At 40.4% G+C, this 108,224-nt stretch overlaps 4 protein-coding genes and 1 long non-coding RNA gene across 8 annotated transcripts; all 5 read right to left on the minus strand.

Annotated features, from left to right (window-relative positions):
• Positions 1-2,435: 2,435 nt before the first annotated feature.
• On the minus strand, positions 2,436-52,384 carry rnf31 (ring finger protein 31). Its single transcript, XM_062404941.1, has 24 exons — positions 52,209-52,384; positions 50,597-50,799; positions 39,295-39,441; positions 34,996-35,151; positions 34,520-34,576; positions 33,281-33,479; positions 32,972-33,185; positions 32,738-32,871; positions 32,198-32,370; positions 30,280-30,507; positions 30,021-30,197; positions 26,163-26,330; positions 25,874-26,059; positions 25,113-25,319; positions 24,853-25,026; positions 21,090-21,188; positions 19,629-19,718; positions 18,264-18,378; positions 16,842-16,954; positions 14,338-14,448; positions 12,643-12,691; positions 11,277-11,373; positions 5,281-5,446; positions 2,436-4,830 (listed from the first exon to the last, which is right to left on the minus strand). Exons 2-24 carry the CDS (start codon positions 50,792-50,794, stop codon positions 4,780-4,782), a joined length of 3,309 nt encoding a protein of 1,102 aa, XP_062260925.1. The 5' UTR covers positions 50,795-50,799; positions 52,209-52,384; the 3' UTR covers positions 2,436-4,779.
• Positions 42,068-43,333, minus strand: LOC133968759 (uncharacterized). The gene is made up of 3 exons (XR_009924142.1): positions 42,888-43,333; positions 42,483-42,584; positions 42,068-42,175 (listed from the first exon to the last, which is right to left on the minus strand). It is a non-coding gene; the product is annotated as an uncharacterized LOC133968759 (long non-coding RNA).
• Positions 52,385-53,579: 1,195 nt separating the features above from the next.
• Positions 53,580-73,646, minus strand: LOC133968749 (potassium voltage-gated channel subfamily B member 2-like). Its single transcript, XM_062404929.1, has 3 exons — positions 73,406-73,646; positions 71,667-72,406; positions 53,580-58,968 (listed from the first exon to the last, which is right to left on the minus strand). Exons 2-3 carry the CDS (start codon positions 72,246-72,248, stop codon positions 57,088-57,090), a joined length of 2,463 nt encoding a protein of 820 aa, XP_062260913.1. The 5' UTR covers positions 72,249-72,406; positions 73,406-73,646; the 3' UTR covers positions 53,580-57,087.
• A 3,781-nt stretch (positions 73,647-77,427) lies between these two features.
• On the minus strand, positions 77,428-84,796 carry dnajb6a (DnaJ heat shock protein family (Hsp40) member B6a). 3 transcript variants are annotated; one of them, XM_062404939.1, is made up of 9 exons: positions 84,090-84,796; positions 83,045-83,132; positions 82,272-82,381; positions 81,223-81,288; positions 80,962-81,072; positions 80,708-80,854; positions 80,355-80,580; positions 79,569-79,662; positions 77,428-78,893 (listed from the first exon to the last, which is right to left on the minus strand). In XM_062404939.1, the coding sequence occupies exons 2-9, from the start codon at positions 83,107-83,109 to the stop codon at positions 78,825-78,827; spliced, it is 888 nt and encodes a 295-aa protein (XP_062260923.1). In that variant the 5' UTR covers positions 83,110-83,132; positions 84,090-84,796; the 3' UTR covers positions 77,428-78,824. The 3 variants fall into 3 exon arrangements, with proteins under 3 accessions (XP_062260923.1, XP_062260921.1, XP_062260922.1); XM_062404937.1 differs by lacking the exon at positions 84,090-84,796 and having other exon boundaries at positions 83,045-84,079; XM_062404938.1 differs by lacking the exons at positions 79,569-79,662; positions 84,090-84,796 and having other exon boundaries at positions 83,045-84,076.
• Positions 84,797-84,933: 137 nt separating this feature from the next.
• Positions 84,934-104,682, minus strand: exoc3 (exocyst complex component 3). 2 transcript variants are annotated; one of them, XM_062404931.1, is made up of 16 exons: positions 104,518-104,682; positions 103,801-103,993; positions 102,563-102,782; positions 101,266-101,438; positions 99,984-100,196; positions 99,509-99,687; positions 97,962-98,078; positions 97,415-97,532; positions 95,260-95,385; positions 92,612-92,712; positions 91,845-91,955; positions 88,329-88,470; positions 87,666-87,788; positions 87,295-87,456; positions 86,306-86,427; positions 84,934-85,257 (listed from the first exon to the last, which is right to left on the minus strand). In XM_062404931.1, exons 2-16 carry the CDS (start codon positions 103,942-103,944, stop codon positions 85,053-85,055), a joined length of 2,256 nt encoding a protein of 751 aa, XP_062260915.1. In that variant the 5' UTR covers positions 103,945-103,993; positions 104,518-104,682; the 3' UTR covers positions 84,934-85,052. The 2 variants fall into 2 exon arrangements, with proteins under 2 accessions (XP_062260915.1, XP_062260916.1); XM_062404932.1 differs by having other exon boundaries at positions 104,445-104,682.
• Positions 104,683-108,224: the final 3,542 nt, after the last annotated feature.

The raw sequence follows: 108,224 nt of genomic DNA on the forward strand, positions 1-108,224 counted from the left end.
TTTATAGTAACTAATCATTCTGATCGCATCCATCTTGTACGAGACCAGGGGTTTCCTACGAACAGACTCTGGACCGCTAGTCTATACGGCTTAGACTTTGGCCTAGTCTTTAGCCTAGCACATAGCCTGGCTCTAATACACCGCTTCTGCCTTCTCTTCCTTCACCCGAACATAAGCTTTTCCAGCATGACTGGCATAAACCGTCGCTCTGACCTTGCGGTTAAGCACAGACATGGTCTTATTGGCTGTTTTAGGTTTTTAAAGAGGCAGCAATATTCAAACAAGATGAATAAGTTTCATAACCAGTTAAAATTCTTTTTAGGGTCTTTTACTATAAATGTTATCTTCCAATAAATATATCTTATCCAGAGTAACATCAATTAAAGTACATTTGTGCCTCTTTCACCATAGACGCTCCAACAACAAGGGACGAATCAATAGACAGAGCAACCAGGAAAGGGAAAGGAATCCATCTCAGAATTCGTAGCACAGCTTTGGACTAGGGGGGGACTATTTTCTGACCCAATACCCCACCAGAGACTCATGATTAACTGGTAGGGCAGTGACCTATATGTGTCATTTGTGGTATGTAGGGAAACTGGCATGCATGGAGTGGCCTCATACAGTATATGGAGCTGGGCAAAAGAGAAAAGAAAAAACACTCTTAAAGGACCATTGCACCCACTGAATCTAATTCAGCATATGGCAACAAAAATGAGAATCATTAACTATTACCATGTACCTACCTATACGCTCATAACCATGCACAGAATGAGGATTGAAATAGATTGAAAACTAGAAAGGAAGTGGCGCTCCAGCAACCGTGCTGAAAATCTCATAGACTGGAAGAATAGTGTTAAAGAATATAAAAAGGCTCTCCACAAAGCAAGAGCTGCCTACAATTCAAAACGAATAGAAGAGAATAAAAACAACCCCAGGTTTTGTTTCAGCCCTGTAGCCAGGCTGACAGAGAGTCACACCTCCACCGAACCCATTATTCCTTGATCCATCAATAGCGATATCTTTGTAACCTTTTTCAATGATAAAATTCTGTGCTCGGCCCAATTTTATTCTCATTATATATGCTTCCACTAGGAAACATTATCAGGACACACTCTGTAAATTTCCACTACTATGCGGATGACACCCAGTTATACTTGTCAATAAAACCTGAACAAAGTAATCAATTAACTAATCTTCGAGCATGTCTCAAGGATATAAAAACCTGGATGACCTGCAATTGTCTCTTATTAAACTCAGATAAAACAGAGGTTATAATACTTGGCCCTAAACACCTTAAAGATACGTTATCTCATGATATAGCTGCACTAGACGACATTGCCCTTGCTTCCAATGAAACAGTCAGGAAGTTGGGAGTGATCTTTGATCCTGATTTGTCCTCTAATTCACACCCAAAACAAATTCCTAGGACAGCCTTTTTCCAGCATCGCTACACTGGCTTCCAGTTAAATCTAGAATAGAATAGAATAGAATCCTCACCTTCAAGGCCCTGAATCATATGGTGCCATTTTACCTTAAAGAGCTGTTAGTACGCTATCAACCCACTAGAGCACTCCGCTCCAAGAATTCTGGCTTACTTGTCGTTCCTAAAGTCTCTAAAAGTAGAGTAGGAGCCAGAGCTTTTAGCCATCAAGCCCCTCGGCTGTGGAATCATCTACCACTTTCAGTTCGGGAGGCAGACACCATCTGTTCGTTTAAAAGTAGGCTCAAAACCTTCCTTTTTGATAAAGCTAATAGTTAGAGCTAATTAGTGCCGCAGAACGCAACTTGTTCTATTTTATGACACATGACACACGGAGCTTCTCTTTCCAGCTTCTCCTTCCTCTTCTCCATCCCTATCCCCCTTCCCCGGAATCCCTTTGCTTTATCACCCGCAGATCCAGAGCCTCTGTGGCCGCACCATGGATTGTGGTTTGTTGATCGCGCACCGGGGGTCGCGGTGTTTGATCCAGTGTGGTGGATGTGGGCTGATCGTGGTGCTGGTGGCGGACCCTGTTTGATTGATTCATTGGGGAATTAATGAATTTGAAAAACTAACAATACCACATACGATTTACACCTCAAGAGATACTAGCTCAAAAACCTTGAAAACTGTCTTGAGATCTAATAAAGCACAGACTCCTGACAAGACACAGAAATGTTTTCAGAATAACTCAAATGCTTTAGAGTAATATTGAAAATTGTGTTAGGCTTAGTTGAGGCTGGGGGGAAGACAGGTTGCTGTGAAGAAAGTTTTAAACTGAGTGAAACCTAAATCTTCTCAAAGGGTGTACCATAAATTAAAGAAAACCGAGTAACCTGAGCTTACATCATGTTTCCAGTAAATTCCTTTAACCCAGGAGATAATCTTTTAGACATCAAGCTGCAGCAAACAAACACATTGAAATGTCATACAATGAAACAGACAAGTCGAGCACATGGCACTGAAAGAAGTCAACCCCATTGACATTTATTTTGACATAGTACAGAACACAGAATAACAACATATTCAAAGGAATACTCATCAACAAACCTGTTAAACATGAGTTCACATTCATCAAGTATCATACTGCTGCATATAATCACAAGCACAGGATCTAATGCTATGCAAGACAAAATTCTATCTATAAACAACTATAAAACTTTTTTACTGGGACCGTACACACCTGGTATTATCATATGTCCTGAGAGATTCGATAACAAATTGCTCCCTTCCCCAAGTCATTTGTGTTAGTTTTGACCGAAATGTTGTTTTGGGCCAGTCTGAGACTACAGATGTATGTGTGTGTGTGTGTGTTTGTGTCAGCAAGAGCAAGAAAGAAAGAGAGGTTAGTCAGGACAGCCTGAATGATTCTTATGCATCTGTGAAGTAAGATTTTACTAATTGAATGAATATTAAAAGAAATCATTACGTCGGTGGCTGTGAATAAGGGGGTAGAGTCGTGGTCCTCTAAACAGAAGGTTGGTGGCTTGATCCCAGTCTTCCTCATCCTCATGCCAAAGTGTCCTGGAAACTAAACCACAAATCCATAGTTTCCCATAAATGCACTCTATGAATGTATGTGTGAATGCGCTTTGAGTGGTCATCGAGACAAGGACAGCATTATATACATACAGACCATTTACGATTATGTGGTGATTAGTGTTAATATTGTGGCGATTCAAAGTGCAGCAGCTTAGAGCATAGCAGTCTTCTTATGTTGCAAAGGATGGATTTTCTTTCACACTGTTAAAAGAATGCGGACACGTTGGCGTGATCGGATTGCTATCTTATCTGAATGCATTAATACCTGTACTCAGAAATGTCCACTTGAGATTGGATCAGAAAAAACCACCAGGTAATACCAGGTGTGTACCCACTGATACGATACTCACATATCAAGTATAAATATGCACTATTATAGTATTTTTTTGACACAATAATAAAAACATAAAATGTACACCAAAACACAGATTTAATGCGTGAGATCAAGCTATCTTTGGTTTTATCTCAGGTATTCTGTATCAAGACGCTAGCTCACTTTTAACTGGGGATAGATCACCATGGTAACCTGTGCTGCACTGCTAACATCATGTTCAGTTCCGAGGAACAGATCAACACCTGCCGACTATTGAGCCAATCACATCAACATCCTACAAGCTCCTGACAGAAACAACAGCAGAGTTAATAATAAAGGGGCATGTAACAAAAGCAAAAGGGATTTTTAGAGACAATAATTAAAACTTACCACTGTTTTAAACTGTGCAATCTTTAATTTCATTAAATAAATAAAATACTAAAACACTAATTGTGGCACATATACAGGTTTGGGGAACCTTTCTATTTTCATTACACTCAGAAGTCCTGAACAGAGCAGAGGAGCTGCAGGGGGATCAGCTAACAGGAGTGGCACCATTCATGGATGACACAAAGGTCGTCAGAGAGAAGTCTCACCTGTGACATCATCAATAATGTAAAATTCTGGAGTCTGCAAAGTTACAGTTATAAATAAACTTTGTGGAATGACAATATGAGTGCAATGTATTGCGCATAGTAGTGCTCGCACCGCTAGGCACCCATGATAAATCCTATCTCAGGAGACACTGAGATGATGCCTGTAGATGAAAAAAAGGTATATCCACCTCATTAAGGATTACTATCTTTATTGAGCTGCTTTCTTCTCAACCTTTGCCTGCTTTCTTACCTTGAAGTGTACTGCACTTGGTTTCAATAGCAGTTTCATAATATGCTGCAAACAAGCAAAGAAGGTTTCCAGGGGTATCATTTTATCTCATATTAAATAATCTATACCTATGTGTTCATGTTGATGTGACTGGCTTGCGCGCCTTTAATGTGAATGTGCTTTCGGCTGGTTCAGTAAAGTGGAGCTGTCTGAGCCAGTTGCTAACCTACTTTATGAAACAATTAACATCAGTCGTGTTGAGACTCATCGTAGGCAGGTGACTCACATAGCTCAAGACTAAATTCATAGAGACCCCTGCTTGTGGGAAGTTGTCTTTCGATGAATTTATCACCTAGGCTTTCACTTGAGAGGATTAAGCCTCTAAGGTATTTAAACCATATTTTTATGTTCTATTTTCTTTCACAAACGCTAATTAAAATGGCAACGAAAAAAACACTGTCCAGAGGAAAAGACATTTGTATGCCTAGAGATGCGTCTATCCTGTATTAACACCATTTCAGGAAAAAGAAAACAGTTGTCATTATGAATCTTGTAGCTGAATTTGATGTGAAAAAGTCAACCTAACCACAGGAAATGAGAAACCATGATTTTGCATTCATTTTTTGCGTGGCACCTTGTCGCCAAGCGGTACTTCACCCATCAATTTCTGCAAAGAGTACAAAGGAAGCTTAGTGGCACAAATCAAAATTAAATATTATAAATAAAATAAAATGGAGCATATTTATTTAATGGTTAGACCAATTTATGTAGTAATAATAACAAACAAGCTATTAACATCAGTTCCTCATTTACTTTTAAGGGTCTTTTTGTACTTTGTAATTAATCAATTAATTTATCAAAACAGAACAGTTATATATTAGTGTTGGAAAAACAACTGGAAGTAACTTATTATGGTTTGACCCTTGATTGGACCGCTTACAAAAAGGAGCTCACTCTACACACACTGACACAGACACACAGAAACAGACCCACACACACACACACACACACACACACACACACACACACACACACACACACACACACACACACACACACACACACACACACACACACACACACACACACACACACACACACACACACACACACACACCTCGAGCAGTCTGCTGTAGAAGGTGAAGCCATCCTCCCCATCCTTGCGGGTGTCGTCTACCTTGTACCGCCTGCAGGCAAGTAGCAGCTCATTGGAGCTGTAAAGGGGGGCAGGGTCGATGGAGTGGCTGTTGATCAGGCTGACCAGATACTCCCGGTAATGCTTCCTGGATATCAGAATAGCACCATTTTAGCAAGTTTACATGTTAGAACATGACAGCTTGCTGCAATTACTGATATTAAAATATTCTAACAGATAACAGACGACGAACAGATAACAGATAAATGAGATGTTTTCATTCGAAACGGGTGTGGGATCAGGAGCTCGTTGATTTTGGCGCCTCTGTGGACAAAAGCGGTAGTGTTTCCACTGTCTTCTGTTGTTCAAACCTGGGCCTAGCCAGCAAATGCATTTATTTTGGAAGGAGTGAAACAAAGTGGTTTGCAGGATCCATACTGATGAGGTAATCTTTTGTTGTTGCTGTAGAACTGTTCTCGGGTTGGGATAATCACATTTTTATGATGTTTGGGCATGACCAGTTTGAGAGAATACATGAATGAAGTCTCCTTGTACAGTGATCAAACGATCCGGGTGAGCCTTCAGCTGTTTGTCTGATGTCGACATGCAGCTTTTAGCTTGTCAGGAATGTTTACTGCCATAATTGTTATTATTATGAATTCCCTTGGAAGAAAGAATGGACTGCACCTTACTGTGAGGAGCTCTGGGTCTGGGCAGCAGTGTTTGTAAACAATGAAGCTGTTATTCACATAAAGACAAACAACTCCTCCTCAGTTCTCCCTGGAGTCCCTTGTACGGTCAGCTCTGTAAACAGGCCAGCAGGATATCTTGTTGTTCAGCCAGGTCTCTATGTTAATAGTCAAACAATAAGGTGTAATTCTCATCTGATCTTATCCATCATGTTTGGTGAGAGACCTGGAGTTGGCGGTTGAACAGACTCGGGAGCTCTGGTCTCATTATTTCATGATCTGTTTGCACAGAACATTGCCTGCATTCATCGGTTATCAGGGTAAAAAGCAGGGGACTGCAGTGGCTGCAGCTAAGAGATATGGTGTTGGAGATGTTTCCAACGATCAGTGTGAGTCTAGTAGCCAGTTACTAAGTGCCAGTTGACCCAATTTGCTTACCAAGTGTCGCAGTCGCAAATGAGTGTTCTTCTACTCTAGATGTGCCAGGCTCAGGTGGAGCTCAGAGAATATGGTGTCCTCATTTTGGTTCCACAATATAAATCACAGTGCCACCTTGTCATTGGATTTGAATGCTGCATTTCATGCTCACCGATTTGCAAGTGCTTCAGTGGTCATTCAGTGTTTCTGGTTGGCCTGCATCATGACTCATACATCATCTATTGACAATTGGTTGTATGCTTTTTTGTATTTTAATATCCTTCAAGGGCCATATTAAATTATTCTTTATTTATCAGGGCTCCAGACAAATGTTTTTACCATAGTTGCACCCATAATTTTTCACTGCACCTTTTAAAACTGTGATAAAACACCTATTAAACTTTGTTTTGACATTACCCATATACTTTGGTAATTTCTTAACTAAGGCTGGTTATCGCCATGGATTTCCGAAATCAAATTGTTTCTGATTCACAAGGTCAGGATTGTTTCAATATTGATTCAGATATGGATATTTCATCGTAGAATACCAGTTTTGCTTGGATATGTGCCAAGCAAAACATCTTTATTTATGTAGAACATTTTAAACAGATTGGTTGACCCAAGTACTTTACAAATTAAAAAGTAAAACTAGAAAATAGCAATACGTGATATATGAAAATACTATTAAAAATGTTATTAAATAAATCTGCTGGGATTAAAAAACGTTCTCACTTCATATAGGAGGCCAAAGAGAATGTGTTTTTGACAATGGTTTGAACAGGCGATAGAGGGGGCAGATCGAATATGGAGTGGTAAGCTGTCGTCTGTTATGAGCCTAGTTTTAAGCAATCAAGGAGCAGCTGAGTAGCTGACGTTAGCTCTCTAACTGGAGTGTGAAAATGAAGGATGTGCCAGTCCATTCAGAGATTTACTTAACGATATCATTTAAAATATATCCTGTAACGAACAGGAAGCCAGTGGAGGCAATATGTAATATGGACCCCGTTTTTTTATTTCCTGTCAGGAGGCAAGCAGTAGCTTGTGCAAGGAAATCTCTAACTTTGGATAAAAGCGTCAGATAAATGAAATGTAATGTAATGTAATACAAGCATTAATGTTTTGTGTGCCAGCAATAAACTGTTTATAATGTTGAGTTCTAAAAACCAAGGTCCTTAAATGACCTCCATTGTTACGGTTTGAGGGAGGAGATGGACCCAGGATGCAGAGGTTATAACAAAAGGGGATTTAATATACAAAAAGGTCTTAAATAAGACAAAAACAAAACAGGAACACTAACAAAAGTTACACTGGCGACAAGGCGCACGGAGAACAAGGAACGAGGAAGCAGGAGAAGCTGGTCGAAACAGCAGGAACAGACAAACCATCTCTCACGACATGTGGAGAAAACAACAGGTTTTTTGTTTTGATAGTTTAATGACGGAGCTGGACGTGGGACACTCAAACCCGTTAGAGGGGATCCGCCTGGCCCTTGGTGGACCCCGCAGCCTTCAGCAGAGGTCTGCAGTTGGTGGCAGAGATCGGAGCAGTACCCCTGCATCCTGGGTCCATCTCCTCCCTCAAACCGTAACATCCATAGGGTGAAATGGCTTCCCATGTAAATATAAAGTATTTAAATATAAATGGCCCATTCTAAGGTGTAGAAAACAATAATTTATGCAAATTAGATGAAGAACACTCATCAAAACATCATCAGGATTATTTTCTATTCAATTCCTGCCAATAAATCCCTTCAAAGATTTCCTGAAGCAAAAAAAGATAAACTAAACAGATGTAACTTATGGTCTGCAGTTGTCATACAGTAGTTATTGGTAAATACAGTCTGTCCCTGTCTGATTAAACTAATTTGGTTAGGTTAGTTAACTTGCGCATATTCTGTTTGCTCTCTATAGAACAGAGATGATCCGAAAAGCACAGAAAAAGTCAGCAGCAACTGTGAATATGACAATGGCTTTATCGATGACGATGGTCTCTCACCTGCAACTACTGTTTGTTCCCTAAGGTGCCCAAATAAAATGATAAATTACTGAATGAATAATTTATTTGTGTTGTTTGCTGTTCAATTTTAATTGATTAAAAAATAAGTGATGCACATTTAATACAATGTTTAAATCAATCAATCAATAAAATTGAATTTGTATAGCCAATATTCATAAATCACAATTCATCTCATAGGGCTTTAACATGGTGTGACATCCTCTCTCCTAAGCCCTCAGCAAGAGTAAAGACAAACTACTAAAAACCCTTTTAACAGGGTAAAAATACGTAGAAACCTCAGAGAGAGCCACATGTGAGGGATCCCTCTTCCAGGACGGACAGAAGTGCAATAGATGCCAGCTGTAGGAAACATCATCAAGATTAAAGTATTTAGCAGCATTGATGAGGGTAAACATCTTGAAGGATAACTTCAATACTATATGTCAAGCAGTCCTGCTGCAATCATTCTATGGTCAGCAGCCAGCAAGATCATGATCGGCTATCCAGATCGGATCCACTATAGTCCACAGTCAGTTAAATTAAATTATGCAATTAAGCATGATCCTTATTTTAGCTGAAACTTAAATATGGACAATCAACAACAGTTTGTACATACTGATCTCGACTACAGTCACTTTAGGATTTGGTTGGTATCGATAAATAATTTCATTTATACTCAACCCCTAAACAAAACATATTAGAGCCACAGAAAAACTTCAAAAGTAGTCCAGATCTGCAGCAAAACCATGGACCTGGCAAACCTGCTGAGTTTTAACTTGTATTTACCGTAACTGCAGAAAGAACTGGTCTTTTATTAGAGAGAGAATGATTTTAGAAAAAACATGTTTCCTCTTTGTTTTGATACATTGATCTCAACATACTTTTCGACTGCAATAATTCCATCTGTACAACAAAGGTCATGTCATTCTCACTACTCTAACTTGGCTCCTTTCTACTGTTTTTATCTACTCGTAGAACATATTTCACTAATTTGTAGTTTCCCAAATTTTTTGTTGTAACCATCGGTGATTCTCAACAGGGACAAAATGTAAAGTGGAATGATGGGTGAACAGTGTCAGTGTAAAGAATAGAAAGTGAAAGATATAGCTGTTTGTGAGAGCTGGAAAATACGTTAGTGTATGTACTGTGTAGACATGTACATTATTCACAATTTATCATATGAGGCAAGAGGATATATCCACTATTATCATTCATTGTGCTGTAGATTATATAAAATGCCTAATTTGTATTGAAATGCTTTGCAGCACCTAAGGCAAACTAAAAATAATCTACACTGATTTTGTGAGGTCCCACAGTTCACACTGCATGTCAGGACTAAAAACTAATCATGAGTTGACTGTAAGTTGACATCTGTTAAAAATCTTAAGAAATTCCCAAAAGCAGACTTGATTCAAGAGGCCAAATATATATCTTATGAAGCCAATGTGACCTTGACCTTTCATCAACTAAGTCTAATCAAATTTGTAAGGATTCTCTTGAGGGGTTCTTAAGATCACAGGTTTACTCTGCAAAAACATGGTTTTGCAAGGCCTCCAGGATGACCTTAAAGGGCTCATATTTCACACCTTTCTGGGATGTAATTTGAGGTATTGGTACCCCTTAGAATATATATCAGTGGTTTAAAGTTGAAAAACTCCGGCAATGTGTATTTTTATGTCCTCTCTTCTGCCTCCCTCTGGAGCTATAGCGAGAAGAGGTTTTCTCGCCTGCCTCTTGAGCCCCTCCTCTGATTGACTGACTGCACTTTGAGACACACACGACCAGGCCTATCACCGGTCTCATTCTGGCACCTTCACTCTGGTAAACCCGGCTGAAAGTCACATTGTTATGTTTGCAGCAATAGAAGACTGGCCACATATTTACGATTGGTTAAAACAGGATGTTTCTGAAAGGTAGATTAAACCGTCCTCATGTGTGTTCTAGCAGGACAGTCGGCCAATGTAGGAGTAACGCCCCGAGTTACAGTACCGAGTTGAAACTCTGTTGCATCTAGAATATGTGTCGAGCAGTGTGGAACAGCTGTATCCTTGAGGAGTTGCTGTAGGTTGAGAGTCTGTGGTCAAATGAGTTGAGCAAAATGCCACGTCAGAAGAAATAAAGCGTAGCCGCTGGTCTCGAACAGTAAAGTTCTTAGGAGGAATGTACAGCGACTCATTCTCTTCCTTGGATCCCTCCATGCTGCAGTGTTTCTTTGGTGTTTTTTGTTTTGGTTTTTCTGCGGTAGCTAACAAGCTGCTAGCTCAGCAACATGTCGAGTTAGGTGAGGAGGACTGGTGGTGGTGGTTGGGAGTGCGAGTTGTGTGTTCAGAGGCTGGACTTGTGCCGGCTGGATGCGGCTGAGAGAAAAGTGCGATTCCATGATGACATCATACGGAGAGGAAGTACGAAACGCGACATTTCGATAACATATTTCTTTGAATGGGCTGATGAAAAGGTCAGCAGAGTGACTGTTTACATACTATGAGAGTACCTTCTGACCCCTCCAAGTGATTACGCATAGTAAAGCCCAGAAAATGTAGTTTACACAATATGGGCCCTTTAAACCACCAAACTCTTATTGGTTCATATTTTAGTCTAAAAGAAACATTTGACCATATTTAAGAAAACATCTCAAGGTGTTCTGAGATATTATCTTCCAAAGACAAAAAAAACATGGTTGTATTCATATATACTGTATGTGTATCTGTGGAACTAAACATGTGTGACGGAAAGAAGCATGACCAACAGAAAGGTAACATATAGGTAACATAAAGTTGAATAACAAGTGAACCTTGGATATCGTACTGACTCAGGGGTTTGAAGCACATACATGTAGCTCATGTAATGCTTTAGATATAAGTAATTAAGCTGTCATACTCGCAGAGTCCGGCATGACCATGCTGGGTCTGAGCTCCACAAGCTGAATCTGGCTGCTGCCCTCCCTCATCCTTTTGCTCAATCACTCCACATAGACCTGGAAACAAATAGCAAAGGTGGACAAGACAGACAAAGAGCAGAAGGGGTAAAAGGTATCATATAAATTTGATTTATAATTACATTTGAATGTTGAGAAGCAATGTATCCTATTTTTTTTAGGTTGTTAGTATTTAATCAAACAAACTAGCTCCAACCTTTCTACCTGAGGCTTAGCTGTTGCTGTCATCAATTAGGTTTGGAAAGAGTTGCTTATTTGCAGTAAGCTTGCAATATCTATATTATATTTTGTAGGGTTTTCTGTAGCATTTGTTAACCTTTTTAGCTGTGGAACTGATACCCTTTGCCTGAAATCGACATGCTTTAAAAATGCAGCAGGCTGGAGTCCTTTTAGAGAGTGTTTGAAATGTACAAGAGCAAAAAAGTGTATGCATTTGAGGTAGTATCACACAGATCACAGGGGAGACATGAAATCAGAGATACTCAGCCTCTAAAGACATGCATTGCAGAGGCTCAGACCGATTATGATCATCAGAAATAAAAATGAAAATTGATTTGTTTAAAGAAACACTCCCCAAATAGATATCAGGAACATCAGTTGTCGGAAAAAATGGCAACACAAATGTATAGTAACATATCTTATTATTTAATTTTTTTTTTATTCATCATAACACTAAATATTACTGTAGGTCTAGTATGATTTTATGAATCACTTCTAAATCAGGCTCACAGGGTTTGATATTTTGTTTCAGGGATTACAATTATAAATAGAAATAATAACAAAATCTTCTTGTGTACATTAAAAACCTAATAGTAAATGTACTCAGCACCCAGTTTCTTAGATCCACCTGGTGAAAACAAATTAAATTTGTCTTATAAAGAATTCTAACGTACAGCTTTGGAGACATGTTTATTCAAATGATTGACAAATAATTCATGAGTTGAAATTACTGTGGTGGTCGTAGTATTAGAATCACCTGTCTGTAGACCACAATATAGTTAAAAAGCAGCACAAATTGTAACATTTGAAGAATTACCATGAAGTCCAATCAACACTGAAAATAATTAAAAGTACCTTCCTGAAGAAGAGTCACCACATTAGATAAACTGTAAGTGTATTTTTTTACTAAACACAAGACCATTACACAATCACCAGTGTGCATGAGAAGAGTATGTTGTTGGCTCATGTCACTCTAATAGTAAAATAATAGTAAGAATACACACATTTATCATACTTCTATTTGGAAGACAGTTGAACACAAAGTTGTCACAAGTTTCGAATGGTTAATGTATGTGAGTCATTTCCCACCTGTCTGTGTTCCAAGAGGGGGTTCAGTGTTGAACACCACTTCATTCTTCTGTGTGCCACAAAGAAAACACAACTGGTTACTCGCTTTCACAAAAAGGAAAAAGGTCAGGACACCACTTATACTTTAGAATTGGATGGAAACCAAGCAGATTTAGACTTAAATCAAGATTGCGCAGTGATACCATACAGAAGTAAACTACCACTGATCCTGAATAGGCATGGGGGTTTAGAGGGATGCTACTGCTCACTATCTTTATAAGTAAATATCCATGTGTGATCAGCTACGTATTTTGGGCCCCCTGGTTCTGGAAGAAAAAGTAATCTTCTTTCCTTTTTCTGATTGATACTTTGTGAAAGGTTATGGTGTTGTGGCTTGTGAAATGTGTTCTATAAACTATTGTTGTAATTTGTCCAAAGTTGGCTGCCATAGTTTTCCCAGTGGAAGACAGTGACTACAATGAATTCGTATGTACAATCCATTAGGATAAATATACCTGAAAGAAGGGTGAGTGTGTGTGTGTGTGTGTGTGTGTGTGTGTGTGTGTGTGTGTGTGTGTGTGTGTGTGTATGTGTGTGTTAGTGTTAGTTTCGTCGACGAAAACTATGACGAAAAATATTCGTTAACAATGTTTTTACCATGACTAAGACGAGATGAAGACGCAACGTAACAGATAGCGCACTGGTCCAGAGGCTCCGCCCCCTGCCCCGCTCACTCGCTCAGAGACACAGTGAGATCAGAGCTCGTTCACATGAAGAAGCCGTTCACTGACTCACCGGCTGCCTCTTAACTATGGAATCAGTGAAAACACAGAGTTTCTCTGGTCTCAGCTGCTCAGAGATCAGCGCAGCAGCTTCTTGATCAGAGCAAAAGCTGCAGTTGGTTTGTACCGAGCTTCAGTTTCTGTGTCCGCCTCCAGCCTGACCTGCTCTCACTTTTTGTTTTCACATTTAAAACTAAATATATATTTCTAGGCTATTAGGCTGCAGCTATATGTTTTTTTTATTTCAAAATAGGATACTTCCTATTTCAAACATTTCCCACAAATACGGGGAGGACTCAAATAGCCCTACAAAGTTCTGTGTTTAATTTATTTCAAAGTAGGCCTACACTAGCCTGTGTATTTTCTTCTCTTCATAAGCGTTCAGTGTTTTCCTTTGTTGTAACAGGTACAAATAGCAATAAAATGTCAAGAGTTTTCTTTATTGTCATTCCCTAAATTAGTAAATGCAACAAACTATAGTTAGTATAGTATAACTTAATATTAAACTTTATTAGCTTTGTTATCAAATATGTTTTGCGGCTCCAGACAAATTTTATTTGGGGGAAGAGGGGGCAAAATTACTCTTTTGAAAGTAAAGGTTGCTGACCCCTGCTATAAACTTATGCTGGTAGGGATATCTAATGGAAAACCTAAGTACTGCAAGCTAGATTATTATGCAGTTTTAGAAACAACACAGGGTCCCTGGGCCTGAGAAGGGAAGAAAAGGAGTTTAATGTGGCTACTATATGTGACTAAAACTAGACTAAAATGTAATTCGTTTTTGTCGACTAAAACTAGACTAAAATGTAATTCGTTTTCGTCGATTAAAACTTAACTAAAACTAAGAAGGATAAAAATGACTAAATGTGACTAAATCAAAAAAGCTGCCAAAATTAACACTGGTGTGTGTGTGTGTGTGTGTGTGTGTGTGCACCTGGAGTAACGCCTGCAGTCTGGAAGGTTCCCAGTCTCTCAGGTAGAAGAGGCAGTCTCTGGGATGATGGGCGTGTAGTCCTGACACACTGCATTCGCCCACGGCACAGGTCTAATGTGAAGTCAGGAAAACAGAAGACACCTGACAAAAGTTAATAAATTCTACAGAAACCTTAAGGTGCATGCACCCCAGATGTGTTTGAAGCATTTTATTTCAATGTTACATTTATACATATAATGATGCTCCCACATATTTAATTTCATATCAAACATAATTCCACTATATAATAACAACCATTGGTGTTATTGCTACACTTTTAATTTCTTTTTTTGAATATGTTTTTTAAGGCAACTTTTATGTATTGTCTTATGTTGCTTTTACAATTCGTCATGATGCTATTTATATTTTATGAAAGCTCTTTGAATTTCCTGAGTTGTCAAAATGTGCAATATAAAAAAAACTACTCTGCCTTGTGCTTTTATTGAGCCATAACTATTCCATAAGATGCTCTGTAAATAAAAAAACAATTACAATCTAAAATCCCATTCCTTCTACTGATGTCTCCCACTCCAGCCAATGTTGATGGTACCTCACCCTCACAGCCATTCCACAACTGACTGGTTAAGTGTCACACAAGCAAATCTGGCTAAGAGATCTCTCTATGAGGGAATCCACCCAGTTTTAATGCCAACTTGCATTCAAATTGAAGTCTCAATATGATGCCACAAGCTCTGCAAATTATCATCACTTGTGATTTAGAAGACAGTAGAAGCTGGTCCAGAAAAAAAGAATAAAAAAAAATCATCTCCTTAAAGTGGGGCTTAATGGAGCCCAAACACATCTTACTACAAGACCTGTACATTCACAAAGGAATAGACCACACTCCACCCAGATGCTCACGTGGTGAGATAAGTGTTCTGTTTAGTTCAGTTTACTTGAGCACGGTTCTTTCTTTCACTCACATTATTTTGCAAATGATAAAAACTAATGAAAGGTGGATGCTGAAGACAGGGTACATTAAGTGGGGTATTGACGTGGTATAAAGATTGTTAGGGACTTATTGATTATTTTATGGATTATATGTTTCAAGAAAATAAAAATGAGTGACAATGCGTTTCATTCAGTGGCTTTATTCAAAGTAAAGTTGTATGGCCATCTGTGCTCATAGTTAGAGAAGAAACCTGAATTCAGAATATCTCATGCACATTGAGAGCTTGTTAAGCATGAGTGATGGTGTTTTTTTAATGGATTGCATTGTATTTAGTCAGTTATTGAATATGTTTGATACTACATTGTCTTTAATAAAAAGGTTTAAGGCCATTTCTTGTCTGAATCATTTTTATCCTTGCAGTTTTGAAGGTTATCATTGTAAAATGCATACCGGTTTTAGTAATTTGCTCCTTGCAACGTTATACAGGAATACAGTAGGAAAGGTAAAATAAACTTTGCAATCAGAACAAAATGTATTATAGAGTAAAACATTTAAATACACAGTATTACGTTGTACGTCTTCAGGTGGAATGTGATTTATAAAGTGAAATTTGCCTTCAGGTGTGGGTGCACACGGTTTTATAAATCTGAATCTTTTTTTGTGATAAATCTGAATCTTTTTTTGTGTACGGCATTTTAGGCTTTTGTGCGCACGTACACTTTCAATAAGAATCGTACGCACTGTGGTATAAACGAGGCCCCTGAACTTTTTATTCATGATATTATTATCACATCTTATTATCACATCCGTCACATACATAAATCAGATCTTTGAAGGTTTGCTATTATTTCTTTACTTAGTTATTGTTCAAAATGTATATTTTCCTGACGTGCTGACGTGATTCGATCCAGGACCATGATTGAGGTGGCAGCTGATTGTTGATCACAACGGTGGATTGTGGACTAAGGTGGCATGTAACTGTGTTACAAAGTGTTTCTTCTAGTCAATGTGGTAAATACTGTTATTCTGTTTATGTTCTCAGTTACATGCAGCATCTATTGCACTTCTGTCCATCCTAGGAGAGGGATCCCTCACATGCAGCTCTCTCTGAAGTTTCTCTAGCAAGACTCCCTACTTGGGCATGGTTGGAACATGATGTATTATTCGGTCGTAATCCCATTTGACGCCATCTAGCGTATGACATAGAGGAACCACAACAAATCATGGGAGTTGTTTTTTTCCAGAGTTTTTGGGACGGTAGACATGCCAGATACCCAAATTAAAGTGTAGAAGCACTACAAAAGTGGAATTTTCATAATATGTCCCCTTTAAGAACAAACCAACCGTACAAAGATTTCATTTGCAACAAGAAAACATTAGTGGCAAATAACAAATCCTGTTGAATGAAAAATAAAAAATCTAATTTAACAAAAACAAAATATTGCAAAAATATTTAGTCTGAGTAATAATAAAGACTGATTAGGCGACCCTCATTTTATCTAATAAAATACAATATAGTCTGGATTACTAGTATGACAACAATGATGAGAATTATAGAATGAGTGAGACTTACAGTGTGGAAAGGGTTGTTGCAGCCACTGCAAAACTGGTAGCGACACTGAGAGCAGCAGAAATGCATACAGCCTCCTTTAGACAGTGCATACTGAAAGCGGCAGTTTGGACAGGCTGGAGCGTGGAGGGCAAAAAGGGTGAGAATGGAGAGACAGCACCGTTGTGGCATCGTAAGAGACCACACATAATATGTAGTTAAAAATGAATAAGGGTTAGAGGTTAGGGTTGGGGTCTTGCAATCATCCAAAACACTTCGAGTCATAAAATATTGTTATCCTAATCACTTTGCTCCCAGGAATATAGGCTCTCTTGTGGGTCCTAAAGTCTCGGCTACTAGGATATGTTTCTTTTTTTATTATTATTGTTTTTAACTGGTGATGCTATCATCATAATATATTACATCAATAATATCACTTTTATTATTTTCATTAAAACCAGTATGATAGAGCTTAAATAAGATAGATAAACAATTGTCTCTCTACAGACCCACACAAACAAGTAGACAGGCAGGCCGAGACAGACAGGAGCTTGTGAAAACAGCTGTTGTTTGTGAAGAGCAATAGTTGTAGTGAAGAGGGGAACTGGGATAAGGTTTGTGAGAGCAGTGGGCAGCTGGTGGAGAAAAATTGAGCCGTACAGATGTGGAGACAGGGAATAAGTCCCGGGTCAGATGGGCTTTACATCTCGCACACCATCTCCAAAACCAATTTCACGTCATTTCTTCATTGTACACACATTTTCATTTGTGTTTTTTTTTGTTGTTATTTTGTAATGTTTAGTGTCTCTTAGTGGTAAATTGTTTTTCTTTTGTTTATCTGTCACTGTTGTACTACTAAAACATGTTTATGAACTTCTTTGTGCCTTCTTTTGGAAACATCTTAGTCACAATACTGAAACGTTATTAGCATAAAAATAAGATTATTACAGACAGCATTATTTTGCTAACAATGACTAATCCTTTTGTTGTATTATTTATATTCTTCTTTTTCTTATTATTCTTCTTAATATTATTATTTAACTATTGTGATGAATTTATTATTACATGTTATGTGAATGATTTCATCAGACAAATAATTTTTTATGTGAAGTATGTAATAACTTCAAAGTGTTTTACATTTGAAAATAGCAGTTTAGTGGAGAATCGAGTGAGGAAGCACAATGGCCGTGGTGGTGTGCTGTTCCAGGAGTTTAGCAGCCTCTGTTTGACTAAGTTAGAGTGTAAGCTGGATGAAACCCCAGTGGAAACCACCCAATGGGTTATGGTTGTGTTTATGTTTCGTATTAGAATCATAAATCCAAATGAGCATATCACCTGCACTAGTACAGAATCACTTTCCCCTCAACTACTGCTGCAAGAAGTGTGTGTGTGTGTGTGTGTGTGTGTGTGTGTGTGTGTGTGTGTGTGTGTGTATGAGACACTCACTGATGCCGTTGTCTCTGAGGTATCCGGCCAGGCCCTGCTTCTGATACTCTGGATCATTTTCTCTCTTCCAGGACTGGTACTGTTCACAGGACAGACCGGCATGCTGAGACTCCCACTGCAGAGAAGATGCACAAATTACACTAGTAAAAGTCTTGCAGTGCTTTAAAAAGGTAAATAGGGAGGTAAAAATCGGTGTGTTTAACATTGTAGATACAGCAATAAACTATTTGGTACTAGTTCAGGTCAGTACATTTCATGACAGTTGTCACTCATATTTAAATCCTGGAAAGATGTGCGTGTGTGTGCCTATTTATAGTAAAATATAGAGCACTGTTCATGATGACAAGGCTTTAATTTGAAATGTCCACAGGTAAATGTTAAAAAGATAAAAGGTGACATTATACCCCGACTGTGGCCATTTGTAAATAAAATACTAAAATAACTAGTTATGGTTGACGGACAAGGATTTGTGTCCAAAATGAGGGAAGGTTCAAAGCTCCGAAACAGATGAGTCAACACACAGACATGTGGTGTATTAAGTCTTAAAGCCATTTGAAGATTATTTGTCACTCAACACAGAATCCTGACTGTCTTTTCAAGATACAGAAACTGCCCCTCATGGGGAACAGGTGGGCCTTGTACGTGTAGTACGTTTATGATTGAGCTGGGCAAGTATTTATACAAAAACAGTTCTTCACTTCATGCTCCAAAATGGAAAATGGTAAGTGGTATGTATTAATGTGTTTTCAACTTTACAATACAAGTTGCATTTACACATTCAAGCCACCATTTGAATCAACACCTATTCGAATTAGATTGACTCAAAGCTGAATATCAGAACCTTAATGAGGAGTTGGGTGGGGGTTTGGGAGGGTTTATTTCAGGATTACACTTTATCTACCTATAGAGGGACTTAATATACTGCGAGCTGAGTGTTATTTACGACCCTCTTCAGAAGTAAAGATCTGGAACACCACACTGAACCCATTCATTCTTTAATTTTTGCTTTACTTCTGACTGAAGTTTTTCTGGATATTTCCATAGTTTTATAACTTTGTACACTCCACTGAGCAGTGCAGATGGTATAGTGCTGGAATCTGGATCACTGCCTGTGTCCAATGCCTTCTGTTGATCTTATGTAACATGCCATTTCACATTTTGCCCTATCATTATTTGCGTTAATAATTTATTGGGCAAAGCTGATGAACTGTGTCAGGTCTTTCAGACTACTTGCGGCTCATAGCTTTGGTTTTTGCAATATCTGTTTTTTTTAGGCCATGGTTTTAATGAATTGGTGAAGAAGAAAATCTTAATGAGAGGGCAGCAACTATAGAAAGTCAACACACAGTAACGTTGAACACTTACAGGTTTTTTACACTGAGCACAGAAACTGTTGCGACACTGAAAACAGGTAACCTTCAGCTGGTCTCCATCATAGATAAACCCATATGAACACTGTGGGGAAGAGGAGAGTAGAGATCTGTATTATCATCTTAAAATAATACAGTGGCTTTGACTGCCATCGAATAAAACATAAGCTTATAACTTTAGACAATGTTACATTTGAAAATGGATCCTTGCGCGTTCACCTTTATTGAAAAGATGCACACAAATAAAATGCCACTGAGTTAGACAAACATGTGCAGTATCACTGAATCTACTTACTGTCTAGATTTTAGATACTGCCTTAATTGTACAAGTTTAACAACAAGCATAAAGAGGCGGGACTTGAGCACATAGAATGTGTGGGTTTCTCCATCTGCTACTTCGGTTCATGTAGGTTGGTGAAGATGAAGATTGAACAGAGGGTTTGGTATTTATTGCATTTGCTGTTATATAACAATGACTTGAGGAATGTCTCAGGATATCATTCTGGGTTATGCAGAGAGGCAGAAATACACACATCACATCTGCCTCTATACATATCTGACAGTTTAGCAGCAACTTTGTTGCAGTTTATTTATGAAATGCATAATGGTACTTACACTGCTGTATCTTATTTTATCTTATTGATTTGACATTTAGATCAAGATTTAGAGCAAAACTTAGACTAAATAGACATTGTATCAGCATCGTAAATATCAGCTGACAAAAAACTAACATAGTTTGTGTGTGTTTGTGTGTGTGTACTTGTACAGATATCTTTGTGAGGACCACTTGGAGGCTACATCTTACAGATTGAGGACATTTTGGCCTTTTCTCACTTTCTGAACCCCTTTCAATGGGCTGTATGAGGGGTTAGCTTTTGTTTTAGGGTTAGGATTAGGTGTTGGTTAGGTGTGGCAGTTAGTTTTGATGGTTAAGGTTAGGGTAAGGGGCTAGGGAATGCAATTTTTTATACAATGAGTGTCCTCACTAATATAGATGTACGAACATGTGTGGGGATAGGGATGGCTGTGTGTCTGTGCTTATTTAACTGAAGGAGCCCATATTTTAAAATCAGAGGCTGCAGATTCATCAGGGATTTAATGATCTAAGGGGAAATATTTTAATATAATATAAAGCTGCTGTGTAGAACTGATACTGAAAGAAATATTGATATTGATATGCATTCAGAGATCAACACAGACTGATTTACTGACATTACTACTTGAACCAAATATCAATGTTCATCTTAATGGCATTTAAAGTTCTACTAGTTGGAGGATGTTAAATTTGAATTCACAAGTGTAACAGGGAGAGGAGGGATTTCTGAGTTGTCTATTCTCAGCCAAAAGTATGAGACCCATAATAGTACTAAAAGCTTGCATATTCCGCTGCCAAGAAAAAAGAGCCCGTAATCTTATTTAGTGCTTATAAAAATTGTGAAACCCATCCTTTACTTACATGACAGCACCAGAGGAACTTGGGGTCCTTGATTAGAGCCTGCTCTGTCAGCTTCTTATGGAACAGTTCATAGACTTCTGGCTCCAGGCACTCTCTTAGCTTAAACATGTAAAACAATGATACAACCTGGATGTCAGAATATCAGCATTTTAAACTTAAAGGAAACATGACAGGAAAAAAGGAAATGACTTATGGTAACCCATTTACCGACAGTATATCTGTGCTTTAAAAATGACAAATAATACATGATCATGGATCATGTGCTTTTTGTACTTTGTTGTACACCGTGCGCCGTATGCAGAGAAAATAGGCAAGACCTTTAATCTCTAGAAGATTCTTTGCTAAATTTCACACTAGATTAAAATCTGTTTGGCCTGTTATCTTTTACCTTATTATGTTTTGTTCCTTAATATGGATGGGCTAGCTGTCAATGAGTCACACCCGGAACCCATTCACAAAAGGGCATGCAGCCAGGGCATGTCTGCATGTAGAGAGTAGAATTTTGAAATGTATGTACTTGCTGCATATAGAGAAGTGTGATAGGCACCCTGGTACAATGCCCAAGAGGTGTAGCACCACAGGTTGAGCGTGCTCAAAACCCAGATAGGGTGGGAACACCTGAGAGCACAGATACTGGAGCTGAATTGTGTCCACAATCCAATGGGAAATGATAGAACTTATCCAGTTCAATAATGTTTTGAATCTTGAAGCAAACAAACAACTTATGTGGAAAGTGTTTTACATTTAGATACCCAAACAACCCAGAATCTACTTGACTGCCTGAGGAAGGAGTCTCTCCGCTCTCCTGTGTTTGGAACTGAAACACCAAAGGGAAGCACAATGCTACCAATACCAGTTCTGGGGAAGTGAAAAGAGCTAAATCAAAGTTTAAGCTACCTAAAGAAGAAAAGGGGGAAAGCTCAGACGAGTCCATGGGCCTCATTTATAACCATTGCATTCGCAGAAAAACGGTGCCTGACAGAGAGAATGTGAGCACTTGTAGGCTAACTTTGACACAAGTACAAACATTTTAGAGATGCAGACATGAGGTGAAGAACGGAAGCCAGATTATTGATGCACTTCATTTGTAACGTTTAAGACAACAGAGTAATTTGTGCTTGTGTGACATAACTGTTCCATAAGAACCTTCAATTGAAAAAGATATAAAACAACTTACGATCAGATGCCATTAAACAGCAGATTTGCAGATCTGAGTCATTAATAGTTTTTAATATCTTAAGCTAAAGTACGTCATTAGGTTTTATTTAGTGTGTGTGGGAGTGTGTGTGTGTGTGGGGTGTGTGTGTTTGTGTGTACAATTGCTGCAGTGAAAAGTGCATTCAACCTGTGCTTTCTATCATTCTCACTCACTGTATTAACAGCAGCAGCAGTGTATCAGTGTATTTTCTTTATTAATGATCACTGCTGTGGCCGCCAAACAATTTATCTTTGTTCACCTCCACCTCTAGCCTGACGTGGTTATACACATAATTCTAGTCAGAATGTGAGTCTGATACCGCTTCGTTGGGCTCTGATTATGGGGCGTTTCAACCGAACCAGGGAAAAAAATGCCTCTTCGCTCAATTGGATGGACCTACAACCAATCAGAGCACAAGTATGTGACGTGTGTTAAGCTACGCATAGTTGTTGTCAACAGAACTCAACTGCACGCACGCTGGAAGAAGAAGAAGATCGGAAAAGCGATTTTTGCCGGTGTTTTAAAAATAATTTAAGGATACACGGACAACTTACCAACACAATCAGCATTTTAGAAAGAAACAGTAACGCCGGGTTCACACAGGACTAATCCCTAGCGCGCCGCATTTGGCTGTTCACACTGGACGCTGAAGCGCCGGGCAGCGCTAATTATATCACCCGTTGATCCAGTAGTATAAAAGCATATACTTACTTGTTGCTCCAACATTAAGCAACAGTGTCCCAACATTTGTCTTTTTTGGTGTTGTCTTTATACAACATGTTCTGAGGATCATACAACTCACTGCACTTCTCCATTTCAATTATTCATTAAATTTCATCCATTTTGAAGAACTTCTCCGCTGTTTGCTCCCTCAAATGTCGAGCCTATGTGGAGAATACGTAACCCCCCCCCCCCCCTCTCTCTTTTTATCTTATGACTGCTTTTGTGGCTGTAGTGGATGGGCAGAGGGGGACATTAAATAATGTCTTTGGTAAAATTGGTAAAATTAAAACTCCAGGACAACAGAAGGGGAATTCAAACAAGTTCTCTGTTTAGGATTACAACTCCACAACACATCAAACAAATCGTATCGCATTTGTCGGTCCTGTAAGAACTTAGTAACACAGTTGGAACGCGACATTCCGTGTTTAAAAAATGGACAGACGACGAAGGAGACCAGGCTGAAGAAGCGAGTTTGGTGACGTGGTTGATTACGTTACTGATCATCTGTCCATCATTGTATAAATCCCGCCCTGACAATTTGATTGGTCCGAACAGCTTCTGTTCGGGCATAGTTTCTCCCCAACGGAGCGATGCCAGACCGAACTTCCCGACCTCAAATGTTGATGGCAGGGCTAAGTTTGTCTGGCATCCAGGCTACTCCGCGTCACTAACAAACCCATCAAAGTCGCTGTCCTAAAGTTATGCTTGTAGAGGCAGATTCACATACTCACGTTTCCAGGTGGACTGTGATTTATAAAGGGAACATTGCGTTCAGGTGTGTGTGCGCACAGTTTTATAAATCTTTTTTATAAATGAGACTCCTGTCCTGCACCTCAAAACAGAAAGCGAGTTAACACATTCATTGATACAGGATGCAACCATTTACACAGAAAGAGATAAAACCGAATCATTAGTAGTGGCCCTGTTCACTTGCTGGGAAGAGATTTGAGGCACAAGTTTTTTTTCAACATCCTCTAAAAATGGTGTAAAAGTTTGTCCATCTTATGTAATGCATGCACTGTAGTATGATTATTAAATCCAGTTGTTATCTGATCAGTGGGGGCATGCACCTATAACTGCTAGCTCAGTGAATAGGGAGCTGCTAAAAATAGCGAACTGTTGCACTCAGAGCACACACATCTGATGATCTGCATTGCATTTTGCATTTTGGTGAGTAAAACCGAAACCTTGGAATCGAAAGATATGGGAACAAGGGTACAAAACTATAACCTTATTAATAATTGTAGACTAAAACATGGAGGAGGACCCACGTTGTGTTTTCTGTTTTGCAGCGAAGAAATGTTTCATTTGATGATTTGATGTAATCATGGCTGAGAAGGCTTCGCAGACAGCTCTCTCTCTCGCCGGTTGGAGCCGATTGTTGTTAATATTAATATTTGAGATTGGGGAGGCTCCAACTCAGTCAGTGGCTTTAAGATAATCTGTACCAAGTGACCTACAGACGGGAACACCCCTACGATTGTCGGATGGGGGGAAAGCTGGTCTAACATCGGCCCGATTATCCTCCAGTGATCAGAAGCCTTAGATATGATTTTTTCAGATATATTTAAAATGAATATTTGTAATTACTCCAATAGGTATTTTCTAAAAGAAACTTATATTTTTTTAGCAAATATGAATATATTATTTTATTCAGACCTCCATCCGTGTAAATCTGAGTGGCCTACCCTAATTATTTCTTTAGGGTGAATTCCCTAAGTGGAGCTGTCTGCATTTACAATTTCTCCTCTCCTCCCCTGCCACCTTATGATGTGACGAGGCACCCACTTTTAGAAGGATGTTACCTCCCTTAGTCCTTCCTAGCTCTATGTTTCTTCCTACCTGGATGTCAAGGGTGGAGAAATAGCTGTTCAGGTGTTCAGGATCATTGATGTTTGGCTCCCAGCACACTGGACACACCATGTCCCTGATGTGTTTGTCCCTTACAGCGATAGTGAAGTGCTGCTGGAAACAACCACAGCACACTGAACACTGGCATGATGTTAGAGACTGCATCTGAAAGGGAAGAGAGGGGGAAATGAGTGAAGATGTGCTTCTGTTTTTGCAGAACTTGTAGAAACATTTATTGTATCAGTCAGGACCTTGCTGTGGGGAAAGACAGAAAGGCAGATGGGACACTCTTTAGCCAGCACTCTCCTGATAAACTCCCTGTCATGGGACTCTCGTACAGCCTGCACAACATCCTCCAGTGAGTAAGAAGCAGTATGCTCCAGAAGAAGTGACAGTGCCAGCTCACAGCGACCCCAGCTCGGAAGATCATATACAGCAAGTAGCCTCCGACATATCTGCTGGAAGAGATGAAGGAATTATAAAAACCTTTGACCTTAAACTAAACAAGAATCATCAAAATGATGTAATGAAACACACTCTTGGTGTAACAATGTGATAACCAAGAGATGCCAACGCAGAGAACACTAAGGAAGCCAAGTGACGAAGTAATAATCAAGGTCTTTGATAAAAGAAGCAAAGGTCAGGCAAACAGGCCTACAACACAAGCCGAAAAATCCAAAGGAAGAAGGCAAACAATCCAAAAACCAGAAAAAAGGCTAAAGTCAAACTGGTAGCCTAAGTGATGTTGAGGTGCAAGTGTGAAGATTGCAGTGGTGGGGAAACAATGGGAGGAAGTGAAGCTGGAGTCCCTCTGCAGAATGTGTAAAAAACTACATGAAACAGGAAGATACAAACTAAAAAGAATGATAGTTAAGGAGCAGATGTTACTGACAAATTGAATTCACGTCATGACCTTGGTGCCTCCTGCTGGATAGTAGGAAGGTGGTGAGGCTAAGGGTGATGTCCTTCACCATGCTGTCTAAATTAATATGGCTGAAGATTGGACTCTCACCTGTTTGTCAGGCTGATGGATGTCTAGTGGAGGTTCGGCTTTTTCACTCCAAATACGGTTGTGGAAGGGCTCCAGCAGGGGTCTCTGCAGAAGGGCCAGTGCTCCTCTTACCTCACCACCACTCTGTTTCAAAACCTCATGGCAGTGAGACTCTTCTCTGAAGCCCAATGCACACAGCTCCTTTATCTGAGGGAGTAGGGTAAATAAAAGTAAAGATACCATGTCTCGACAGAAAGAAGACTAGTATAGTCAATTGTTCAATTAGCCAAAAAAATTGAGATAATGTCACCTTGGCAAGTCTCTCTCTAAGTGCTTGTCTGGCTGCTCTCTCTGAGTCTCCGCCTGCTGTCAGCCAGGCTTGCTTAGCCTCTGCTCTGGACAGCTGGATCCCACTTTCGGTCTCTGCAGAGTTCTCCTCTCTCCAAGCATCCGCAACAGGAGCGACACTTGACCTGCTCTGTGTTAGAGGACAGTTAATCATTATCAGAAATCCCAGCTGACAGTCACAGTCTGAGGAACATAAAGGTTTAAGAAATATTCTTCTGCAGAGCCGGACAGCCCTCACCATTCCGGATGTACACATGTACGAGTCATGGACCTTTTAGATCTACGTGTGTGCCACCAGTTTGACATACGCATACGCTGAAAACAAAGATAAACGAACTCTATTAAGGCTAACAACATTATTACATCACATATATATAAATACCAGTGGCGTTTCTACATTAGGGGCACGTGGGGCACTGCCCTACCAGATCCAGATGGCGCTGTTGTGCAGAAGGCTCAATACATCTGTACTTTGTGGCAAAATATATTTTATTTTATTTTATAAGCAAAATAGCATGAATTCGGTGAGTAAACTTGACTCACAAGCATTATAGTCTTGTTTTGAGGTCATTTGATTTGTGTGTGTGAAATGCTGCTCTCTGCTATCCGTCTCTGCTCTTTGGGGCAGCGGCGCAAGCTTAGGACTGTTGCCATGGAAACACCAATGAGCGTGAACCACATAGGCCAAAGTTAACAAGCGGAGATGGGGCACTTTCAGATGTGCCCCACGAAATCTGCCTAGCAACTCGACTCAATAATGGGAAACGCAACTCCAACTCCTGGCCTGTTGCCTGCTCGGCTTCACCTGAGCTAACAGGCTAACAGGCTATTCCCCCGCTGTGGCTTAGGGGTAGAGTGGTCGTCCTCCAACCTGAAGGACGGCGGTTCGATCCCCAGTCATGCCATCTGCATGCCGAAGTGTCTTTGGGCAAGATGCTGATCCCTGAATGGCCCCCCATAGAATAACAAAGTGCTACGAATAGATGCACTGTATGAATGAATGGGTGAATGAAAATCTGTACTGTTAAGCACTTTGAGTGGTCATCAAGACTAGAAAAGCACTATATAAATACAAAACCAAACCAAAACCATAGTTCTCCGGACAGAGAAGCTAAAGATGTCTGCGCTCCTGTATATGTGGTAAGTAAAGTTAAGTATTGTATTTATTTGTTAATAGTGATGAGCAGGTATCGGTGTCTCTGTACCTGGCTTGTTACTTGACTACGTTACACAGATTATTATTCTCCAAAAAAAGATTTACTGTGATCAACTGAAATGTGAATATTTAAAGTCACATCTGCATTGTAAGAGCAGCTGTTTAAAGTAGCATTACATCTCCTAAATCTCTTTATTCAGAGTATTGATGTTGATGTGTTGTAAAGTGTTACAGTGAAAACTAAACTATATTCAGTTTTTTACATCGTTCATTTTATCCACCACCTATTTCCTAAACTGAAATGATTATAATCTGATGAACTAAGTAATAAACTTTTATTTTGACCATGTAAAAGTCTGTTAAGGAGTTAACCTGGCACATGTATGTTTTTGGAGCTGAAGTTTTGTTTAATAAATTATGCTTGTTATTTGAGCTATGTGTCTGTCTAATCTTTTTACTTTGTTGCAATCATTTTACTTTAATGCTGTATTATAGGTAACATCTTTGTGTCGCGCTGAGCACTAAAGCATGTGAAATGTATTTGAAATAGGATTTCTGCTCCCTGCTGGCACTCAAAATGAAGCTCATAGTATATCTTACTGGTCTATATAGACCTACTGCTTATAATAATCAACTACCTCTATTTTTTTTACGGAGACATGACGTCATACAAAATTGCCCCACCAGAAATTTCTGGCTAAAATCGCCAGTGATAAATACTGTAAATTTTCCTTGTCTTCTATTTGTGGATATTGACTTTTTAAATCTATTTAAACATTTATTTAATTTAAACCAACCATAACCCCACTTAATTTTTTAAGTACAGCAGCATAAGGTTCTCTAAAAGTGTAAACGTAGTGATTTAAGTGATAAAGTGCAAACAGTACAAGAGACAGTTTGTTGCAGAAGTAAACATACAACAACCCACTCCTGTAGATACATGCTGCACAACATCAGGATAGTACATCCCCTTCTCACTCAGAAGATTCTGGTCCAGGCTCTGGTCATCTCACGCTTAGACTAATGCAACTCCCTCCTGGCTGGTCTACCTGCTAGTGCTATCTGAGCTCTGCAGCTCATCCAAAATGCAGCAGCTCAACTGGTCTTTAACCTACCTAAGCTCACTCACACTACTCTGCTCCTCCGCTCCTTTCACTGGTTATCAGTGGCTGCCAGCATCCACTTCAAGACACTACTTGAGTACTGTGCTGTGAATAGATCAGGTCCAATCTACATCCAGGACATGGTTGAACCTTGCAACCCCGCCCATTCACTCTGGTCTGCATCTGCCAATTGGCTTGCAGCTAGCCACTCAACAAAATCATGACTCTTTGCTGCCCTGGCTCCAAAATGGTAGATTGAGCTCCCGATCGACATCAGGACATCAGAAAGTCCACATATCTTCCGCCACAGACTAAAGACAAATGTCTTCGGACTACAATTCGGATTAGAGAATGATGAATAATAACCAATTTATTTATATTTATATATATACATATATATATATATATATATTAGTGCCGTCAAACGATTAAAATATTTAATCGTGATTAATCGCATTTATCTATTCTAAATGTCCCTTCATTCCTTTTTTTTCCATAATTTTGTTTTCGTTTTAATGCTCTTATCAACATGGAAAAGTGGATTGGCTTGCTTTATGCAAATTTTTTATTTGATTGAAAAACAACATTGCCAAACAGGACGTTACTAAATAAAACTATAAAGTGCACATTTCAGGTAAACAAGGACCTGTAGTGCAGTTAAACCATGGCTTAATATTTTCTTTTTTTCAAGTTTGCTGTGAACATAGCAGTCAGGCCTCTTATTTCAGAAACAATGAACCGTAACAGTTAGGTTACCATTAGAAGGTAAGCCTACTACTTCTTTGCTATCAGCCAGCTACTCAAACAGACAAGCAACCAAATAAAAAACAAATAAAATACACAGGCAAGTGTCGGCCTACTTTGAAATAAATTAAACACAGAACTTTGTAGGGCTATTTGAGTCCTCCCCATATTTGTGGTAAATGTATGAAATAAGAAGTACCCTATTTTTAAATAAATAAAAACATAACAAATAAAAACATATATATATATATATATATTAAGTTTAGTTGCACTTATATGGCACTTACATGTAACACTTGTAGTTTGGCTTTTTGAGGCAAATTGTACTTACTTGATATCTTGCCGTTCTGAGATTGAATGCATATAATTTAAACCGCTTTTGATAAAAGTGTAAGCCACAAGACATGTAATGTAATGTAATTAATCTGAAGCAGCTATATGCCTGTACACGTGCACTTACACATACACACAGATATATACATATATATTGTGCTTCTTTAAAGGAAACATAAACTTACAGAGCTTTTCTTTGACTTTGATTTGGGCACAAAGATGGACTAAACAAAGATGGAAATCTGAGTGGAGATACAGAGTTCTGCTTAAAGCTGTTCCCTATTATGCCACCAATGTATTGTTTGGTCTGTCATAATTGCTGAAATTAAGCTTCAGTATAGATGATCTTATATAATATGAATACTAGATATTCAGTTTCCTTCTATTAGTTGGTCTGGAACTCCTTCATGTGTAGGTCTAAAATGGTGGGGGGTATGGGGTCTCCTGTTCTTCAGATCGATATTGCTGAGAGAAGCATACTGACTGTGTGCTGTGTTGTAGTCTTGTCAGACTTAGGGGATGCCGCTACCAACATCCTGATCTGGTCTAACAGCGGAGGAAGCTCTGACTTTAACCACTTGTAGGGCAAGATGCTGCTGTCTCCTGCCACCCTCATGCTTGTGTATACCTCTTCTGGACTCATTCCTTTCTTCTCCCCATCCTGATGCACACAAAAGATACAAATAAACAACCAACTGAAGTGTATACCACAGGAAGGTTAAGAGGTGATGGAGGTGACTTGCTCTTATCAGTTGAATCAACTTAAGCCCCTCCTCTTTCAACAGCCTCTGTCTCCAGCAGTCTTCAGGGGCAGGCTTTTTGGGTTTGATTGGCAGGGCAGGGACCCGTCTGACAGGAGAGGGAGGGCGGAGCTTCACAGGCAGGGGTGCAGGCTCTGGACGAGCCAGGTCACACATGTCACACACTGTAGCAGGAGTATAGTTCAGATATGTACAGAACTGACACACCCACTGGAGAGAAAGAGAGAGGGAGAGAGAGGGAGTTATAGATTTCTGGAAGAATGTGTCATCTCTTCTGTGTGAATTACGTCAGGCTGTAAAAGTTGTAAAGCAGTACAGTTATCTTGGGACTGTAATGATGACAAGCTGACCTTTGAGCATCACGTGGATGCTCTGTGTAGGAAAAGTCATCAGCGCATATTTTTTTACGAAATCACTTTTATCAAAATATTTTCAGCTCCATTTCTTAAAGTTGCTTGATTTCTCCTGGGATCCTGCAGATTGAGGTTATTCTAAAACTCCCTGGCTCATGATACCTCCACTAAACCTGCAAACAAAACAGTGGCTCCCATACAAGCAGCATATGTTGTGGTAGAGCTCAGAGTTGGTTGTTGTGTAGACCAATTAGATGGAGCGGTGTGGCCTAGGGAGTATAGTGGTTGTTCTCCAACAAGAAAGTTGCCGTTTCACTCCCCACTCTTCCCCATCTGCATGGCGAAGTGTCCTTGGCAAGATACTGAACCCCTAAATGGCCCCTCATCAAATGTTGAGTGTACTTATTGTAAGTTGCTTTGGACAAAAGCGTCAGCCAAATGACATGTAATGTGCCTTGACACAGCTGGTGGCTGATCTACGCACCAGATAAGGCACATTTTGTTAACATGCTGCTTAACAAATAATATTGCAATGAAGGAAAGTATTCACAATAATTTCATCTTTATTTCAGTGAACAGTGCACAACCCACACTTTACCAGAAAGGCTGTAGTTGGCCTCTTTATCCCACTTCATAGGCTGCCTAAAATTCAAGACTTTGCAGTCTGGATTTCTGAAAGATGGACTTCAATCCCTGAACTTGTAAAGTTCTTCTTTTTACTCTTTGATGCTATTGTTATGAATGAATACTTCCGTAGAATAAATATATATGTATGTAAATATGTGCATGCTAAGGGTCATCATCACACTTTTCTGAAATAAGAACAGTTTGCTGAATCTGACTGGCGCCTGGATGATCATTCTGCTCTGGCAATGTAAGATAGTCTGCTGTCTGCTCTAATGGTAAATGGACTGTGTTCATAAGATGCTTTTCCAGTCTTTTTGTCCACTTAAAGTGCTTTACATTACAAGATTCATTCTTTCATTTATCTATCTATCGCATAGGGAGAAAAGCTTTGTTTTCTTAAAACAATCGCATCCTGGTCTTGATGGCTCTAAGACCAGGATGCAGCAACGGAGAACCTCATTACACCACTGTCCTAGAAATGTGCAATTCTCAGCAAAGCATACACCACAAACACAATAACATATATGCTGGCTGTTAGAATGCAAAACCTCGATATTTTCTGTGTGTAGATTTTCACCTTGGAGATCATTAAAAGTTATAACAGACCGTAAAGGGGGGGGGGGGGGGGGGTCTGTGAAGGTCCTGTGAGTCAGACCAGGAGCAGAAGAAAAAGCTTATAAGCTATTATAAAACCTTTTGAAGTGGACATGAATGTGTGAATAGTTGTTGAGACAATTCAGCAAAAACTGGTCTGATCAAACATGTGTAGACAGTAGGCATAAGCCTGCCATTGGCCACGTATTAAACACAATACTCTCTTACATTTGTGTGAGAGTGACACTAACATTCCTGGAACCGAGGCTATGAACAAACTTGACAAGCATCACACACACACACACGTACAGACAAACCTAACTGACCTGGCTGTCGGGGTCCCCAGGCATGCCCAGCACTGGTGCTGGCGGCCTAGGAGGGTTGATAGGTTGGTGTGATGGGGTCATTGGAGGTCGTGTGGCCAAACGAGGTCTTTCACACACCTCACACAGAATATTACTGGCAGAATTCACCATTGTACAGCTCTTACATTGCCAGTCTGAGAAGGATACATTGCATACAAAACACACACACCCACAAACACCCACACACACAGACACACACATTGTTAATGAAACTCAGCAAAGATGGCCTGAGAGTTGGGCCAACCCAAAATGACTACAAATGCCTAATTTCACATACATACTACTGGTTGAACTGAAAAATGTAATAATACATACATAATCACGCAATACATAATATTATTACACCTTTCTCCAGTGTCACAGCTGAAGTAGAGAGTGAAGGGTAGAAGCCACCGATTAATATGTTCATTATTTTACTTCATTTTGTATGTCAGGGATTAGAAAACTAGAACATAGTAGAATGAAAGGGGTGGGATCACTGCAGCAACACAAAACACTGACCGGTGATTGTTGTAGACTGAGATTCCTCTGCTTTAGAGCTGATGGATTCCAAACGAGGGCGCTCACAGTCCAAACACAGCACATCCTGGACGGAGTTGACTTTAGTGCAGTTAAGGCAACACCATGTGGAAGAACTGACCCAGGGGAACAGAGAGTGACTGTTATGATTTATTTACCAGCCACGTAAAAACAGTAATGGTGTTTCACTAGCATGCTAGGACAACTGATACGGACCTATGATTGCTTCTGTTTTTGGATGGTGATGCTGATGATGATGCTGATGATGATGATGATGAGGATGATGATGAGGATGATGTGACAGCTGTTCGACGGTGGTGGGCTCTCTCAGTGTAGGAGTGGTACAGTCTGTCACATTCTGAGCAGAGACCCTGGAGGCAGGTGAGGCAGTGGGCAGAGATTCTGAATATTCCACAGATAGTGCAGTTCTCTGAAACAGAGTTAACAAAACACTATACCAAATTGCCACATCATTACTTAATTATTATCAAGAAGACCCAGCATGATAGAAGTTTCTCTGCTTACCTGGGTGTTTGTTTGAAGAGGTGGAAAAGTCTTGAATGGACCTGAGACTTTGGTGGTTGGAAGACAGGGAGAGGCCACGACTGCTCTCCCTGAGGGAGTGGTGGTGGACGGGGAAAGCTAAAGACTTGGTCTGATTATCAGAGTGGCATGATGTGGCAGAGGAGTGGTAGACTACAGCATCAGTATTAAGGCCCACATCCTAAGAGAAGATAAGAGAGGTCATCATAATTTTCAAAATAAAACAAAGTTCATCAGTGCTATAATATACTATGAAACATTTGGTGGCAGATAGGTGTTAGAACATGTTTGCCACTAACCAGCAGTTTGGTGGTTCCAAACCTGGCTCCTCTTGTGCGCATGCCAGTGTCAATAGCAGGATAATAAGGGGAATATAATTATCCCGGACTGATCCCGGATTTAATAAACATTTAAAAAACAAAGGTTTATTGATAGCAGGTAATTGAAGCTAGATTTTGTTTTTATAACTAGTAAAAAGGGCCATAGAGTGGTAAGTAATTGTCCTCATAGAGGACTTTATTTTATATAACTCTGAATTGCTGATTATTTTCTATACACATTCATTAATGTGGGGGCGGCTGTGACTGAGGGGTAGAGTGGTCGTCCTCCAACCTGAAGGTCGGCAGTTCGATCCCCAGTCTGACCAATCTGCATGCCGAAGTGTCCTTGGGCAAGATGCTGAACGCCAAATGGCCCCTCATAGAATAACAAAGTGCTGCGAATAGATCCACTGTATGAATGTGTGTGTGAATGGGTGAATGTAAAACTGTACTAAAGCGCTTTGAGTGGTCATCAAGAATAGAAAAGCGATATATAAATACAAAACCATTTACCCCACCTCCACAAGTCCTCATAAGTCTTTTGGGTTCTCTCTTTATCCCCTTTTCAAAATTGGTTGTACATGTAAGATATTTATGTATGTATTTATAAATATATACTGTATATGTAATAGTAGAACATGAAATGTCGCATTTTATTTTTGAAGGACTTTTTGTTTACTTTAATTAAAAACCATGATGAAAGAAATGGCCATCAAAACAATGGAATTAAAAATAAAATCTATTTTGCTTTCTGCAATAAGAAACAAAAAGTCAAAGCTGTCCACTGTGACAGCAGGAAGTCAGCCAGTTCAGAACCCAGGAAATCAGAAAACCTTTGGTATAAATGTAATGTTATAAATGTAACGAGATGACGTTATGGTGGTGGCATGATGGACTCTACCTTGTGTCTCAATGTAGGAATGACTCTCTCGTAGAACTCAGGGTGGGGGTGAGCCTCCTGGGAAGAAACCAAATCAGGTTATCATCTGTGTTTTATTCATACTGTATGTGCATACACATGAACCAGACCAGAACCACTGAAGAAAACACACCATACTGACGACGAACATTTTGAAAATGTTATCCTGCAATGATTACAACACTGTTCACTGTTTCACAATCACACTAACATCACTATTACTGACTGAGGGATTTGGTTTGCATCTGTCTGTAATGTCAAGGCTTCAAACAACGTTATGACACACACACACACACACACACACACACACACACACACACACACACACACACACACACACACACACACACACACACACACACACACACACACACACACACACACACACACACACACACACACACACACACACACACACACACACACACACACACACACACACACACACACACACACACCTTGATTAGCATTTCTAGTTCTGTCCTCAGACTCATGACTTCAAGTGTTACTGCAGCAACTCGGCCCACATCAGGATCAGTGACATCATCAGGGAAGCTGAGTCCATCTGCCTGCTGATTGGAGTAACCATAGAGAAAGAGCACTGCCCGTCCTCCCTGGGAGTAAAAAAACAAACAGCGTATAATATCAACAAAAGCTGTTTTTATTATCTTTTCCAAATAATTTAGTATGACATGAGACTCTTGTTTTGATCTGGAAACTAATAATATGATTTTACTAAAATGTGGGAGCCACAGAGGCCTTGGAGGAGGACTCAGAGCAGTCTCCTTGTTTCACAGAAGAGTGATCATTGCACAAAACTGGTCCAAGTGTAATAAGAAAATATGTACAAAGCAAAAGAAACAAAACAATAATCAACTCAATTTAACTTCACACAACTCAACTCAAAATTAAGCGATTTATATGAAAATTACATGAACATAGAACAAAGGTTCCTTCCACTTGAAAGCAACTAAAAACCTCTTTTATTTCAATGTGACCTTCTCAAGCTCTTTACAGGCTCTCTATGAGCACAGGAAGGCATTCCCCGCAAACAGTTAGTGGTGCAGGCACCACTAGGCAGTGCATTGCATGGCGCAACGCGCCACTACATATTACTATTCTGTATACTTATTATTATTATTATTCTTACTTCTTCTTCTGTAAAATTTCGATATGCTTCTCCTCCCACAAATTTTTCCGCACAATCACGAGACCAACAAATAAATCTGCGGATTTACGTCGATTAGTTTGCTATTATTCAGATTTTTGATTCGTCCCCCGGTTCGCTCAAAAATCGTGATAACGCAACAAAAAACGACAAATGGGACTCAAGGTCTCTCTACCAAAAGAGCGAGAGACTGAAAATCAGTGTTTTCAGACCCTTTTTTCGTCACTAAAACTGCTCTCAAATCCCCAAACGGAGGTCCTCAGACATGATTTTTAGATATTTGAGGTCGTGAGACTGTTTCCTTCGCAGACATGTCACTCTCAAATCTCTCGGACCTTTGCTTATATACGCATCGAAAAATCGAGGAATTATTTCCGGATCCTTCTCCCATTGGAGCCCAATGTTAACTCTGAAGATTTTTCTGAAAAGATTAAAACTGAAAAATAAAACGTATATCGCCCCCACGGCTCCATTTCTCAGCTCTCACGAATAAAAACTATATCTGGTTGTAGTGTAAAGTCTTGTGATTCTCAAAATGTTTTCATTTTCCATTTAGGACTGATAGTTTTTGAGTAACAAGTATTTGTTTGATGACGGTGCTAGAGTGTGAAAAAATGTCTCTTCCATTAAAAGTAATGATAAGTCTCGGAGGAGAATTTATGAAATGAGAAGTACGTATCTAAACTGCTCACACAGGCTAATTTTTTGACTCTAAACAATAATATAGATATGTCCTTGTTCGTCCAAGCCTTGTGATTCTCACTGTGTTTTCATTTTTCGGATAGGAGTTATAGTTTTTGAATTAGAGCATTTTGTTCGAGACGTTCTCCTGAGGTCCGATGTCTCCCTCTCTCACGCCGCACCTGGCGTAATCAGCGAGCCACACACGCAGAGGGAGGGGGGCCAAAGGGGGAACAGGGGACAGTCAGATCTATTTTTAGACTTCACAGGTGTTAATCAACACAGCAGGTAGAGCATTCAGAGGAGCAGAGGGACAGTAACTCAAAAACTGTTGAATTCTTTAAATAATCAACTGTCAATGATATCTTAAGTCAATGTGTTCATTTTCCAGATAGGACTTATAGTTTTTGAGTTACAAGTATTTGTTTGGTGGAGATTTATGAAATGAGAAGTACGTTTCTAAACTGCTCATGCAGCCTAATTTTTTTACTCTAAACAATAATATAGATATGTACTTGTTCGTCCAAGCTTTGTAATTCTTATGGTGTTTTCATTTCACGGGTAGGAGTTATAGATTTTGTATTAGAGCATTTTGTTTGGGACCTTCTCCTGAGGTCTGATGTCTCCCTTTCATTCCCGCACAGCTGGCGTAATCAGAGTCACACACGCAGACGGAGGGGGGACGGTCAGATCTATTTATAGAATACTTCACGGGTGTTGATCAACACTGTAAGTGCTGCAGTCAGAAGAGCAGAGGCACAGTGACCCAGAGGTGGCCAGTTGAGGTCCCAGTGTGGGCGGGGCTTAAATTGTTTTTTTTTATTTTCATTGTCTTTCAGGGGGGAACTGTTGTATTGCAATGTGATTGGCTCTTGATCAGATTCCTGTATTAGTGTGTATGAAGTGATAGTGATAGCGCCACCTGGTGGTCGTTGTGAAAATGAAGTTTTAGCATCGCCCCCAAAATTCTGTCACATGATCAAGTCAGGACTATTACTGCATACACATTATTAGTGATAGCGCCACCTAGTGGTCTGTCTGAAAATGAAGTTTGTGCAATCGGTCCCAAATTGAACAACCTTCATTAGATTCAAGACCTGAACAGATATATAAGTGCGTATGCAGAGATAGTGATAGCGCCACCTAGTGGTTGGTGTGAAAATTAAGTTATAGCAATCGCCCGTCACATGATCAGAGCCCTGTCCTGAAGAGGTCAATGAGTGTGTATGCAGTGTTAGCGATGGTGCCACCTACTGATCAAGTCTCTCTCTCTCTCTTAAACCAGTCTCTCTCTCTCTCTTTTTTATACTAGCCATTCTCCCTCTATGGGTCTCTCCTTCTCTGGGTCTGTCTATCGCTCTCTTAAAGCAGCCAGTCTCTCTCTCTCTTTCTCCCTCTCTCTCTCTCTCTCTCAAATTGAGACAGTCTGTCTCTCTTCCCCAAAAAACAAAAGTCTCTTTTCGACCCGGACGCAGAAGGCACTCATTTCGAAATTTCTCGGCAGGAGGAATTTTCTAGTTATGAGTCTCTTGTCTGAGAAAGCTTGGCTTGGGCTATGGTCATGACGAGCAGTGATTTACCCATTTGCAATTCTTTTCAGTCATTTACAGCCGAGATGCTCAAAGGTAAGGAAGCAAGTGACCGGCTACTTTCCTTACATCAAGGCTCAGGTTCCGGGTCAACATATTCAATTGATTTCCGCATTCTCACAGTTGAGAGCGGTGGGATGAGAGAGAGTTACAAGGGTTTTTTCTTCGGGGGTTAAGTCAAGATTTAAAGGATGAGCTAGCTGCTAGAGATAAAACCTCCTCCTTAGATTAGTCAATTTCCTTCCTCCTCCCTTCTCTCAGCCCCAAGTACCCTCGCCACCCTGGAGAGTCGACTCCTCCTCTTTCACCTGCAGGACTATCCTCCTCCAGGGTCTCTCCGCAGACAGCCTCTTCACCCCTCAGCACAGAGAAACCCATGCAGATGGGAGGATTAGGCTCACCCCTGCAGAACATCAATGCTGTTTCCTCCAGTGGCTCTGCATCTTCTGTTCTAGCCCATTGTCCTGTTCTGCCAAAAGAGCAGGCTCATCAGCCACAGGTGGGGCGCTGGTAAGCCACTCTTCTGTCATTTCATCCCCTTCCAATCATATTCAACTTAAAGGTACTGTGTCCTGGTTGTAAGTTTCCTTTCCTCTTCAAGTTTAGTAGACTCCTGTGCAGATGACAATTTGATTGACTCTGACTTTATTTCGCAGTCTTACCTATCCTCTGAGCCCCTTCCTGAACCCATGGATGTGTTTAACCCTCGACGGGAGGTTCTTGACCGTGTCACTTAATTTACATTCCCAGTGTCACTACTACTTTCTCGTAACCATCACAAGACTATTTAACTTTTCATTATCCCATCACCTACTTCACCGCTAATAGAACCTCACTAGGGTTTATTCTACCTGTTACGCAGGTTATCCTGTGCCTTGTTGTGTCCGCAGCGTTTGGTTTTTATTTCCATGTGCTCTGCACACGTGCTGTCCTTTGGATCCAGAATCCTAATGCAAAACATTCAGGGCTCTGCTCTCTGACTACTCTCATTTTCTGCACATACTAAAAAATATACAGAATCACATTTGTGATAATAATCAGTTAAATATGGTGCATGACTTCGAAGTCTCACTGGGATGATCATCAATCAATCAATCCAATTTTTTCTATAGCCCGTATTCACAAATTGTCTCAAAGTGCTTAACAAGGTGCAACATTCCCTGTCTTTAACTCTCAACAAGAGTAAGGGAAAACTACAAATAAAAAACATTTATAGATACTTCATTGGCATGATGATGATTTGAAAATATTTACTCAGGAGTTACATGTATTATTACTCACTTTATTATTATTACTTTACTGTAATATCTTTTTTATACCTGAATAGCATCAACTGTGGCTCTGAACACTGGATTGTTGTGTTTCACAGTCCTCCAGTATTTAGGCCTGTTGGGATTTGTCAAGTTGCAGCCATACTTTTCCAGGATGTTCAGTGCTGTAGACAAGCGCTGGAGAGATGCAAGGGTCTGAAAAAGCACAGAGAACAGTACATGATGTAGCCATAGGTTTAATCGTTTTAAATGTTCAAGTTACATCTGAAAAACACATCACACCATAACTGTTTGGCTCTGTGCAGCAAATTCCACCAGAGGACATGGGATTTTGCACCAGTCAGAATGATTTAAGATTAAGATATGTTTATTTATACCAAACACATACACAGACATGCACAACACAAAGTAGTTTTTTGCATGTAAAAGTATTTTTTTTTGCTTTGAACTTAATCAACTGTTCAACTTAATCAAATTGATTCAGGTAGAAAAACGTATATCATACATTAAGTTTAGTCTTAAAGTTTAGTCTCAAACATATTTGAGTGTTATATTACATTATATATGTTTTATTTTTAATGTCATAAACATTGTAGAAAAGCCATCATGCCAAGAAACTACACCAGGAAGACAACCTGGGGCAGAACACCCCTCGCAGAGATGGAGAGTGCAGCCGCTGAGGTCATGCAAGGAAAGAAGTCCTTAAGAAAAGCTGGAAGGGATAGAAATATCAATAAGACAACCCTCCAAAGATTCATAAAGAAAAAAGAGAAAGGGAAAGTAAATTCAGTAGCCTGGGATGCAGTAGCTGAGGTAAAGAGAATATTCACAGATGAGATGGAGGAGGAGCTTGCAACAACTAGCTGACCAGTTCCATGGCCTTGCTCCATCTAAGTGCCGTGAATTATTATTTGAATACGCAGAGAAAAACAATATCCCTGTCCCTGCCAATTGGACAGAGAAACAATGTGCAGGTAAGCTAGGGTGTGCAAGAGATCACATGAATCATAATAATCATAAATGTGCTTAATTGACCATTCCCCATGATTCTGTTACTAGTCCGATAGTAGTGGTTGTCAGTCTTTACCCCTAAGCTGGGGTAAAGTGAGACACAAGACCACTTTTTTAAAAACAATCTTATTTTCACTGCCCTTTGTCCTGACGACATTCTGATAATTTCCATTGCTAGAAAACATCCTGAATTAATGGGAAATGTGTTAATTTTACTGATATATCATTTAAGCTCGACTAGAGGGGAGCAAATGTGAAAAATGTCTCACATTACCCCGCTCTCCCCTACATTGCAGAGCCTTTACTTTATTACTTTTACTTAAGTAAAGCAGTTAAATCAGTACTTGTGCTTTTACCAGTGTCTTTTTTTACACAAGTATCTGTATTGCTACTTAAATAAAGAATGTGATTACCTTTGCCACCTCTGAGTATTCGCCTGTTCTCCCTGGAAGAGAGGAGGATGATTGGCTGTAGCAACCACACTTTCTAGGTTGTATATGTTGTGGAGACGCCAAGTGAAGCCATCAGAAGTGAGGAGAGGAGAACTGACTGAAGTAACTAAAACCACTGCGGTGCACGCGTTGTGGAAACGATGGAGAAGCCAGAGCCTTTGTGTGAGGGACCACCCAGAAGAGCATACAGCTCGTGGACTTTCACTGTCTCCTCTAGGGGCTGTGTCTAGATGACTGACCAGTGATCAGTTTGATCACCCTAAACTGAGTCTGGGGAGTTTGATTCTCAACACTGAACAGCTGACGCGACATTGAGTCACGTAAATCTTATGTTAAAATATTTCAACAAGTCGGGTGTGATTTACGCCTGGGGCGAGTGATGGAAATTTCACATCAAATACGTCTTTGCATTGACTTTGTATGTAATCTGGACAATTGAAAAACTTGTGTCATGTTCGGTGTAAACGCACCATAAGACATCAGTGACAGACCTGAATATTTTGACATTTAAACCTGTAATTATTTTAGATATCTTGAGTTAACAATGTTACAGCCTACAACCCCTGATTACTGTCATTATCAGATAGTCAACATAATACTAACCTAATAATAAAACCCTATCTAAATTTTTCTATTGTTTATATCTTCAGCGACTAATTGAAGAGATGAGTCCGTGGGAGCACAGGGAGTTGACCAGCCAACTTCCTGAGAAGCAGCCAGAGTCAATTTTGTATGTCTTAATGATGGGTCAGTGCAGGTGACCCACCTTTTGCTGCCCGGGGTACCATGGTGTACTTGTGGCAGTTTTGAGGACATACCTCCAGAGATATTAAATATTTGTTCATGTTAGAGAGCCTGGGGATGACAAAAGGCAGTATCATTATGTAGCGTAAAAACACTTTGCATTTATCTATTGGCAACATGGCTCTTTAGGCCAGATAAACCATCTTGTAATCTGAAGCTGCTGTGTTTTAAGGTTCTCTAATTCACAAGGACAATCCAGGCCCTCTGGAATCTTCAGTACCATAAATATTTATGAGTATAATGGGGCGGCAACAGCTGAAAGGACCCTATTGTTTTGCTCTGAGTATTTATCAGTAGTAGTAGTAGTAGTAGGGTTAGGATTAGTTTGTTAATTTTGCTTAAGTTTATTGTATTTCTATTAGTATTTTTACACATTAGTAATTTAAATTGTTTTTTGAAATTTTATATATGTTGTATATTATTAATATTTTTTCAGTTGTGTTTACACTGGAATGAAAAGTGTCATAATAAACAATTAATTCAACAGATTTGCTGTATTAATTTGTATACACATAATATACATTACATATACATATATACAGATTTTGTTCACACTGGGGGCTGTGCCTGATAGGCCCCATGACTCAGTTGTGCTTTCCAAGGATGCATTGTAACCTTCAAACTGGAGCATTCCACAACACCAGCTGCATGGAATAGTGGCCCTGTTGAAAAAAAATGTTTTACTCATTGACATTATATTTTACAGTTGGCTGAACCAATGCTAGTATAAATATGACTTAGAGGGTTTATATGCAACAAGAAAAGAAAACTAATTTATCAGACCCCTCCTTGTGTCTATGCCAATTCTGATGTGGATGGTGCAAGTACAAGGGGCACCAAACAAACATCAACCATTCAATATCTGATATACATTTTAACAGCTTTAAACGGTAAATGTGCATGCAATAGATGTAAGGCAGATGCTTTAATATACAACAACAACAGCAACTACTGGGATGTGCAGCAGACCCTTAAGTTGTCTTGGGCTTTAGCTGTCTCTCTCTCTCACCACCTCCACCAGAGAAACACAATGCAGAGTCCCAGGGTGTGTAGAGAAAGGCCTACAGCATGCTGTGGGATTAGGTAACACATAGAAACATTGACTAAAAAACACTGCCTCATAAACTGTTGGACTGAAAGTAAAAAAGTCTGAAATCTAATTTTCAACTTTTTGAAAAATGTTGCATCACTCTACTTTAATTGGGTTGTCACGCAGTCTTCTCGGTCAAATAATTACGTTGATCAATAGATGGCGTTTTCATTAATACTACACTCATTCTATAGAGACTGAACAAAAAGATATTAAGATATATTAAAATAATAAATAATTTAAGTAAACAAGACCCTACATAACTGAATCAGAGGAAAACTCACCAATAGCCCAGCTTAGAACTGTCCTCCCTCTCTTTGGCCTCTTTTGATGAGAGCCAGTCAATTCTGTAATGAAAGACATATTCAGAAAACATGGCCTTTATAGAACAAAGAGAATGCTAAATAGTAAAAAATGTCATTAAGAAATACTAGGCTGTTCAAGAGGTCATTGAAACCATTCTCTTCGATGTCCTCCGCTGCAATGCTTATGTCATGTGAGCTGTGGAAACAAACATAACATTATAGCACTGTGGCTTATTTAGAAGATGTATGTTATGCACAATACATGTAATACTAAGAATCCATTACAGTCTCAAGATGGCACGTTTTTGAGTTTTTTCCTTTTCTCCACATTGACAGCAGTTTCAGTTTCAGCACTTTATTTTCATTTTGACAGCGACTTTCATTGCTCTTTGGAATGGAAAATCATGCATGAGGCAATGGGAGTTTAATTTATACACAGGACCCGCTGATTGCGCTGTGTAAACACATGCTGCGGCCAGGCCTGATATTCCAAAGGAGCTGAGGAGGAGACATAGGGGTTGCAGAGATTTGATTTAACTCAGGGGTCTCAAACTCAAATTACCTGGGGGCCACTGGAGGCAGTATCTGGGTGACGCTGGGCCGCATCACGTATTCCACAAAAAATCCAAACTTCTCAAATGTCCTTATTAACAGTTATTTGACTTCAATGGGTTCTTCTGAAGATGAATAGAATATTGAAGAACATGAACGGTTCTTCTGAACATGCTTTCTCTTGCCTACTTCTTGCTAAAAAAAAATATATGAATATTAAAAAAAGTTTTTAAAGAAATAATTAAAATAAAATATAACAATATAATGTAATCACTAGAAAATTACAGAGTCCCTGTTGACATCGGTGGATAAATTACTAATTTGTGGCCACGCAATAACAAGATAATCTAATAAGTTATATATAAAGCTTTCTTAACAACAGCATCACAATTTCATAAAATAATAACAAATGCAGACTTCTAAGATGAACCAAAATAATTGTTGGCTCACTGCGTAAATGTCACCACCAGAGGATGAGAAAATTTAAATCAATAAAATTCATCCACACATATCAGGTGTAAATAATAATGTAAAACATCCCAGACGTTAAAATGTAGATATTAGCTCAATGACGTGTTATAAACTGCTGCGGTTTAGAATAATCCGTTTGCGTAAAGAAGCTCCCAAAACCTCACAGCGCAGCGTGTGCGTAAAGGAGCCGTGGTGTCCCTTGAATTTGCCTTCAATGTAACAAATTGTGTGTGTGTGTGTGTGTGTGTGTGTGCCTGTGTGTTCCATTCGTTTTCTCCACTGGACACAGAAGTCGCCTTTGCTCAAGATGCCACTTTATTAATCACTGACACAAAGACTGATACCATCACTGCAGTATAGCCTAAATAAGTCCCACTGCATTGTAAGTTGCATATGTGTGCTGTCTTAAGCGTTGTTTTATGTGTGTTCCGGGACCTGTGCTCGTCGTACCTGCGCTGTCATATGTACTTAGCGTTCCGGCACCTTGTGATTTACAAATGAAGCACTGGATACAGCATGACCTGCACGAAAGAGGGCGGAAAACTATGACTTTCACCCTCCTGCTCTCCGCACATCCAAAGCCAATCTTTTCTCTTCCGGCTCTCTCTCGCACTCAGTCTCACAAACACACACGACCCCGCCCCCCATGTCACTCACATGCATGCTGCATTCACTGGACAGGCACACAGTAGGAAACCAGAACATCAAAACATTGCAGCTAACAGCGGGGTTGCTACAATATAAAACTTGCGGGCCGCACTAACATTAAACGTTCATATTAAGGTGGGGGCCACAAAATATCGTCCAGAGGGCCGCAATTGGCCCGCGGGCCGCAAGTTTGAGACCCCTTGTTTAACTGAAGGTGGAGAAGATGAGACATTAACCCTCTGTACCAGCGATTATCATGGGGAACAAACGGTCTATGGGCAATAAGACGGACGGGCCTGCCACACCCCGGAGGGAATACGTTGAGTGCAGCATCTTGTGTTTTACCGAGACATGGCTACACTTGTCTCTCGGACCGCGTGTCTACACCCGAAGACAGACACCTTATGCAGTGAGAAGGGGGGGGGCAAGAATGGATCATCTTTAGCCTGGATGCCAGACGAACTTAGCCCCGCCCACAACATTTTCGGTCGGGAAGTTCGGTCTGGAGTCGCTCCGTTGAGGAGAAATTATGCCCAACCGGGCCAATCAGATTGTCAGGGCGGGCTTTATACGATGATGGACAGATGATCAACGGTAACATAATCAACCACGTCATCAAAGTGCCCTTGGGTTGAATTCGTTTTCAACAAACATGCCTGCCGCTGGAGAGCTGAGATGTGTAGATGCTGCCATTGAGTCTGTTTTAGAAGACATCAACAGCGCATTCATTTTGAAAGAGGAACGGAGAACGTGGAGGTGACGCCAAAGCACCGCGCTAATCCCTATCGCGCCGGCGCTTGGGTGTTCACACCGGACACTGAAGCGACGCTGAACCACCGGGCAGCGTTAATAATATCACCCGTTGATGCAGTAGATTAAAAGCATATACTTACTTGTTGCTCCAACATTAAGCAACAGCGTCCCAATATGTGTCCTCCTTGGTGTTGTCTTTATACAACATGTTCCGAGGATCATACAACTCACTGTACTTCTCCACTTCAATTATTAATTTAAAGTCATCCATGTTGAAGAACTTCGCTGTTTGCTCCGTTAAATGTCGGGTGTCGAGGGTAAATTACGTATTCTCCACTCAAGCCTATGTGGAGAATACGTAGCCCCCTCTCTCTCTCTTTTTATCTGTATCACTGCTTGTGTGGCTGTAGTGGATGGGCAGAAGGGGACATTTAATAATGTCATTGGTCAAATTAAAACTCCAGGACAACAGAAGGGGACTTCAAAGTATGGGATGCATATTTGATCATTTATATCATATAAAATATGTCATCAATATAGTTTAAAATCGTTTTTCAGTGCGTTTCCTGGTGCGATACGCTCGCGTCAAGAGCAAAAAATAGACTCGACGCCGAAACGATCGCTGCACGGTGCAAGGCAGCCTTGGCGCAGCACCGTGCTTCAGCCTCCGGTGTGACCCGCACAAAGGTTTAACATGGGAGTGGATGGGAGCCATCGGTTATTTAAGGCTTGGCGCTGCGCTGAAGCATCGCTTCGGCATCGCTTCAGTGTCCGGTGTGAACCAGGCGTTAGTAAATAACTCACAATGCGTTGCTTAACATACGTCACATACTACGTTGCTCTGATTGGTTATAGGTCTATCCAATTAAGCGAAGAGGAATTTTAGTTGAAACATGCCCCATAATCACAGCCCAATGGAGCGGTCTCAGACTCACATTCTGACTTTGTGAGTCTGACAACGTCAGGCTAGATCATCTTGATTCTCCAACTAGAAACAATTATACATTGGACCAACTATATGCAAATGCCAAGGAAGCATTCAGTGTCACTGCCTTTCCCTCACTCAGCAAATTGAATCACAACCTTGTCCTGCTTGTTTAGTCTGTGCACACAAGAACTGTGAGAAGGTGGACTCAGGAGGCTAATAAGCCTTTTAGTCTACAGAATTGGATTTGCTCTGTGAGCCACATGGAGAGGACATCAACATTGTGACAGACTGCATAACAGAGTACATCAAATTCTGTGAAAACAACATTTCAAACCGGACTGTACGCTGCTTCCCCAATAACCTGAAATCCATTCTGAGTAATGACCGAAGGCCTTCAAGTTGTAGGACACACAAGACACGTAGGGTGGATCACGAACGAAAGGATAAACTGAGGGAGTCTAAAGACCTCTACAAAAGGAAGCTGGAGGCCAAACTACAGCAGAACAATGAGAGGGATGTGTGGACAGATATGAAGGAGATAACCAGGGATGAGGTGAGAGATCAGGCAGCCTGGAGAGAGCAAATAATCTGACTTTCTTCCACAGGTTCAGTTCACAGCCTTTTCCTTTGTCTTCTTCGACACACCTAGCCCCCAACACAGTTTTGTCTGACATGGTGGTAACTAGAAGGGGAGCTCTAAAAGGGACTGTACTGCCTCCTTTCTTGTTCACCTTGTACACCACAGACTTTCAGTACAACTTTGGGTTGGGCCTTTAGCAGAAGTTTTCTTATGACTCAGCATTGGTCGTGTGTATAAACAAACAGACCGCTCGTGGTAAATGTTGTGGACTGGGCCAACAGAATAAAACTTTTTTTTTTTTTTTAAATAGAAAACCAACAATTCACTTATTTTATGCAGTGACTTGCCTGTCCGTTTCACTGGAAACTCATTAGAGTTGATGTATCAAAGTCTTTCTCATAGCTGGAAAAACCCGGAAAAGAACAGTTAGAAAGTAACATGACACAGTTGTTCTACTATGTTCTATATCCTAAGGTGGTGGAGAGTTGGCTTACATTGACAGATTCAGAATCAGAAAACTTTATTAATCCCAAAAGGGTCATTAGTTTCAAAGTCTGTCCCATTCACATGTGCCCTATGATCCTGGTCATGAATAAATAACACTATGGTTAACACTTGCCAGGTATCTGTAACAATAAAAAAATTCTATCCACGTAGAGGGGTAGCTATTTGTTAAACCTTTAGCTAATAATGATCAGCAGCTGCTGGAGTTGTCTTGGTTGCATTACCTTGGCTAAACTTAGAAAGATTATAATTCTGGTGTTGTAAAACTGATCTACCAAACAACAAATTGAATTCATATCGGTATGGTTAATTACCTGTCCAGCAGAAATCTGGTGTCTTCAACGTTGGTCTGAAGCTCTCCGTCTCTCAGCAGAGATTTTCCCAATTGGGGGCAATGCTAGTGATTATCCTCATTTCTATCCTCACCTGTCCCAATTTAGTTTTGCCTCATTGCGTTGATGCTTCTTTGATGATGTTGGTATACGCTCCTTTGGTATTTCTTTTACTAATGTATAAAGCCCTATGAGACATATTATGATTTGTGAATATGGACTATACAAATAAAATTTGACTGGAATTTGATTGATTGATAAGTATAATCCTCCATTTAGCACAATTTCTCTACCTTACTTCTAACTAAGTTTTGATGGCAACTTATTCTTCTATGATTTTTTAGGGGTGCAGTTCCTTTGTCTGTTGAATTCATATACAAACATGAAATGACATCTCTTGGCGAATTGTCTGTACAACTGTAGAAACATTGGAGCCGTGCGATGACTTTGGAGCGAGGCCAGCCCCCTATGCTATAAGGCACATTCTAACATTAAAAACACCACAGTTTTATAATTTCATACACTATTACATAGTTATGAGAATTCCGTCAATTTAGTAAATCAATTTGGTGAAAAAAGCACAGGACACAAAATAACATTTAACTTAACTTAACTCAATAAAACTCAGCTCAGAATAAAGCAAATCAAATAAACATCATATTCGCCATGGATGTGGTGGAAGGAGAAGTGCTCAAGCAGTGTCATGATCACTGGTATCGGTGATCTGCCATGAACTGTTCAGCCTCTGATTAGCTCAGTAATTTCACAATAAAATTTTATTTCATGTGACTTTCCTTGTTGACTCATTTAAAAGCCACCAAATAATGTACCCCACTTTTTGGACCATTTTCTGGTCAAATGTCTAATGGAGTTGGTCCATCAAAGATTTTAAACAAAAACATCTAGCCAGAAAACCTTTATTGGCCTTGTGCTTGTTTAACCGTCTAACCCAGCTCACCTATAATTTTAGAAGTGTTTGCATCGTCCTTTGCAAGGTAGCCATGAATCAGATATATGAGAAAAAAGTTTAATGTGGTGAAATTCTGATAAACTGGTAAGGTGGTGGGGGTGTCCGAGCTGGCACTTTGACCTAGATCAAAAGGAAAATCAGCTAGCAAACAGTTAAATGTTTCATGTGTAGATATAATTTTGTCTCAAAGTTGTTGCAGCATCATTCAATTTCCCAATTCAGCTAAGATGTTGCTCTAGTTGAATTGTTATCAGGGTTCCTGATATTTGTTCTAACTAATATAGGTCACTCTGTATTAAGAACAACCAACCATAACAACTAAACAGCATGTTAAAAATCAAATGTTAGCCAAAAATGTACGTATATACAATATGTATTTTGCACAATTAATCAAAAGTTTCTTACCATGAAAAAAACTTCTTCCATGTTTTTGTGTGTGACATCGTAACTTGTGTACCAAATTATTTGCCAATATTGCACGTTGTTTTTTTATTCATTCCACAACTGCATTAATGCAACTGTAACCTAACATGCAAAATACTAACAAACCTGTTATGTTGTGTCTATCAGCTACAACTACACATAATAAAAAAAAATGCCAATAGAGGGGTGGGTGAAGTTTTTGATTCCATAAAACACTTCTGGAGTCTCCGGTGTTGCCGCCAAATCCAACCGAAAAAAAAAACATATGGTGTGGTGTCATCCAAGTGTCCACAAGCCTTGACAGTGTTTTTTAATGGTTGAGTGTGTAGAACTAAGTGGTGAAGTTGTGTTTTTCAGCTGAATACCCCAAACATGAATGGGAACCTGTGGTAGCCTTCAGTTGTCATAAAAACTCAAAGGGTGTTTTAGTTTCTCCAGTCTGGGCTACTGTAAAAAGCGCGGCAAACTCTGTAAAGAGGAGCCGCTCCAGATGGAAATATCAAGTGTTTAAATATAAAGGGCCCAAAACAAAAATTCGATAATTTAGATAAAACACACTACTGAAAATATCCCAAGGATTATTTTATATTCAATAGTTGCCAATAGATCCCTTTCACCTAAATCTTATACACTGGACCTTTATGCCTAAATGTTCTTTGATATCCTCCTCGGAGAGACATCAGAAAACCACACACACTGCATACAAGCTCTCACCCAAGGGAACGCGTGGTGTACACATTCGTATCGCTACTTCCGTTAGATGACATTTAGGCTCAAAACACAGTGGAAATGATGGTGTTTCGGGTCCAATATGAATGTTGCGGCTTGCGGACACTTGGATGACACCACACGAGCAGTATGGAGGCATGTTATGATTTTAATGTTGTTTTATTACATCTGTAGAAGGGGTCACTTTGGCTGCAAACATGGCTGCTCACTGCTCTGTGTGTCCTGCACCAGATGGGTTAAATGCAGAGGATAAATTTACCTACCATTGCATGAGTGTGTTGTGCATGTCTGTGCATGTGTTTGGTATAAATAAATGTATCTTAATAATGAGTGAATTTTCCTTTTTAGGTGAACTATCGCTTTAAAGGTGATAATATGGTTGAAATAAACCATTAACAAGTATGGTTAAATTAGATGCACCATTGTTACTGAAAAGAGGGACTAAGGACATGATGCTCACCCACTCTGTCACATAATGTTATTGTGATTTAGGTAGTTCTTATCACACTTTCAGAAAAACTATAATTGTTTATGTGCCCTCCGTGTATGCAGATGGGACACAAACCAAACAAAAAATTCACAGTACAAAATGCTGTCTGTCATTTTAGATAGTTCTTATCACACTGTGTGGATGGGTTGGTAGGCAAATGGGTGGGAATTTATTATTTTAATTCATTTGCCAGAGTTATCCAGATGTAACTTACAATTGTGACTGAGCTAGCTTTTGTCTCTGTCTGGATAGTTGCTATATGGGTACTTCCAGGTGGGGATACTTTAAATGCACTTGTTCCCCCTCACCTCCTTTCTGTTGCTGCCAAAGCTGTTTTCAATGACCATGGACTCTGCAGCGATGTGGCGGTATTTGGAGCAGGGTGGTAGAGGCAGATTTGCCATAGCCATGACCCCAGTCCGCACCTCCACCACCCTGCCGCTGGAGTACAGACACACTTCAGTTTGACTCCGCATCTCCTGCAGCTGCTCCGACAGAGATGGCATTCTACCTACCAACACACACCCATTCACACCCGCACACACACACACACAGACACACAAAGACATACATACATATACGTCAGTTATTGCCAGGAATTTGAATCAAACCAGAACACATCAATGATCCTACATCAAGTATTTGGACGGACCACTCTGAGCATGGTTGAAAAATTATACTTATTTTTGTTGTTGTTGTTGTTTTTTTTTTGGGGGGGGGGTTAAATACTGCTTATATGTTACACCTTAGTTTTGAAAGTCAAAATGTCAAGAATGGAAAGTCACTACTCAACACACATTCCCCCTGCTGATGTCAGGCCTGCAGAGCCACTCAGCAGCAGGGCTGGAAGCACTGGACTCATGTGAATCAATTTAGCACTTGTGCAACTTTACATTTCATAGCAGATTCATACTTCAGATCTACTAACATCCGTATGACAGCCTCAGATGTAGCTGTCTTTCCAGGTTAACATTTGAAATCCTGACAGAAGATATGATGCTCTGTTACAGAAACAGTGTAAACAGGCATGTGTACAGATATTTTGGGGGGCAGGTGCTCAATCCCAAAAAAAGGGCAACCATCGCCAAAATTATTTATGAAATTAAAAATAATAATAATAAATAAATAAAACACAGTAGGATATTTTCAACTTATATATTTATTTTTGTTAACAAACTAGCTCAAATTATCAATTTGAATAAATAAATGAATAACAGGCAAAAACAGACAAAACAAGGCCATATTGAATAACCAAATAATATGTTAGGGTTAGGGTTGGTTATGTGGTGGGCTCCTCTTGACCAGGTAGGGTTACTGATTCTCCCTCATCTGTTTTACAAGTTGATGGCCTGATCCAAGTTAAAAGAGAGCTGCTACCCTGAGCTGCTTGCTGCAGCTCCCTTTGCTTCTGCTTTTGGAGTCTCTCTTTTCTTGGCATTATGCTACAAATTTTGTAAATGAGATAAATCAATGTTGTGCATAATGACATGTTGTGAGCGCCGCGGAGCATGTCGGGGCGAAATTCTCACAAGAAGTCAAATAAATGCCCCATCAGATACCAAAACATTTTTGGGGGGAATTGATGACAGAGAGAGTAATTTTTATTCTTAAATATTGATGAATGAAGAAAAAATTGGGCTCAAGCAGAAGGGCACTTTTCTCATCCAGGGCAAAAGGGCCAGTGCTTGAGCACCACTAGGGGTCTATCTGTGCAGGTGCCTGCAGTGTAAACATAAGTATTGAACAGTAAATGATGCGACTGTCGTGAATTAACTGCAATAATCACTATATGAGGAAGTTAAATGTCAGCTATAGCTCATTGAAACGGTCATGATGCAGCTACATCCAGCTACTCAGCCTGGGTCGTAGTGCATAGGTCTGCGGTGCGACCGCGGCTGCGGACGCAGCTGTGGTTCTTACCTCTGCTCTCCAAGAACAGCGATGCAATCCCTGGGCTGCTCCTCTCGGTGCTGCTTCACATAGTCTCCTTGTGTCACAGCAGTGATTGTGCCTCTAACTGAGACGCTTCTCGAACCGTGCGCTGTGTGATCCTGTGCGATCCCGAGGAAAACACACCGCAGTCTCCTCAGGCTCCAGCAAACATGGACGCAGCGTCGCTGACGTCACCCGTAGGTTTTTGAATGGAGGTGTGTTATGACTCATTTTTATCCTACATTACACACACATCTGGCCATTTGAACCAATCACTATTTGTATACCATAGGAATGACATATTTTATATACATTGTACACCAAAGTAAACTAACTATTTATCAGGGTTTAGATATGTTGCATATTATTTCCTGATACGTTTACTTTTTTTTAGATTATCACTATGGTTTTGAATTTAAGATTTTGGGGGTTAAATAAAAAGATATCTAAGCTTCAATTGCTTTAACTCTGGCTTTATAGATAGTATAACCAAAATCAATTAGCTTTTAAAGGTAATTCATTTTATTGGTCCATCGTCTTCACTAGACTAGACACCAACTCCATTATCGTGCCAATAAATGTATATATGTAACCAGTGATTTAACCATACTTTCTCCCAAGTCCCTAAAGCCCACATATTTCCATACAAAAAAACAAAGAATTCTGCATTAGTGGCAGAGCTTAAAAATCTCTCAATTGATTATTATTAAAAAAATGTAATTGACAAATTGTTTGCTATGTTTCAATTGATATGCTAATATGTAATGCGTATAAAGTTTGTGTCAGAATTACAAATATATTAATTTACAGGATGTAGAGTTCTTGTCTGCCATCTGTGGGTTTGACTCCTCCCTGGATATAAAAATATTTTCTTGATGCCAGTGATTGAGGTTTCCTTGAAGCTGGTGAAATGAGAACTCAGGCAGCCGCTGATGTCTTATGCAGAAGATGCTAATGTAGACTTGATGCATTAAGGAGACCAGAAAATAAAACAATATACAAACGCTAACAGAGTAACATGAGCAATTGTCAACCCAAGTCTGAAGATGTCTCCAACAGCATACGTACATGGTCCCTCACTGCTCTGTGTGTCCTGCACCAGATGGGTCAAGAGCAGAGGTTAAATTTCCCTACCTGCATGAGTGTGCCTGTGCATGTCTGTGCATGTGTTTGGGACAAATAAATGCATCTTAAAAATATGTTCCTCTACTTGCATCACCCATTCTAACAGCACATGCATGAATGGCTAGAATTGCTGTCACTAGAATTCCTCAACAATGCCCAAACACACATATATATATATATATAGATCCCACAAAAAAAGGCGAAAAGACAAAAAAACTAAACACAAGCCAAAGGTAGGTTACGTGAATATATTTATTTGTTTTGCATATTGGTAACTGAAGTCCCTATAATTCACTATCATTCACTAACATTATGTTGCTTTACAAATAATGAATGAAACTAATAATCACATAGGCTACTCTTAAACAAAGTAGATGATTGTGGAAGAAACATTAAGAAACGATAAAACGAAAAAGAGCAGAAGCAAATGTTTGGTGTCTGGTTTATATGAGTGTACGATATCTAACTGTGCAAAAGCTCAGTGATTACAAGAACAAATACAAATGGAAACTGTGTGGGATTCTTTAAATGATTGTGTGGACATGAGGTTGTGCATAGGAGAGCCAATGCTGTGTTCAAGTCCCTGATGTACAACAGTGCCAATAACCAGCACCTTTGGTAGCACAAAACCACATATAATCTAACAAAGCAGCAAAGTTGCACTAAACATTCCCACCCAATGAGGACAGATGTCAACAGATGTCAACCAAGAAAGGCTACACAATAATCTCCTGCACTGAATCATTTGCATCTAAGCAGAGCATCCCTGTGCTCAGTTGCTCCCAAGCTGCAGTCTATAGCGATTGAAAAATCCCATTAATAACTTAAAACAATTTTTTTGTGTGAATATATTTATGTCATGACCATTTAGAATATTTTGGGACTATTTATATGCTTTTCTATAAGGACAACTGGCTTTCATCTGAGTCACTCAGTGAAGAACCTTTATTCAATCAACAGCTTTGACTGGCTGGCTTGGGATACTGGCTTCCATGACATACTGAGAATATAATTACTTATGTGATCAGTTACAGAAGCAAAAGTTATGAGTAAGTATGATGATTTTAAACCTTTTGTGGTGGCATTAGTTTTTGTTATGGTTTACTAACACCTACTAAATGTCTGCTGTCTTTTTAGTATAGTGCTGCAGTTCATATACTGGATGCTGCTGCAGCACCAAAAGTGAGCCAAGCTGAACTCGCTACTGAACCTGAAGCCACTGCATTCCACAAAAACTAAATAACTGACAATAAAGTTGATGCGAGAACAACATAATGCTGTAAATGTATGCAAACCCTGAGATATAGACCCAGATTATACACTATCACAGAAAAAAAGTCAAGAGAGACAAATAAAACAAAAAATCTGGCCATACTGTACAGGTTTTTTTCCTTCTCATAAATATTCTATTTATGAAAAGGCACACATTTTTAAATATACTGAGATGTTAACAACACAGCTTCAAGTTTTTCTTAAATAATGCACTAAATCAGTTTTAAATCTTCATCTAGAAACAGTCGGAATACACAATCATAATACATGTTACACCTTGTGACAGGCCCCATCACCATACGCTCACTCTGTGTGTGAATAATCGGTGGTGCCCACAGCTAAATGTGGGCTTGATAGCATCAGCATGCATTCAAACTGCATAACTGATCCAAACAAAGACGAGCCTATACATTGTACACATTACACAGAGTGCTAAAGAGGCATTAGGTCCTTTCATTCAAGTGTCTAGAGGATGCCTGTAGAGGTCACTGTTAGACTACCTTTACATTACAATCAGCCCCCAAGCAAAATTAGTCACGCAGACACCGGTTTCACACTGTCTACAGTATCATGCATGGACATGGGCTAGTTAGAACCGCACAGTGTGTGGATTTACAGGAGCTAATGGGCCACAGTCTTCATACGTGCAGCCTTTGCATGACTGAGGGCCAGTGGGGTGAACATATGCCTCCTCCCTCAAAGGATATATTGTTAATAACCACTTGGTCTTATTTCAGTAGTATTGCCCATCTATTCTTTTTGTTAGAATTACACACTTTCAAGGTGAATTGCTGAGGTCTGTGAGCATGGTGACATCACTACAACAACATTCAATATATCAACTGCAAGATATTAATTCTTGAAAGAAAGTAGTTTAAATGCATTTACATCCGTTCAGAAATGTCACTATTGAAGGTGGGGTGAAAAAATGATGTATTTACAGTCTTAATTATAATATGATTGTAATATAATATAATGGCAAACTTTTCAGACAACCCCTCCTTGAAAACATTCAGCGTGGCACAGGGTTGTTCATAAAAATGTAACGAAGTATAAAGAATTAAAAAAAAAGAGATAGACAGAGAGGTTTAAACTTGACTATTTTCACTCCTGGCTGATCAAACTGGAAAAGTGTTGGATTCCGCTCCTGCTCCATTAAAATCAGTAAGATACTTTCTTTGACGCATACTGAGGCATTATTTATGGTGGTGGGTCTGTAATCTATGATATTTGGGTAATGCTTTTGCCTTCATTATCTTCCAACATGTCCTAATGCTTGTGTCTTCTGACTTATCGCTCATCATTTCTTTGAAGTCATCATGTTCCCAGATCACAGCAAGTAACTTGAAAGTACATCATTGTTATTTCCGAATCCAATTATTGTCACAATAACAGGTAAGACCAATGTTATATTCAACCATCTTAAATAAGACACTAGTCTCACAGAGACCACAACAGATAGGGTGTTTGGGTGATTTTTGTCAAGCTGCTCAGTTGATATTCCTGAATTTAAGATGGTTGCCTATATGTCAGTCACGTAAAGAGCTTGTGTTGCATTGGAGTAAGCCTCACTTACCTGTCATAATACATTGAGGACGGGCAGAGTGTGATGACTCAAACATGAGTATTCATTGAACTTCTCTGTCTTTCTGTTTTTATTTGTCTGCTCATTTCACCTGTCTCTATGTGAGACCAAGATCTCTCTTTTGGTGGACAGTGGTCTAGCAATTCATAAAAAATAACATTTTCATCACTATCCCATTCCCTTTTCAATTTCAAGAGTCTATTTTCAGTGCAGTTTTTATAGGAAAACGAACATCCATTGTTGAAGCACTGAGACAGGCATCGGTGTACAGAAGATATTTAGTCTTGAACTGTGCATTTCTATATGTGTCACACTAAGTTATTAGAGTAGGACTTTTGTCCTTCCTTGTTTGCTTATGGATTCTCGCTTGTACCTGTACTGTGATAATGATGAGAAATCATCACACAGAATAATGACTGATCATAGTTTTTCAAGTCTTGCAAAATATACATTTTACAAAAGTTGATTAGACAAATATAAAAATATAATATCCCTCCAACTTCTGTCTTTCCTTGGTGCAAGTAGTCCATCAAAATAAATAGGCCTATATAGCAAGCAATACGAAACTGTTATTTATACCTGTTGAGTTGTACACAAGACCTCTCCAGGATAGTCGTAAATGTTATCATTCACAAAAGGCTTTTACGCTCACATTTGAGCCCTAAGAGATCAGTTGTCATTGTTTTCTCTTCTTGCCCATTAGTCTGGTCCTCAAAGAGCAAATCAGTAACAACTTAGGTTCTGACTAAGTCAAGCTTCTGACTTCCCTCAGTCCTTCATAAATAATCCATGTGACAACAATAAAGAGATATCAGTTTGTGGAAAGTAGTGATTTGCCAAGACAGAGGTGAGAGCCAAAACGTTTTGGGGGATTTCCTCAACCCATCAGTTGACATCCTTGTCAGTAAACTTCTTCCACTTTAAAGCCTGCATGCTTGTTTCACAGGGTGGTGTCATGCATCCGTCCAGAGCAATGTGATTTTCTTGTTTCTCGCCACACTGTTCTGCTTCTTCCTCCGCTCCTTCCTCCCCTCCTTCCACAGTTACTAGCTGCTGGGTGCAGTTGAGGGGGCAGGCTTTTGACGACAGTGGGCTAGCACTGCTACTTGAGGCAATGACAGACCTCTCCATGTGATTTCTTCTCTGGTGGCTTAAGCCTGTGAGCTGCCCTTCACCTTCTAAGCTCCTGGCTGCTGAGCCTTCACCTCCCCCATGGGAGTAGCTTGGACTGACAGATTGCTGGGCTAGAGATGGGGATTGCAGGATCGCCAGCGGAGAATTAACTTCCAGTGTTGCAGAACTTGGAGGTGGATAAAACCTTGAGATAATGTCATCAGAAAGTAGTTGAGCAAGCTTGGTTGAGCCAGTAGAGGCTGGGGTTGCATTAGGTGTCATCACAGCCATAAGTACGTCATCTTGGGATTCAATGAAGTCAACCTTCAGGGCTCCCCCAGCGCCACTTCCTTTGGGGCAAGACACAAACTCATACAAACCCTCTTTGAGGATAGTACCTGATTGGATGCTGTCAGGGCCCCTGTTTACTTCCATGGTGCTTATCTGACTTAGATCCAAAGGAGGGGGGATGCGTTGGTGTCTAGCACCAGTTTGGTTGACATCAGGTGAATTTCGCTGGACTTGTGTGGAGGTCATGGTTTTCATCTCTACCTGCTCTTCTATAATTTTGTCCCGTTGTCCCTGGGTGTTTGCTGTCTTGTTGTAAGTCTCTTCTAACCTCTTTGCACTGAGGTGTTGAGGGGTAGTTTTGTTACATGAGAGCTTGGCTCGTTCAGGAGAGCCCTGCTGAGCTACTTCCTGATAATGAGAATGTTGAGACCTAGCTGGACTAGCCCCCTCGGCATTAGTGTAGTGTTTGTGGTAGCTCCAGCGGCTGGGTGAGAGGTGATTATCCACAGGACACTTGCTGTCCTCTCTCTTTTCCACTAACACATCTGTGAGTTCCATACTGCGTGCAAAAGCATCCTTTAGGTTGATAGAGATAATGCTTCCACTGCGTTTGGCTCTTTCAAGGGCTTCCCTCCTCTTGACTGCTTTCTCCTGTCTCTTTTGCTCTCTGTAGAACTCAGAGAAGTTGTTGACAATGATTGGGATAGGAAGGGCAATGACTAACACACCTGCTATACAGCAAAGCCCTCCCACAATCTTACCCAGCAGGGTTTTAGGGTAGATATCTCCATAACCAACAGTGGTCATAGTAATTGTAGCCCACCAGAAGGAGGCAGGGATACTGGTGAACTTGGTGGCATCCTCATCCTTCTCTGCAAAGAACACCAAGCTAGAGAATATCATAATGCCCATGGCTAAGAATAAGATGAGCAGACCCAACTCATTGTAGCTCCTTCGCAGAGTGAAGCCTAAAGACTGAAGCCCTGTTGAGTGCCTGGCTAGCTTCAGTATCCTCAGGATCCTCATAATTCGAAAGATCTGGACCACACGGCGCACATTCTGGAATTGCATCACATTCTTGTTAGACTCAGTTAGGCAGAGGGTCACATAGTAAGGCATTATAGCCAGCAAATCAATGATGTTTAGTGGTGCTTTGATGAAATCCCACTTGTCGGGTGCTGAGAGCAGGCGCAGCATATACTCCATGGTAAACCAGGCAATGCACACAGCCTCCACGTGGGCCAGACTGGGGTTGTCATTGAACTGGCCAAATTCATCTACCACTTGCAGTTCAGGCAATGTGTTGAGAGACAATGAGATGGTGGAAATGATGATAAATAGGATGGATATCATGGCCAGTACCTGCAAGACAAAGTTAAGATTGAAGGTTACTGTATTGACATATTTATATACTGCATAACACATTTTGTTCTTCCTCCATATCTCTATATCCCTACATGGTCAGATTAAGGGATGCAGAGCTCTGTTGTTATGTTTCGCATCCCTAGCTTAATGAATGTGTTGACTGGTTTGTCAAGAACCTTAGCTTAGATTGAAATGCCTCCATAACTGTGGGTGGTTTGTCACGTTCTCTAGAGGATTAACTCTCATGACTGACTAATGATCTGACTTATCCTTGAATGGAATCATGCAGTTGACCTGTTTGGATTTGAGTAAATTAAACTGGATAGTCCTTAGAAGATGAATCTTAATGGTTTTTGTGATCAAATATAGTTACTTTGTGCCGGCCTTAATGACAATCATACAAAAGGCCATGCTATTCTTTATGAAACATTAGGCATATAATATATGAGAAATAATGGCTTTAGGTCAGATAGAATTCTTATAAGTAATGGCCTTTTTCCTGCAAGCATAAGCCCATAGAGGTAATGTGCACAGGCATTGTGATTATAATATTCAATTGTCTGTTTTGACTTTATTGGAGTCAGGCATTATTGGAAATGCCCATTTACCTAAATGGGTACCAAAATCTTCTGGTCAGATTATCACAAACCGCAGTAGAGGGGTATGGGATTTTTTTTTCACTTTTGAAACATAGCAAGATAGAGCATTTTGCTGAATTTTGTTGATTTCACATAGACTAATTATAAGATCTTGATGAAAAAAATCCGGCATTTTTAGGACACTGATATGAGTTTTCAGCTGTTCCAAATGAAAATCTAGGTCTAGTGAATTTGAAAGTGGGTTCATAAGGGGACTGTGTTGCACTGAATCATCACGCTAGTTAGACATTATGATACTGTGGATTAAGCTTGAAGAAATATTCTCCATCTGGACCTCTATGAATTTCAATAGTATACACCTGCCCTAGAGGGTTGGCCTGACAAATAAATACTTTTTTTTTCTGTAACTCTTGACTCTTAGGAGCTTTTTTTAAACTTCAGATTCACCTGACAGCCTTGTCTGTGTGACAGACAAATCTTTCACTCATACTCTCGGCTGCAAAGATGTGTCATTGCAGCCAGATGTCTTCCCAAATGTGTTTTTCTTGGATGATACACCACCTGTTAAAAAATCCCAATGCTCAGAGTAGACAGGAGAGAATAAAATTAAAATAAAATAGAGAATTACCAGAATTATGTTCTAAATGAAGGAAGTTATTGCCTTTTACATATTAGAACTGCACATGTCATATTTATATATAAAACATGACCATAACCAATGGGCATTTTGTGAGCCACAGGATATAAAAAAAAAAAATGGTCAGCCTTTAGTCAGAGCCACTGAATGTTGAAAAGACAAAGTCAGAGGACTGATATGAAGAATAGGGGCTGTTCTCACAAAACATGATCATGATAAAATAAGCTCTACTAAAACTCTAAATTACAAACTTCTTTTATGTTTTTTTCTTGTCAAGTAATTTATCCTTAACATTAAATTCCAAAAACTTCAGATCAGCAATTCTCTGTCTTTGTGTACATGATATGTTCTTCACACTGTATGAAAATGTAGTGCAGCTCGACCAGAAATAGAAAGCAGTTCCATACCATTGTGCTAATGGTTACATCATCATTTTGTATAATGAAACCAACCTTACCATGTAAAGTTCCCTGAGATAATGTATGTTGTGTTTTGGTACTATACAAATAGAACTGAATTGGATTTAAAATTGCCAACTCGGTTGCCTCTATTCATACTTAATATACATTTGTATCCCTTACTGGGCAGGCATTACTGTACTGTGCACATTTTTATAGGAAACCCCTTGATTAAATGTTTGTTAATGGGTAAAGCAGATGTCTGAGTCAGAGATCTTTGCAGAATACACTTACTGGCTGATACATCAAATGTCATGGTCCCCTAGACTGTTGAAGGACATTTGTCACTCACCAGACAAAATGGTATTTTGGTGTCAACTCTAATGTATGGTTCGATGTATTTTGGAGGAAAATACTAGCCTGATCATTGCCACAGCAAAAAAAGAATGTATCACAGTTGGTTACTACGGAGCCCAGGAAGGGACATAGAGAAAAAACGTGTACTTTTGCAAGATTTCGCAAAGGTTTTAGGTAAGGGTTTTTCTTAAATGAAAGACAATACTCAGGCACATGCTCTGTGCAAATTAAACTTTGACCTGGCGGCCCTGCTCCAGGTGCCAGGTGAAGTTCGGTCCTCTTGAGAAGTAAATCCACTGTCTAAGACGTCCTGCTTGCCTTAGTGATACTCCTCTGGGATCCTGCTCCTTCAACACCAAGCGCACATCCTCTTACCTCAGGCACAGTCCATGTTCTCTGCATTTATTGTATATACATAGGAACCCCTGAATCTGCCTATAGTAGTACTGCGGCTGGTTGCACTTGAAGTCAACCAGGACCTCCAGTTCAGAGTATCCTTTGCAGAAAGCAAGTCCCCTTGTGCCGAATATTCTCTTAAGATGTCTTTTATTTATGGGAAACCCGAACTTAGTCCCAAGCACAGATTTTTGATCTTTATATTTGAGGCCAAGCCCAAAGTAAAGATCTATGAACCACTCCATTATTGTAGTTTCCATGTTACCGAACTGAACCGGAAGTACATTGAATAAGTAAATTAAAAAAATACCAGATCTTGCAAACCATTTGTGAGATTCAGTTTTTTTCAAACTATCAACTGTTTTTTCCTTTATAAAGACAGGACTGTTAGTCTCAGACAGTATGAATATACTAGACATGGCAAGGGAATTAATCCATAATGGCATACTTAATTAATTACTTTTTATATATGACTCAGTCTGCATTTCTTTAAATTAATCCATGCCTTAGTCCTTAATGAGTCACGCATTAACTCATGATGATTTTTCCGTTAGTTAGGCAATAATGAATGCATATAAGCGCACTAGTATTTCACAATTTAATCTCTTCGAACAGATCTTTTATCTGCTTTTGGTTGAACCATATAGACATCTGAAACAAATTTGGTGGTTACTTTACTTCACACTTGTTATCAAAAAAAATGTATTGTGTATATTATGTACATATTATATTTATATAAATATTATACCAGCATGATTTGGTCAAAGGGCTAGCAGATATTCAAGCATCAATATTTAATTTGTTGAGTAAAATGTGAACAAAGTGAATACATTTTTGCTCCTTGGTAGTTCACAGATGATTGAACTGTGACCATATGCACTCCCATTCCTGGATTATATAAAACTACAGTCATTTTAGTTTGCCCAGCATGGTTCACTGAAGGGATTCAACACTACTATCTACACCTCCTGTTTTAAAACGGGCTTAGTGAGGTAGCTGAAGCATGTGCAGTCTGAGTCTTCTCTCTGCAGCCCTTGCTAGGACATTCAGGATAATTGTAATAGGATTGTGTTGCTATCTATAGAGAGGATAGAAAGAGGTTAGAAGTGGTTACTCATTCTTTCCTCCTCCAACAGGAAGACTAAGGCAACAGTTGGTCCACAAGTAGAGTGTTATATAATTAGATGAATAAATATAGATATAATAACAATAATAATATATTGAATGTCAAAATAGACTGATAAAAACACCTGTATCTGATAGATGCTTAAAAGAATGACAGCTGAGGGATTCTATAAAGGTTATCTAAATGGTGAAAGTAAATACCTCCTAATTTTTTTAGTATCCATCTGAGTGCATACAGAAGATATCATAAATGAAGTCTGAATTCTGAGTTGTGATCAGAGTGGTGCTGAGCATGTACACCTCTGAGGTCAAGTTCTACAGTCACTATATAGGGTGGCTGTGGCTGAGGGGTAGAGTGGTTGTCCTCCAACCTGAAGGACGGCGGTTCGATCCCCAGTCTGACCCATCTGCATGCAGAAGTGTCCTTGGGCAAGATGCTGAACCACGAATGGCCCCCCATAGAATAACAAAGTGCTGCGAATAGATGCACTGTATGAACGGATGGATGAATGTAAAACTGTACTGTAAAGCGCTTTGAATGGTCATCAAGACTAGAAAAGTGCTATATAAATACAAAACCATTTGCTGTTTTCAGGTAAGTAAAACAGCATCAATTTAAACAAAGCAGTTTCTACTGACAAGATGATATATTTATAAAGCTACTGCCTAAATGTAGAAAGAGCAACACCTGCTTTATTTTTAACTGACCTGACCTTGAGTGCGGGTGGAAGGAAAACATATGTCCCATGTCAAAGAATTAGTATGTATCTACATAATGTTACTATGATACAGAGTTTATGTAACAAGAATCCAATTTGTAACTACGATTAATGATTCATATGGCATAGCTTCTCTTTTTGCATAGGGATATGCACACCACTTTCGATTTTATAATTGGCTACCATTAAGTCCAAAGCCAGAGGAATAATTAAAGTCTTTCAATATTTCCTTAGAAACATTATATTTCTTCTGTCTTTAAATTAAATGGTTTATGGTACTACTCATTTTGATGAATTAATAATAACAAAAGACTTTAAGGTTTTTTTATGTTTTTGTTTCTCCTTCGATATTCTTTGATAATAGTAGTTCTATGTTTTATGTCATTTAATGATAATTTCAATGTAAAGAGGGATGTCTTTACTTAAAAACATGTATTTGGAGTATATTGGCTTAAGAGAGGGGAGGATTGTCTCTGCCATTTCTGACAAGAGATGTATGGCATCTCACAGTCATGTTAAATGTCCCTAATCATCATGAGTGATAATCATCATCCATAGAGTGACTTTGTTCAAAGCCTTGGGAAAAGACTGACACACAGAGAAAGACAAGAGAGAAGTTATAAACCAATGAGAGACAGGACAGGAAAGTAAAGAGAGCGGGTATATCAAAGTGTGTCCACCCTTCAGCGTCTTAATGGCTTAATGGCTGCCAAATGCTGTGACCTTGGCACCCAGGTTAGATTTAAAGCAGTACTAGGAATACACAAGCTGCTTTGGAACCTGCAGTGCAGCAAGAATTAATACAGGTTCCCAATTTAAGATTCAGCTGATCAATAACATTTTGAGAACATTTAACATTGATCCACCAACAAAGAAATAAGTAAACAGTTCTGTGCTCATCAGTTTATGACACTATAATGTGTCTTCAGTGACCACATGTCATCTCGATCCCCTGCATTATATTCAAATAGACACAAGTCTGGCCAGTATGAGAGTGTGTGTATGTGTTTAAGAGAGAGAGAGAGAGAGAGAGAGAGAGAGAGAGAGAGAGAGAGAGAGAGAGAGAGAGAGAGAGAGAGAGAGAGAGAGAGAGAGAGAGAGAGAGAGAGAGAGAGAGAGAGAGAGAGAGAGAGAGAGAGAGAGAGAGAGAGAGAGCGAGAGAGAGACAGATTGCAAAGGAAGTGCAAACATGATAGAATGAAAGAGTGGAAGAAGTGAATTGGCAGAGAAACTCAAAACCTGATCAATATGTGGAGACGTATTTCTGGAATAACAGACACAAGATCTGTTGGACAGCTGCTGTATCTGCAGAGGGCAACACAGTTTGAAACTGCGGCTTTCCCCAGTCATATTGTTTTTATTTGCTCTTAAAGGCTTCCAAAGTTATAATTATATTAACTTATTCTTCGAGTCAACTAATCCAGATGTTCTACTTCCACTGCTAACACAAGGAGCATGTTGTCAGTAGTGACACATACCTTCATATACCTTATCCCAACGGAAAAGTTAATGTTATTGTTATGCTCAATATATGTGTGAACAATCCATTATTTATTCTAACAGAGCTTCTCAACCAAGATTGGCCTCAAACATGCTGATACCTGCTCCACACTATTGAAGAGAAAGCAGCTGTATAAGGTGAGGCCATAAACACCTCTGGGGGAAATCTGGGGATCTGATGTGCAATGAGGGAGACTTCAAGGATCTGGATGAAACAAATTGGCTGCATTGGGTGGTGACGGTGGTCAGAGTGAGAAATACAGTCATTATTCCAAGAGAAGCCTCTGCTGGTCTGCACTAAGCTTTATTTGATTGTTCAGTCGTCACATGTGATAACTGTTTCCTTGTCCAAGCTAAGATACTGTGTCCCTCGTAATTGTGGATCTCTCCGATGGTGGAATTGATTAAATATGATGCAAAACAATTTTTTCTTTTAGCAGTTTATGGGAACGTTAGGCTAGCTAGACTTAGCAGGGCAGTACAGAAGCAATAGGTGTGAGGACCAAACTCAATTAGAATAAAGGTGTCAAGTCAACCTGCTCAGCGAGAAAAAATTTTTATGGTTCTGCCATTGTTTGCCCAGGTATTGTCGTAACACTTAACAAGAAGATTCGCATAACATGTGTTGTTATTTATCCAGGCACAGCAATTACTACAACTAAAATTAACCACAATGATGGCTTCTCCATTGTGAGGCTGTTGGTTTAGGTCATTCTTAGGAATTTTTAGTTAATGTGTCACATAGACAATTAAAAAAAAATATTTGAAATTATGTTATTCAAAAGACGAATCTAAATATGCTGAGCGATGGAGCGATGGTGCCACGGAGACAGTAAATTCTGTGATTAAGATCTGTAAATGCCAAGCCAGCAGGAAAAACTAAAAGTAGCATATCTACCGCGGATGGTGACTTCACCTTAAATTCACACTTCCCACATTAAAAAAAGTTAAATTGCTATACAGATAAAGACTTAAAATGTAACCACTATCGTGTTCTAAGGGTGGAAAGTTTATTTTATCTGGCTTAGGAGGGACAGAGGGTAATTTACTACCCAGGGATATGTGGCACAATCCAAGGCCTCTCAAGTCTGCTTTCCGAAGTGTCCTACTTGATAGAAAAAGTGTTGCATATATGGTGGTGGTGAATAGGTGAGTCACAAAATTGTGGGAACTGTTGGGTTTTTCGATAAATATTAAGGTCTCGTCATTAATATGTTATGATTTGTAGCTTAAAATTCAACTGAATCAACTATCTTTTATTTTGGTTCATTCTTTTTTTTGAAAGGGATTTTTTAAACCATTTGTAACATTGTTTAGATAAGTGTGATATAAATAAAGTTATTATAATAATTACTATTTCTATTATTATTATTTATGAATGTAAAGTGCTTTGAATGGTAAAAAGAGATAGATCAATTCTGTCCATTGACCATTCTTATAACAAGATATTTTCCCATTATCATAGCATACAATTTGTCATTATACCAGAATATACGATCATCCTTGGGCAAGATACTGAACCCCAAATTGCCCCTAATAGAAAAAGTGCTGCTCATAGATGCACTGCACTGAACGTGTGTGTGAATGGTTGAATGGCAATAGACTAGTACTGTGAAGTTCTTTGAGTGGTCATCAGGACTAGAAAGCGTTATAAACATACAGACCTTTTACCAATTAACATTTTGATTGTGAAATGATTAACATCATAACCAGGCATATTCGCCTCTATTGTTATAATCTGAATCTGAGGACACTTTGCGGAGAGCAGATAAATTGAGTAATATTGCTCAGTTACATGATATAATTCAGTTCTTCTTCATGCTTGGGTTGAGGGTGGAGGAGAACCATCAAAAAATCCATAAAGTTTTAGCAGCCCTGTCTATATTACACCTCTGCGTTACTGTCATATGCATATGAGAGCATGATGTGTGTGTATAACAGGATAAGTCTCACTGGTCAATCCTAGCCAATTTACAACTCTTACGTAAAGACCAAATCCAAGCATCCAAAAATTAAAATGGAACACATAAACAACCCAGAAAGACAGCCAGCTGCCAGGCTGTCTTTCTGGACAGTTTTGGACCACTCACAGAGGAACACATAACTAATTAACAGTGGAAAGGATGAACAGACTACTTTGCATCAGCCTCTTTCTGCTGGAGTGATAAATCAATGTATTCTGAAGTACACTTCAATACCAAAAGGCTTAAGTACATAAGTGAATCCACATCATTTTGTGGCTTCTCCTACAGTAAAGTGTGGACCTGGGGAGGAACTTACCGTCTTACAACACACAAGCAATGACTCATTTAGATTTAGAATGAAAATCAAAAAAGAGATAAAGTTTAAACAACTTATTAACAATATGATACCATGAAGAGGTACTGCTTATATTTGACTGGCAGCTTAGGCTATGCTTCTTATGAAAAGTAACTCATTCAGTTTTAAGTGTATTCACCTTTTATGTTATTTTTCCTGCACCCCAGAGCTTGTTGTAAATATAGCACAATGTGAGAAATGATGCACAGGGCTGCATATCTGGATAAACTAACTGCACAACATGAAAGATAGGCCAATACACACAACACAAACTGTGTGCACAAAAATACAGCCAAGAATTTTATATATTTATAGAAATTAGATGCTCAATTTACAGCAGTTTAATAAGCAACTGTGTCAGGCGGTGACACTAATAAATAATAAACTAAATGCGCTTAATAATTTTGTTGTGATCATCCACTATAGCCTACATATAAAATATTTAAAGGCAAAGGTGATGCTGGAGGAAGCTTTGCTAAACCTAATGATAGGGCTTTTTGCTTGATTTACCCGGGAGTACTCCTGTACAACATTGTGCTCCACCCCCTCATAATCCCGATGAGGACACATAGAGGTCTAATACGCCAAAGACTATAACTTTCACATCACTTCCTGTGTGTTAAAAGGTTGAATCAAAGTCTCTCCTGATTGAAATGGATGTTTTTATAAGTAAAACAACAATAACTTAAAATTGCCTTCACTTTCACTCTCATCTACACCTGCACATAATAATTAGAATAATTTGAATAATAATAAAATTATGTTTTTTATTTAAATAGAAATAAAACACTGAACTGTAAATACACCTTGTTTTCAACAACCATGCGAAGAAGCAAGAATCTAGTCAACCAACATTCAACAAAAATGCCTTGTAAAAAGACATCTGTTTATAAGCTGCAGAGAAGCGTTCATCACTGACAAAGAGAGGCCACAGGGTCAAAAAATAAACAATATTTTAAAAGCATAGAGTCAGAAGTGGAGGGCCAGCTATGGACCAATGATTAATCAAACCCTCTGTGTGTTTGTTTGTGTGTTGTGAGTAAATTAATGATTTAATGCCTAATTACTCTAAATCGGTATATAAGAAATACTTACAAGGAATAAAGACTGAAGGTGTCTGGCATAGATATTTGAAATAATTAATTTGCGTCAAAGTTCAAATTCTACTTTCAGTATTGTCCGGTTAAAATGTTTAGATTATGATTGACCATCCTGACTGACTCACTGTCTTTCATCTTGTTACTCTCCTGCTCCATCCACCTGCAACCCCCACCCCCGCTCAGACAGGTCAAACAGTGGACAGGACAGACGATCCAAACCTGCCAACAGTTTGTCTATTTGCAGCAGCAGCAGTCTTGGTAAAAGCTCCAAATGAGATTAAGCCATACTCCTAAGTCATAATGTGTGTGTGTGATGTGCGTGTGTGTGTGAGGTGACTACTCAGTTGGACTTAATATTGAGATCCAGAGTTAGAAGGAGGACAGAGAATTTTTTCTCAACTGTGTGCATGTGGGTGTGTATCTGTATGAAGTACGGACATTTTTCACAGTGCTCACTTTCTGACCTATCTTCAAGAGCTTTTAAAAAGTTGGATCAGAATCCAGTTTCAAGTTAAGATTAGAGAAATTTAGATGTTATGGCATTTAGTCTCAAAGAGTTTAGGGAATGCATCATGTCAGTGAGTATCTTGACAAAGTAAGTGGGCAAACAATTGTGTGAGTGTATATGTGTTTGTGTGTGTCTCACTACAACATATAGAGCAAAGGAAATATGTCAAGAAATATAGTCAAATTCAAAACTAGAACATTACACAGACTGTGAAAAGTGTATGACACTAATCTTTATTATTGGAACATTTAATACTATATATTATTCAATAAAACTAAACTATTATAGATTGTTGTCCTTCTGGAATCTGAGCTAAAGTTGTGTCACTATGTGTATGTGTGTGTTTGTATGTCTTCCAAATGACCAGGTAATGCTTCTATTCTAATCAGAAGTAGCACTGAGCTGCACACGTCACAAGGAAGGGGCCCTCCTATTGGTTAAGAGCTGAGCTGCATCACTGCTGCCAAACACAGCGGCTCTCAGCACAGAGCAGCATAAGCATTATCCCTCCTGCTGACACTACACCTACAACATGGTCACATGGACCTGTGAAAGCTGTGAAAAGACATGTTTTAGTCTGGTCCATTTTTTGTCGCTGTTGTTAACAGCTGAATCGCATATTGAAATGGCCGGGTGGGGTGGGGTCATTACATGCTTAACAACATTTCTATACGAAGGAAAGAGCATCAAAATATGGGTTGTCAACATGGTTCACAGCTGTTCACTGCAGGAGAAAAACAACCAAACACCTACAGTGTCTCCAGAGCCACAAGCTGCTTCTCCCACTCTCAGCATACACACACAAGTGTACAACCAAAGACCACTCTATCAGGCAGGATCTGCAGTCTTGCACACATCCAGTCACGGCCTTGTCACCCCTGCCTTGTTTCTCTGTGATCAAAGCTTACGACATGACAAAAAACATGGTGTGTCTTCAAATATATGTTGGCTGGAAATATTACCCTTCCAGTATTCCTACTACTTGTTGTCGACACATCTTTTGATTTGTAGTATCCTGCCAAAATGAGTAACCAAGTTTTTCCAACTGTACCCATACGTGTGCCTTCCCCTTTGTCTTCTCAATTATATCCCTCTCAATTGTTATGAAGAGCACAAATGCTGATTTTATGTCTTGGACATGGCTGACAACATATCTGGTGGGGACGGTTTCGTTGATATAAGCAGCAATAAGTCGACCCAGTTGTTGAAGTGAAGAACTTCAACATCCTCTTCTTATTCACATTAGAAGAGGATGTCTCATAATCAGGTTCCTCCTCAACATTCTCCTCCAAATCTGACATATTTCCCTCTATGTCACTCTCAATGGCAAATGGCTGTGACAAACCTTCACTGGCAGAAAAGATTTTCTTAGATATTAAACAACCAAACCTATGTACTTACATATATCAGTGTAATACCAACAACCCTAAATGACAGAAACTATCTGTGATGAAGTTATGTACTTGAAATAAACTTAGATGTTTGATCCTGGTCCATGTCCCATTTCTTCTTTTGCTACTGCAGCTTCCCCTGAAACCCCAACCTCCTCCCAATGTGCAATACTCTGGTATTTTGGCTGCACAAAGTTCTATGACAGAATACACTTGTGTCACACAGATATCGTTCTTCCATGTTTGATATACATATGTGAGTTTGAGTTTGATCCAAAGTGAGCACTTCCACTGAAACCTGTTCACTGTGTTTTTAGATCATCCAGAGTAACAGCGATGGTAATTTTTCAATGTGAGATCTGAATAGCATTCATGTCCTCACAATGGGGTTAAGGCGACAATGTAAGACACAGACATTTGAAAACATGGACAGATAAAACCCAGCCTGTCCACTTGAATAAATACTACTAAAGCAAAGTTTGGTGAATTAACTCTTTAAACACAAAGCCCTTTTTACTGGCTAGGACTATAATACAGTCAAACGGTGCTAACATGACAGAGTGCAGGATGGAGCACTTAAGGAAGACAGACAGCTCTCTAATGGCCCCTGATGTTTCTACATGAATCTACAGGATGCTACTTATCACAGAGCAGGAGTTTAATGGGTATCCCAGACTAATTTTGAAGAATAACTGGGGCTGAATACAGTTATTGAGAATTACTGAGTGAGTTCAACAGAGAGCAAATAATAAACTCCTCTTTATTGGTGGGAAATCATCAAGATGCGTTGTAATGGAACTTGGACATGGATTTAATTCAATCACAGTTATAAAGGAGCTAAATTATTCCTGCCACTGTGTCATCATTTGTCCAATGATGAAATGCATACAAAGGGTTTACTTTGTGAACCTACAGAATACAATTAAAACTATGATGTATTGATGCATTAAAATGTATTAAAAATGTTATTAAAAGTAAACTTAATACAAGTTCTCCTCATGACATGCATGGGTTCCTGCTTCCTCATTTCTGTTACTGTGTTGAGAAATGGTGAATGATTTAGTTTAGCAGTTAAATGAAGGGTCTAACAAGAGACAGTTAAAGAAAGAATTGTCATATCTTGTAGGTGTGTAGGCTATGAATGACCACAAATAAAAATGTCATAACTGTTGGTTCGAGTTGAGCTGAGGAGTCTGGCTTTGTCCATTTGACCCCATATTTCACATTTTCTTTGTACCATCAAAATAAATGAAAAACCTTGATAAGAAATTGTTCAAATCAATGCTATTGGTGTGACATCTGGATCCAACATCCACCCTAATGGAATTCCTTTTATTATTTGTATTCTTATTATTCAAGCAATTTTGAGCACCTAATTATGCTCAAAAACTCATGAAACTTCATAGAAAATTCTAAAGTAATGGAAAAGTGATCGTTTCACGATCTTTATGAAGATTAGTTTCGGGCGGTCCATGCCCTGTCGTTGCCCCCGTAATATTGTTGTTTTCACAAGCTAAAGAAGACTATCCTTCTAATTTTGATGTGTAACATGAAGAACAGGCACAATAATTCTGTTGAACCCTAAAATAATTTCAACCTCAGCCTCTGGGCTTCAGGCATCAAGTAGTTTTTACAGCTGTTGTTACCTTTGCAGCCACAGATGAGCTGGGTTTCTCCAGCAGATCCCAGAGCTTCTGTCTTTTGTCGGCCCAACAGCCATGCTCCTCCTCTTCCCCATCATTCTCCCTTAGCGCATCTGCCTCCCTCCTCAGCTCCTCATTCATCTGCTCCTTTTTCTGGTGGTACCGTGCCTGGCAGCAGGACTCCAGGTAGATTTCATCAATACCCCAGTAGTCCAGCTCTTGGCCAAAGGACAGGGCACACATCTCCTCCATCATATGCAGCTTCCCTGTTCGGTAGAAGTTCAAGATGGAGGAGAAAGCTACCGGGTGCCGGTCAAAAAAGTACTCGTTCTCATCGAGGCTGTAGTCATCGCAAATCTCCAGCAATGACTCATGGGTATTGCAGTCTCTCAGTCGTCCCAGACGGGTTCTGGGCAACCGGTCTAGCGTTCGCCATAGGACTTCATGTGTGAGGCCTCCAACATTGAGCCTGACCCGTCGGGAGCGGGCCTTGATCCGAATGATGTCGATCGGCTCAGGTGGGAGCACAGGGGGTGCGTTGGGTCGGAGGTTTGCTTTGGATGTGCCATAACCTCTGTCTGTCATGTCTGCTGTGTGGGTGTTTTTGTCTTACTAGGGAGTGGAGTGTGTGTAGACCTGTCACTTATACAATTATGGTAAGGTGGTGGTTGGACTAGAAAAAGTTGTGCAGGCCCAACAAACTGGCTGTGCTCAGACCACTAAGCTCTTGGTTAGATCCATGCCTGCAAAAACAAAACATAAAATATGATGCATGTTTGACCAGAGTAAACTATAAACCCATTAGCTGCAACATTTAAACCCATTGCTGATTCTAATGTTGTGTCTGATCAATGTATGTGTATGTATACATCTCAGTGTCACTATGGCTTAAATCACTGGGTTAAATGAATCATGCACGTCTAAAATATAACGAGGGCTTCTATGCTGAGGAGTTATGTGCTACATTTATTATGTTTCGCATATGCATGATATAAACACAAAAATTAAATAACAATGGTTTTTTACTTGATTGAAGCCTTTCTCCAGGTGATCCATAAAGGCTTATGCTGTCGTTTGAAGTCCTCTGACTGTGGGACCTTTATCTGATTGTGTAATGGAGTTCCAATAAATCCCAGTAGTGGCATTAGGCTTCGTCTCCCCTGGCTCAAGTCTGCCTTAGTTAATTATAGACTGTCTATATCCTCCTGGGACACTCATAGGACACACGGCTACGTCAGGAACCAAGCTGTCAGCGGTAAAAAAATAAATCAATCTTGTCCAGTTCTTTCTTTCTAAAATAAATTATTTTAATTAATTTTGACAAATCAATTCAGTGCACAGTTTATATCAGAGGGAACATTAAACCAAGGATGACTTATTTACCATTAATAATTGAGTAGCATACTAATTAGGGTGTTATAGTTTACATAGCTGACTGATTTTCCTTATCAAACCAGACCAAATCAGTCAATGTCAGTTGAATGGTGGAGATAGAATCCAGAATTAGAGTCTGACGGGACAGCGTTCATTTCTAATTCATTGTCAAGAGATTAAAAGGACTCAGGCTTAACCCATGATTAGTCCACAGTAAGTCTAACAGCTACAAGGTGGGCTGGGTAGAAAGTGGATATAAAGTATATGTGGACCAATAGAAAACTAGCTCGGGTCTGTTTTACTCTCTCTAGCCCATCACCACAATTCCACCAGAGTATGTTAAGTAAAACAATGTACAGGTAGCTCACCTCTAATCAAACTGCGGAAATTTTGGAGCGCCAAACTCTTGTACTTCCAGGAGGTCCCACCATAGCACTCGCTGGGTTATCTCAGCTGCTTCACCTCCCCTTCGACCGCTGATTCATGAAGCCCCTCGATAGCACTCAGACCACTGGAGATCCACATTTTGGCAATAAGTAAAATCTAACAGCGCAGGAGAAGAAAAGCCCCAGGCTGTACCTCAGCAATGAGCGCCATGAGGAGACACACACTCAGTGGGCACAGCGATAGAAGTGTGAACCGGCTTTGGCCTGGAGGAATAAATAGAGTGAGAGAGAGGAGGGGGGAGAGGAGGGGGGGGGGGGGGGTGAAAGAGAGAGAGAGAGACAGAGAGAGAGAGAGAGAGAGAGAGAGAGCAGTGGCGGTTCTTCATGGAATTGCGCCCCGGGTGCATTGAATTTTGTTTTCTATAATTCAATGCACAACACAGTATAAGGTACAAATGCCCCAAAAAATAAAAAAATAAAAGTGAATGCAATACGCTTCCGTATTCTTCTGTTTTTTTTTCTGTTCTGTTTTTTGGGGTGGAACTTCTAGCTCTATGAGGTCCAACCCTCCTTTGTTGATGAAGTGCGCCGCAGGACGCACTTCAGGACGGTCCTGCTGCACACATCGTCCTGGCGCACATCATCCTGCGGAGCACCTCATCCTGCTGCCCACATCATCGTGTGGCCCACATCAGCGCACATCCTCCTGCCGTGCACATCATCATGCCGTGCATATTGTCCTGCAGCACACATCATCGTGCAGTGCATCCTGCAGTGCAAATCATCGGCGCACCTCATTGGGCAGTGCACATCATCCTGAGGCGCAAATCATCCTGCAAAGCACATCATCCTGCGGTTCACATCATCCTTTAGCGCACATCATCCTGCGGCGCACATCATCACCGCACATCATCATGCGGCACAGGTTGCACATCATCCTGCAGCACTAATCATCCTGCAGAGCACCTCATCCTGCCGCACATCATCGTGTCATCCTCCTGCATCACACATCATCTTGCGGCACACATTGTCCTGCAGCTCATATCATCGTGTGGCGCACATCATCTTGCGGAGCACATCATCACCGCACATCAAGTGCAGCGCATCCTGCAGCGCAACTCATCATGCTGCGCACCTCATCGTGCTGCTCACCTCATAGTGCGGCGCAAATCATCCTGCCTCGCACATCATAGTGCAGCGCACATCCTCCTGCGACACACTTCATCCTGCTGCGCACATAGTCCTGTGGCGCACATCGTCCTAAGGAGCACATCCTGCGGCGCCCATCATCTTGTGGCCCACATCGGCACATCCTACTCTGGCGCACATCATCTTGAGGCGCACATCATCACCGCACATCATCATGCAGAGCATCCTGCAGAGCACATCATCCTGCGGCGCACCTCATCCTGCGGCGCTACGCACATCATCCTGCGGCACACATCATCACTGCACATCATCATGCGCACATCATCCTGCGTCCTGCGTTGCACATAATCATGCTGCGTGTGCGGTGCACTTCATTCTGCTGCGCACATCGTCCTGCAGCACACATCATCCTGCTGAGCACCTCATCCTGCAGCGCACATCATCCGGTGGCCCATATCGGCTCACATCCTCCTGTGGCGCACATCATCGTGTGGCGCACATCGTCCTGTTGCGGACTTCATCCTGCCGCGCACATCGTCTTGAGGGGCACTTTGTCCTGCTGCGCACATAGTCCTGTGGCGCACATCGTCCTAAGGAGCACATCCTGCGGCGCCCATCATCTTGTGGCCCACATCGGCACATCCTACTCTGGCGCACATCATCTTGAGGCGCACATCATCACCGCACATCATCATGCAGAGCATCCTGCAGAGCACATCATCCTGCGGCGCACCTCATCCTGCGGCGCTACGCACATCATCCTGCGGCACACATCATCACTGCACATCATCATGCGCACATCATCCTGCGTCCTGCGTTGCACATAATCATGCTGCGTGTGCGGTGCACTTCATTCTGCTGCGCACATCGTCCTGCAGCACACATCATCCTGCTGAGCACCTCATCCTGCAGCGCACATCATCCGGTGGCCCATATCGGCTCACATCCTCCTGTGGCGCACATCATCGTGTGGCGCACATCGTCCTGTTGCGGACTTCATCCTGCCGCGCACATCGTCTTGAGGGGCACTTTGTCCTGCAGCGCACATCTTCATGCAGCGCACATCATCGTGTGGCGTACATCACAGAGTTGCAAGATACGCCAGAGTATCCCTTTTGGATCATTTTGCCGGATCATTTTGCCGGTCCCAAGACCAGATAAAGGAGGAGGGCTGGACGTAGAGATAGCAGTTCAACCCCACATAACAGCCTTTTGATTAAATTTGATATTCTAACATTTAACAATACAGGACAAGCTCTAGATACAGCATTAAAGTCATGAAGTTATTTTGAGAAGTGATGGCCTACTTCAATGGCAAGATAAAAAAAAAATAAGTATCAACGGAAAAATACGGAAGCGTATTGCATCCACTTTTATTTTTTATTTATTTGGGCATTTATCTCGGAATTTCCAAGATAATTATCTTAGAAAAACGTTAGCTTCTGTAGAAGAGAGCTCATATTGACTTCTAAACATATTTAGGGTGTTTTTTTCTCACTTTCTGTACTTCCAAAGCGACCATTACCATTATGCAAATTGGGCGATGACGTCATTTAGCGACATCTAGCGACTTTTAGGAAAGCCAATAGCTACTCTCCTTACTGAGGAGTTGGCAACACTGTGAAGGACTCCTGCCTCCGCCTGTGAGTGCGTTGGGACGGCGGAGGGGCTCACGGCAGCAACCGCTGCTCGTTGAGGACAGTAACTGCAGAACGATAAGTGCGTTCACGTCAGTCTCCAAAACACCAGAAAGTCTCCAATATCACCAGAAAAAGTCGCTAGATTTGTCGCTAGTAGCTTTTGACAAAAAAAGTCGCCATGAGGGTTTGGAAAGTTGACCAGATTTAGCGACAAAGTCGCTAAGTTGGCAACACTGTGTTTGTGTCTCTGAGAGTGAGCGGAGCGGGGGGCGGAGCCCCGGCAGATGTGCGTGTGTGCTGTCCGCGACACACAACACTGTTCAGGAAGCCACTGCCGAGGGGCGGCTCTTTAGAGCTGCGGGTTGCAGACCTCTGTCTACGGCGAAAGAGCGATTTGTTTACTGCTCCGCCGTTCAAGAGATGCAGACGTTAAAACATTGGGCGAGCCACACAGTTTGATAATCACTGCTCTATATAGTGGCTCCCCCCCCTTGTCCGTTCCATTTGGGAGACCCAGAGGCGAACTGTCCCCCGCGCCCCCTCCCCTTCCCCTTTCTCACACAGCATCAAGCAGGGGCGCTGCAGTTGCAGGGGGCCCAAATTTGCCAGTTCCACACACAGTAATATGATAGATAATAGAAAACCGCTTCGCGTTCCAGATTTTTTTTTTTTATGTTCATGCCGCCCCCCACGTGACATGAGAAGGTGCCGCCCAAAACCGCCACTGAGAGAGAGAGAGAGTGGATTGGAGTTCAGCACCAAGGACAGCTCCACATTTGTATCCATCTGGATTCCTCTTTTCTTTTCTCTTTAACTTGGCAAAAAGTTTCTGTTTAGAAATCATTATGCATTGATGACTCAGGACCCCTGGTTGCAGCAGAGCCCAAAACAAAAAATAAGTTCAACTTTGCTTTTTAAATAGCTTTATTTTTTTTGTCACAGAGAAATCTTCTATACATATACAAGTAATTTGGAAATCAAACATGGTAGAAAGTACTCATGATCAATAAAAGACAAAAAGTAGATTACAATACATAAGGTCAATGCCAGGTCTTAAGTGTTTAGTTTTATGCTAAATTATTAAATTTTCAAGTTCAGTTATCTATTTGAGCACCATCTTTACATCAGGCCATCAAACCAATGCAAGTTGAAGGTCAGATCATAGATTGTTGGTGAATTCACTTACTATCTAACAGAGCAGAGAGCAGCATGATGTCAGTGTCCTGAAACAGGCTGAAATTGAGATTTATTGATTTACAAAGTACACAAAATTCCTTCTGTATTCATATATCATTTATAGAATGCTTCCCATTATTTGTGCATCATAATGCAGCTTTAACATTAAGACTCAACATCAACAGGTGTACATGCATAATTAAATAAACAAAAAACCACAATGGTATTATAACATATAAAATTGCATAACTCATCCTACCATCATGTATTTTAATTAAAAAATAATTAGTACTAAGAAAAGGGTTAGACAAGCAGTAAACACAGACAGGGGAGATGCTTTAATTAATTACTAGTCCACTGTGGAAAACCAAATTCAACTTTTTTATACATTAAGATGAAAAAAACAAGTTGTGTTTCTGAACACAGCATTTGTGCTGTTGGCAAATAGACAGACGCCAGTGGAGTGCATACACAAAGTACTGGAAGGGGGGAGCGGCTGTTCATATAAGCCATTTTCAGACATGAACTCTGGAGGATGTCCGTAGAATTGGGTCCAGACTTTCTTCGGAAGTAGCCTTTCACACATAGACAACGCAGCTAAGATTCTTGGCTCAGACGTGTTCACAACAACACACAAATCTGTTCAGGTGAGGGGTGTGCAGCAGCCAGAGGCAGGATATAACAGAGTTATTCCGCTCCAGAGATCTTGTGTATGTGTTTACAGCACATCAACACCGGCCCTCATCACCAAAAATTCTCTTGACATCTTAGACGGAGACGTCTACGTGTATGGCACCACTTTTTCATCAACAGATTTTTCTTTCTTATTTCTGCTTCTGTCGTGTGATCAACATACCCACTTACTTGTAGTGAATGATGCAGCGTTCTTCTGCTGTGTTCTCACATCCGCTCCTTTGGACATTCTGCTGAGTTTTTACAAGGGGACTGGCCGGAGAAACTTCAGGTCCGGAGGCTCTCGTTCTGACATTTGCATTCTCAAATACAGCCCCTCCGAAGAATGTCCGCACGTTCTGGGTAGCTCAGTGCATGTCTGAAAGCAACTATACAGTACAACAGAACAATACTGTGGTCCCAAACACTAAAACAATAACACCAACCTGAGCTAAAATATAATGACAGCTCCAATTCATAAATGCATTAACAAAATGCATAGAAATGTCTGCATCCAAATCCTCTGATCTGAATTGTTGTTAACAAAGGAGAGTCAGCCGGGAGAGGACATGAGGGTAAATAAACACAACCTAAATATGTACATCCAAACAATAGTAGAGCACTATCATTACATTGTTTTGTTGCTTTTTTTCCTCCAGTTGAAGCTCAAGTTTATTGGTTTGTTTGTGCTGAGGTAACACTTCTGCAGCAGAGGATGTTAGGGTCTTTAGTTGTGTTCTAGTCGCAGTGGCTGCTCCATACCATTAATGGTTAACGACCGCAAGTGCCCGTCCTCCTCCACCTCCACCCGCTCCTGACCATTCTCCACAATTCTGTAGGAGGCAGAAACCACAAGAAGTAAAGGGTAAAGAAGAGGAGAGGAAGTACATAGGTTTAAACCAGACTAAGGTGATAAAATTACACAATGGAACCAAACGGAGATCGCAGCTGAGATGTAATTTAACTCAAACAACTGGCTTCATTCATCTAATAAAAAGGTTTTTACTTCACTGAGCACATTTCACATAACTTTAGTTAAACATGTATAACTCTTTAAAACACCTACAAGCTTTTAACTGGATATTCTGGCCTCTTTATGACCTACAACAGCAAATGAGACAATCAGGGATAAAATCTGCATTTTCTGTACCCTATTCTCAATATATGCGGTAGGGCTGGATTATCCGCAAAGTCAAAGCAAAGATATATGGCTTGCTGGAAACATTTTGGCAGAGATAGGAAACAGAGGTGGGGGAATTGACTAGCTATATGCTAGGCTAAAGTCTAACCAGTACAGACCACCCTCCCAGTTCTGTTTCTTGCCAACTCCAGGTCAAGATGGATGAGATCCAAATGAGAATCATGATACAATTCGTCATCACTAGGCCATCTAAAAACAGCTTTGATATTCAATCCAACTTTAAGCCCCTTAAAATTTACTTGGTATTGTCTAAGGCAGGATGTTCCGTTTGCCCACATAATTATCCTGATGTATGGATTTCTCATACCTGTATACATTGAGTCCACAGAGGCACCACAATCAGCCAAAAGGCTTGGATGGTGTGTTTAATGTCGTCTCCAGAAGGAGTGCTGGAGCCACATCTCAAAGAAACAAAAAACCCAGAACTACTAATACACATCATGAAGGTTTGCAATCAATTGGGTTGTTTTCCAATTCCTGCGCGACAAACACTTTTGAAATGGTAACGATACCTGAACGTTGCCAGAACTTATACTTTCTTTAAAAAGAGCACGAAAGGATCATGGACAATAAGGACAGCTTTTTTTTAAATTGCTATGTTAAAAGTTGCTAATTGGAAGTTGAAATTTAAAATATTAACTGCCAACAGTTTAAAATATATTTAACTTACATGTACAAGTAGAGTGTAAAAACGCTTAACAAATTTACATAACAAAATAAATAAAACCTAACCCCACAACCGTAATTAAACACTAAATAACCGTTTCAGTTCTTATCACATTAAGATACTCAGCTCAGCTCAAAACTCATCACCAACTATTTCCCCCACTGGCAGGGCCGGGGTCGCCCACACTGTCAGGTGAGGGGCTTGGCATGGGGTCATGCAGGAAGTCAAACATGATGCATATCCTTTTTTCAAATGTATCTTTGCGCCACAAGGTGACAATTTAAGTTAGTTTGTTCCTCCGTGTACATAGGACTCTCAAAAATTTGCTGCACGTCCTGGTATCAGAATCCTTTCACATGAAATACAACCAGACTTTCAATCATATAACTGTGGGAATTTTGTAACAGATGGTCAGGGTCTATCTACCTTTTAGTAGTGATCTTCCTGCCATTGATGATCTTGGAGGAAGTGGACACAGAGCGGAAGTTGCCCATCCCTCCTCCACCTCCTCCTCCCCCAAAGGATGTGGAGGAAAAAGAGGTGAAGCCTCCACCTCCCAGACTGCCCATTGGTGACATGTGACCCATGTGACCCATGTGACCCATATGACCCATGGTGCCCATGGTGCCCATGGTGCCAAAAGAACCAAAGCCTGAGGTGAAAAGGAAAAAGAATGAGACTCATTCATACAAATGACAGTGATTTGTGACAATGTGTTCATTCCTGAGCTTTCGGTAATAAAATCTTTTAGTTAATTTTCTCTTATGTGCACTCCTTACCCGGGTCAAAATGTGAAAAGCCAGCACCAAAGGGTGGAAAACCAACAAAGCCTCCAAAAAATGAGCCACCTGTCCTATGGCGATTGGCCCGACCTTGGTGCTGGCGGCTGCTGCCAAAAAAAGGATCTTCACTGAAAGGATCTGCACCTGAAAGAACAGGTATGAAAAGAAAGGAGGTTATGCTTCAGGTTGAAACTCCTCAAAACTGCATTTTGACAAAAACAAATTTAGTGATGACAGTTGGAACAACCTACCAAAAAAGTTGGCAAATGGGTCCCTGCCACCGAAGAATTCCCTGAAGACATCTTCTGGGTTGCGGAATGTGAATTGATCATGGAAATGATCTCCATTGTGGAAGTGACCCGCTGAAATACATGTTTATGAAAACTCATGTAAATCTGGATACAGCCGGCCAAATAACTAAAGAAATGTATTGTTGCTTTTCGGTTCAGTAAAAAACAGAAATGCTTTGGTTATTGGTTAGTTTTATCCAAGGTTATTAAAGGAGCCTGTACCTCTTCCTCCATTAGTCCCCGTCAGTCCCTCTTTGCCATATTGATCATATATGCTTCTCTTGTTTACTGGAAGAGGAAAGTGAAACATCTCCAAGTATTAATAGCAATAAACAAATTCAACAAATAATTCAGAACCAGTAGGATCCCTGAAGACGAAACAGAATTGTGTGCTTCATTAGAACAGCTATATTGTCCTCAGACTGACGCCGGGTTCACACCGCACGCGTAAGCGACGCCGAAGCGTGGCGTAAGCGTAGCGCCATCCACTCCCATGTTAAATCGTTGTGCTGAACACACCGGACGCTGAAGCGTAGCGTTCCGCCGCGGCTGCCTAGCGCCGTGCAGCGATCGTTTCGGCATCGGGTCTATTTTTTCTGCTTGACGCGAGTGTATCGCGACAGGAAACACAATTTTATATGATATAAATGATCAAATATGCATCCCATACTTGGTATTCACCTTCTGTTGTCCTGGAGTTTTAATTTTACCACTTTTACCGACCACATAATTAAATGTCCCCCTCTGCCCATCCACTACAGCCACACAAGCAGTCATAAAGATAAGTGTATTCACCACTTAGGTTTGAGTGGAGAATACGTAATTTACCCTCGACACCCGACATTTAACGGAGCAAACAGCGGAGAAGTTCTTGAAGATGGATGACATTAAATTAATAATTGAAGTGGAGAAGTACAGCGAGTTGTATGATCCTCGGTAGAGGTGGATAAAGACAACACAAAAAAGGACACATGTCGGGAAGCTGTTGCAGTTAATTTTGGAGCAACAAGTAAGTATATGCTTGAAAAATATGATTAAATGTCGTTTTTACTGGAGGCTGATAACAGCAAAATAATGTGATAGTATTAGCGCTTCTACGTCCGGTGTGAACAGCCAAGCGCCGGCGCGCTAGGGATTAGCGCTTACGCCTCGCTTCGGCGTCCGGTGTGAACCCGGCGTGATGCTACTTGCTTCACTCCATTAACTGTGCAGTGTGTCCCCTGGTATCTGTTGTTCATTTGCAGACTTGTACAGACACTTTTTTTACCAACCATCTGACAAGACTTCGTACGCCTCCGACAGCTCCTTGAACTTCTTTTCAGCGTCTTCCTTGTTCTCTGGGTTTTTATCAGGGTGCCACCTCAGGGCCAACTTCCTGTACCTTCACACGGACAGAAGAAAGACGATGGCTATGAAATAACACATGACTGAAAAAGTTCAATACTGTACTCAGGAATGTTTCATTTGCTTTCTTTATCTCCTTGTACTGTTTTCTTGTTTTAACATGTTATTATTGTTTCTCAAAGCAATGTTGTAAATATTGGTACTATGTAGAGGTGTTCAGCTAAGTCGATTGCACCTCTGTCTGTCCTGGGAGAGGGATCCCTCTTATGTGACTATGTGGGGTTTTACGGTTTTTCCCCCGTTAATCCGTTTTTTTTGTAGTTTTTCCTCACCCTTGTCGTTGGTCAAGTACAGAAGATTTAGCACCTTGTTAAGCCATATGTGACATTTTGTGACTTGTCAAAATGGGCTACACAAATAAACCTTGATTGAAATGTATGATATCAAACATTTGAATTCTACTGACATTTGTGTTTTTCTTTTTCTTTTAAAGATCCTAATGTTTGTCATTAAGGAAATGCAATGAATATTCCAGACGGTAAGAGTTTTAGCACAATTGTCAGTAGGTGAATCTTGAATATGTCTAGGGGGATCAATCAGTGAGTAGTAAAAAGAAGAACAGCCACATATGCACTCATGTTTAAAGTAATAATAGATGACCCAGTGCAGTTTTTTCTGCTCTTAGAGATTGATAACTCACGCTTTCTTTATGTCATCCGCAGACGCTTCCCTCCGTACTCCTAACACCTGGTAGTATTCCACCATGATGAGGGGATGAAAGGAGAAACCTGGAAACAGAGAAAGATGCTGACAAATATTACACATACAGTTGCCTTAAATAGCTTCAGTCAGCAGAATGCCAACACAGCACTGACGCGACTGTCAGCGCTAAACCACTGGTAAGTGTCCAGGGTCTTGTAACACTATGTTAACCAGATGTGACCATATTGTGATTCATTCAACCTATATATATACCATGGAAATTACATGCTCTCCCTGTTTGACTTTGCCCTGGGTACTCCAACTTCCTGCCCCAGTAGGGAGACATGCAGGTTAACTGGAGACTCTAAAAACCCTGTAGATGAATGCGAGCGTGAATAGTTGTGTAGAATGAGAGGTGGGTGGCCTGTCCCCCACCTCTCATTCAATGTCACTGGAGACTGGCTCCATCCCCCCCAACAACCCTCGAAGTCGTGCAATGCTGCTTACAGCATTCACATGTATTTTCTGCAGGAACCTCTTGTTAGTTGAGGTCTACAGCAGCTTTTCTAGGTGAGGAGGCTTCACACTGATACGATTATGCCAAAAACGATAACGGCACCGATGTGCAGTTATGAAAAGGTGTCTTTGTCCTGATTTGACTCTACTTCAATCAACTGAAATTGTCAACGTGTCAAATGTATGATTCACCTATCAATACAAACGACAACTGGCGGACTTATACACCGACTTCTGCTTTCAAACCTACCGAGTGGAGCTTGCTTGTTTACCTGTGACCCTGAATGGCTGCTGCTGAATGGCTAACGCTGGTGAATAGAAAGAGCCACGAAGTGCATGGTTACCTGGGGTTTATCAACAGCACAGCGTAAAATTACAGTGTATTCAGTTATTCCAATTGGAGAAAATAAGCACATTCAAACCCTTTTGTACGCAGCGCTGCCTGCTGATATTAGCAAATCAAACACAAGCTGGTTAGAGCGTTAGCTTAGCAGTAAACATCATTAGCCACATTAGCAAATACTTACCCAATTAGAGTGTAGTTGTCTGTGACCTCAGCAAAAATATAGGAAAGAGACACAGGGTGTTACATCTGGTAAGACATGTGCTAAACAGGTTTATTCATGGTGGGCAGTGAATGGTCCTCAAATAACATCTACGGATCAGATGATGCGTTGTTTCTCAATTCTTCTTCCCTCTCTGCTTGTTCGTCGGCGGTGATTCAAGTAGGTAGGCGCGATACTGCCACCAACTGGACACAGCAGGAACGGGACACAAAACAGTAAAGTAAGGAACCATCATCCCCAATCTCATTCTGCCTCCTCAGCGTATACTGATCAACATGATTAACCTTAATCTCAGGAGAAGTTCTCCACATCAATGGCTGTGCCACAATCAGCAGCTTGGGCAGTAATCGTTACACAGTCATTTACTGACTTGACCTCACTGCAGTGGTAAAGGCACAATAAATGATACAGCAAAGTACAGCCATCATTAAGAATTATAGAGAATTTACAATAATCTAAATGAACTGCACTGTTCTTATAAACTATTTGTATTAACTGGATGCAATAACCAGTGCAAAATCTGCTTTGATAATTAGCCACTGTTTGAGATTATTTGATACTGACCATTGAAAATGTAAATAGGTCACAGGTAAAGATACACAGTATTGAGTGAAAGGCCTTATATAGAACAACTTTGATACCAGAAAGGCAATTAAGACAAGGAAGAAGAAAAGCAAAAGTAGGGAACCACTTCCTGTGAAGCTTTGAACTCTAATAATGAGTCATGTAAATCAGTTTTAACAAGTACTATTTCATTTTTTTGTTGAAACTGGCATGGGATTAGAATGGAAAGAAAAGCACCAACTGCAAGACAGCAAATTGTGTTTAATAGGGATAACAGTGGCTGGATGGACAAAGAGAAATGTGCTTATATTATTGTGTCTGAAGGTGGTTAGGCTGGAGAAGCGTTCATGTTTACTAGTTTTATTTTAGCAGCTTTGCAGTTGCCATGGAGGTCATGGTAGTCATTGTCGTCATTGTCATGGTGGGCACGGTTATGTCTTTGAAGATGGGCTGCGTGACACCAGAGTAGGACACTTTGTTCTCACTCAGAGTCCCAATGATCATCTGGCGCATCTCCCTGCTGGCATCACCACGCACTGCCAGCAATGCCTGGATGTGCTCCTCCCTATGGAGTGTAGGAGAGAAAAAAGTTCAAGACAACATAGCATACCTGTTAACGGCCCAATTACTGACCAATCAGATCTCTGAAAATTCATTAATCTGCAGGATTCTGACAGGGGAATTTTTTTTTTTTTAAATTAATGTTGAATTTATTAAGAGCAGCTGATATTTGTTGTAGATTAGGGGAATACTTTAGCTTTTCCAGATTGTCCCTGTGTCTATTACAACAGATCTTCCAACATGTGACAGAGTTTATCACACTGAATAAATATTTATTTATATCAAAGATGCAGCACATATTGATTTTAAGAGCAGCTTATTTTTTTCATACAACCAAGTATATGGGTGTGCATGAGAATATAACAAAAAACATGAGAAACTCTGAGAATTGATGAAGGCTGAGGGGTAGAGCGCTCCTCCTCATCAAGACTAGATAAGCGTTATGTAACTATAGACCATTTACTATATATTTACATTACTATAATGTTTATTGTTAGGGCTGACTAAGGTGAGACCTGAACCACCACTTAGTAATGCTGCTATAGGCCTACACTGCCCATCTCTTTCTCTGCCTCTCCCCTCTCTTTCATCTACCCTCTTTCCACCCACCTCTCCTCACTCTCCTGTTTTCTCTTATCTCCAAGCAGCTGAGGCACAGATTTCTTCCTGTTGTTAACGAATTTGTTTTCCCTCCACAGTGGCCAAAGTGCTTGCTTTCTGTATAATTTGAAGGTTAAATACTACCTAACTATGTTTAAGTGCCCAAATGCTGCAGCACTTTTCCTGACAAGAATCAGGAAAAGAGACCACATTTCTCCTGTATTAGGTTCACTGCACTTATATACTTCTTTTTACCCTATTTAGTAGTTTTTCCTCACTCTTGTTGAGGGTTAAGGGCAGAGGATGACACACATGAGGATGATTTGTAAATATGGTCTTCAAAATAAAATTTGATTGATTGATTTGACTATAAAAAGGAAATTGAATTGAAGTAAATGACAAAACAAAATGTTTCTGGAACATATTGTGTGTGTATATGTGTGTGTAAGTACCTGATATCAGGATATTTGGATAAGAGAGTGGTGACTTCAAGGTACAGTAGTGTGGGGTCAGTCAGCTTAAAAACTTCTGCAATGGCACTGATGGCACCACAAAGACGGTCTGTGTCTTCACCCTACAAATGACAATCAACCAAGGTTAAGCAAGCCCTTTCAAACCCAACAGGTTTTCCAGGTTATATTGCCTAAACAGAGAAAGCAGCAGAACAGCCATCATTGTGCACACTGGATCTGTTCAGCTACAATACACCAGTGTACTGATTCACTGTACAGTCAAGGACAGACAGACAAGGTTTACCTGGCTGGCCCCTGTGGTTATTAGATAATAATGACATGTTAACCAGCAAATTTAATAATTATTCCATCTCAGGTTGTCTTATTCAGAACATGGCAGTTTTCTCTAACATAGGCTCAGGGATTAAAACAAAAATAACATTTCTGATGGAAATGTCCAAAGGGGTTGATTAAATACACGTAATGTTGTGCAATTAATTTGCATTACCCTAGTTTAATGATAGTGTGCATTTATTTTGTTGTGAGAGGTCAGTGAGACCAGTCCTGAAAAACATATCCAGCTTGATGTAATGTAGTCCACTGAATGCCCAGTGGGACAAATAAAAGATAATTTAAATAGAAACACCACAGAGTATGAGCCACACTCTGTACTTATAGTTTATTTTGTAAATGTTCATTATTGTGAACAATCACATTCTCTGGTATGTAGCAAAGTGTTTGCAACGTTACTTTTAAAAAAATCTTTAAGGCCTAGAAGTAAGTATTTTCTGATGCCTCTAAGAAATATTTTTAAAATAATTAAATCATAATCCTAACTTTGCAACAACTAATCGACTAATTGACTGATGTCCTGAACTAATGAATACCAGTTGTCTACAATAATCAACTCTACAAAGTATTTAATGGTTAAAATAATTATAAAGCCTGAATAATTTTGCAATGACACAATCCATTATATGTTAACTCACAGCAGCCAGTTTTCTGAAGAGGAACTTGAACTGATCAGCCTCTTTGATCATCCTCTCTGCTCCTTCCCTCCTCTCTTCAGCGTTTTTAAAGGTGATCCTCTTCTGCATCACTGCTTTAATGTACTCCACCACCACCCTGCGCAGGGCCTCACTTGTCATCTCCTGCGGACACCACAGCCAAAACGACATTAGATCTTATGAATAATCTCTATTTAAAACACAAGATGGCACTCACAACTCTATCACATCCACATGTTAAATGCTTTTCAAATCAGTCAGCTCCACACTGACAAACACTTTTATAAAACAAACTATCATTAGAATTGTATGAAGACACCCGGCTAAGTGCCTCAGGTCAGTGCCATTCCTACCTGATTGAAGGGTTTCTTTATCTTGTTGAAGTCATTAAAGTAGTCCTCCACTGTCACACAGATAGTGTCCACGGCATGCGAGCCCATCAGCCACTTCCTGGTCAGAAGCTCATTCAGGTGATTCTGGTAAATGCATAGTCAAAATTAAACCAACTAAATTCATTTATAATCACTGCGGTAACCTAATGTGAAAGGCTGATTTTGTGCCTTACTTTTACTCTCAATTAAGATGGAATGCAAAAGGTGCTTTAATTGTCTTAAGCAAATGTATTCATTGGTTAGTACACACGTGGTACCTTTGACAAAACAAGGGACATCAACATAACTACCTTCTGTGAAGGCACTGCAAAGATTTCTAACTGTAAACAATTACTTTTATGTGAGTTGTTTTACTTTGACTGTTAAAAAACTGATGAGGCAGGATTTTATTTTAATAGTATTTTAGTTAAGCTTACACCAATTCAAAAGTATGGAATAAAAAACAAAATAATCCTTGCGCTCACTACCAATCTGTCTAGAAGACATGTAATGTCTTCTATCCTGCTCAAGACAGAAAAAGCCAGAGCTTTAAATTGTTCTGTATAATAGAACAAAGACTTTGCTACAATAGAACAAACACCTTTCATATAAACAATAAATACAGTACAGCTGAAATGTCCTTACGTCAAGGTCTAGAAAGACTTCGTCCAATAGGAACTGACACCCCTCCTTAGCCACCTCATTGAGCGTCCTCTCTATACCAGCATCACTGTCAGTGGCCTCTGATGACTGAGAGTACTTCCTCTTCAGACTGTTGATGGACTCCCTGAGGAGCACACAAACAATTAATGAATTATAATATGGTACACAGTAAACTACAGTATAATAAATACATTTGAAATACAGTGGTAGAAATTTCTTTGGGTTTATTATGAAGGCAGGACAAATCAGAAAATGGCAGGCTTTATTAGGCACACCTGTTCAATTGCTTGTTAACACAAATCGCTTATCAGCCAATCACATGGCAGCAACTCAACTCATTTAGGCATCTAGACATGGTGAAGACGACTTGCTGAAGTTCAAACCGGGCATCAGAATCAATGTTGCCAACTTAGTGACTTGTCGCTAAATCTGGCAACTTTCCAAACCCTCATGGCGACTTTTTTTTTCTGGTGATATTGGAGACTTTCTGGTGTTTTGGAGAATAACGTGAAAGCGCGTATCGTTCTGCAGTTACTGTCCTCAACGAGCAGCGGGTGCTGCCGTGAGCCCCTCCGCCGTCCCAACGCACTCACAGGTGGTCAGTCTCCCAGTAGCCTTGCCCAGGAGTCCCAGCTGCAGTCAGAGCAGAGTGATTAATAATGCAGAGGAGACCCACGCTCCGCCTCCTCCAGACTGCAAATGAATCGCGCGTGCGCAAAGCCACCGCTGATCTGTCAATTCTGCCCCACTTAACATCCTTTTGTTAAATTTTAATTTTCGCACTTTTTGTATGTCCTACAGCCACCATTACATTATGCAAATTAGGCGATGATATCATTCAGCTTCATTCTTCTAGCGACTTTGAGGACAGCCAATAGCTACTTTCCTTACTGAGGAGTTGGCAACACTGATCAGAATAGGGGAGAGAAGAGATTGACTTTGAACGTGGCATGGTTGTTGGTGCCAGATTTCCAAAACTGCTGATCTACTTGGATTTTCACTCACAGACCTCTCTAGGGTTTAAAGAGAATGGTCTGAAAAAGAGAAAATATCCAGTGAGCGGCAGCTGTGTGGACGAAAATGCATTATTGATGTCCGAGGAGAATGGGTGGTTTGAGATGATAGAAAGGCAACAGTAAATCAAATCACCACCCATTACAACCAAGGTATGCAGAATACCATCTCTAAACGCACAACACGACGAACTTTGAAGCAGATGGACTAGAGCAGCAGAAGACCACACCAGATGCCACTATCGTCAGCCATGAACAGGAAACTGAGGCTATAATTCCCATTCACAAAAATTGGACAATAGGAAATTGGAAAAATGTTGCCTGGTCTGATGAGTCTCGATTTCAGTTGCGACATTCAGATGGTAGGGTCAGAATTTGGCGTAAACAACATGAAAGCATTAATCTCTCCTGCCTTGTATCAATGGTTCCTGGTGGTGGTGGTGGTTATGGTGTGGGGGATATTTTCTTGGCACACATTGGGCCCCTTAGTACCAATTCAGCTTTGTTTAAATGCCAGCCCTTGTTGAATCTATGCTACGAAGAATTAATGCAGTTCTGAAGGCAAAAAGGAATTAGGTGCAATATAATTGAAAGATTAATCAACAATCAGTCAACAACTGACAAATCAACTAAAGAATATTGCATCACCTTTTATAAAGACAAAGCTTTTTGAATTGCATCTTTAAAAAGTGCTTATATTTGAAAATGAATAAAAAGTGTAAATTAAGCCTTTTTCTTATTATCAGGCATTGCTACTGACTGCTAACCTGGTAGGTTATGCTTAATGTTCAAGAATGTTTTTTGTGTTATTTAAGTTAGTAATTTGTTGTCCCTTTAAACGTAGCGACTCACCTCGCGTAAATGCCTGTAGCTTTCACAGAGTGGACCGATATAACAAACACACAAAATCCCTCGCTTCCGATCTGAGCCTGATATAAAATTCCTGCCGTGCAGCTGCCTCTGATGATGGTAGCAGCGGAAACGACAGGACACCAGCTGTACAGCGATTCCCTATTTTACGGACGTATTATTCCTTGTTTAACACCAGGTTTTTATTCCCTTTGCTACAGGTAGCGCGGAGTGGGAGTCGCTATGTCACATTTACCTGTCAATCTTGTCTCATGTGGTTATTTCTTTGTTTAGCTGATGTTTAAGTTATTTTAACGATTGTATTTGTCTTTTATTATATGATTATGGTGTACTTGTTGTCTTTCTAGTTTTACAATGTTTTTACAGTGCCATGGAGAAATGTTGAGTAAAGAGCTGTCACCATCAGTTTGGAACTCTCTGCATCTTGCTACGCCAGCCAGGGGCTGTTACAGGTTATGTTCGCTTAAATGGTAAAATGGTAAATGGTCTGCATTTATATAGTGCTGGACCCGATGACCACTCAAGGTGCTTTACAGTACAGTCTAACATTCAAACACATTCATACAGTGCATCTATATGAAGCACTTATTCTATGAGAAGGGGCAAATTGGGGTAAGTATCTTGCCTATACGCAATAGGGAAGACTGGGATCAAACTGCCAACCTTCTGGTTAGAGGACGATTGCTCTAACCCCTGAGTCCCGGCCTCACTTAGCAGTCTCAGACAATTTTCTAACAATTTCTTAACCCCGTACTTTGACATTTTTTAATTTTCCACTTATAGCCCAACTTGACTTTTTTTGTTCAGTGAAAAAATTGCACTCTAGTTTGTCCTTTCAGTATTTTAAATCTAGGCTGGAATGGTGAAGTGTTGTTTCAAATTGCTGAATTTCAGCACAATTGGGAATTTCAGCACACGCTGCACGTTGAATTTCAACCCTCCACTGTGCATTTCTCCATCACTTGTGCAGATAATTCCCAGCATCCTGCACACTACAGCAGGGCTATTGAGGCCTGCTGTAGTGTGCAGGACTAGTCAGGTAAGTTTCGATGATATTACTGGGGAAAGTGCAACCCAAACTGGAAACTTGGTTATAACATATCATCCTTCCTGTTCTAGCACACAATTCTTTAAATGATCCAGGTTGACAACTCTGTTCCAGAACTGAATTGCAAATAGTGTTTGTACGTTTTGTAAATGCTGATGGTAAATCACTTTTCAAAGTCTTATCGATCACGCCAAGTTCTTGACAGTAAAAGTCAGATTGTCCCATTCATGCACAGCTTGTATACAAAAGGCTTTTTCTATATCACACCATTTATACATTGTGGGTACCACCATCAGGGGAAATTCAGGTTCAACATCTTGCCTGAGGAGGCTTCAGGATGCAGACTGGAGGAGACAGGAATCGAACACTCCGACATTCTGGTTAGTGGATCACCCTCTCTATCTCTTAAGTAGCAACCTCATGAAACAGCTTAAATTCCCCCAAAATAATAACCTTAGGTTATGACAAACAAATTCAACTGAAATGGACATGAATCAACATTTTGACATTCTGACAGGAATGTAAAAAAAGTGTTAACACTAGAGCATGGACAAAATCAATTCTTACTTGAATGTCTGGCAGTTGTTGATGATGGCTATCATGTACTGAACGTAACACTGAGGCAACTTTCTGTCTCTCAAGTGGTCTTCTTTGTAGGCCACTGCCTCTTCTCTGTACCTACATACAACACAAACATCTATAATTATTGCAGGCATTCATTCAATTCATCATTTTTTACATAGAAACAATATTATAAATACTATTATTCTACCCATGTTTCCATGTAATTGTTTTTTAATTTTGATCAATCTAAATTGAATCTGACACCTTCCTTTGCTGACGAAATGGTAATTTTAGCTTGCTTGCTTTCCATTAGGTGCTACAGCCAGAACAGAAACTACATCAGTTATCTAAAGTTCTTTACGTCAACTTTTAAAAACTTTTTTAAACAGAAGCCGTGCATCTCGGGCAAATATTTCTGAATAAAAGCTTTTGAAAAATAAACTAATTCAGTCAACAGAAACACTGGAGAGCTTTTATTTTGAAACAAGTACAGGAAGTGTTGCAAACATTTGTCATTGGCACAACAATTGGGAGAAAAAAAGTTAAGAAGCTTAAAATGTAAACAATCTAAATAAACTGATCTTCAACAGCTCTGTTTAAATAAAATAACACCACATCGAAATCAGGAAACATTAAATAGCAGGTCAATCTAACTACCAAATATTTGAAAAGGGTAGTTAGATTATCACCCCTGGCTGTTGGTGATCGTGAATAAATCCCATGATTCTAAAATGATGTTTAAAAGATTTTAGTATGAAAGTCAAAAATACCTGATGAGGAAAGTGTTCATCTGCTTCAGACACAGCTTCAGAACTTGCTCTTTGAAATCCACATCAATCTGTGCAGCAACTTGAAGGTTCTGCTCAAACATCTGACAAAGAGTGATGTGAAAACCATAAGTCACAATGTCCAAATTTTAATACAAAATTTACATTTGTATCGATTTTGTTATAGCGAACATTGCAAAATGATTGTATGCATGTACCATTTAAATAGCAGAGACCCTGATATACATAAAGACAATTTAATGAAGTAGGCTATCTTTTACATCTTAAGACTATTACATCCGCAAGGCCTTACTTAGTGAGTCAGTCTTCAACTGAAGTTGGAATTTCTATGAGGAAGTTGGTACACAAGAGCAGAATGAGGTTGCTTTGATGTTGCAGCGGCCTAGAGCAAAAATAATTATATAAAGATGACTGGAGGGGACCCTCCTCCACAAAAGTACACTCCTGCAGAGCAGCGGGCAATAATGATGCTTGATAACACATTTGTTTGTTCTGAATCTGGTTAAAACCTGTACGATTCATCATCTTAGGCCTGTACTACGAAGCAAGTTTACTAGCTTATCAGGGTAGTTCAGGGGTGACATTGTTACATTGAGAGTAGCTTCGAGGTTAACTGGTGCATTGAACAGAGGTTGGGTTTAACCCAAGATATGCTGCCATGGAAACTTAGGCTGCAACTTAAAATTGCTGTCAACAGTTTTTGTTCATGGTTTACGTGGTATTGCCCTATTTAAGCTGTCCCCTACACATTTAAAAGTAAAATCAAGGAACTCCACATGAGACAGACGTATGAACTACATTTTGGCACAAACTATAATGCAGTCACAACTTATCACAGCATTAACTTTATTTCTAGATGATTATACATGATATATAACCATACTGCATCTGTACCTGCACTTCTTAAACTTTAAGAACATTTTAAATGCTCTGTTGAAATAGATTTAAAAAAAAGTTAAATTCATTTGATTCTTGGGTCTTGTGTCCATGAGCAGTATTTTACATGTGAGACCTTTAGACCAGACACCACCTTACCCACCAGCCCCCTACATCCAGCAAAAAAAAAAAACAGTTCTCAAATCTGTCCCTCTCAACAACCCAGGTGAGACATGAGCTCAAGGCGAGATGTAGTGGGACCTGATTTATTTTATTTATTTGACCTTTATTTAACCAGGAAAGTCCCATTGAGATTAAAAACCTCTTTTTCGAGGGAGTCCTGGCCAAGAGGCAGCAACAAATAACATATGTACACTCACAATATTACACTCACAACATATAAACAGAAATTAAAATGATAAAAAAACAATTACAAGTAAATTAAAATTCATAAAAAAACATCTACAAGTAAAAGAAGTGGTCTGAAATGCTCTCATCGTAGATTTAAAAGCGTTCAAAGAAATAATTTCGGTTAATTTAAAATCTTTTTGCAGCCAGTTCCATGTGGTGGGAGGAGAGTGGACAAATGCCCTTTTTCCTGATTCAGTGCGGGCCAATGGAACTAACAAAAGCATCTGATTGTTTGGCATCCTCTCAAGGGCTCCCCAAGTCCTGCACAGCTTGTCAGTGCAGGACTTGGAGAGCACCTACCACATTACTTTCTTAACTCGCCTCACACAACTGTGCCAGCATAATCTGGTCAGATGCAATTTCAGCTTGGTCTCTGTTGCCTCTCTGTGGTCAGCGTGACTGAGTTAGCCTGTTTGTGTTGTGAAGTTAACTTGGTTAAAAGCAGATCAGCTTAGTGAAGCATTCAACACTATTGATCATCAAATTCTATCAAGTTCCTCTCCCGTGCAATCATCTCCCGCTTTCAGTGCGGGAGGCACACAGGGTGTCTGCCTCCCTACATTTAAGAGTCTTAAAATTCCTTATAGTTAGAGCTGGTTCAGGTTTGTCTTGTACCTGCTCATAGTTATGCTGCTATAGGTCTAGAATGTCAGGGGACACATGGAGCTTCTCTTTCCTATTCTCCCTCTTTATCATATTAAAGATATGAATGTCTCATAGATACATATAACTGACTTGACTTCTTCCCTCGAGACCTTTTGTCTGAACATTTGCAGATTCAGGTCGAAAGCTGCGCGCAGATCATGAAATATGATGGTGGATCACGAATTAGATATCGTGACCGAAATGGCGGATCCTGCATCATGCCCGAGGATTGTGATCGTATTGGAAGATCCAGTATCGTGTGGCAGTTGATTGTGGATAGTTGTGGTGGACCATGATCGAGGTGGCAGCTAATGGTGGATCCTTATGGCAGCAGTGGATCATGACGATGGATTGTGAATTATGGTGACCTTCTGATTGTGGTTGTGGATCCTAATTGTGGACTATTATTTACAACAAGACTGCTTGATATACGATATGTCTACTCAGATACTCTACCATTACTAACAATAATCCATAAATTAATTTACTTTCCATTATGTTACTTTCTCATAGTTTTGCCTTGCTCTTGTTGAGGGTTAAGAGCAGAGGATGTCTAACCTTATTAAAGCCCTATGAGACAAATTGTGATTTGTAAATATGGGCTATACAAATACAATTTGAGTAATTGATTCATTATTCTGGGTAAGGAATACAGCATGGTTTGAAATGAATTGAGAGTGTGCTTGTGTGGGGGTTACCTGAAATGCAATGGCAGGCAGTGTGGTCTGGTAGTATCCGTCTTGGTCAGCCTCAGGCTCCGTTTCTTTCTGCCAGTCTTTTTTATCTGTTTCCAGGGCCTTCCTCAGCCAGCCTGTTATATTTGACTGAAGACATGGACAATCACACTTAGCAAAAACACCCAAACCACTGTGACCCTAATGACTCACACAATAGCAGAGTGGATATACGATTTACAGGTATCAACAAGCCATCCGACCTTGACTGGAACGTACCCCAGTGTTGGGCCACAGTCCAGAGGCTGAGCACCAGACACTGGAGCCGACGGTGAGGACAAAGGATTGTAAAACTTTTGGAGGGAATACATTCTCCAGCAGGCCTGAGAATCTCCCCCTGGTGGTTGGAAAATGTCCTGAAGAGCCTTCAGGACCCCCGCTGAGTTCCAAGCCCCGCTCACTGAGGTCCAACTCTGACACTCAATTGGCTTAAAGCCAGCATCATCCTATGACCAGCACCTCAAGAGGGCAGAACGTCTCAGGTAGAATAAAACCACTGAGACATCAATAATCGCTGCCATTTTCCCTGCTCAGAAGACCCCGAGGGGTCTGTTGACGTCTTCTATCTTCTTTTATCTTTTATGTCTTTTATCTTCAGTTTGATCTTACTTTGATAGAGACTATTTTTGTTTTTAACTTGAAAAGGCCATGCACAGGAACTCGCTCGCTCGCTGGCCGAGCTCAGAGACTTTCTTTCCAAATCCACAGCTGCGTCAACCGCTGTTCATCCCTGCAGAAGAGACGAAGCCGAATTCCGTTCCAAGAGCAAGAGAAGTTCGCTCTATTCGGCCCAGCGCTGACCTCCGTTGCAACCACGAGACCCACCGGAGCACCGCTTAAGAGGCCAGGTCTTCACTGATTTGTTTTCCAGGAATCCGCCCGTTCGCACGCATCCTGAGGTTTAACGAGACATTCACTGGATTTCCGGAAATCCGCGCCCCACGCACAAGCAACACCGCGGAGGTCACAGTAAGAGGCTTTATTGTCTGGGCAGAGACTAGTTTAAATACTTAGCGTGTCATTTGTTTGATTGTATGTTTGTTTGTAGATCGCTGATCTGTTTTAGCCGTGCTACACGGCGGGCCGAGACGTCACATCAGGTTCCTTTGTTTACTGTGTTTTTGAGAAGCGCGCAGTAACAAACCGGCGCATCCTTTTTTAACGTGTTACCGTCAGAGATATTGTGCGGAGATTTACATCTGTTAAAAGATAAAGCCTTTATACATCTCGACGCCATGCGGCGTCAAAACCACGAGATAAGAAATCTCTTTGTCTTGAAAGATCCCCTTTGTTTAAGTACACACACAGATACCCCGTATCTGCTGCTGTTGATGCCATCTTTTAAATATTGGAGTTTGTTAAATGAAGAATCATTGAAATAACATTAACTTTATTTCCCTTTTAATAAATACTTTTGTAATTAAAGTATTTGTATTTCTGTGATTATTTGTGCATATGTGAATACAGCTGGATTACTATAGCCTGTGTTCGAACGTAAAACCCTTCATTGTTTATTATATAATCATTAATACTAAATATTGAGATTATTAATATAACTTATATCATTGAGACTGATGTTTAAAGATTGAATTGTTGGTCCCTGTAAACAGGGTGGTGCCCCGCGACAATAAGGAATGATTACAGATTTGTATTATTCTTAATTGATAATTGTATTGTTTTCATTAATTATTTTAACTATTATTAATGGATAACCGTATTATTTCTAATTAAATGTGTTACTATTCTTAATTAATAGCTTTATAATTTTTGATTATTTTTAAGAAATAATTGTTATTTTAATAATCATATTTCATGATTATTAATAATTAGCCAACGTCAATTCTACTCCTACTATTGCACAACACCAGCAACCCACTAACTAGTGGGGGTTTCACTGACCTTCCTGCTTAACATTATAACTTTCAACAAAGGTATAGACACACAGAGGTTTGTAACCTAAAAACCTCCCATTAGTTTCTGAAGTAAACAAAAGGATAATTTTCTAACATTGTTCCGATTGAAATATAGGCAAGTAAGATGTGTACTGTATAAGGGCACAAAACTTGATGACTAATTTAGGCAATATGTATTCACTTCCCTCTTGGTGTGTGGTGCTTACTGTAAAAGTCCGGACATATTTGCTGAGCAGGTCATTCACCACATCCTGAGGCAGCAGAGGTTCCAGCTGGTTGATGTCACACTCTGAATGAAGCTCTGGATGGCCCATCATCTCCACACTGAAACATACACAAGAACACACTTTGACTAATTTCCATTTCCATCTGCAGGTGCCTCTTGGATTCTATAAGCTTGTGATAACACATATTTAGTTGATACATATTTCACATATATTAACTGTTGGATATTTTGGTAAATATGATTTGTGAATGTATTATAAAAGCATTATCAGTAATACTGTATCAGACTGTAATTTAGACTCTAGATGTGAAGGGAAATCAGACAAACAATTAGGGATGCATGATATATATCAGTCCAATATAAAATCAGCTTGATAATGGGAATTTTATATTATTATATGAACTGAACCCCTCGTTTTTCTATTTGCTTACTAACTAATAAAGTTCTGTCTTTTAACTGGTGAAAGTACGAAATTATATAAATAATTCACAAACACCTAGTTTAAGTATTTATAATTATCTGTGCACCTCTTGTATGTGTTGAGAACCCAGGTTAACATGGACACAATCTCATTTGCCTCCAAGTCCTCAGCAGCCAGTTCTTTGACACGAGTGGACACAGCATTGTGGTAGAGACTGAAAAACCTGAGACACACATATACAAAATTGCACATGTTAATGTTTAAATGGCACACCCCCCCCCCCGCCATCAGGGGAAGTGGGGTTTATAATCTACCTTCTTAGACTTACATATATATACACTGCTCGTTAAGGGAACACTTAATTGTGACAGTATAAAACCAAGTCCGTGAACTCCTGTGCTGTAGAAATCACAGGTGATTGTGAATCAATTTCATTTGCTTTGGCACTGTGTATGTACACTGCTCCAAAAAATGTAAAGAGTCTAATCACACATCAGAACTTGATGAACGAATTATTCAGGTTAAAAATCTTTACTGATTTACATTGCATAATTTGTTAAGAACAAAATAACATAGCAATGGTCAATAAAAAACAGCTATTAGTGGTGTACCGGTACATGTATCTGAACCGAAAACAAATAGGAGTGTGCAGACTCTCCCTCATCATTTAAAGCCCAATCCCATTTCACCCTTGGCCCTACCACTTAGCCCTTCCCCGTTCGTTTTGCGTGTTCACGTGTAGGGGTAGACTTTGATACCTGTTGGTACGGAGGGGTAGGGCTAAGGCGTAGGGCTTTATAGCTGGCCTTAGATTTTTCAGACCATCACTTCGAACGTAGAGGTACCCAGAATGTCTTCATGTAGTATTTTCTCAATTAATACGGATACAAAATTACTATAAAATTATGAAATGGTTGTAAGACCTTAGTTTAAGATCATTTGAATATGATGTGGTCACTTTTTTCAACAACCTTAAAACAAAAGATTTTGACCTTGTGTAGCATGCTAGCAATATTTTTGTTTGCACGATGGTTCCATATTTTCATGGAATTTCATTTCGAACCCCCCCTCTTTGAAGACACACAATCCACTTGATTGAGCCCGCGTATAGCAACGATGTTGCTGAACTTAACTGCTCCTGTAATTACAAAGCATCCTGGCAGGGTGCATACAGACCACTGCTAGCAGCCTGTGTGCGTTTGATACATACATGACATAATGCAGAGTATACAAGCTTTTCATTTTCCAATGTCATTGATTCACCTGCACTAGCACAGATGTTATTTGGATATTATAGGTTTGTCACTTTAGTAACTGCATACAATAGCATTGGTTTCTTTAAGATCTCATGTTCCACTGACCTAAATCGAATGGGCCACTTATTGGACGGTATGAATCAGTTTATCTGACGTTTCATTGAAACCCCAAATGTGATGGGGAGAATCATTGAATAGGCTTGATTTAACGGACTGAAGGAATTTCCTTTCACTATAAATGTTGTATAATGTTATAAATGTATAAAATGGTCGGCTACTGAGCCAGTGAAAATATACACAGGACCAACAAAAGTGGACAAGTGAGGGAATGTGTCTGAAACCTTTTCCGTGTTGACAGAAAAACTGAGTGATTCACTTCGAATTGTGTATCCATTACCTGTTGGAAGTGTTGTAGTGTGGGGGAAAGCACTGCACCATGAGGTTCTTGACAACAATGAGGTCATCCAGAACATATTTCCTGGTTATTTCAAGAAGACGAACCAGCCACATTTTATCTTCGTCTCTCGTCACCGACTGGGAGCCCTCAATGCGAGTGCTGACTGTTCCCTCCAACACCTACAACCGATACACAGGGCTGAGTGAGCATGGCTCTTCATGAGTTTTATTCCACAACAAATCCAAATGAACAAGATGAGCCAGATGAGGATGAAGGGATCAAAGAAGAGAAGGATGAATCTTAGATGAAGGGTCACCCAACCCTTCATCTAAAAAGTAGATGAAGGGTTGGGTGAAGAAAAACAACTAGACGCAGGGAGCAAACTGAGTACAAAGGAAAAATAAACTTCAATCCAACTGCCAAACTCATATTCTTCATAAATGAATAAATTGATTACTCTGATCCCTCTTCCTACCTCAAACATCTTGTCCTTCCATTGTTTGGGTCGCCCAGGTGGGATGAACCCAGACTGTTTTTTACGGTCAACCATACGCCGATCGATCTTCTCCTCCCTCTCAATGACACGAACCACTGACACCAGCATAGTAGGGTCACGGCGAACTGTTACCATGGACCTCTGCAGTACCATCCATAACTGTTTTGCAAGCTCATCTGACAAGCCCTGAACCTGGAAAAGAACAGAGGCTATAATCTGACAACCTTAAATATTTAACTTAATATAAATAATACAAACACATTTATTCAAAAGTGAAATGAACTGTCTGTAGTTTAAGACTAAATCTACTAACTCTTCTACAATGAGGGTCATTGTTTGCAAATTAATTGATATTTCTAAATAGGAAAATTGGTTTAAACTTGTTTAATTAGTCATTGATGTCTCCTGCAGCAAGAATATGCTGTTCACTACAAAGTCTTCCTACAACAAAGATGTCTCTGCACTCAGTGAAAGGGAAAATGGTCTACACACTATTCTTTTAAAGATAAATCTTTGTATAAAAAAAATACATGATGGTGTATCTGCACTCATGTCAGAATACAGGGGGGGGAAAAGTATCTGAGGTGGGAGTAGCATGAACCTAGTTGAGTTATCTGCCTGGAGTTGTCCTTCCTGGTCCAGCAAAACACTAGGGCTGAGGGTGGAGCCTAGTTTAATGCAAAGGCTCAAGCAAAATTGGCCTCTTTTAAGGGACCTAAAACTCTGTTGATTTGTAAGATATTAGGAAAACATGTTTTATATATATTGAACACGACCTTTTTTTTTACTTTAAACTTGTATTTTGTGCTTCGACTGCTGCTTGGTTAAAGGCAGCAATCTACCTGAAATTGCTAGAGGGTACCGCTATTTATGTTCATAGGGAATAAAGGTTGGGGGAAAAAATATTTTGGGTATTGAAATAGAATTAGTAACGGAAGCTCAACAGTGATCCAAAATGTCTAAAATGTGACATTGATTCTTTATCAAGGCGCACACACACACACACACACACACACTTTACGAAAACGATAATACTAGATACAAAAAATATTTAGCGACCAATCTTGATCTTATCTTGAACTTGGATAATGACTAGTCACAATTAAATTGTAGATATCTATACCTGAAATTATCATCTTAATTAAGTTGCAGAATCTGTAATACATTTAGAAACAGCCTAGTACAATGAATTGAAAAAAGGTAGCAACAGATAAATTGGGTTAGGGTTAGGGTTCTCTGGTGTTTCAGTTAAGTTACTTACATCTTCAAAGTAGATCGAGATGAGGTTCATGTCACTGGTGTTCCTGCTGTCCATACGATACTGCTCATACATGAGGTCATCCCGTGAACACTCCAGCTCTATCAGCTTCCTATGGGCTTGCAGCAGGTCTGCCTGCTCTATCAGTTGCTGCGTCTCAGCAACAATTTCCGGTACTGTAAATACAGCAAGGTGACAGACAGATGGCTTAAGAGACAGCAGGAGAAAAGTTAATCTATAACAGGGTCAAGACAATAACTTTTTGTTTCCATTATGAGACAGAGTCAGAATTCATGGATTCCTTGTTGCCTCAAACCTATCGAAGGCCCAGGATGTTTCAGCAATAATAGTGTCCTCTCTAGAGCAGGAGTCTCCAGTTTGACTGGACAATTGATGGATCCATCACCTGACAACTTGGTTAGACAAGTGTGAGCCCAATTCATGCTTCTGCGTCTAAGTACGCACATGGCCTACGCACAGGGCCATGCATTCATAATTCTATGCTTGTGTTAAGTGTCTTCCGGTTTCTGGTTTGCTTATTTACAAATTCTCTGGCGTCTCTGTTTTTCAGAACAATGGCTAGTGATACCAAGCGTATTGTGTTGGAGTTGGAGCTGATAGATGTTGAAGAGCAATTGCTATTCCCTAAAAAACTGCAGCACAGAAAAGAAAAATGTCATACATGTGTGTTCCTTCAATTCAATATGGCGCAGAATCTGCTGGAACTACTATGCTACTAAGCAGACCAATCACTGCATTTGCGGTCTACCTGGCCTCAAAGCATGGCGGCGAGACATTTTTGGGCAGGTGCACATCAGGGTACGGCGTTGGGTACATTTATTTACGTAGGTTACAGTGTAGCTTTGGCGCAGAGAGATGAATTGGTCTTTAGATTAATAGTGAGAAGTTGGAGAGATTTTTCGCTTCTTGGCGCTTCCGGTGTGTCCATGGCGTAGCCGGGCTGGAGGCACTCTGACACTCATTTATACCTAGTCATCAAGACAAGAAACTAGCTTTATAAATACATACCATTTTTCTATTAACAGACCATTAGACATTTAAAAGCAGAAGAGTATCCTGTCTGGGTTAAGATGCTCCATCAGCTCTGGGTTTAACGTTTGATGCTTTGAGAGCAAACATACTAGAACAAGCACTTAAATTAGTGCACTCAATGCACCGTGGCTTATCTAGTTCTGGACATAATGAGCATATTTCTTTCTCTGTGACCAATTGATTGTTGATAATGCCTGGGATTTGTAACACAAGTCACATCTTTTGTGTGGGCTTGAAATGAACTTACCAGAGAAAATGTTTTTAAGGTTTTCCACAGCGGAGGCCAGCTGACTGTGTTGAACTACAGCATCTTTGACATCTTTCAGGTTTTCAATGGTATTGATGCTCTGCCTCCAATCCTTACTCACATCAGCCAATGAGCTCTGGATATCTTTGACATCCAGCAGGGCACTGTGCAGCTGGGTCAGACCAGTGCGAACGCCATCCAACTGGGACTGGATGGCTGCCTGATGCACGTTAGGGGTGGTCAAGAAACAGACATCATCATTACTTCAATTTGCTCTTCTTTGGAACAAGGAGGCCAGAGGTATAGGTCAATGTGACCTCACATAACCACTCTTTGCCTCGTCAAAGCATTATCTTAAGGACACCTAAGAAATCTTTTTCAAAAAGTGTTCACTTAGACTTGCAGATTAACAGACTAAATTTTTGGGTTAGAAATGCCAAGGATGGCCTCAAAATATATTTTTGTCCTCATAAACATTAGGATATCTAAATATTGCATTAATATAGTAAAATTTTGAACACTTAGATTAAGGATTAATTGATTAGGTTTCAATCGTCAAAAGTCATGGGGTCCTCATATAAATTACGAAAACACAATTATGTAAACTGACAATTGCAGTTTGGTATTTCTAGTTATCAGTTTGGTTCTATTGTGTCAATAACAAACAACCAACTTGATTTCTTACTATAGTCAAAAATGAACATTCCAATATTCTGGAAATGTTTCAAAGGTCGCCTTCCGGAGAATATCAAGAAAGCAGCAGTTCAAAACAACAACTGGCAAGGGGTGGCGCCTGGCGGAGCAAGCTAGGGAAGGACATTTTTTTTATTCTGCTGTGGAGATCACATGCATTTGTTTGCAGCACATCTCTGCCCTTACCAAAAGCTCTCAAATCTTGCTATTGTCACATTTTTGCAGGTGAGTAAGATCTAATGCATTTTTAACATATTTACATCCAAATAATGCAAAAGCCCTCAAACATATACAAATTGAAAGTTGGTAGACGTTTTAAAGGTCGGTAGACCGGGGGGGGCGCTTTTCTAGTCTTGATGACCACTCAAAGCGCTTTACAGTGCATCTATTCGCACTTTGTTGCGAATAGATGCACTGATGCACTTGTTTGATCAAACTGCCGACCTTCAGGTCGGAGGACTACACTACCCCTCAGCCACAGCCGAGTGACTACATCAGATGAAAGTGTGTCCTTTATTGCATCCTGCTGTCTGTTAATACATCACCTTCAGCCTGGCTTCCACTGAGGCCTTTTTGCGAGCCTCTCTTCGTCTGTACTGCTCCACTTTGTCCAGCTGATCAGATCTCTGCAGCATTCCTGCCACCCGCTGCACTGCGGTTGCAACCGCCTCCCGACTTGTCTCTTCCATAGGATTTCTCTATATCGTATCTTAGGGCTTCATGTAAATGCTCCGAGGCCTTAAGAGAAACACAGAGTGTTACACACACCAACAATAACTTCCTGTGTAAGGTTATGGGGACATGGTAAAAAATGACCAGGAAGCACAGAAGGACAGTTATGCCACATCCTTTGTCACATCTTCTTCTCAGAGCTGTTCAGTTGATGCACTGTTTAATAGCCTAACTGGTTCAATGTAGCACCGAGTAACGATAAAACATTATATGGCAAGCAGATAACGACTAAGCGGTTACCTAAAGTAGCATATCGTTTACTCTAACAGAAGGATATACTATTTACTGTGACATACAAAGTGTCCTTTAAAACATTAGCTCAGCCTATAGATTAGATGTAATGTTTCAGTTGAATACACTTGACAGTATAAGCTAAGCTAACAACAAACCGAAAGAGGCTAGCACTATCTTACCGCCTGTGAAACAAGCTCATTATACAATCCTAGTAAATGCTTACCAGAGGAAATTACAAAATAAACATGATGAAGATGAAATCCATGTCTACAAATATAAAGATAAATTGTAAGTACGTGTTTGCGCTGTTAAGGTTCCACTTCCTCCTTACAGCTGCTGCTTCTTCTACTTCTTTAGCCTTTCATCGGCGGCTGGCAAACAACGATTTGGAGCATTACCGCCACCAGCTGATATGGAGTGTGGTTTAAAATCGAACGTAGTGTCCGTGACCACCACCACCACCACCACCACCTTCTTCTTCTTCTTCTTCTTCTTCTTCTTCTTCTTCTTCTTCTTCTTCTTCTGCTTCTTCTTCTTCTTCTTCTTCGTTGGTGGAGGTGTAGTTGTGAAGAGAGGAGGTGAAGCAAAGCGATTTTCAAACTTATTCAGGTTTCTGTATGTTTATTGTATGATCATTGTTTCGTAGTGTTTGTGGAGTGATTGTGTACGTGTAGTGTAGTTTGTCTGTGTGTTGTGCGTGTCTCGTGGCGCATGGCGTCCGCAGGGACGCCGCCGATGTCCCTGAGACATGGCGTCAGGCTGGTGCCTCAGCTCAGCTCCACAGTGGAGCAGGTGCTGTTGGCCGTGGGGGAGCAGGTGGGGCACGGGAACATCACCTACGCTTCCAGAATGAACAAGGCGCTGGTGATCTTTTTCAAAGATCCGGACTCAGTCACGCAGCTAATTGAAAGTGGGGTTACAGTTGAGGAGGAGTTTATTCAGGTGTCCCCGTTAGCGGTAGCCTCCACCCGGATCACCGTGTCAGGTGTCCCTCCGTTTATTCCAAATGAAGCTCTGGAGCGAGAGCTGCGGCGTTTTGGGAAGTTCGCGAGTGGGTTCCGCGCGGTGGGTCTGGGGTGCAAGGACACGAAGCTGAAGCATGTCCAGTCTCTGCGGAGACAAGCCTTCATGTTTCTTGAAAACGAGTCTCACACACTGGACGTGTCTTTCCGGGTTCGCCATGAAGAAAGTTTCTATATGGTGTACGCGAGCTCGGGAAGCATGAAATGTTTTCAGTGTGGAGAAGTGGGACACAAGAAAGTGACGTGCCCGCACGGGAGACGGGCGGCGGGGTCCGCTGGAGCGGAGGGAGGGGAGGGCAGCGCCGGGGGGACTAAGCCTGCGTGGGGACGGGCGGCCGGTGCTGCTGCGTCCTCTGCGGCTGAGGATTCTGCTGCAGCGGTTCCGGCCGCGAGAGTGCCGGTGGCTGCGGCGCCCGGTTTGGCTGCGGTGGTGCCGGTGGCGGCGGTAGTTCCGGTGGATAGCGGGCCGGGTGCGGTCGGTCCGGTGGGTCCCGGGCCGGCTGCGGGGGTTTCGGCGGCGGCGGTTCCGGCAGCAGCCGAGCCGGCTGCGCCGGCTCCAGCTGCTGGAGGTCCAGCTGTTGTTAGTGGCGCAGAGGTTCCCTCTGCTGCGCCTGCTTCTGAGATATTGTCGAAGCAGGAGAAGATAAGTGAGAAACAGGTCATAACAGGAGAGGTGTTGGTTGCCAACCCGGAGCAGGGGATGCAGTGTGGGTCTGCACAGCAGGCAGAACCCAGACAGGCTGAAGTAGACTGCAGTCAGGTTAGTGAGATGGACGTGGAGGATGACTACGAATCAGACAATGTGTCTGTAGCTGAGAGCGGCTCAATTAGCACAGAGTTATATTCATTAAAAGAGGTCAATGAGTTTTTAGATGAATCATTTGGCAAAGCAGTGGAGGTGGCGGAGTATTTCCCAGATATTAAAAAATTCATACAGACAGTCAGTTCCCTCCAGAAAGAGGTAGGGACGGATGTCCTGGATGAAAAACGCAGATACAGGCTCAGGAAGCATGTGACTGCAGCAAAAAAAGGTCTTCCATGCAAGATACGGTCAAAGAGGAGGAAAAACTGTAAATAAAGACCATGACCATTCATCACTGGGTGTTTTCATTCCGCTGTGTTTACCTGTTTGTCCTTTTACGCTTTATTTTGTTTTTATCCTCATGGCATTAAAAATAGCCGCATTAAACATTAACGGGGGTAGAAGTGCGCACAAAAGGTTCTTAGTTTCAGAACTTTTTAAAGTAAAAAAGCTGGATGTCCTTTTTTTACAGGAGACTCACAGTGATTGCCTGAATGAGACAGACTGGGGAGTATGGTGGGGGGGGCAGCACGTACTCAGCCATGGCTCTAACCTGAGCGCTGGAGTCGCTGTTTTATTCTCTCCCTCATTAAACATGACATTTTTATCAAGCACAGAGATCGTGGCAGGCAGAGCTCTGAATGTAAGGGTGGAAATACACAGCATTATTTTTAATTTTATCAACGTGTATGCACAAAATAAAGGTCCTGAACGGGTTACTCTTTTTAAATTATTAAAAAACAAGTTGGACAGTGTTGGACAAGGGGAGTGTATAGTAATGGGGGGGGATTGGAACTGCTGCACGGACGTCACTTTAGACAGAACAGGACTGGAGCTCCATCCTCAGTCCTCCTCTGTACTGGGCCAGACAGTCAAGGAGGCGGATCTAGTGGACGTATGGAGGAGGAAACATCCGTCCACCAGGCAGTATACCTGGATCAAGATAACGGATGGCAGGGTCAGTGGGGCCCGGCTGGACAGATTTTACATATCAGCTCATTTTATCACCAGGGTGACAAACTGTCAAATCCACCCGGTTGGTTTCACAGACCATCATTTGATTTTAGTAGAGCTACTTTTATCGCCTGCTAGAAAGCCTGGGTCCTTCTGGCATTTTAATGTTAAGCTTTTAAATGATTTAAATTTCTGTGAGAATTTTAAACTTTTCTGGGCCAACTGGTGTTCAAAGAAAGTCTTGTTTCCCTCCCTGGGTCAGTGGTGGGAGGTCGGCAAGGGTCAGATAAAGGTCTTCTGCCAGCAGTACACTGCATACGCTACAGGCAACATAAAAAAAGCTATGGAGCAGTTGGAGGCCGACATTAAGGAGCTGGAAAGTGTGCCTACCAACGCGGAGACATTAAAGGATAAAAGACAACAACTGAACTCCTTTCTCCAGGAGAGGGCCAAAGGAGCTCTGGTTCGAGCGCGGTTCCAAAAATTAAAAGACATAGATGCACCCACCACTTTCTTCTTTAACCTGGAGAGATCCGTGGCCCAGGGGAAGCAGATGGTGTGTCTCCGGCTGCCGGATGGGAGGATTACATCAGAACCAGCGGAGATGAGGAGACACGCGGTGGAGTTCTATACCGACCTGTTTGGGGCAGAGGAGTGTGACGGGGAAGCTGTGGCTGAGCTGCTGCAGGACCTCCCACAGCTGAGCCCAGGTGAGCGAGACGCCCTGAGTGCTGACATCACGCTGGAGGAGCTCACCACTGCAGTATCACAGATGGCTGCAGGCAAGTCACCAGGGTTGGATGGATTACCAGCAGATTTTTTAAAACATTTCTGGAATATCATGGGACAGGATCTGCTGGATGTCCTGAAGGAGGCATTGGGTAAAGGGCTTCTTCCAGCCTCCTGCAGACGGGCGGTCATATCACTCCTTCCAAAGAAAGGGGATCTTACTCTGCTAAAGAACTGGAGACCTGTCTCTCTTTTATGTAGCGACTATAAGCTTTTATCTAAGGTTTTAGCGAATAGACTCAAGGTTTTTATGGAAGTTTTTATTAATTCTGACCAAACATATTGTATACCAGGTAGGTCAATTCAGGACAATTTGTTTTTAATGAGAGACATTTTTGATGTGTGTAAGATATATGATACGAATATTGGCATTATTTCCATCGACCAGGAGAAAGCATTTGATCGTGTCGATCGGTCATTCCTGTTTGCCACACTG

The sequence above is a fragment of the Platichthys flesus genome, chromosome 14, assembly GCF_949316205.1.
Source record: "Platichthys flesus chromosome 14, fPlaFle2.1, whole genome shotgun sequence".
NCBI classification, from domain to species: domain Eukaryota; kingdom Metazoa; phylum Chordata; class Actinopteri; order Pleuronectiformes; family Pleuronectidae; genus Platichthys; species Platichthys flesus.

Bases quoted from the DNA above. Each gene is read 5' to 3' on its own strand.
- exoc3 (XM_062404931.1), bottom strand. From the start codon at position 103,944: ATGGAAGAGACAAGTCGGGAGGCGGTTGCAACCGCAGTGCAGCGGGTG. The intron at 92,713-95,259 runs GTAACCCCCACA...ACTCTTTGTCAG, and splicing joins TGCCTGCCATTGCATTTCAG to ATGTTTGAGCAGAACCTTCA. The intron at 87,457-87,665 runs GTAGGAATGGCA...TGGTGTCCGCAG, and splicing joins TAAAGAAACCCTTCAATCAG to GAGATGACAAGTGAGGCCCT.
- dnajb6a (XM_062404937.1), bottom strand. From the start codon at position 83,169: ATGTGTAATATTTGTCAGCATCTTTCTCTGTTTCCAGGTTTCTCCTTT. The intron at 82,382-83,044 runs GTGAGTTATCAA...GTCCGTGTGAAG, and splicing joins GCGGATGACATAAAGAAAGC to GTACAGGAAGTTGGCCCTGA. The intron at 80,855-80,961 runs GTAGGTTGTTCC...CTGTTCTTTCAG, and splicing joins CCCATTTGCCAACTTTTTTG to GTGCAGATCCTTTCAGTGAA.
- LOC133968749 (XM_062404929.1), bottom strand. From the start codon at position 72,248: ATGACAGACAGAGGTTATGGCACATCCAAAGCAAACCTCCGACCCAAC. The intron at 58,969-71,666 runs GTAACAACAGCT...TTTGTCTTGCAG, and splicing joins GCTCATCTGTGGCTGCAAAG to GTACTGGCCATGATATCCAT.
- rnf31 (XM_062404941.1), bottom strand. From the start codon at position 50,794: ATGCCATCTCTGTCGGAGCAGCTGCAGGAGATGCGGAGTCAAACTGAA. The intron at 34,577-34,995 runs GTGTGTGTGTGT...GTTTCTTCCCAG, and splicing joins AACTAGAAATGCTAATCAAG to GAGGCTCACCCCCACCCTGA. The intron at 30,198-30,279 runs GCAAGTCACCTC...TGTGTGCATCAG, and splicing joins AGTTGATTCAACTGATAAGA to GATGGGGAGAAGAAAGGAAT.